At 40.2% G+C, this 144,179-nt stretch overlaps 1 protein-coding gene across 1 annotated transcript; it reads left to right on the top strand.

Annotated features, from left to right (window-relative positions):
* The first annotated feature begins 108,158 nt into the window (after positions 1 to 108,158).
* On the top strand, positions 108,159 to 112,102 carry LOC124802908 (ankyrin repeat domain-containing protein 27-like). Its single transcript, XM_047263973.1, has one exon. It carries the CDS (start codon positions 108,291 to 108,293, stop codon positions 111,150 to 111,152), a length of 2,862 nt encoding a protein of 953 aa, XP_047119929.1. The 5' UTR covers positions 108,159 to 108,290; the 3' UTR covers positions 111,153 to 112,102.
* The last annotated feature ends 32,077 nt before the right edge of the window (positions 112,103 to 144,179 follow it).

Here is a 144,179-nt window from a genome sequence, read left to right as displayed (position 1 = left end):
CGCCATATTGGCATTAATTTCAAGCCTATATGTATATATGCTGTTTCTGAGCACCAGCAAATTGAGAATCACTGTAAAACCCGTTGTTAACCTTGTTCCAATAAAATAATGAGAAATATCATTTTCGTGGCAAAACAATTATTGTAACTTGCGTATTATAACAGCAGGCTATTTGAAGGCAGCGACACACTGAAGATCCGCCCAAAACGCGGTGTTCTTGGTACAATTTGTTATGATTAAACTTCAGTTAGTAACATACCTACGATTAAGGTTTTTAGCAAGGGTGAACATCCTATTATTAGACATAATTTCCAAGTTGTTGGTGTAGCGTAATGACTCGCGTCACCGACACGGTAGCTCAGCGTGTTCGGTCAGAGGGTTAGCAGCCTTCTGTAATAAAAAAACAGCTGATCGATCAACAACGAACTTAACGGATGTCTTACGACGTCCACCCCGAGCAGATGCAACGAACAAAAGCGAACAAAATGAGATTAAAAAAAAAAAAAGCGTGTTCGGTCAGAGGGTTAGCTGCCTTCTGTAATAAAAAAAACTGTGTTAATCGATCAACAACGAACTTAAAAACGGATGTCTTACGACGTCCGCCCCGAGCAGGTGCAACGAACAATAGCGAACAAAATGAGATTAAAAAAAAGCGTCGCTGTCTGCTGGTGAGAAATTTGTTGAGCTAGTGGTTCGCGTTTTTCCACTTCCGAATTTTTTTCCTAACATTCACGTTTTTATTAGGTTCTGGTACTTTATTATTAGTTTAATATAAGTATATACTATAATATTTGATGTTATGTAAATATAAATTCACCTTTTTTTGAGGGGTGACTGTTCGATTGGCTTAATCTACAGGACAGCTACTTGCATAAAGATATTTTGCTCCTTTTTCTTTTACGCTTCGTAATTCACATGTTGCAAAGATTCTGTTACTGGGTAGGAATAGTGATCAAGTAAGACTGACCTTGGAGTTTTACTAAAATGTGGGAATGATGAAATAATGTTTATCTTATGCGGAGAAGTATTCCAAATTTGTACCGCACTCTTTGTAATGGAACTTTTATAAGCCTGTGTCCTTATTGATTGGACACGGTACTTTCCTTTTCGTGGGTGATGGAGGAGATGTGCGTTTTAATAGAGCTAACGTGGGAGTTTTACGCGCGCCCGTTGAGTAAACAGTGTGATTTACGAACTAGAAACATCCCTCAACTGCCGCCTGAGTGCGTTGCGATCGCGTATACCACGTTGGGGCCCAAGTACCGTATGCACAAGTCGCATGGTTCCTGAGCGTTCAGCAGCACGTTGAAATTGGCACGCTCGACGTTAACGTTCGACAGCACGGTCCGTGTGCCGACGGCTTAAGGTAGCGATTTCTTGGCTCTGAAACTGAAAAGCTAATGTTAGATGCATCACTTTGGCCGTCTGCGGGTGAGGCGCTGTGGCAGGGGGTGGAGGGGGCCAGGAATTCATGGTTTACATAAATACGTTGCATGAAAAAGCAAGCAGAGCCTCTGAACAGAGAAAATTGTTTAGTTCTGCGACTCACCTTCTGGAATACTTGCAAGAACACAGCAACAATTTAGCAAATAGAAACACTTGAACACAAGCACTCCTACAAGCTGAAACTCAAGAGAAGCAAGCAAAATCTTCAGCCAAGTTGATTATCTTCGATCGCCACTGAATTATCATCGTTCGCCACTGTAGAATCTTATACCGCAAGGAAGCAAGGGAGAGCTTATTGTTAGGGATGTGCGGTACCCTCTTTTTACAACACAAATGCACATGTGGATTAATACAATTCTTTATTTACATGAACTGGAAACGTTCTACTTAACTTGAATAGAGTCCATGTTTTGTGGTACAAGATCTTCGATAATAGTCCTCTTGCAGACTGATGTAACGACAATATCGGTAATCTTGCTATGACAAACTGTAGTTTCCCACTGCTAGTAATGTACAATTCTCTTTGAGGTAAATTAGTCCGGCTATATTCACTAATCTGGACGCTATGTGCTGTTGTGGCCTGTGATGAATTACACCCACCGTGTGAGTAAACTGACATACGCCAAACTGGATGATTAAGTGAGGCCCTCTGATCAGCGGCGGCGGCCTAAATACATGCTGTCGAGAAGGCATTGGCGGCGTGTTGCTTGTGAGTGTATCTCTGGCCTCTCTCGTGATACACACACCTGACACAGCACCTACTAATTAATCTACGCACTTCATCTTTGCCGACCGGTGTGCTGGCGACAGTTTATGCCAGCTCAATTTCGATGTCTTTATCTTCAAACCAGTTTTGTTCTAGCAGACACAGTCACAAATGCATTATCCTGATGAAACCTTAGAGTTGCGCCACCTAGGTACTCACACACTATAATCCATTCTATCTGTAGCATCTCAGTATACATATTAAGAGTTCATTCTAGTGTTTATCCAAGAAATGCGTGATTTACATTTAGTGCAGAAGGCTGTCTAAATCATAATAGTTCCACCATCAAAATTTCTGCTCAATCTTACCTGGCACTCTTTTCTCAGTGATGCAAACTATACTGAAATCCATCTCGATTATCAAAATTAAACTTCTTCTCATCAATGAAGATCACTTTATCCCATTCTCAAGTCCTTGACATATGTTTTTCAGCAAACTTCAGTCTAACTTGTTTATGTTTGGGTGTTAGACTAGGTTTCTGCAGTTGTTTCCTATATGCAAGATGTCTTGTCATTTGAGAAAATTTGTTGCGCGCGTGTGGCAGTTACTGGCAACTGTAAATCAGCAACTAGCTGAGAATAATAGCGGTTGGTAGCCCTTTCTTTGCGCAAAAGTATCCATTTCGATGTCTCAGACAATTTTCTACCTTGCTCATATTGTTCTGCTTATATCGTGCGCCTTATCTAACGAAATTATTAATCACTGTGCTTGAACGGTTCAACTTCTTGACAATTTGACAATTACAGAGTCCCATTTACTTGTACTTACCGATGTTTGCTTTTTTCATCACATGATAACAGTTTACAGTGTGGCATTGTCACAATCGTGGTTTATGTACCCAACACAACTGCTACTATTGGCGTCTTGTTTCCTATCTCCTGTAAAGGTAGGTACGCACACATAACAATGCAAAGAGCCGACTGCCTTTATACTGAGTTCCAACCTCTCCCACTTGTTATATACTATACTACTGATATCAAATGCGATACTATTTGAATGCATTTGTCAGTATACTGGACCTAATATTGTGTCACATACGCTGTGCACAACTATTCCAGCCGACAATGTTAATTATCCTACAAATATCCATGCCTTTGTACTAGTTCCACTACTGCATATCCACAACAATCTAGAAAAGCTTCAAAGTGCGATGTGCTTTCCTGTTTACTGTAGCGTCACCGCGAGTTTAGCGCGACGGCCACGGGAGGGCGATTGCAGTAATATCATGGCTGGGTAGAACCTACACGGGGCGAACAAAAATACGTAAACTTCCCGAGAGATGCGTGCTCATCTCACGCTAGGTGAGGAGAGCCCTACGTCATTTTCTTAGCTGATTTTCAACATGAAGGCAAAATTAAATGGAACTAGATGGTTTAATATTCCCAGCAACATTCGGAATTATCTTCGGAACCACTTCACTTTCTCAGGTTAACGTTTCTACCCACGTGAATTATGTACAATTCATTGGCTTATACAAAAATATGAAACACTTTAATTTCTCCATATTTCACGTTTTTATCCACATCATTTATGCACGATAATCGGATTGAATATACACTCCTGGAAATGGAAAAAAGAACACATTGACACCGGTGTGTCAGACCCACCATACTTGCTCCGGACACTGCGAGAGGGCTGTACAAGCAATGATCACACGCACGGCACAGCGGACACACCAGGAACCGCGGTGTTGGCCGTCGAATGGCGCTAGCTGCGCACCATTTGTGCACCGCCGCCGTCAGTGTCAGCCAGTTTGCCGTGGCTCCATCGCAGTCTTTAACACTGGTAGCATGCCGCGACAGCGTGGACGTGAACCGTATGTGCAGTTGACGGACTTTGAGCGAGGGCGTATAGTGGGCATGCGGGAGGCCGGGTGGACGTACCGCCGAATTGCTCAACACCTGGGGCGTGAGGTCTCCACAGTACATCGATGTTGTCGCCAGTGGTCGGCGGAAGGTGCACGTGCCCGTCGACCTGGGACCGGACCGCAGCGACGCACGGATGCACGCCAAGACCGCAGGATCCTACGCAGTGCCGTAGGGGACCGCACCGCCACTTCCCAGCAAATTAGGGACACTGTTGCTCCTGGGGTATCGGCGAGGACCATTCGCAACCGTCTCCATGAAGCTGGGCTACGGTCCCGCACACCGTTAGGCCGTCTTCCGCTCACACCCCAACATCGTGCAGCCCGCCTCCAGTGGTGTCGCGACAGGCGTGAATGGAGGGACGAATGGACACGTGTCGTCTTCAGCGATGAGAGTCGCTTCTGCCTTGGTGCCAATGATGGTCGTATGCGTGTTTGGCGCCGTGCAGGTGAGCGCCACAATCAGGACTGCATACGACCGAGGCACACAGGGCCAACACCCGGCATCATGGTGTGGGGAGCGATCTCCTACACTGGCCGTACACCACTGGTGATCGTCGAGGGGACACTGAATAGTGCATGGTACATACAAACCGTCATCGAACCCATCGTTCTACCATTCCTAGACCGGCAAGGGAACTTGCTGTTCCAACAGGACAATGCACGTCCGCATGTATCCCGTGCCACCCAACGTGCTCTAGAAGGTGTAAGTCAACTACCCTGGCCAGCAAGATCTCCGGATCTGTCCCCCATTGAGCATGTTTGGGACTGGATGAAGCGTCGTCTCACGCGGTTTGCACGTCCAGCACGAACGCTGGTCCAACTGAGGCGCCAGGTGGAAATGGCATGGCAAGCCGTTCCAGAGGACTACATCCAGCATCTCTACGATCGTCTCCATGGGAGAATAGCAGCCTGCATTGCTGCGAAAGGTGGATATACACTGTACTACTGCCGACATTGTGCATGCTCTGTAGCCTGTGTCTATGTGCCTGTGGTTCTGTCAGTGTGATCATGTGATGTATCTGACCCCAGGAATGTGTCAATAAAGTTTCCCCTTCCTGGGACAATGAATTCACGGTGTTCTTATTTCAATTTCCAGGAGTGTATGACTAGACACTTTTTTTTTAAAGTTTCGTTATGGTTATGATTCCTTCATTCAGATATTCGTTATGTTCATGAAACAGACAATAACATCCCACATACTTTGGAGTGCAGCTTAATAATTAATTATTTCACCTTTCTGTCCACACGATTTGTGTACGATTAACTGGATTTAAAAAAATGACAAGCAATTTTCTTTTACTTTCGTTATGGTTCCTTCGTTCAGATATTCATTATGTTCATGAAACACACAATAACATCGCAAATTGTTCGGATTACAGCTGAAGCTTAATAATTAATTCAACTGGGATGAGCATACCACGCAACTCCTGAATGCTACGCCTCCTCACCTAGCGTGAGATGAATTCTAACACGTCGCTACTACACGCGATAATAACATCTCAGACTCAAGAGTTTCTATATGCACACAGCAGAATCACAGACGTCCAACTTCGAACATCATCCGCTAAGTCACAACCGCGCTCGAAGGTGTATGTTGAATGATCGCAATGGAAAATCATTGAAGAGATTTGTGACGAAAAAAAAAAAGATGACACCAACAGCAAAAGCCGCAGCATTGTCGCATTCGTGAACCCTGATAGCACTCAAACAACATGAAGGGAGCTACATTCAGTAGGGACGTGCATAGCAAACTGGAATTCCAAAGCCACACATCAGTGAAGTAAACGGACATAAGACAGGAACATGGTGCTGAAGCCATAATACATGGAGTATGTGGAATTGGAAGACAGTCATTCAGTCGGATGAGTCTTGTTTCACACTTTTTCCAACTTCTGGTAAAGTTTACATCCCAAGAGTGAAACATGTGTGGGGTTCGGTGCTGATTTGGGCAGCCGTATCATGGTATTCCACGGGCCCAATGGTTACTATGCAGGTAGCATTACTGCCAAGAATTATATGACCATTTTGGTCCACGTCAGGTTCATGATGATGTGGTTATCATTTCGGTAATGCTCATAGTTATTCTGACTTCTAGGTGAAAATAAGACATCACCCGAAATTCGGAAATGTGTGCAGAGAAAAACAGAAGTCGCTGTGATTTTGCGTTTGGTGCATATTTCATTATATGTTATTATGTATGAAATATAGCTAGCATATTGAATTTTATTTAAGACTTGGGAAGAGGTATCTATCTGTCACCAATCTCTTGAAGATTGATCTCATGTAGCACACTCACTTTCGATCGCACCACGCCACCAATAAAGCCAGAGCGGAATATCCACAACATTCCTTGTATTTCATAAACGGTTTCAAAAATCGAAATGAGATTTTGGCAAATGGTAGCGCACAAAGGGGAGAGTATTTTACTATATCCTTATTACGTAAAAATGAGAGGTTCATGCCGAATAACCGTGCAAGAATCGCTAGGCGAACAGGCCACGTCAATGCGGTAGGAATTGCTGTAATAAAAGCCCAGGGGAAGGAAGGACTTGGGAGTACAACGGAAAGAATGGAAAGCGTTGAAGAACGCGTTGCGGATACCACCCAAAGATGTGAAAGCGTAGAAGAACGTGTAGCACGCCTGGAACGCCAAGTACAAATTGGTACATCGCTTCCAGAGGCGACGACCGGCGAACATGGAAGTATGGCGCCGGACGGCGGCCCACCGCGCACCGGCTCGGCGCAAGGCAGCCCAGGGAGATCTTGGACGCAAAATTACAGCCCAATCGGAACAGCCAACACTGAGTTCCAGTATCATTATGGGGCAGAACAATGCGGTCACAGCACGCACCAGGAGATGTCAGCTCGCGTCGAACCGACGGCCGCGTTTGATACTACAACCAATGGAAATGTGCAAGACGGACCAGAATTTGATTATAAACACTTTTTATCGGTCCCAAAATTCCAAAATTTACGCAAAAATGGAGGCTCACTTCACCCGAAAATTTGGCTGTCACAATTTTCTAACCCGCTACCAATATCTTGGCCATTGCTAGCAAAATTAGAATTTATCTGCGGACACATCGAGGGCACGGCAGCCGCGAAAATGCGCGGTGTTTGGGGTGCATGCCGACGGTACCAAGACTTCACCAACGCGTTTCTCGGAACTTATTGGTAGCGCGAAATTCAAGACTGAATAAAACAGGAAATCATTTTGTGTCCAGGCCTGGAGGCATCAGCATACAAGAGTTCCGCGAAGCTCTTTGAGGCTTTCATTAAAAAGAATCAGTTTCTTGATGTGCCACATAGTGATAGTGAAATAATCAAGTTCTGTTTCGCGAAACTGCCAAGCAACTAGCAGCAAGCGCTTGTGGGAAAGTACGGATCGAATACTGAAACATTCAAAAGCCTTCTGCGCAAGTTGGAGTTAATTTTTGAAAAAGAAACAGGGCATGATCGAAGGAAAGGGCAAGATAATCATTACAATGGCGACTTTCGTGGAGCACCGCGCAAGAAAAACAACAATGACAGGAGGAATGAGCGTGGTGGAACATCCGGGAGGCAGGACTATGGGAGAGAAAACTCAGGACGGCAGAGTAACGGGCAGAGGCAAAATGATACCCGCCAGTACGACACGAACTGGAGGCGCAGAGATTCAGATGAACAGCTGGATGAGTCACTCGAAATACGTGGTCCTAACCAGAGTTCCAACCACCGAAACAGAAATGGAGGGCGAGATTGGCCGGCCGGCGTGGCCGAGCGGTTCTAGGCGCTCAGTCCGGAACCGCGCGACTGCTACGGTTGCAGGTTCGAATCCTGCCTCGGGCATGGATGTGTGTGCTGTCCTTAGGTTAGTTAGGTTTAAGTAGTTCTAAGTTCTTTGGGGACTGATGACCTCAAATGCTAAGTCCCATAGTGCTCAGAGCCATTTTTTCTTAGGGCGAGATTGACACCAGGACCGTGCGGATTCGGCTCGCAGAAAATCCGCACAAATACTCGGACAGTGCCGTGTACACATGTTGAAATATAAGGAGCGTAGTTTTGTATAGGGAAAAAAGTTTGGTGAAATCTTTCGGAAGCTTTCGAATAAACAAAAACAGAAATGCCAAAAGTTTTTCTCAATGTACAATGGGCCCTACAGTGTTAAAAGAATCGCCCACCAGAGCACGTACGAACTGCAGACACTGAAGGGCAAGAAATCCTCTGTTATTCACCACGTATCCCACATCATGCTGTTTGTGGAATAAGTCTTGTGTGTGAAACAAAATGCCTCGTGATGACTGGGTGTTGTGTGATGTCCTTAGGTTAGTTAGGTTTAAGTAGTTCTAGGGGACTGATGACCATAGATGTTAAGTCCCATAGTGCTCAGAGCCATTTCAACCATTTTATGAAACAAAAGGGGAAAATATGTAAAATAAACTGGGTTAGAAAACATCTATCTGTTGTGTACATATTAGATATTATGTGTGCTAATTTGTTTTTACTTATATTCTTTAACATGTACATGTGTAACTTGTAGGAGCCACGAAGCGACCTATGATCTTGCGCGATCTTGGTGAACTCACTTTTCCATACATTCCGTTAAATGGAGGAATCACCACAATTCCGAGTCAGTAGGAACACAGACTCGATCTTCATGTGTGTTTTGTCTTTACACCATAGCTATTACTGTTTTTGTTGACGAAGAGCTACTGGATGCATATCGACAGCGTTGCACCATTTGTTTGTTTTCGCAGTATTTGTCACTGATGTTATGGGTACGCTATTGCAGTGTTGCACCTATTTTCAGTGATTTGTTTTTTTCGTTGGCGCCTTTGGCACAACACAGTGCGTTGCACCATACTTTTAGGGTTTGGAGGTGGATATACATAGGTGGGCACTGTGCCTGCCCATACCGCTGCTGATGGGCGTAAACTTTCTGGAGTGTGGCTAGTTTCTCGTACGATAGTACGGCATGTCTCTGAACGTGTGGGGTCGTCGGGATTTATCGCATGAGCGGTGTAACGCAGAAGGTATGGAATTCCTCAATAAGTCCGGTGATTGGTGTCTTGGTGTCAGACGTAGCACCATAGAGTAAATATCTCTGGAGTGAGCATTCACATGCGCAGAACAGATTCTGTGTTGTCAACATACATTGCCGGCCTCGTCACGTGTTCTCGGGACGTCATGTATTTGTCCGTATAGCGCCCTGTATATTTAGAATGTCTCTACATCCCTAGTACAGACGGATTCTTTTCGTACGTGTCGTGGATTATTTATATATGTTGCACAGACATTTTAACAGTATCCATTTGATACCGGGAATAAACCAGCTACGTAACTTTTAAGAGCAAGTGATATTGCATTCTCCTTCTTTGCGATAGGTGTCACAGCTCAGATGTACTCGATTTTTGGTAGTTTTCTTTATGATACGGCACTTTATAGTATTGCAGAGCCTGACGTACATTTTTGCAGTGATATTCTTGCAAAACGACTTGACAGTATGCTAGTACTTTTGCAAGTGTGCGAAAAACACCGAATTTGCCACACATTAGCGATTTTATTCCTGCTAATTCGTCTTTCTTTTCTGCTATTTCTGCGTATTTATTTTCTCGTTTTTGCGACCTAAAGCACAATTTTTCTTACTAGTGACACTTTGAAGTTTTTATTTAATGCATTTTACGTACTTGCTCCCAGTTTATTAAATAAATAGTAGACTGAGTAAGAAGGGGGTGGGGTGGGGGGGGTGGGGGGAAGGCGATTCACCATCGCTATTACGCTATCAACAAACGGTGAAAACACAACAAAAACTCTTGATATTATAAACTTCAAACTCTGCGGAAAGCACACACACATAGCCAAGTCCTGAAAACACGTGACAATCCTGGTTTAATGTTGACAACATGCACAGAACGCAATGCTGATTCCAGAGATATTTACTCTAAGCGTAGCACACATGAGTAGTCCGAAAGGATGATATTTGAAAGAACGTGTTTACAGAGGTAGAGCCTTTGCATTGTAACTTGCGATGTTTGCCGTGTTTTTTTTTGTGTAAATTTTCCACCGTAAGTTTCAGTCTATATGTTACTGTCAAAACCCGTTTCCAGTTAGAACGCGCTCTTACTAGTTAAAACTAGTTTTTACTGAGCCACTTCGTCAAAACGCGTTTTGCCTAGTTAAAACTAGTTTTAACTAACTTTCGCTTATGACCAGCAGTACAGTCTAGTTGTAACTAAAGCTATCAGTGTCAACTAGTTTCAACTAGTAACAACGCGTTCCAACTAAACTAGACAGAACTAGTTTTCACTAAATTTATTTAGGGGCAAATATTAAAATTAAGAGCAACTACGTGTTGATTGAAATAAAAAACAGCATTTTTGTATTGTGCAGTACAATATTTATTGGAATATTGATCATACATCCAAACACATTCCAGATAGTGAAAACAAGAAGGCGCCGACACGAAAAAGGCGAGTGTTGCTGCAAACTGAATGACAACGGGAATAACATAAGAAGAGAAACGCACGTGTATTGTGAATAGTGCGATGTTGGATTGTGTGCAATACCATGCTTTGAGCTATACCATACAAAGAGTCACTTCTAATAAATATTCTTCAAGAAACTGTGTTTCCTTTAGATATACCACTAAATCCTTCCTCATTGTATAAAAATTAGTAATAAATAATTTTTTTAGAGGATATGGAGGCCAACAGGAACGGGAAACAACTCTTGGATTTCTGTGCCAGTATGGGCTTAGTAATCACAAACTCCTTTTTTAAACATATGAACATTCACCGGTATACTTGGGAAGGCAGGGGAACCAGATCTGTCTTTGACTATATAATAACAGATCAGGAACTCAGGAAGGCTGTGAGGGACACACGTGTATTCAGGGGATTCTTTGATGACACTTATCATTATTTAATCTGCAGTGAAATTGGAATTGTGAGGCCGAAAGTGCAGGAGGTCAGGTCCATATGTAGGAGGATAAGAGTGGAGAAACTTCAGGATAAGGAAATCAGGCACAAGTACATAACAGCGATCTCCGAAAGGTACCAGTTAGTTGAATGTAGTCAATTACAGTCATTGGAAAAGGAATGGACAAGGTACAGGAACACAGTACTAGAAGTGGAACAGTAGTGTGTAAAAGTAGGACGAAGCAAACAGGTTGGTGGAATGACACAGTCAAGGCAGCCTGTAAAAGGAAAAAGGAGGCGTATCAAAAATGGCTACATACTAGAACTCAGGTAGACAGAGAAAGTTATGTTGAAGAAAGAAACAAAGCCAAACAGATAATTGCAGCATCCAAGAAGAAATCTTGGGAAGCCTTTGGAAACAGGTTGGAGACTATGGGTCAAGCTGCTGGAAAACCATTCTGGAGTGTAATTAGCAGTCTTCGAAAGGGAGGTAAGAAGGAAATAAGTATTTTGGACAGGTCAGGAAAACTGCTGGTGAATCCTGTGGATGCCTTGGGCAGATGGAGGGAATATTTTGCAGAGTTGCTCAATGTAGGTGAAAATACGATCAGTAATGTTTCAGATTTCGATGTACAATGGGACAGGAATGATGATGGAAATAGGATCACATTTGAGGAAGTGGAGAAAATGGTCAATAGATTGCAGTGCAATAAAGCAGCTGGGGTGGATGAAATTAAGTCGGAATTCATCAAATACAGTGGAATGTCAGGTCTTAAATGGCTACACAGGATAATTGAAATGGCCTGGGAGTCGGGACAGGTTCCATCAAACTGGACAAAAGCGGTAATCACACCAATCTTTAAACATGGAAACAGAAAAGATTGTAACAACTACAGAGGTATCTCTTTGATTAGTGTTGTGGGTAAAATCTTCTCAGGTATTGTTGAAAGGAAAGTGCGAGTATTAGTTGAGGATCAATTGGATGAAAATCAGTGTGGGTTTAGGTCTCTTTAGAGGTTGTCAGGACCAGATCTTTAGCTTACGGCAAATAATGGAGACGTGTTATGAGTGTAGCAGGGAATTGTATCTATGCTTTATAGATCTAGAAAAGGCATATGACCGGGTTCCTAGGAGGAAGTTATTGTCTGTTCTACGAGATTATGGAATAGGAGGCAAACTTTTGCAAGCAATTAAAGGTCTTTACGTGGATAGTCAGGCAGTAGTTAGAGTTGACAGTAAATTGAGTTCATGGTTCAGAGTAGTTTCAGGGGTAAGACAAAGCTGCAACCTGTCTCCACTGTTGTTCATATTATTTATGGATCATATGTTGAAAACAATAGACTGGCTGGGTGAGATTAAGATATGTGAACACAAAATAAGCAGTCTCGCATATGCGGATGACTTAGTTGTGATGGCAGATTCGATTGAAAGTTTGCAAAGTAATATTTCAGAGCTAGATCATAAATGTAAGGACTATGGTATGAAGATTAGCATCTCCAAAACGAAAGTAATGTCAGTGAGAAAGAAATATAAACGGATTGAGTGCCAAATAGGAGGAACAAAGTTAGAACAGGTGGACGGTTTCGAGTACTTAGGATGCATATTCTCACAGGATGGCAACATAGTGAAAGAACTGGAAGCGAGGTGTAGCAGAGCTAATGCAGTGAGCTCTCAGCTACGATCTACTCTCTTCTGCAAGAAGGAAGTCAGTACCAAGACTAAGTTATCTGTGCACCGTTCAATCTTTCGACCAACTTTGTTGTATGGGAGCGAAAGCTGGGTGGATTCAGGTTACCTTATCAACAAGGTTGAGGTTACGGATATGAAAGTAGCTAGGATGATTGCAGGTACTAGTAGATGGGAACAATGGCAGGAGGGTGTGCACAATGAGGAAATCAAAGAAAAACTGGGAATGAACTCTATAGATGTAGCAGTCAGGGCGAACAGGCTTAGATGGTGGGGTCATGTTACACGCATGGGAGAAGCAAGGTTACCCAAGAGACTCATGGGCTCAGCAGTAGAGGGTAGGAGTCGGGGCAGACCAAGGAGAAGGTACCTGGATTCGGTTAAGAATGATTTTGAAGTAATAGGTTTAACATCAGAAGAGGCATCAACGTTAGCACTGAATAGGGGATCATGGAGGAATTTTATAAGGGGGCTATGCTCCAGACTGAACGCTGAAAGGCATAATCAGTCTTAAATGATGATGATGATGATAAATAATTTTTAATTCTGCAACAGCGTTACTACGGTGAAAGCCTTTGAATTGTTAGGTATTCAGTTGTTAGATAATCACTTGCCCCCACAACAATCAAACATGCAACGCTACAACAAGCGCTAGAGGCGCGGAAAGAATTATACGCGCGGGAACAGTTCTAGGCGCCAAAATTTCCCGCCCTAGCAGTGCTGCAGCGGCCGACAATAGCCCGCCACTGGGCGCTTTTCGCCACAACAAACAACACGGTCGAGGGGTTAAGCAAGTGCAGATCAGCTTGTACGTATTTATCATGGCAGATCTAAGTCAAGAAAGGCGATGGAAAGAAGAATTTGCGAGAAGGATGTTACAGATTGAAGAACACGACAAAAGAGAAAACCACTACAATGTAATGACAAAAGAATTTTATGATAAATTAGTGCACGAAATTGAAGAAGCATAATCAGCTGAGAAAAAGACACAGAAGCAGTACAGAAGATTAAATCGATTCAAGGTTATTAATATTTGTGGGACCAAGAAATTAGTGACAAGAAAAGAGCCTGTGAAGTACTACTTATGTGTCGAAGAAATTTTCAACGTTACTGAAGGAGCTCACCAAGCCGTTGGTCACGGAGGTCGAGACAGATTAAAGTTTGGAACTTCAAGAAAATATGCAAATATAACAGTGGAGATCATAAACATTTATCTGTCTATGTGTGAAACTTGTCAGCGCAAAAGGAGCATTAAGAAGAGGCCATGCAAACTCAAGAAGATCGTGGATTTAAGTATATATTGGTGTATCAGGACCACTTGAAAAAATTTGTTTTGTTACGTGCACTGCAAAGCAAGAGGGCAGAGGAAGTGGCACATTGTTTAGCATATGTATTTTTGACATCTGGTGCTCCTTGTATTTTACACTCTGTCAACAGCAGAGAATTTGTTAATTCCGTTATAAACGAGCTGGCTGTATTTTGACTTGAGTGTAAGCTGGTGGCCGAGCGGTTCTAGGCGCTACAGTCTGGAACCCCGCGACAGCTACCGTCGCACGTTCGAATCATGCCACGGGCATGGATGTGTGTGATGTCCTTAGGTTAGTTAGGTTCAAGTGGTTCTAAGTTCTAGGGGACTGATGACCTCAGAAGCTAAGTCCCATAGTGCTCAGAGCCATTTTTTTGTACACTGGTTCACGGAAAACCGAGGCACATAGTCCAGTAGGGTTAAACCTAAAAATTAGACGAATCGGAAATAATTGCTACAAAAGGTTTTATTGCTTTAATGGCTTTATTTGTGGCCCAATATGACTATCCTAGGTTTTACCCGTCGGCGGAGTTGTGGAAAATTGGTGGGGGGCAAAAATGTACCCGAAAAAGGGGTATTTTTTCTGTTTTGTGATTATATCTCGTAAATGACTCACAATATCGAAAAGAAAGTGAAATTAGAAATTGTAGGGCATGAAATTCTGCATTGAATGATGCCATCAGCATATTTTTTGGACCACCTGTTTCCATACTAGTGCTCTTCAAAATTGGATCAATTTTACATTTTCATGAAAAATTTTAGTTTTAACCTCAGTTTTTTGGCAATATCGTTGAAACTAACACATATATCAATAAAGTGGTTCATACAAACAATATAGAGGAATAAATTCTGCGTCTGATGAGCCCAAAAGTGAAATGGACCACCCGTTTCTGTACGGCTCCCCCCATGAACCATGGACCTTGCCGTTGGTGGGGAGGCTTTCGTGCCTCAGCGATACAGATAGCCGTACCGTAGGTGCAACCACAATGGAGGGGTATCTGTTGAGAGGCCAGACAAACTTGTGGTTCCTGAAGAGGGGCAGCAGCCTTTTCAGTAGTTGCGGGGGCAACAGTCGGGATAATTGACTGATCTGGCCTTGTAACATTAACCAGAACGGCCTTGCTGTGCTGGTACTGTGAACGGCTGAAAGCAAGGGGAAACTATGGCCGTAATTTTTCCCGAGGGGATGCAGCTTTACTGTATGGTTAATGATGATGGCGTCCTCGTGGGTAAAATATTCCGGAGGTAAAATAGTCCCCCATTCGGATCTCCGGGTGGGGACTACTCAAGAGGACATCGTTATCAGGAGAAAGAAAACTGGTATTCTACGGATCGGAGCGTGGAATGTCAGATCCCTTAATCGGGCAGATAGGTTAGAAAATTTAAAAAGGGAAATGGATAGGTTAAAGTTACATATAGTGGGAATTAGTGAAGCTCCGTGGCAGGAGGAACAATCCTTTTGTTCAGGTGAATACAGGGTTATAAATACAAAAGCAAAAAGGGGTAATGCAGGAGTCGGATTAATAATGAATAAAAAAATAGGAGTGCGGGTAAACTACTACAAACAGCATAATGAACGCATTATAGACACGAAGATAGACACGAAGCCCACGCCTACTACAGTAGTACAAGTTTATATGCCAACTAGCTCTGCAGATGACGAAGAAATTGAAGAAATTTATGATGAGATAAAAGAAATTATTCAGGTAGTGAAGGGAGATGAAAATTTAATAGTCATGGGTGACTGGAATTCTAGAGTAGGAAATGGGAGAGAAGGAAACATAGTAGGTTAATATGGATTGGGGGTAAGAAATGAAAGAGGAAGCCGTCTGGTAGAATTCTGCACAGAGCATAACTTAATCATAGCTAACACTTGGTTCAAGAAACATAAAAGAAGGTTGTATACATGGAAGAATCCTGGAGATACTAGAAGGTATCAGATAGATTATATAATGGTAAGACAGAGATTTAGGAACCAGGTTTTAAATTGTAAGACATTTCCACGGGCAGATGTGGACTCTGACCACAATCTATTAGTTATGAACTGTAGATTAAAACTGAAGAAAATGCAAAAAGGTGGAAATTTAAGGAGATGGGACCTGGATAAACCAGAGATTGTACAGAGTTTCAGGGACAGCATAAGGGAACAATGGACAGGAATGGGGGAAAGAAATACAGTAGAAGAAGAACAGGTAGCTCTGAGGGATGAAGTAGTGAAGGCAGCAGAGGATCAAGTAGGTAAAAAGACGAGGGCTAGTAGAAATCCTTGGGTAACAGAAGAAATATTGAATTTAATTGATGAAAAGAGAAAATATAAAAATGCGGTATATGAAGCAGGCAAAAAGGAATACAAACGTCTCAAAAATGAGATCGACAGGAAGTGCAAAATGGCTAAGCAGGGATGGCTAGAGGACAAATGTAAGGATGTAGAGGCTTATCTCATTAGGGGTAAGATAGATACTGCCTACAGGAAAATCAAAGAGACCTTTGGAGAAAAGAGAACCACTTGTATGAATATCAAGAGCTCCGATGGAAACCCAGTTCTAAGCAAAGAAGGGAAAGCAGAAAGATGGAAGGAGTATATAGAGGGTCTATACAAGGGCGATGTACTTGAGGACAGTATTATGGAAATGGAAGAGGATGTAGATGAAGATTAAATGGGAGATATGATAATGCGTCAGGAGTTTGAGAGAGCACTGAAAGACCTGATTTGAAACAAGGCCCCGGGAGTAGACAACATTCCATTAGAACTACTGACGGCCTTGGGAGAGCCAGTCCTGACAAAACTCTACCATCTGGTGAGAAAGATGTATGAGACAGGCGAAATACCCTCAGACTTCAAGAAGAATATAATAATTCCAATCCCAAAGGAAGCAGGTGTTGACAGATGTGAAAATTACCGAACTATAAGTTTAATAAGTCACAGCTGCAAAATAGTAACGCGAATTCTTTACAGACGAATGGAAAAACTAGTAGAAGCTGACCTCAGGGAAGATCAGTTTGGATTCCGTAGAAATGTTGGAACACGTGAGGGAATACTGACCCTACGACTTATCTTAGAAGAAAGATTAAGGAAAGGCAAACCTACGTTTCTAGCATTTGCAGACTCAGAGAAAGCTTTTGACAATGTTGACTGGAATACTCTCTTTCAAATTCTAAAGGTGGCAGGGGTAAAATACAGGGAGCGAAAGACTATTTACAATTTGTACAGAAACCAGATGGCAGTTGTAAGAGTCGAGGGGCATGAAAGGGAAGCAGCGGTTGGGAATTGAGTGAGACAGAGTTGTAGCCTATCCTCGATGTTATTCAATCTGTATATTGAGCAAGCAGTAAAGGAAACAAAAGAAAAATTCGGAGTAGGCATTAAAATCTAGGGAGAAGAAATAAAAAATTTGAAGTTCGCCGATGACATTGTAATTCTATCAGAGACAGCAAAGGACTTGGAAGAGCAGTCGGGTGATGCTGGGGGAATTAGATTAGGAAATGAGACACTTGAAGTAGTAAAGGAGTTTTGCTATTTGGGGAGCAAAATAACTGATGATGGTCGAAGTGGAGAGGATATAAAATGTAGACTGGCAATGGCAAGGAAAGCGTTTCTGAAGAAGAGAAATTTGTTAACATCGAGTATAGATTTAAGTGTCAGTAAGTCGTTTATGCAAGTATTTGTATGGAGTGTAGCCATGTATGGAAGTGAAAGATTGACTATAAATAGTTTGGACAAGAAGAGAATAGAAGCTTTCGAAATGTGGTGCTACAGAAGAATGCTGAGGTTTAGATGGGTAGATCACATAACTAATGAGGAGGTATTGAATAGGATTGGGGAGAAGAGAAGTTTGTGGCACAACTTGACTTGAAGAAGGGATCGGTTGGCAGGACATGTTCTGAGACATCAAGGGATCACAAATTTAGCATTGGAGGGCAGCGTGGAGGGTAAAATTCACAGAGGGAGACCAAGAGATGAAGACACTAAGCAGATTCAGAAGGACGTAGGTTGCAGTAAGTACTGGGAGATGAAGGAGCTTGCACAGGATAGAGTAGAATGGAGAGCTGCATCAAACCAGTCTCAGGACTGAAGACCACAGCAATAACAAGTTTGTACTTTCATTGCTATGCATGTAAGGTTTTGTGGCGGCGTTCGTAGCGACAAGCAATTCGCTGTAGAAACGGCTTACGAAGTCACCGCCACACTTTTAATAGCGGGCCGACCGGTCCGCTGGAACAGTGAACAGAAAGATGAAAACCAAACACTCTGATTAAATAAAAGTCGGTACTTATCTTTATTAACGAAGATACAGATACACAGTAGTGAACTCCGTGTCTACAGAAATCTGTCTAGTTCGAGTCGGAGCGGCTAGGTCAACGTCGGCTGACGACAAACAACAACTCTGCTGCGATGAACACACAACTGACTAGCAAGTACACAATTCGGTGGCGAGTATACAACTGAGCGGCGAATACAGAACTGTCCTAGCGCTCGCGACTCCAGCGCTTAAGAAACCAGAAGCCAGCGGTGGCGCGCGCAGACTTGCGGCGATTTGCTGTCTCGCTGGCGCTGCTTATGCGGACGGCGTCCGGACTTTGATGCTGCAAACCTTTTGGCAGCGGGCTCGGGTGGCATTACTGGCTAGGATATAACGTAAGGTACTTCACAATTACAAATCTAGGTCTCTAGATCAGTTTTATGCAAAAAAATCAAAAATAACACTATCATGAGTAAAGATTGAAAAAAAAATTAAAAAACTGTTCAAAGTCAAAGTCAAAGTGACAAGAAATTTAAGGTCAATTTTGGCAATCCCTTATTAAACGGCAAAGACTTTTTGTACCTTCTTATTCTGCCTTGGTGTATATGTTCTGCCTGGCAAGCCAGTGTAATAATGACAAAAGTGTATCTTTTGTAATTCCTAAGGTAATCGTGCATAAAGTTACCTCCAAAAAATCAGAACCCTACATTTGACCAAATTTGGAGGCAAATATATTTGTATAGGTCACCTCTGATTTTAATTTAAAATGCACCATTTGGAAGAGCAGCTTTTGCTTTACTAGAATATTGTGCATAATGTGAGTGTGCAGTTACCAGGCTGCAGCATCCTGCGTCCTCCCACTAAGCGACACAGTCTATTGCTCTCTAGTGGCGCCTGGCGCCACCCGCAGACGAAAACACAGGCGTGGCCCAAGAAAAAGTTTTTTCTGGCCGGGTCTCGCCAGTGCCCACCAAGTTCTAGGGGACTGATGACCTCAGCAGTTAAGTCCCATAGTGCTCAGAGCCATTTGAACCATTTGAACGAGCTCCTACCTTTCTTCCGGGGTGGAAGCACGCCAATCGACGCAGTTATTTAGCCATAGAGAACGACATGCCACGCGGGACCGCAACGTGCGACGTGCAGCGTGCCGTGGCGCCTCACACCCGCGCCGCGACGCATTTACACATCACCTCGCCACCATTGTGCAATCGTCACAGCCACCATAAGTAAGAGCACCATGTTATTGCATATCAATACATACATTGCATATGAAGAGTTGCGTCATCTTTCAAGTTCTATAACCATTCAACCCATAGAGGACCAAGGATAAACAAACAGCATTCTAGTAGAGAATAAGCTGCTCTTTCTAAAGGTGCAGTTTAAATTAAAATCTGAGTTAACCTCTATAAAGATATTTGCCTGCAAATTTGCTCAAATGTTCAAAAATGGTTCTGAGCACTATGGGACTTAACATCTGAGGTCATCAGTCCCCTACTTAAACCTAACTAACCTAAGAACATCACACACGTCCATGCACGAGGCAGGATTCGAACCTACGACCGTAGTGGTCGCGCGGTTCCAGACTGAAGCGCCTAGGACCGCTAGGCCACACCGGCCGGCGGTCAAATCTAGTGTCATGATTTTATGGAGGCAACTTTCTGGTCCATTATCCCAGGAAGTACAAAAGATACAGGTTTTTATCATTACACTGGCTTGCCTAGCAGAACATACCGGGTAATCAAAAAGTCAGTATAAATTTGAAAACTTAATAAACCACGGAATAATGTAGATAGAGAGGTAAAAATTGACACACATGCTTGGAATGACATGGGGTTTTATTAGAACGAAAAAAAAACAAAGTTCATAAAATGTCCGACAGATCTATCGCGCGCGTCGTTTGGTGATGATCGTGTGCTCAGCCGCCACTTTCGTCATGCTTGGCCTCCCAGGTCCCCAGATCTCAGTCCGTGCGATTATTGGCTCTGGGGTTACCTGAAGTCGCAAGTGTATCGTGATCGACCGACATCTCTAGGGATGCTGGAAGACAACATCCGACGCCAATGCCTCACCATAACTCCGGACATGCTTTACAGTGCTGTTCACAACATTATTCCTCGACTACAGCTATTGTTGAGGAATGATGGTGGACATATTGAGCATTTTCTGTAAAGAACATCATCTTTGCTTTTTCTTACTTTGTTATGCTAATTATTGTTATTCTGATCAGATGAAGCGCCATCTGTCGGACATTTTTTGAACTTTTGTATTTTTTGGTTCTAATAAAACCCCATATCATTCCAAGCATGTGTGTCAATTTGTACCTCTCTATCTACATTATTCCGTGATTTATTCAGTTTTCAAATTTATACTGACTTTTTGATCGCCTGGTACACACAAAAGCAGAATAACAAGCTTTAAAAAGTCTTTGTCGTTTAATAGGAATTCCCGAAATTGACCTTACATTTCTTGTCACGGAATTTACACCTGCCTTTGCAAAAATTAAAAAAAAAACTACTCAAGCTTTACCCATGAAAATATTTTTGAATCATCTGCGCAAAACTGATCTAGAAACCTAGACTTGTAAATGTGAAGTACCTTACATACATAGCAATGAAAGTAAAAAGTTAGCCGCACAGAAACGGGTGGTCCAGTCCACTTTTTGTCTCATCAAACGCAGAATTTATTCCTCTATATCATTTTTATGAATCAGTTTATCGACAGATGCGTTAGTGTCAACGATAAACAGAGATTAAAACGAAAATTAAATTTGTTGCAGGTTGGAAACAAGCAGATGTAAAAATGACAGAACTGTGCCCTGTGTGCAAAAAAGTCAATAGTGGAGGATGAGGCAGTGACTGTGAAAGCAAGAGGAATCAGAACTTTGTTGGAGTGCAGTAAGAAGAGACGTGATGGAATGGATGTCCTTTTTGAGACATGTAATAGCCCTACTGTAAAACTTCATGTCTCTTGTCATAAATCTTACACCAGGAACAAAAATGTCGCTGCTGCAGAGAAAGCAAGTGGAAGTGGATGTACACATCGAGTCCGATCAAGTCAGCCAGTGTTCAATTTTAAAACAACAAGTTTTTTTTTTTTTTTGTAACATGGATGGCAATGATGAATTCATTTCCAAACAGTTAAGACGGTATGTCCATCGACGGGTTGCTGTTAGCACTGTAACCACTATAGGATTTAGAGACAGTGTTCTGGAAACTGCTGCTGTCCAAGGTAACCAGTTCAAAATCAAATGGCTCTAAGCACTATGGGACAAGCAGATAGAGGGAACTTCCGAAAACGTACTTTTTTTGCCAGCAAGTGGCTGCATGTGGCTGGAAAATAGGACACAGCTGTTATACTTCGTAAAACACACTTTGTTCGTCAGGGCATAGCTGTGGAGAAAGAAATGTCTTTCGAAAACAAGTCTTTTGTTCATTCTACAGGTTGCAGCACGCACCCACCACCGCACGCTTCAGGAACAGTCGCCTGGCTCGCATTACAATCGATTGCCACTCCACTTGGATGTCTGGCCAACTCGGTGGGCTGTTTCATTGTGTTACAGTCGGATCTGACTAACCAAGGTCGTGCGGGCCAGTTGTGGCCCCACGGAGGGTGGACAGCGCGGTGCAGTAGCAGGAGACAGCTGTTGCCTGGCCTGGGGTGGGTCCCATGGTTCCGCTGCCAGCCGCCGAAAACCGCACCAAGCATTGCACGTAGAGCAATGTGAGTGATTGCTCAGTCATTCACAGAGCAACACCCATTCCCCAGGTAGCCAAGGAGCATTCAACACAATGGGCATACAACGCTCCACGACCGCTCGTCGTGCCGGACTGCGCATTAAATACACGATTATAAGTGTCATGTGTAGCAGCTTTAACCAGTTTATGTGATCGCTCTAAGCTTGTGGTTATAGCTTTATACCAGTGCCTACCAATTTTGATTGTATATTACAGCACTGAGGATAGTTACTAAGTGACCGAAAATCGATTTTGCTGACTTTTAACACACAAACTCAGCCAGAATTTGGAAATAGTGCGTGTCATCTGACCAAATGATTTTCTTCCTTTGCTCCATAGTCCAGATTTTATGACTTCGGCACCATGTTTTCCTTCCAATTCTATCCACTATTTGGTCGTGGTGCACACAACACGGCATGGAGTCGCCAATCAATAAGCTTTAACCACCGCTGCGCTAGCACCCAGCGGCGCACCAGGGAGCATGTTAACAGCGGTGCAACCACAATATATGGTGTGACTGGAACTTGAACAAGAGTATCCCTGTCCTATGAAACGTAAATTATGTTCTGTGCCGTGCATAATTCCCCGATTTCCATATTCAGCATTTTTTAGATTTCTGTCACCTATTCCTGTTTTATAAAGTTTCCAGCAACCATTTACGTTTTATGAACGATCTCCATCAACAGTTTCCGTTAATATTATATCCTCTGAATTGACAATTTAACTTTACCATTAAATTCCTACAAAATTCGATTTTACAGCGAAAATTCAGATTTCCCACCAAAATTCAAAATTCGCGTGTATAGGGCAGGCGCGGGGGTGGGGGGAGGAGGCGGACACCCTTGTGCCGGCGAGTGAAAACCCATGACGTCATCTGGGAGTGGATGGCTGGGCTAATTAATTGATCAATTACTTAACTTGCACATCAATTTGATAGCAATTTGACATCAAAACTGCGCTTGAAACGGCTTTGTCCTCCTACTATGGAGAGCAATGGCATCAGCATTGAAGAACAAACATTGTACCATCAGATGGACCATATCGGCCAGAACTCTCACATAATCCTTAACAGTTATGTGACCTTGGAGAGTAACCACAGGGAGAGCAATGGCATCACCATTGAAGAACAAACATTGTACCATCAGATGGACCATATCAGCCAGAACTCTCACATAATCCTTAACAGTTATGTGACCTTGGAGAGTAACCACAGGGCCCGTGGAATACCACATCACCGAACCCCAAGGATATTTCACTTTTAACACACAAACTCAGCCAGAATTTGGAATAGTGCGTGTCATCTGACCAAATGATTTTCTTCCTTTGCTCCATAGTCCAGATTTTATGACTTCGGCACCATGTTTTCTCTTTACGGGCGTTTGCGTCACTGATGAGTGCTTATTTATTTATTTATGTTTTAATTCCAGCTCGTTCTGCAGTTCACAGCTTATGGAGCAACCTTCGTGTCGTTTTGGTGCTGAGGAGATTCGGAGTGCGACATTCAGTCTGCAGCGATTGTTACAGCTGTCGTTTTTCCTCACAGTCCTTTTTAGTGACCTCTGCATCGGTCACTCAACAAACACTTTCGTCCGCGTTGTGACTTAGCGGATGACGTTTCTCTGTTTTCCATGTGTGCCGTATTAATCTTCGATACGGCGCGTCTTGAAACACGGAGCACGTCGGCTGTACTGGTTACGGAAGCACTCTCCACAAGGGCACCAACAATCCGCCTACTTCCGAATTCACTCAGCTCTGACGTATTGCACTCACGACTCCAGGGAACACTGTTGTGACTTCGACTGGCACTTATAACATAATGAGGACACTGCGCTGGTCTCGTACGTGGTCTAATACAACAGCACAGCCTACACACTCTGCATTTATGTTCAAGCGTTCGTTTCTCGCAGTGTTCGCAAGTTTTTCTCCAACCACTGTATACGTTCTGTACCGCTACTCCTATAAGGTGTCTCACAAGCTTGAGCATTGTTATAGGAAGGCTTTAATCTCCTTCGTAGATTTGTTACATTTTCCAATGACCCATAAATGAACCGACATCTTTTACACGTTTTACCAACTCCTGAGAACATGTCATCATTCTGTTTCGCATCCAGACAAATTTTAACAGTCTTGTATCTGTAAGAATGGACATATTTCGGCTGCATATACGATTATACCTCAGTCGTTAATCCCGTGTTTCTGGATTTTATGAACACAATTTTAAATTTATGAGGATTTAAACAAGTTGCCTATCTTTCCGTAACTTCGAAATACAAAAAAATTAAATTAAATGATAATTTTAAAATACTTATCGAGATCCGATTGAGTATTGTGCAGCTTCTTTCAGACAGTACTTCATTATAGGTAGCTCTACTACCACCATAAGTTCGATTTACTCTTAGCATTGTCAGCGCGATTATTAAAATACATGATCAGCAAGGCTAAAAACCAAAATTACAGCAAACAGTACTTCGATTCCCGTCGGGGTTAGGGATTTTTCTCTGCGTCGGGTTGAGTGGGTGTTGTGTAATGTCGTTAGGTTTAAGTAGTTCTAAGTTCTAGGGGACTGATGACCATTGATGTTAAGTCCCATAGTGCTCAGAGCCATTTGAACCATTTTTTTTGTGCACGTGCAGATGTAACGGATTGCCCTGCAAGGTGTTTCCAGTTTTAATGACAAATCTTTTTACGTTGAAACTGCCCAGGACGTCCACATTGCTTTCCTTGGATAGAGTTTCCAAGTGTCCAATATGAGGTCACAAAAGTCCTACAACATTTCGATCGACACATTTGTATGAAAGATCACGTTTTGGATTATTAAAGTAAATAAGTCCCAGTTATACGGCAACTTGAGTGCGAAATTCTGTGACATTGTCTGCGTCTGTCCGTATGCTGACAGTATGTACCAGATAAAAATTGTACGTATTAGATCCTCAGCGCGCCAAAAATAATTAAATGATACTGAAAATTTGTTTTGTTTGTGATTATGTTGAGAAACACGAATATAAAACCAAGTCGGATATGGTGTGAATGCACTGCCGTTTAATGCGGCGTGTCACCAGTTGTCCCCTCTTTCCCCTCCTTGCACTCAGAGAGCGAGAGAGCGTGACGTGGCGGTGGGGCAAATGTGTAGCACTCGTGTCCGCGCGTGACCCGCAAGCCGAAATCTTAGCCGCCCTGGTCTTTACGTTCTATTGAAAGTATGTTGCCTGTACGATGTACTTGAATTGCTTGCCAACCAAACACTGATCATTCAGATACTGTCTCTTAAATAACAAACCCTATTTTTGCACTACTTCGGAGGCAAACTTACACACACATCACTGAAATCTCATATGCAGTCACAAGAAAATATAACATAAAACAACTAGTTCCAGACTACAATAATTTTTAACTACTTGCATAGTGGGATAGTGGACGTGAATTGTTGTTAACATCCAACAAACTTTCCCTAAACTTCGACATTACGATACAGCTAATATTCTGCAAACCAGAACAGAATGGCATTAAATTTATTTACATATTCAACTGTTTTAAATATCAAGCTATATTTATATTGAAATCAAACTGTTTTAACTGCGAGAATATGTTATAGCTTTGTGCACAGTCACATGCATGAGGGTTGGAACTTAAATAGTGGGATCAATTTATTCATAACCGATACAAAAGAGTAATATGTTTGCACCTGTTACTGTGCTTCAAAGTAGTCACCAACGTTGTGTAGAACCAGTTGCCAACGATATGGAAGGTGTAGTACACCGTTAGCGGAGCCTGTTCTGTTGATGGTGCAATGGAGCGGTCTACTGCCTGTCGAATCTCTGGAACAGTTCTGAAGCGAATGCCACGAAGTGGTTCCTTCATCTTCGGGATCAAATCAAAGTCACAAGAACTTAAGTCCGGGGAGTAAGGTGGACGGTACACCACTTCCCAGTCCCATCGACCGCACAGGGCAATCACAGCTTGCGCTGTATGCGCCCGCGCATTGCCATGCAAAATGATGGGTGGGTTGCACAGCAAGTGTCGCCGCTTCTTTCGCAAAGCAGGCTCCAAAAACGAACTGTAATACCGTGCATTGACGGTCTGCCGTGGAGGAACGTAATGCGTTAGGATAATACCGTCACACTCGTACAGGAGAATCACCATAATTTTCACCAAAGCTCTGGCGCACTTTCGACTTTCGCGGCGACCCTTAATGACGCCATTCGTTGGATTGGCGTTTCAGTTTTGGCTCGTACGATGTAGTCCATGTCTCATCCATTGTTACGATAAAGCGTAAGAAAGCCACTCCTTCGCGCTGATAGCGCTCCAAGTGCGTCTGACCACCGTCGTAACACATCCATTTCTGCATTTCCGTCAAATCATGCGGAACCCGTCGTGATGCAATTTTTTGCGTGCCCAGGCGTTCCTTCAGGATGCGAAGCACAGTCGTATGCGCTAATCCGGTTTCGTGGGCGAGCTCACGAACCGTATGGCGTCGATCACTGTCCACTAACGCGGCAACAGCATGCACTTCTTTAGAGACGCTAGGACGACCTGCCCGATGCATGTCTGCCACAGTTTGCCGACGTTCGTTGAAGGCTTTTACCCGACGTACTACTGTTCTGTACGGCAATGCCGATTTCCTGCACGCCTCTTGAAAACCTTGATGACACTGTCGTGCTGTACGACCCCTGGCACATCCAACTCCTCCGTTGTTCCTGTTTCGAAAAACATAGTGACACCGTTACGTTAACCTCTCGCTCACAAGTGACTGTGTTTCCCTCGATTGTGCGCACGCCGGTGCCGTGGGACGGGCGAGTCCATTTGCTCGGACGTAAGGTTGGTATGTCAGCAATGTGTGTTATCAGCGACTGTAGTAGATGCCATAGCATTGTGTCTCCACAGCAGTGTTGCCACTATTTAAGTTCCAACCTACGTATGTCAAGCGTTGATGTCGGTCATTTTTCCCTACAGTTTTGAAATGCAAAACAGTTTAGCTTTTGTTATTCAATTTTTGAATGCTCAGCTCTATTCAGATTTACTTTAAATGATTAACTGCACTGAAATACTGGAGTCTGCGTATTATTACATTCCCACACCTTGCTCTAGATGTTTTGAATGTGGCCGTTTCAAGGATGTGACTTTGTTCTCTACCTACCTTCCGCAGTCATCGCTCCACTGTCTACGGCTACTGAGAAGATAGTCTCTGGATACCTGCTCCACCAATGATGTGCGTTGGTTGTTAGTATGGTGACTTATTTTCTCGTAAACTAAACAAGTTAGTTGAAATTGTGTAAGGCTAAAAATACTGCTTTGTCACGCAATCCGTCGACAAGAACTGCTCCAAACACTTTATGCAGGATATGTGGATGGTATACAGTGGATTAGTTCGTAAAACACACACAGGTATTGTAGGCAACATGGACAAACACGCAGTGATTCATTTCAACTCTGGGGCGTAATTTTACTTGCAAAATTAATGTGTGACATGCTCTCGCAATAATGATTCTGCCTTATCTGCACAGAAGCGAGGTCGTCTAGCGAAGCATAAAAATTCGCGCTAAAGTCGCTTTCAACAAACATATTCATTAGCCGTCCATCTTTCCCCTGCATTTCTCTCGCTCTTTCATACCTTTCATCAAGAATAGAAGAACAGCAAAAAGAAGACTATACTTTAGCCGACACAGAAGACAATAAAGCAAGAATAAAAGTATAGAAGGCATCAAAAGAGCAAGAATTGTTGGAACTTTCGTTAAATGACTGTGGATAGGTGGAATAATAGAAAAGGCAACAGGTAAAGTAGTGAATAGTTAATTTTCCTACCTCTTGACTCTTCTATTATTCTGTCCATACACAATCCTCTAACGAAAGTTCAAGCAATTCTTGCTCTTCTGATGCCTTTTTTGCTTTCCTTCTTATTTATAATCTTCTGTGTCGGCTAAAGTTTAGTCTTCTTTCTACTGTTCATCTGTTCTTGATGCACCTCTTCTGGATCTGAATATTTTATACATGTAAAATTCATACTAAACTTTGACCCACACGTCCAATAACAACGCCATGACCAGTCTCTAATACACTGAAGTGCCAAAGAAACTCGTACACCTGTCTAACATCGCGTAGGGCCCCCGCGAGCACGCAGAAGCGCTACAACTCCACATGGCATATCTGAAGTGGAGCTGGAGGGAATTGACACCACGAATCCTGCAGGGCTGTTCATAAATCAGTAAGAGTACGAGGGGGTGGCGATCTCTTCTGAATGGCACTTTGCAACGCATCCCAGAAATACTCAACAACTTTTGCTGGCCAGCGGAGCTGTTCGAACTCAGAAGAGTGTTCCTGGACCCGCTCTGTAGCAATTCTGGACGTGTGGTGTGTCGCATTGTCCTGCTGGAACTGCCCAAGTCAATCGGAATGCATAATGGACATGAGTGGGTGCAGGTGATCAGGCAGAACTCTTTATGTGCGTGACACCTGTCAGAGTCGTATCTAGACGTATCACTGGTCCAATATCACTCCAACTGCACAAGCCCCACACCATTATAGAGCCTCCACCAGCTTTAACAGTCCCCTGATGACATGCAGGGGCCGTGGGTTCATGAGGTTGTCTCCATACCCGTACACTTCCATCCGCTCTATACAATTTGAAGCGAGACTCGTCCGACCAGGCAACATGTTTCCAGTCATCAACAGTCCAATGACGGTGTTGACGGGCCCAGGCTAGGCGTAAAGCGTGTCATGCAGTCCTCAAGGGTACGTGAGTGGGCCTTCGGCTCCGAAAGCCCATATCGATGATGTTTCGTTGAATGGTTCATATGCTGAGACTTGTTGATGGCCCAGCATTGAAATTCGCAGCAACTTGTCCCGTTGAACGATTCTCTTCAGTTGTCGTTGGTCCTGTTCTCGCAGGATCTTTTTACGGCCGCAGCGATGTTGGAGATTTGATGTTTTACTGGATTCCTGATATTCACGGTACACTCGTGAAATGGTCGTACGGGAAAAACCCCACTTCATCGCTACCTTCGAGATAGTGTGTCCCATCGCTCGTGTACTGACTATAACGCCACGTTCAGACTCACCTAAATCTTGATAACCTGCCATTGTAGCAGCAGTAACCGATCTAACAACTGCGCCATACACTTGCTGTCTTAGAAAGGAGTTGCCGACCGCAGCACCTACGGCACGTTGAAAAAGAGAGAGAGTGATGAGAGGGAGAGGGGGTGATACATATGCGTGCGTATGGTAAACTCCCTCCCTCAAAAATATTTCTCTCTTTCATACCTCCTCTGTGTTATCACAGATGACTCGACACTGATCTTGTTTGTACTAAGGATGCAGTACACGCGATATGCCTATTTGCTTCGACAGCCCTGAATGAAATTCATGAGTTCTAATAAATGTTCGCCAACCTACAATCTTCTACAGTTGTTGTCCCCTGCACAGAAAACAGCACGTAGGTCGTGAATCCATTATCTTGAGACTGTCAGAAACTCGTAGCGAGGAACTGTTGTTTTAGAAATAATTAAATTTCCAAGCAGTTTGTTTATACGGGATGTCACTCGCTTTTTATTAGCATAACACGAGAAACTGCACAATTACTTCCACTTTAGTCACAAATAATTTCTATTCTTCAACAAATTAATGAACTGCGTATTTCTGCAATTACAACCACACTGTTCTCGGCTACATGTCCATATAAACATACTTGCTAATAAGGTCTTAACCTGACACGGACCGCAGCAAATAACATATCTGTCCTCCGAGGCTTCCGAGCCAGCTCTGAACTTTTAGCCGAACCACTTCGCCCCCCATTCAATTTAGGCGCGATCCGATGATCACCGAAGTGCTTCGTCTGCCTTTTCGTTTAGCAGTTGCTTATTATTCTGCTGGTTATTAATACTTTTGAAATAATGGTATGATAGCTCGATATTGAGAGATGCTTTAATTTGAAATGCAAGTAAATACGCTGTTTAGTTTGTCTAATATTATTAACAGAAAATTATCATTTACGAGAGCAACTCCCGAATGCAGCAGCCAATCGCGGAGACGGACAATTCAGGCGGTCTTTCTCACGATGCCTCTACCGAGCAAACCATCTGTCTTCGGTACCTCACACCGCATTACGTCATCTTGCCACTTCTGCCTTCTCAACTGCTACGAAAAAAGCTTCTTGTACCTCAATACGATGGCTGCAAAGCCAGAAATATTACGTGCCGTATTCTGCCTGTTTATTTATCTCTAGTTGAATAGCTTGCCCATATCAGTTTCTTTGGCGTTTCAATGTAAAATCTCATCACTCCCATTGCTAACCTTCCAAAAATTGTTGCAGTTGACTCGCTTCTCTAAATCGTCACTCTTTCCTGCATCCGCTCCACACGTCACAGTCCGAATTTAACTCGTACTTACCGTGCGGAAAATGTACTCCACGAATGCGTCTCCACAAAACTCGTGCCTCTCTCCCCTAATACCTTCAACTCTCCTCTCCACATTTTGTCATTAACCCTTTACAACAAAATACTTGTTCCTTTTACAAAATACGACCCGTACCTCCACTAATGTACTTCCACGTCTACACCGATCTTTCTATTTCCCACTTCAACTGTAGACTGTCTCCCGCCGCGACTTTAATTACCAACGTAATTTTTATCCTACATGGCCATAGTACCACTTCCTTTACATCAGTATTATACAAAATTTACATTGGCCTTACATAACGCAGAACAAAATATACATTTACAAATAACATAAGATAAGTTCACATACAGGCTTCATTTTAGAATATGTGTACGTAAAAAATCAATAAAAGGCATATTGCATCAAGTTCAGCATTACAATCATTGCCCATAAAAGAGAAGATATTACTCAAACTTACAAGAGAGAAAATCTCCGTCACACTACCACATATTAAAATATTAACTATTCCTCCCTCAGCGCCGGCCTCTGTGGCCGAGCGGTTCTAGGCGCTTCAGTCCGGAATCGCGCTGTTGCTACGGTCGCAGGTTCGAATCCTGCCTCGGGCATGGATGTCTGTGCTGTCCTTAGGTTAGTTAGGTTTAAGCAGTTCTAAGTCTAGGTGACTGATGACCTCAGATGTTAAGTCCCATAGTGCTCAGAGCCATTTGAACCATTTTTGAACCTCCCTCAACATCCCTACACGGAAGATCATTCTCAGAATGCAGAGGTTTAGTTGCCCTGACAAGGACCGCTGCAAGGCGGTCGGAACGTCGGCTTTATAGTTGTGTTAGTGTTTCACCAAAAAGGATTTTATTCCCATTGTCATTAGTCCTGGAAGCCTCTTTTCTTTTTGTGGGAGCTTGAAGTACAGCTTCAACGGTTGCTCACGGTTTTTCTGTGTTGAGGGAGGGTAAAACTGTTCCATTCGACAGTGATGCCTTTCCAAAGACATCACCGGAGTGCACTTTGAAAGTGTGGCGGTGGGACTTGAAGTCCCATACCACCCTCTAACGGAGGAAGTTCCGTGGAAGCCTAGTCACTTGTATCAATTTATGTGGTTATTTAATACTTAATGAGAATTTCCCTGGCTGTTGACGCTATTAGACTGTCGGAAAAATTGCTGACTATATGCTCTGGTTTTGATTGTGCTGCTTTTAACCTTCACAGTGTAGCTATGAGTTCGATTGTCATCATTAATAAGGGTACGGTAATTCTGCTATTATAGGCGTGCCTGATCGGGAGCAAAGTCTTTCTGCGCAGTGTTAAGATATTTCCGACACCTGCCGCTTGACAGCGTTGCAGTCGCAAGTCATGTACGTAAACAGTTCATGAACGCACACGAGTAACGCTTGGAACTGCATTCTCTCGCTCGTATTTGCCTTCTACCCGAGTGCTGCTTCACGTTATTATTACTTGTGGCAACGCAACAGAAACCAGAATTCATTGATATCAGCGCCATCTCTGAGCAAAGTAGAGTAGCGGTTTGCCACGCTGCATAGTTTTATCACCTGTACTGTCTACGTTTCCGATTGTCAGGAATGGAAAGACAATGCTGAAGGTCGGTACTTCTGGGCGCTCTCCAACGCGCAACTCTTCACTTCACCGAAGGCTGGTTCGTGAGGCCAGCAAGGCTGCGAAAGAAGGATCCAATATGTTGTGTCAAGTTCTTATACGCCCATTGCATGAGCGACACACTAAAACACGTTGTAAAAAGTATAGACCAGAATTTTCACGGCCGTAGTTTGTAATCGCCGTCAGGGTGTTGGAGTGTTCTTATTGGAGAAATTTCGACGGAGATATTTTTCCACAGTTTCATATTTTCATGTCCCTGCAGCAGCTGCTGATGTCATCATCTAGCAGGATTTTTGTTATCTCCCCTTTCTTCTTTGTTAATTTGAGTGAGTTTTTGTTTTTAGAGCAAGTATCACTTTCCATGCTCTTTTTTGTGCTTTCTTCTGCCCCAGAATAACAACACTATGCAGAGTATTTTGGAGGAATACACCCATTCTAAAGGTACGTCACATACGGTTATTTTTCGGTTACTGCCACTAGTTGCTAGTGAATAGATCATGGTTCAGACACCCACACAGACGTAGCCAAACGGGGCAGGGTCTATACTCCCATCCCCCCCCCCCCAATCACCTAAGTGAAATTACACAAACCTACAAACCTAGTTGCCGTGTTGTGAAACAAAGAAATTTCGATTTTCAATCAAAGGACGAAAAAGGAATACGCGCCATCTATACATCGACAGATTTAAACTATCGATAGCACTATCAGCCAGTGATACATTATATGTAAATTGAAGGTGGAGCGGCGGGGGGGGGGGGGGGGAGAGGAAGGGAACGCGATGGAACTATTCATGTCAGCTGCGTCTGGACTTTAAGCAGAATCAGCGGCGACGACCAAAAATGTGTGCCGGACCGGGACATGTTTGAAAGAACATACAACACGCATTCATACGATTGATTCGCCTTGATGGGCAACAAATCCACCCTGTTCATTGCAGATGCACGATTGCATCTTACCTCATACAGGAATCTCTGAGTGTCAAGCATGGAGGGCATGTACGGTGGCTGCAGATAGGTGGTGATGAGTGAAAATGTGGATCGGCTGAGAGCATACTGAAATAGTCTGTGCAGGGGTCACAAGCACTGTGTGTGGATGGTGCAGTGGTTAACGCAACTGCCTCGTAAGCAGTACATCCTTGGTTCGAATATCGGTCGGGCACCCGGTTTCGCTCACTGACCCTGATTCCACCTAGTGTCCCAACGCAGAAGACATCAACAGGCCCTTCCCTTCCCTTTCCTTAACGCCTCCACCTTCAGTGCACGTTCAGTTGATGTTCTGTTAATCAGTTCACTTCTTACTTGCAGCTGAATTTAATGTAAGTGCTGTTGTCTATTGCTTTTGTGCTGTGTGCCCTTGTCATTGTTTGCACTACCAGAATAAACTAATTTCCTAGCTATAGCAGTTTTATGTTAGCACTGGAGTTGTTATTTGGAGATTGGTAGAGCTTTGGGGTTACGATATTCCAGTATTTCATAGGGGAGCGAAGCGGTAAATGCCATTACAAATAATATTAAATTAAAATCACTGTATACAAATGCACCTGGATTTCACTATGTCGCCCAAAAATCACGCTGATCAACAAAAATATCGCCCAAACGGCGATGGTTGCATTTCTTTAAAAAATTTGTTCAAAATTCTATCGTTAGCAGTCCAAAAGAAAAATATAAGCCGATCTGGTCACCCAGATGGTACTCAGTTATGAAAACCAGTTCCGATATGGAGCGCTGAGGAGAGATTTGTGGGGGGTAGGAGAGGTATATGATGACAGCACATTCTATGTTCATTCGTTTCTAAAAGATTTTTTCAGCAGACTGCTTGAATTCGTCTGACCCGATGATGCCTTGCATCCCCACTCACCCACCATCTCCCTTCCCCTCCCTTGTCGCACAGAATCTATTTACGGTCTTGTAATATGAGGGTCATTCAATAAGCAATGCCCCACATTTCTTTTCTCAGAGCATATTTATTGTTAAAATTCAGAATTTGGTGAAAACATACATCAACATGTCCATGTCCTATTTTTATATATAGTCTCCATCATGTTCTATGGCCATACGCCAGCGTTGTGGAAGAACATGTATTCCCCCTGCTGGTAAAAGCTCTTCTCCTGTAGTCATAGGCATAGCCATGTTTTCACTGCATGACTGACACTCTCGTCATCTTCAAAGTGCCTTCCTTGTAGACAATCTTCAAGTGGCCCAAAGAGATCGAAGTCCAAAGGTGCCACATCTGGAGTGTAAGGTGGATGAGGCAGTGATGTCCAACCCAATTTTGCGATGTGTTCTCGGATTCTCAGACTTGTGTGTGTGGGCGTGCGTTATCATGTTGGATTAAGACTTCTGCTGGATTCTTCTCCGATCGAACACGTCGGAAACGGTTCTTGAGTTTATTCAGAGTCTTCACGTATGCCTCTGAATTAATGGTTGACCCTCTTGGCATCACATCCACGAGAATGACGCCATCACAATCCCAGAAGACCGTCACCATGACTTTTCCGGCAGAGGGGGTTGTCTTGAATTTCTTCTTTTGCGGTGAATGAGTGTGATGCCACTCATGGACTGCATTTTTGTTTCCGGCGCAAAGTAGTGCACCCAGCTTTCGTCCCCTGTAACGATCCGTGGCAGAAAGGCCTCTTCGTTGGTCTCAAAACGCTCCAACAATTCAAATGAAATGACCTTCCTTTGAATAATGTGGTCCGCTGTGAGCATTCGTGGAAGCCATCGTGAACAGCTCTTTGAACATCTGCGAACCTCGATCATTGCAGAGGCACTTCCAATGCTGGTCGACAACTGTAGAGTCAATTGTCGAATTGTCATGCGCCGGTCGGCACGAAAAATGGCATCCGCACGATTCAACATGTCTCGAGCAGTGGCTGTGACAGGACCTCCCGAGCGTGGCTGATCATGGAGCTCCATTTCTGCATACCCTGAGGCTGTAACTTTCTTTACCTGTCGCCCAACTGTACTCGTATCAACTGCAGCATCGCCATAAAATGCACACAAATGTTTATGGATGTACACCACGGTTCCTTTTTCTGCACGCAAGAAATCAATAACAGAACGCTGCTTCTAACGTGAGTCATATGTAGACGCCATTTTGACGCTGTACTGCTTCTCTGACATCTGCCAGAACGGTTCGAAACTTCAAACATCAAATGTGAAGCACCAACAAGGACGTTTGTCTATGTATATCAATGGCTTTTTAGAAAAATGTGGAGCATTACTACTCTAACGACTCTTGTACTGTAATAACTGAAGCTGTTTCAGATTGTAACCTCCCAACAGAAAAATAATTATAATATTCACATTTAGTGTAACCTCCCAACAGAAAAATCTCGTTTAAGTTCCCAATAGAAAATTTCTTTAGAATAATAAAATTTCAAGTTTTAATGTGACCTTCCATTAAAGACTGACTGCATATCGAGATTAATAAGTTTTGACGACAGCAGCGCTGCGTCATGACCCTATAAAATCATCCTGAATAAACTGAAAAATTCTTACCTCACAATGATGTCCCCAGATAACGTTGTCTATATATCTATCCCTATAAGAAATTTTTGGCACAGCCCAGTGCAATGCTGGCCACTAGATTTTCATTTGTAGGAGAACAACTGATTTTCTTTTGCTTAATCAACATAAGTATGCACAGGAAAAATTCGTAAAATCTTTAAACACAGATAAATGACTGGCAAAACTTTTCTTCAGAACGAAAGTTATTATTGAAACATTTCTGCAAGGAATTACATGGAACTTCAACATTACAATTGTAGTTAAATCAGTTGTGGCAATTAACATATGCGAGCGGCAACAAAGAACAGTAATTTTTTTTTTTTTTACCTTATACTACATCGCTCAGGCACTGCCATCGTTCTGCACGACCGGCCCAACTCAAGTCAACTGCTGGACTGCCCTGTCTGGACTCTTTAGAACTCGACTGCTCTCTGCGAGCTACTAAACTCGACTAACTGCCAACACTGCTCTGACCTGCGATTCTATTGTAGCATAGATATTCCATATCGCAGGCAGTGCGTGAGCAATCCATCGAAATTACATCTGCTCAAGTGCGCTAGCGAATAGTAATGAAACCTTAATGAACCCCTTACAAGATGTTCCATGATTATCTTCAATCTGTAATGTTTTTAACTTGTATAAACAATCACATAAAATATTTTTTCATTACTTTTGCAATATTACCGGCACTTATATTGATTTGGGGAATAGTTTTTTATTTCCCGGACAGACAATATCTAGACGCAACCGGAGCTGGTGCACTGAAACAGTTTCCGACTGGCATCACAGGCGGTGCTTTGAAGTTCACTGCCAACCAAAAGCATGGCCCAGTCGCTGCCGATAAGATGGACTTCCATATAGTGATACACGGCGGCCACAGGCATCAATGGGGTGGGGTGGGGGGGTTCATGTTCGGTGTTGGCGTACGACAGTCCTAAGTTCCAGGGCGCCGTTCGTAGCTGCAGTTCGTAGTGGAGATCAGCCTGCAAGACTAAGTCTATAAGTGGAGTCGCCTGTAGTCTTCACTTAAGGACAAGTGCTTACTACAATGATTGACAGAGTGGCGCCCAGGATAGACATAGTTTTGTTGACACTGTATTCAGTAATGCACGCCTTGACAGGTTACTGCTTGGTTGTATTTATCCGCAAGCATATCCAACGGGTACTGTACAACAGTAGTTAAGTACCGCTGCGTAATAAAGTGTATACTTGTGTGTCACTAATTTGTTTACACTGTCACAATTCCTCCATCCACCTCAGAGCACCTAAATCTAATACGAATCATACAACAACATGTGTAGTTCCGCGAATTCAGAATCGAATCCAGGGTTTTGGTCTTGGGAATCTATTGTAATACCAACTACAATAGCGAGAAAATTTTCAAGACTGTTAAGTCTGAAAGCAATGTCCCAAACATTTTTTTTTTAGGAGCAGGAATAATCCTGAAGAATGGGGGAAGGGGGGTGGGGGGTGGGGGGTGGGGGGTGGGGGGGAGGAAGGGGTCTGCAGCCGCAGAGCCCCCTTCTTGAATTCACCTCTGTGAGCAATATTTACATTGGAAGGAGGCTAGCGATCGTCAGTTTGTACTGTGTATCTTTGCATAAAGATGGCTCACTTGTGGTGAACGACGATATATCATGTCTTCAAGTTTTACTACGAGAATGATGTGCTACTGTGGACTGTCTTACTCATAATATTTTCTTGGAACAGTTTGTCAAACCGTCACATCCGTAACATATTTGTGAATAAGCATCTTATAAACGACGACATATGTTACACTACGTAGAAATGTTTATTAGCGTCAAAGTCTGTATACCTACGAGGGCCGTTCAGAAAGTAACCTCCGGTTGATTTAAAAAAATACACCAAGTTAAATAAAAATATTTTAATATATACATCTTACAACTACATCTTTGCACTATTTTTCTACATAGTCTCCATAGCGATTGAGGCACTTATCGTATCTCTTCACAAGCTTTGAAATTCCTTCTGCATAAAAATCACCCTCTTGTGCCTGGAGCCAGCCTGTGACCGCATCTTTGAGCTCTTCGTCATCATCAAACCGCTGTGACCCGAGCCATTTCTTCAAATGCATGAAGAGGTGATAATCACTTGGCGCCAGGTCTGGGCTGTAAGGTGGATGGTTGATAACGTCCCACTTGAAGGACTCAAGAAGGGCCGTTGTTCTGCGAGCAGAGTGAGGACGGGCGTTATAGTGCAAAAAAACGATTCCGGAAGTCAGCATACCACGGCGTTTGTTCTGTATAGCCCGTCGTAACTTTTTTATTGTTTCACAGTACACGTCTTGATTAATGGTCGTACCACGTTCCATGAATTCAACCAACAACACCCCTTTGGCATCCCAAAACACCGTTGCCATCAGTTTTCTGGCAGAAAAATCATGCGAGGCTTTTCTTGGTTTGGTAGGCGAATTTGAATGTGCCGACATCTTTGATTGTTCTTTTGTCTCAGGGTTCACGTACTTAATCCAGGTTTCGTCACCGGTCACGATTCTGTTTAACAATGGTTCTCCTTCATCCTCATAACGTGACAGAAAGTCTAATGCAGAGGCCATTCTTTGAGTTTTGTGGTGGTCGGTAAGAATTTTGGGCACCCATCATGCACAGAACTTACGGTAACCCAATCTTGCTGTCACTATCTCGTACAAGAGAGTCTTAGAAATCTGTGGAAAACCAGTAGACAACTCCGACATTGAGAAACGTCGATTTTCACGAACTTTTGCATCAACTGTCTGAACGAGTTCGTCAGTCACCAATGATGGTCTACCACTCCTCTCTCCATCATGAACGTTTTCTCGTCCACTTTTAAATAAACGTACCCATTCATGGACAACTCCTTCACTCATAAATCTTGGTCCGTACACGGCACAAAGCTCACGACGAATAGCTGCTGCAGAATATCCTTTGGCTGTAAAAAACCTTATGACAGCACGCACTTCACATTTGGCGGGGTTTTCTATTGCAGCACACATTTCAAACTGCCACAAAAACTAAACTAGCGCAGGTACGACGTTCACTCGACCACGGCTTGATGCTGACTGACCTGTTGAGTGCGTGAACGCACAGATGGCGTCGCTACTCCCCCCACAACCCGCACTGTGACCAATCGGAGGTTACTTTCTGAACCGCCCTCGTATATTGTAATGCTATGGTCGCAGGTTCGAATCCTGCCTTGGGCATGGATGTGTGTGATGTCCTTAGGTTAGTTAGGTTTACGTAGTTCTAAGTTCTAGGGGATTCCAGATTAGTCGTAAATTTAAATATGAGCTTTTAGCAGATGAAAGGTAGCTATAGTCAAAAGAGGTTTGAACATGTGTAACTTTACAATCAACCCAACGTTAAGACTCTTCTGCTGTATAATAAGAAAAATTTAATTGTGCATTGTGGCATTTATATATTTGTGTGTGTGTGTGTGTGTTGAGAATATGTTATATTTCTTTAAGAAATGCTTTTCTTGCTTAATTTTATACACGAAATACTGTTTGTATTAAAGAGCCTCCCAAAAGTAAATTATGTACATAAAATAAAAATATGAATAAATGTGTTTTCAGAATAAATGAAAAACATAAGCCTTTTTAAGGTCCTCTGTACTAGATGCCCTCCCTCCCCAACGTTTGATAAAATCCTGGCTATGACCTCGATACTCAGTAATCATATAGGTGTTTTCCGCATTGGAGACGTCGGAATGAAGACAAACCGTATCGCAGCTTGTTGATCTAATATCATGTCTCGCTTACGACAGCGTAAAGACCTGTACAGTGAGACAGAAAATAAGTACTGAACCGACATCTGAAGGTGGTCATTGTGTACTGAAATCGATTGTTTGCCGAGAACTTGTGTACGATCATTGATGGGAATTAAAGAAAGAAAGCTGCTTCATTATGCAAAGAGTGACATTGCTGCTCGAGCTGCCGCAATGGAAGGAAAATTAAGAGTTCAGCGTCTCGTCGACATTGAGTTTATCAGCGACGAAGCAGTCGTTCAAATAGGATAAGGGAAAATCGATGTCCCTTCCAAAGGCTTCCGCCATGGGAGATGTCACAGTGGTTAAGACGCTGGACTCGCATTTGGATGCGTAGAGGTCCAAATCCCCTTACGACTATCCAGATTTAGATTTTCCGTGCTTTCTTTAATTGTCTTAAGGTAAGTGATGCCTTTGGGAAGGACACAGTCGATTTTATGCCCAATCGTTGCCAGATACGAGATTTTGCTCAACTTTAATAGCCTCCTCATCAACAGGACGTTAAACACTAACAATTCTCTCAAAGATACTTTCTCAGCACTTGCCTTAAGGGAGGTAGGACATCAAACGAGCCGACATGGAGCAGGAGAGGAACCACAGGACATTTTAATTTCCACTGTCTATACTTTTAGAAATAAATTCATAAAACTATGTCATCATGACCAAGAAGGATTCAGGATTCACACTCATAGCAGTGGAAGTTCACACGTAACAAAATAAATTCTATTTACCTGTGAAATTTCATCATTTTTTTCACTTACTATTGGCTGCGTTTGTTGCTATAGGTACACTTTCCTTCATAAGTAAGGAAGATTCTTCATGAATTTTGCACAGCATACAAACCATACTTACACTCTAGAATTTATTTAATTCATAAAAAAAATGAATGAGCTGTTACATTCTAAACTTCATGTTTTAAAAAAAACTCAAATTTTATAGTTAATTATCTCAATTTTACCGCTGTTTTTAATAGATTTGAAAAATTCTGCAGTTTTGCATTAAGGAGTTTGTGTTTAGTTAGCAGTGGAAAATTCATCAAGAATCTCTCTTACTCATGAACAAAAGTGTACCTATAGCAGCAAATTCAGCCAATAGTAAGTGAAAAAAATGAAGAAATTTCACATGTAAAAAAAAATTTTTTTGTTATATATTTGAATTTCCACTGCTATGAGTTTGAATCCTGAATCCTTCCTGGCCATGCTGATAAAGTTTTATGATTTTGTTTGTAAAAGTACAGACAGTGGAAATTAAAATGTCCTGTGGTGTCTCTCCCCCACTCCAAGTCGGCCCGTTTGACGTCCTACCCCCTTAGAAGACTTACATAAAACAATGAAATCTAAATAAGGTTGGCGAGACAGAAATTTGAAGTCCACTACTTCTGAAGGAGAGACCTGTGTCTTATTCTCGCTGGGTGATTCATATTTAGTTTTGGGTCTCACTCTAATATGTGTATCTACAAAACTTAGGCGGTGCATTGCTGTTTATTACAATGATACATACATTTTGATCACCATCAACAGCCATTTAACACCAACTTCCTCCAGACATTTTCACTCAAAACGGCCTTCAGGTATCCACAACCATGTCGCCCCTGTATGTTTCTTGTCATGTTCCATTATGTCCCATCTAGTCTCTTCTCATCTCTTGGAATCCATCAAAGAACTCCCTTGTCCATTCACCATCCATCATTCTGCTGGTTACACGCCTCCCTTCCGCCCTCTATTTCCCTCCGTCACAACCGTAATTATGTCGGAAGTCAGGCCCCAGACCTACCGTCTCTCCCATTAACAACCAATACCCATCACACCACTGCTCGTTGGACAACCCACAGTTTATGAAGGGTTTTGCTACCGGAAGTCAAAATTGACAAAAAACACCGATTCTGAAGTTCACTATCGAAACACATTGGGAAGTTGGTTTTGAAAACTCTGTTTAATTTCGACAGGAAATGAAACGTAAACTGAAGTCCGATTGAAATTACTTGATAGTTGACGTCTGTCGCTTGCCGCTACAGTGTTGCCACATCCGCTGCCGGTTAACGCTCAGTTATAGGCAACACACAAAAACGGCAGGTCACATCCAAAATGCCGTTGATGTGTAACATGGAGTAATGTTGGAAACGGAAAAGGTATGTCGATATTTGATTTTAAGTCACCAATGACTGAACTGCGGCAGGCTGCGTGTTTTGTAGCCCAAATTTATACATGTCCTAACCTAACCAAAGCCTCGTAACGTGCAGTATTTCCGAAAAAACGGTGATCAACCATCTCTGTCAGAACTAAAATCACGATCACTTTGTTGGCGGCGTTTAAGGCTAACTTCTATAAGGAAACTCAAGTAAGAAAAAGTTTACAATGCGTTTGTTTGCATAGCCATATGCCGCATCGAAATCTCAGCTTTATCTGTAAAAGCAAACTGTAACTTCTCACTGTCAATGGTTACCTGAAACTGTACTCACGTCGACACACTAGCAACACGGGATGCCGAGTTACCAATCGATGAGCTGTGCTGGTTGGCAGTAGATCGCAGATTACAGGTGACAAGCAGATTCCAAACGAAAAAAGAATTATAGGAAGAAAAATAAGAGAAAACAAAAGATTCAATATGATGATGAAAATTACATGCTGAAGTATCGAAAACAAGAAAAATACATTTAAAATGATTAATTGAATAAATGAGATAATCAAAGTCTTTTGATTATATCTAGGAAATAAAATGATTCACCGTATTTGACGAGAATCGTATCACTGACCTTCTACACGCCAGGTTTGTATGTTAACAACTACGCTCCGCCAATACACTGTAAAAGGCTTCGCACGATGTCGTGCGAAGCTTATCTAACGTGAGCTGCTCTCTGTGATTATATGGTTCAAATGGCTCTGAGCACTATGGGACTTAACATCTATGGTCATCAGTCCCCTAGAACTTAGAACTACTTAAACCTATCTAACCTAAGGACAGCACACAACACCCAGTCATCACGAGGCAGAGAAAATCCCTCACCCCGCCGGGAATCGAACTCGGGAACCCGGGCGTGGGAAGCGAGAACGCTACCGCACAACCACGAGCTGCCGACTCTGTGATTATAAATCCAGTAGTGATATGTTAGTGCTGTATATGAAATGTGAACATTTCGTTAACATAGTTGTGTGTGTGCGTAGTGTAGGCAGTCTCCTTAGTAGGTCTGTTACATTTTCTAAGTGTCCTGCCAATAAAACGCAGTCTTTTATTAGCCTTCCGCACAGCATTTTCTATGTGTTCCTTCTAATTTAAGTTGTTCGTAATTGCAATACCTAGGTATTTAGTTGAATTTACGTGGTTTAGGTTTGACTGATTTATCGTGTAACCTAGACTGATTTATCGTGTAACCGGAATGAGGGAAAGAAATACAGTAGAAAAAGAATGGGTACCTCTGAGGGATGAACTAGTGAAGGCAGTAGAGGATCAAGTAGGTAAAAAGACGAGGGCTAGTAGAAATCCTTGGGTAACAGAAGAAATATTGAATTTAATTGATGAAAGGAGAAAATATAAAAAATGCAGTAAATGAAGCAGGCAAAAAGGAATACAAAAGTCTCACAAATGTGATCGACAGGAAGTGCAAAATGGGTAAGCAGGCATGGCTAGAGGACAAATGTAAGGATGTAGAGGCTTATCTCACTAGGGGTAAGATAGATACTGCCTACAGGAAAATTAAAGAGACCTTTGGAGAAAAGAGAGCCACTTGTATGAATATCAAGAGCTCAGATGGAAACCCAGTTCTAAGCAAAGAAGGGAAAGCAGAAAGATGGAAGGAGTATATAGAGGGTCTATACAAGGGCGATGTACTCGAGGACAATATTATGGAAATGGAAGAGGATGTACATGAAGATGAAATGGGAGATACGATTCTGCGTGAAGAGTTTGACAGAGCACTGAAAGACCTGAGTCGAAACAAGGCCCCGGGAGTAGACAACATTCCATTAGAACTACTGACGGCCTTGGGAGAGTCAGTCCTGACAAAACTCTACCATCTGGTGAGCAAGACGTATGAGACAGGCGAAATACCCTCAGACTTCAAGAATAATATAATAATTCCAATCCCAAAGAAAGCAGGTGTTGGCAGATGTGAAAATTACCGAACTATCAGTTTAATAAGTAGCAGCTGCAAAATACTAACGCGAATTATTTACAGACGAATGGAAAAACTGGTAGAAGCCGACCTCGGGGAAGATGAGTTTGGATTCCGTAGAAATGTTGGAACACGTGAGGCAATACTGACCTACGACTTATCTTAGAAGAAAGATTAAGGAAAGGCAAACCTACGTTTCTAGCATTTGTAGACTTAGAGAAAGCTTTTGATAATGTTGACTGGAATACTCTCTTTCAAATTCTAAAGGTGGCAGGGATAAATACAGGGAGCGAAAGACTATTTACAATTTGTACAGAAACCAGATGGCAGTTATAAGAGTCGAGGGGCATGAAAGTGAAGCAGTTGTTGGGAAGGGAGTGAGACAGGGTTGAAGCCTCTCCCCGATGTTATTCAATCTGAATATTGAGCAAGCAGTAAAGGAAACAAAAGAAAAATTTAGAATAGGTATTAAAATCCAGGGAGGAGAAATAAAAACTTTGAGGTTCGCCGATGACATTGTAATTGCGTCAGAGACAGCAAAGGAATTGGAAGAGCGGTTGAACGGAATGGACAGTGTCTTGAAAGGAGGACATAAGATGAACATCAACAAAAGCAAAACGAGGATAATGGAATGTAGTCGAATTAAGTCGGCTGATGCTGAAGGAATTAGATTAGGAAATGAGGAACTTAAGCTCGCATCTCGTGGTCGTGCGGTAGCGTTCTCGCTTCCCACGCCCGGGTTCCCGGGTTCGATTCCCGGCGGGGTGAGGGATTTTCTCTGCCTCGTGATGACTGGGTGTTGTGTGCTGTCCTTAGGTTAGTTAGGTTTAAGTGGTTCTAAGTTCTAGGGGACTGATGACCATAGATGTTAAGTCCCATAGTGCTCAGAGCCATTTGAACCATTTTTTTTTGAGAAACTTAAAGTAGTAAAGGAGTTTTGTTATTTGGGGAGCAAAATAACTGATGATGGTCGAAGTAGAGAGGATATAAAATGTAGACTGGCAATGGCAAGAAAAGCGTTTCTGAAGAAGAGAAATTTGTTAACATCGAGTATAGATATAAGTGTCAGGAAGTCGTTTCTGAAAGTATTTGTATGGAGTGTAGCCATGTATGGAAGTGAAGCATGGACAATAAATAGTTTGGACAAGAAGAGAATAGAAGCTTTCGAAATCTGGCGCTACAGAAGAATGTTGAAGATTAGGTGGGTAGATCACGTAACTAATGAGGAGGTATTGAATAGGATTGGGGAGAAGAGATGTTTGTGGCACAACTTGACTAGAAGAAGGGATCGGTTGGTAGGACATGTCCTGAGGCATCAAAGGATGACCAATTTAGTATTGGAGGGCAGCGTGGAGTGTAAAAATCGTAAAGGGAGACCAAGAGATGAATACAGTAAGCAGATTCAGAAGGATGTAGGTTGCAGTAGGTACTGGGAGAAGAAGGAGCTTGCACAGGATAGAGTAGCATGGAGAGCTGCATCAAACCAATCTCAGGACTGAAGATCACAACAACAACATCGTGTAACCGAAGTTTAACGAATTCCTTTTAGCACTCATGTGGATGACCTCACACTTTTTGTTATTTAGAGTCAACTGCCACTTTTCGCACCATTCAGATATCTTTTCTAAATCGTTTTGCAATTTGCTTTGATCCTCTGATGACTTCATAAGTCGATAAACGACAACGGCAATTGCAAACAACCGAAGACGGCTGCTCAGATTGTCTCCAAAATCATTTATATAGCTAAGGAACAGCAAAGGGCCTATTCACTGTTGAGGTTTATCTGCATTACATGCAAAACCGTTCAATGTCCTGAAGAAAGCGCTAACGGTTCAGCTGTGTTAACGAGTGCTCCTTCTTCGTTTTCTAGTTCAAAGAACTTACAATTTCGACATGGACTGTCGAGAATACTTCTGGTGATATGGAATTTCCTAGCCTGAGTCCTCTTTCAACTCTCAGTTTCCTCACTATACTCACAGAATTTAAGGGAACTATATCCTTCAGTATGCTAACATATATTGAGTCAGACCCTTTTCTTCTCGAGGCATGTTAGGACAGGTTTTGTTGAATCTGAGTCAAACGTTATCTCCAATACGATAATTTCTAAACAAAATAACAATTCCACTCGTTGTATCACTCACGACTTGCGAATAGTCCATTTTGGTATACAGGGTGTTCAGTTTGAATGTATAACTATATAAAATATAATAACATGAGAGTTAATTAAGATATTTATTGACGGTACCTTTCTACACGTACATTAACTCAAAATGTTTTCTTGCACACTTAATTCACCTCGATATGCGCACCAATAGTGGTGCGACAGACACATAGTCTGTATTCCACCCTCTCCAAGTGTTTTGCAGCATTCCAGGCGTAACATTTGCGGTGGAATTCGATAGCGCAGATCGGCTAGATCACGAACTGTTGTCTGGTACGCTGATTCCTGATAAACCCCCACAGAAGAAGTCAAGTGGCATATTGTCTGCACTTATAGGGAGCCAAGCAATCGGTGGACTACCTCTCCCGATCCAGCGAGCTGGGAACTCTTGATCCAAGAAATACCTTATAATGTTCATAAAATGGCATAGTGCGCCATCTTATTGGAAGATCACATCATGAAGAGAAATTGTAGCACAGAATACAGCTCCAACATGTCTACGTACTTCGTTGCATTAACTGTACGCTCCGCGGGGAAGAATGAGCCTACAATTCTGTTCTTCAATAATCCACACAGCACGTTCAGTTTCGGAGAGTCACGTTCGCATTCTATCACTACGTGGAGAGGTTCAGTTCCCCATATCCGGCAGTTGGACGTGTTTGTCGTGCCGTCCGAGAAACAGACGAAATCGAGGAATGCCGCAATTTCATCCATTTTGCCAGAACTATTTCCGCGAATTTCTTCCAACGCGCCCTGTTCTTAGGTTGGATTTTGAGACGAAGCTGCAGTTTGTACGCCCATAAGAGGCAAACTTTTATGGCCGAGATTGTGACTGTCTAACGATGTAACTGAAGGACGAACTGATAAATTCAACAGTAGCCTCTGGAATTGCGTGTCCGGCTTGATGGACCGACATCGAAAGCAAACTCCCTGTTTCCCGAAGCCGCTTGCATCATTTCTTGACTGTTGCCTAAGTGGGAACACCATCAGTTATTCGCAGTCCATACTCAGGCTGAAAACGACGTTGTACCAGTTAACAGACATTAATTAGCTCCGCGATAGAAAGCACGCAGAACAACATCTGCAGTGGAGTCACATGACTACTGAGATGCGTTTACGTGAACAAAGCAGTTATTCCCATGGGCACGGGGTAGCAACCACCACAAGCAAACACAGAGTACATTTTCACTTCTCATATTTGAAGAAGCAAATGATCAATAGATATCCCAATTACGTCTCAAGTTATTACATTTTATATTATTGTATGTTTAACTACAACACCCTGTATGTCCACTTTGGGAAATTAATATCTAAAGGGTACGTAAATGAAAGTTTTAGCGGCTTGTCAACGTAGTAATATCTTGGGTTTCTTGCCGCGTCAGTTTGCAGTGAATGGCGTGCAAATCTGAGCAGAGCATGAAGTAACACACCAGTTTTCCCCTGTACATTTGGTGGCAGTGCAAGGGAATACGTAGTGCATTATGGAGAGGAGGCTGATAGATACACAAGTTTTCTTTCCTGCCTGTCGATATGTTGGTGAAGTAAGACTCCAAAAATTATAGAGCTACTGCATTTGTAAACAAGTTTACGAATACCTCTGTATTACATCTCCTCCAACTTAAACCACTTCTATAAGAATATACAGCCTACAGGTGTAGGTTAACCTGCAACTGTAGGCTGTATTTTCTTATATAAACAATATCAGTTGCTGTCGCTGCATAAAAATGTTAAAAAATTAAACCACTTCTCCTGAAACTCTGTCACCCCGAATGTCTTACTTTTTCTCTCAACCCGAACAGCTCTACATACGTCATTCGGCATTATTTTCGCTATTAACTATCAGTATTTCTGGTTCGTCTCTTCAACTATTCTCAGATCTGAAGAAGTATTGTACAATTTTCTCTCTTTTGTTAGTTACGCCATTTTTCATCTTAACTAGTGAAATGTTACTCTACGCGTCATATGTTTCTGTTTTATTATTTTCATTATCTTATTGTTTTCTGTTGTTTCTCTTACCAAATATCCATTGAATCCTCTCGCAGACGTTTCCTGTTTTATTTTGTTATATTCCATCACACACACACACACACACACACACACACACACGCACACACAGATTTTTGTGTGGACGTTTATATAAATTATCCATCCGTTCCGATCGTGATTTTCGGGAGGCTTGCCTTCGATATCCACTTTCATTCATTGCTGATTGCACCACTAACCAACTCCCCTGACTTTTGGCTGAAAAGAATCGAGACATTATAGCTGGCCCTATCTCAGAAAACCCATCCTTCCCCTCGGAGCAGAAGAAAAGAGTTATTGTTTGCTTGTAACTCTCGACTTCTCATTACATTTACTGTTCCATTGGTGATATTTTTTACTTAGTTTTTTTGTTCTTTTGCTATTTGCATAAGTTATATTTTTTCTTTTACATGTAGCAAGGTCATTATCAACCATACAGCTGCTCCACGAGCCTCTTCCGTTTCTTTCTGTCGAGTGCACCGTTTGTTCGATATGTGTTGATGTTGCTCCTAGCTGTGTCCTCCCGGTTTTTAACCTCGCCACCTGTTTCTGGGTCTCCCCCTTTCTCTATTGTGTTCATCATAAGAAGAAGCCTATGTAAACATTATACCATGTATTCTTCTGCTTTGCCTAGAATCTCATTGGATTTCGTTTAACGGGGAGCTGAAGCCAAGCTGTCTTGAGTACACATCGACTGAGAGATAATATGGCACAACAGCTTAACTTGGACATCACTGGCCAGCTAGTTGATCTAATGAACCTGCAGTAATGCTAGAAGTTGCAGTTACGACGTGAAAAGAGAAGAGCAGAGGAACAATATAGCTTCGAATGCCATTTAAGTTTTGAAGAGAATGAAATAATATTCGACAGAACTCCAACAATATAGCGCGCTTCTTTGGAGACCAGATAACATGCTCTCATTGTTAGCTAATACAGTACTGTAATTAAAAAAAAGAGTAATGAAAATTCCTAACTTTGAACGCTGATTGATTTTTCTGCACGAGATATGTGCGAGGCAAAAGCGTATTGCAGGTATTTCACCGTATATTTCAATACAGAGGCAACTGAAGGTATTACTTAAGTCTGGTAATCTCTGAACTCTTTCGATGTCCGAATTCGAGAAATAAATTTCAGTACTGGAACTGTCATCTGCTACATTGATAACGAGTTGATCAATAACAGAACCCTCGAGGCCGTCCAAGCACCACACTTTCTCCTTTTATGGCCTGTCACTCTTTATCCCGCTAGCTTAAATGCCTCGTCATTACTCGCGACAAATACTTTGACTTGGCTCCAGATCAGCTCTTTTGTGTTCAGATTGCAGTAGTACGGTGGCAACTGTAAAAATGCAGCATTTTTGTGGTGTGCTTGATGGTGTCAAAACTGTTTTCCATGTTTCCATGACGCGTATAACTCTAGCCCATGTGCGTGTAAAATCCCATCAACTTTTAATGTATACCCATTGTTAAGGAACTGTCAGATATGTGGATATCTAATGAAACTTTCCAAATTAACTTTTATTTAGTTTTCTTTTTTCCTAGTTGATTACAGTGAGTTACATTTTTCGTAACAAAATCGTAAGTTTTAAGAAATTTTCGAACTTTTCGTAATACTTTTTGGTTTTCATTAGACTGTGATAATGTGTCGGGAAATACAGCCACACATCTTCTTTACGTTTATCTTCTTATGGCAGAATGTAGTGTATTGTAATGTCCTTTGGTCTACTTTACAGCACTACGTTTTGTGATTGTGTACTGAACATCATCTGGGTTTAGAAAATATGCTGGTGTAATACATTTGGGAGCTGTTCTTTTTCAGCTCCCTAACTTCTGCCCAACAGCTTGCCAATTTCACTTACTTTTTTACAGGCAAATCTGTGTTCTTCACTGTCAATTAAATTACAAGACGGAAACGATGGTCAGTCTCCTAGGTGGACATCATAAAGTCTTGAGTTGGTCGATATTCTTCTGTTAACTGCTTCATACCAGGCTGTCACAGCACTTGATGGAGATTCCGTCAGCTGGCTTTTCATCATAGGCTAGAAATTTTAATTCGATCGCATTTTTACCCCTGTTTTCCACCAGTTTGAGATATATTTCCCTTGTCATCGCCATATCCTTCTCTGGAATGTTTCTCTGTATATAACTGAATTCGATTAAAAATTATTTAAGGTGATGAAATCCGAGTGACATGTTGCACGTTCTTAGGTGGGTTCATGCTGACTAGAGTAACTTCGTTGAGCAAGTGAGATGTTAAGCTATTGAATGATTTTTTTCCATAATTTGTACGTCGTACATACAAATAAGGCTTTAGACTTTAAGCTGATATCCACGAGGTTTATTACACCGCTTTCTGCAGAGAGAGTTAGTGTCAAATTTAAATCTGAGTATGTTTCCGTGGGTTACGAATTGACCTAATACCTATGTAATTCTGGTAGCTGTGTCTCGAGGACTGGGTACCACTTCCGCCACCTAGTTGATTTTTGCAACGATGTATACAGAGGGGACCGGAAAAATGTAGACATTCTTTGATAGCTAATATCTTTGGAACAAAATGATACTTCGTTGCAGTTTTGCGCGGTAGCGTAGTCCATTGTTTTCTCAAAAGATCTTGGCTCGCGTTTTCCATCAGATGACAGTGCAGCAATGAATGAAGTAAGATTGTCGTTTGATCAACACCGTATTGAAGTGGTACTGGGAGTGCGAAAACGTGATGGAGGTACAACGGCAGTGGCGTAATGTGTACGGAACTCAGCCACCAACACATACAATAATTTATCGTATTCGGGATAAATCTGAAGCCGATGGTAGTGTTCAGTATGCACATAAGGTAAGGTCTGGCCGACCAAAAACACCAAGTCTAGCTTCCAGCGCTACTGCGGTGCAACATTTTCCTTGGTCATCTCAGAAATCTGTGATGCAGGTTGCATGTGAAAGCGGGATAAGCCGTTCAAGCGTACGACGAATTCTGAAGGCTGAAAAATGGAAAGTGTACATTCCAAGATCGCTAATGATTAGACAGTTAGCGATCTGTTGTTAAAACAAGGTTCGTTACCAGAAGAAATTGATAAAAAGGTCACAGTGTTGGGGTCAAAACTGCTTCAACATCAGGACAGGCAAATGGAAATTAAGAATGTCCTAGAACAGAAATTAGAAAACCATCAGATAAACCACTAGCGGTATCAAAGCCAGACGGAATTTTCTGGAATGAGCTTGATGTGCACTAGACACTGATAAGTGTATACAAAATAATAATATTGCCCGTCGTCTTGCACGGCCTACAAATTCACGTTTTAATTGATACTGTGGCAGAGCTGTGCTAGGTCCGGAAAAATTTTCGATTTGTTAAGAGAAAGACCAGGAGTAGTACCAATGCTAGTAATGCGAGTTAAAATAATCGGTGCTACCGGAAAGAGTAGCAAACCTATAACCCATCAAATATTTGTCTGTTTCGAAATTCAAGAGCAACGATTTGAACATGAATTTATCATCGTGCCAGATTTGAGCACCGAGATAATAATAGGCTTCGATTGGTTATTGAAATACCACGCGGTAACTGACTGCAACAAAAAACAGCGATGTGCCTTTCAAAAGATAAGACCGAAATTAGTGCGAGTTTCAGTGAAACAGGTGATGATGTGAGTTGTCAGTACCAACCTATTCACATTGTTACTTGGCCTGATGAGGGGTTTAGGCAGAAATATGGAATACTACAGTAAGGAATCTAAATGTTGACGATTGTTTGGAAGATGAGTTGGAGAGTACTGTGGACGGTGTAGCAAGTACTGCACCTGAACACAAACGAGACTTGTATAACGTAATTTTAAGAAATATGAAAAAATGTTTTCAAATAAACGGGAGCTTGTTACTGGATATCATTGCAAATTAAATGTAATGCCCCTCGAACCGTTCTTTGTACGACCGTTCGCAGTGCCGCTGTCTAAAAAGAAGGCCGTACAACAAGAAATAGTCCCTCTAACAATCGCTTGATCATAATCGCTTCTGTAAAGTTTGGAAGGTAGGAGACGAGATACTGGCAGAAGTAAAGCTGCGAGTGAGTCGTGCTTCGGTAGCTCAGATGGTAGAGCACTTGCCCACGAAAGGCAAAGGTCCCGAGTTCGAGTCTCGGTCGGGCACACAGTTTTAATCTGCCAGGAAGTTTCAAGAGATTGTAATGTCAGAATCGCGATGACGCACGTACGCTGAACAAAATTGTTCACTGTGAAACGTATTGACCAGAAAGTATGGAGGAGATACTGCAAAGATTTCGTGGTGTACAATTTATAACTAGCTCCGACCTCGCGGCTAGCTGCTGGCAGTTCGCTCAGTGAGGAAGAATGTAGCATACTGCCTTTTTGTATGCAGGCAGGTATTACCAGTATAACGTAGTGCCATTGGGACTGAACATATCAGTGTCTGTCTTTATTAGGGTCCTCGATGAAGTACTAGGAGCAACCCTAAAGTTCCAGTCTGACAGTGTGCGTGGACGACTTGCTGTTGGCGAATGCGACCTGGCAAGAACATTGTGATCATTAGACGACGTTTTCAGCGCGTTACGCAAAGGTGGGGCGATTCCGAAACTGAAGAAGTATGAGTTTGTGAAGCAAGAATTGAATTTCCTTGGTCACGTAAATCACTGCAGAGGGAATCGCCAAAGATCCGCAGATGTTAGACGCAATAAAGAATTGTCCACCTCCGAAGACTAGAAAAGCCGCGCGGGATTAGCCGAGCGGTCTGGGCCCTGCAGTCATGGACTGTACGACTGGTCCCGGTGGAGGTTCGAGTCCTCCCTCGGGCATGGGTGTGTGTGTTTGTCCTTAGGATAATTTAGGTTAAGTAGTGTGTAAGCTTAGGGACTGATGACCTTAGCAGTTAAGTCCCATAAGATTTCACACACATTTGAACATTTTTGAAGACTAAAAAACAAACGCTGTTTTGTCGAAAGACGACATGTTGAGAAACGTGGCTGTTGTACTTAAGGTTTATAATTTAAAAACCTAGAAAACAAAGTTTTCTAGGATTAACCGGATTTTATCACAAGTTCGTGCAGGGGCAAACGTTCAATGATCCACACTGAAACAGCTTGTTGCGCAAGAATTCATAGTTTGTGTGGACTAACGACTAGAAGGCCGCATTTGAGAGACTGAAAGGCGAGTTGTTTACAGAGTAACATGTTGCTCCATCCTGACCTGTCGTTACCATTTTACATGGGTACGGAGTCGTCAAATCACTGTTTAGGTGTGGTACTGTTTCAGGAGGCGGGAGAAGAAGAAAACAAAAAACACCGGATGGTTGCATTCGCAAGTCGGACGCTGACAAATGTGAGCGGAACTATAGGAAGGAAGGTCTCGCAGTCGTAATGGGGTTTTAGGACTGAAATGTGATTATTCACATGGACCATAAGGGGTTCAGGAATCTCAAAGATTGTCATTTACTGCACGAAAGATTGAGAAGATGGTCTCTTTATTTACAGCAGTTTAATTATAATGTATGTTACGTGAAAGGTGCAGATAACTGCATAGCTGATGCGCTGTCACTCTCACCTGAAACCTATCAGCAAATAGTGGAAGACGAATCCGGAGGTGTACTGAAAACGTACTACTTTCAATACGTAGAAGGACGAACGAAGATAGAGAGTACTTGTAAAAAAAAAAAAATGAAAGGCGCCGTCATCAAAGCGAGGACGAATGTTCGAAAACAGTGAAGACCAAGTATGACGAAAAAGAAGTTCTGAAAGTATTATAGAATATACAACAACATTATTTATACATGCAAAGATGAGGACAGCGACACTTGTCGGGTGTGTTGGCACGTCAAGTACATCACCGAAATAGTAGACTATTATCACCTGGCCTATGGTCATTGCGGACCAAAGAAATGTACAAAGAAAATGGCTTAAGTTGTGAATTTTAACAACATGTTAAGAGAATAACAGATAAGATAAAGACGTAAGACAAGTGTGAGAGGGTGGAAAGTGACCAACTGCACAAATCGTAGTCGTATGCAGAGTGTAAGACATGAAAGTGTATTAGAGTTTAGTGTGCACGGACCTCTACTGCCCCTTGCTAAGGATCTCAGGTAATTTTGCCCACATATTAGTAGTGCTGGAAGCCTTTTGGAAGTTCATTAAGTTGTATCCGATAAGAAAAGCGACAGCTAAAGCTGTTTGTAACAAACTTGCAAACGATTACTTCGTACAAAAAATGGTTCAAATGGCTCTGAGCACTATGGGACTCAACATCTGAGGTCATCAGTCCCCTAGAACTTAGAACTACTTAAACCTAACTAACCTAAGGACATCACACACATCCATGCCCAAGGCAGGATTCGAACCTGCGACCGTAGCGGTCGCGCGGTTCCAGACTGAGGCGCCTAGAACCACTCGGCTACATCGGCCGGCTACTTCGTATATATCGGCAAACCAAAAGCGATTTTGTTCGATATTAGGGCACATTTTACTTCCAAATTATTGAATGAAGCTATGGAAAGTAATGGGGCTGAGGTGATACACATCTTGGACTATTGCCCGACCGAAAATCCAACTGCACGGTACATGCATGAGCTGGGGCGACTTTGCCGAACGTATTGTCACCACAGAGGGCGTGGGGCAGATATAGCGTATATACGAATTTGAGAAAATTATGAATACTTTGACGCACGAATCTACAGGATTGACTCCGGAGGAAATCCTATTAGTCCGTAAGTCTAAGAGTTTGGTGGAAGAGATGATTGATTTCCGTCCGTGAGTTAGTACTGACATCGCGGCAAAGAAAGAACGTCTGCGAGAGGTAATGAAAAAGAAAGCCACGGGGCGAATAAGGCGGAGCGCAAGTTGCTAAATTTGTAGTTGATGACCTGGTTTTCGTTATAGCGAACGAGAAATCGAGCGAGACTGATAATGAGATTTACAAATTTAAATTCATTTGTAATGGACCGTTTAATATTCTCGCGTCCTTTGTAAACACACGTGTGGGACGCGATGTTTTCATTTCAGCACAACCAGTATAAAGCGTAGATGCAAACATTTGAGCTTTATCTCTAGACTCGCTTGAAACACATGAATTCTCATAATGAGAAGTGCAATCTGTTAATGATTATGATATTTACGAAAAACTATGTAAAGTAAACCTACTAACTAGTGATTTCTTATCATTTTATTTGTTCTTTTGTGTAGCTTTAACTCTCTTACTTACTTTTACTTGTACAGTACGGACATGAAATTTTCGTAACACGAACGTAATGATTTTTTGAAACGTTTGTGGCTTAAAATATGTTATGATACGCTATAATGTTTAAAGTTATAAGACTCAGTATTGTCATACTAATTACGTGCCTACACATAATTATGATAATTAATGAGAGGCTTCAGACTGATTAAAAACTGTATGTCGACAGAACTGAATGCCTTCACTCATCTGCATTCCCGTTTGAATTTCTTCAGACATTCCCTGATTCTGTTTCCCTTCAGAGAAAACTCATGGATTGCGGGGCACATGTAACACTGAAAATGCAGATAAAATACTTGTGCACCATTCAAAATTATCTGGTGCTCAATATCTGTCAGTAACTTGTAATATACTGCTGTTTCTGAATCTGTAAGCCCTATTACTGAAACTATATTCAATACATAATGGATATAATAATGTATTTATTTGTGAATGTATATAATTGATTGTAATTATAAAGTAAATATTTAAATTGCTGGGTAATCACCAAGGGAACTTTGTTTGAATGCATGGATAGCAACAACGAAATAGCAGTAGTCGTGCTATATTTTATATTTGCGTGTGTCTCCACGTCTCTGTAGCGCTGTGGGCAGACAGAACACACAACAGCTTGAGTCTTGAAAGAGTGTGGAAGTGTTTGTAAGGCGCTCCCGCAGACATTGTGTGCAGTTATGATTGCAGCAATGTAGGCGCACCTACTGTATTAACCAGAGAGTAATGAGAGTACAGTCGGAGTGGACATTTAGAGGAAGCTGAAATCCTAACTTCAGCCCTTCGACCCATAGAGTAAATATCTCTGGAGTGAGCATTGAGTTCTGCCCACGTTGTCAACATTAAACCAGGACTGTCACGTGTTTTCGGGACTTCGCTGTGCGAGTGTGCTTTCTGCAGCGTTTGAAGTTTATAATATCAAGAGTTTTTGTTGTGTTTCACCGTTTTTTGATAGTGTAATAGAGTGAATTACTGTTGTTGCTACGGATGCAAAGAAAAATATGAGAAATGAGGGATAGTAACTTTTCATGGGTGCATACCATGTAGCTCTAATTATAGTTATCATATTAGTAAGAGACACTGTATATGTTTAAAAATTTCGAGACGCCTTATAATTAAGGCTTGATTCTGTAGACCTACAATTTTATGACTATATAAGCGATATTACGGCTCGTACAATACCTTACAAACAATCGCTTCCTCTCGTAAATTTGCTAGTGGAATAGGAAAGGGAATGGTTACTTGTTCCAGTAAATACTGTCCTCCATGCATTTATCAGTGACTTGTAGGTTATGTATATAGACTACTCAGTCTACTGTTTATTTAATAAACTGGGAGCAAGTACCTCAAATACGTTAAATAAATATCTCAAAGTGCCACCAGTAAGAAAAATTTTTAGGTCGCAAAAACGAGAAAATAAATACGCAGAAATACAAGAAAAAAGAACGAATTAGCAGGGATATAATCGCTAATGTGCGACAAATTCGGTGGTTTTCGGACATTTGTAAAGGTACTAGCGTAATGTCAAGTCGTTTCGTAGGACTAGGACTATCACTGCAAAAATGTACATCAGGCTCTGTAATACTATAAAGTGCCGTATCATACCGAAAACTACCAAAAATTGAGTGCATCTGAACTGTGACACCTATCGCAAAGAAGCAGAATGTAATATCACTTGCCCTTAAAAGTTACATAGCTGGTTTATTCCCGGTATCAAATGGATACTGTTAAAATGTCTGCGCAACATATATAAATAATCCACGACACGTACAAAAAGAATCCGTCTATACTAGGGATGTAGTGACATTCTAAATATACAGAGACAAACGCACCGCGTCCCGAGATCACGTGACCAGACCGGCAATGTATCTGTTCTGCACATGTGAATGCTCACTCCAGAGATATTTACTCTATGCTTTGACCATAAATATAATAGATTGGCCCTGACGTCATTTTCGTGGCTCCAACATCTCTGGGCTGAAGTCACATGAATGTTGACAAAACATGGTTGTTTCGTGTTGCGCTTATGGCTGTACTCAGCGTTTTGTCGGGGGAAATGGCATTACATTTCACGTGTAAGTGTTTCTATGATAGTGCAGATGCGTTTATTGAAATCTGCTGAAGTGACTTTTATATGTTTTTTACACTTGAAATAGAGTATCAAGTAAATTAAAGTGTTGAAAGTGGTGCCCGTAAAGTCAGACTCATACTACATTTTGGAAAGCATCTGTGATAATTCGGTTACAGAAGTAAGTATAACTGTTTCTCGTTCCTACTCATAGGTTCCCAACGGATGAAAACCGAAGGCAGCTTTGGATACAGGCCATGAAGCGGAAAAACTTTAAGCCATCTACACATACGCGCCTTTGCTCGAAGCACATCGAGGAGAAATGTTGTGATAGGTTAGTTATTATTTACAATGTACACTCCTGGAAATGGAAAAAAGAACACATTGACACCGGTGTGTCAGACCCACCATACTTGCTCCGGACACTGCGAGAGGGCTGCACAAGCAATGATCACACGCACGGCACAGCGGACACACCAGGAACCGCGGTGTTGGCCGTCGAATGGCGCTAGCTGCGCAGCATTTGTGCACCGCCGCCGTCAGTGTCAGCCAGTTTGCCGTGGCATATGGAGCTCCATCGCAGTCTTTAACACTGGTAGCATGCCGCGACAGTGTGGACGTGAACCGTATGTGCAGTTGACGGACTTTGAGCGAGGGCGTATAGTGGGCATGCGGGAGGCCGGGTGGACGTACCGCCGAATTGCTCAACACGTGGGGCGTGAGGTCTCCACAGTACATCGATGTCGTCGCCAGTGGTCGGCGGAAGGTGCACGTGCCCGTCGACCTGGGACCGGACCGCAGCGACGCACGGATGCACGCCAAGACTGTAGGATCCTACGCAGTACCGTAGGGGACCGCACCGCCACTTCCCAGCAAATTAGGGACACTGTTGCTCCTGGGGTATCGGCGAGGACCATTCGCAACCGTCTCCATGAAGCTGGGCTACGGTCCCGCACACCGTTAGGCCGTCTTCCGCTCACGCCCCAACATCGTGCAGCCTGCCTCCAGTGGTGTCGCGACAGGCGTGAATGGAGGGACGAATGGAGACGTGTCGTCTTCAGCGATGAGAGTCACTTCTCCCTTGGTGCCAATGATGGTCGTATGCGTGTTTGGCGCCGTGCAGGTGAGCGCCACAATCAGGACTGCATACGACCGAGGCACACAGGGCCAACACCCGGCATCATGGTGTGGGGAGCGACCTCCTACACTGGCCGTACACCACTGGTGATCGTCGAGGGGACACTGAATAGTGCACGGTACATCCAAACCGTCATCGAACCCATCGTTCTACCATTCCTAGACCGGCAAGGGAACTTGCTGTTCCAACAGGACAATGCACGTCCGCATGTATCCCGTGCCACCCAACGTGCTCTAGAAGGTGTAAGTCAACTACCCTGGCCAGCAAGATCTCCGGATCTGTCCCCCATTGAGCATGTTTGGGACTGGATGAAGCGTCGTCTCACGCGGTCTGCACGTCCAGCACGAACGCTGGTCCAACTGAGGCGCCAGGTGGAAATGGCATGGCAAGCCGTTCCACAGGACTACATCCAGCATCTCTACGATCGTCTCCATGGGAGAATAGCAGCCTGCTTTGCTGCGAAAGGTGGATATACACTATACTAGTGCCGACATTGTGCATGCTCTGTTGCCTGTGTCTATGTGCCTGTGGTTCTGTCAGTGTGATCATGTGATGTATCTGACCCCAGGAATGTGTCAATAAAGTTTCCCCTTCCTGGGACAATGAATTCACAGTGTTCTTATTTCAATTTCCAGGAGCGTATATTCATAATTTGTATTTACAATGTCTGTCATTTTTAAACCTGATGTTTTTATAGGGCTAAGACTGAAGGGAATTGGCTAAGAAGTGATGCTATCCCGACACTTTTCGATTTTCTGGAGCATATGAAATTGAAGAGGCCTAAGCTCCGTAAATCACACACCAGGAGGCGTTCGTTAGATGATGCCTCGTCTTCTGAAATCTGTGCTTCCAATGCCTGTAAGTCTGAATGTTGTTAGAATGTGTGTAACAACTGCGAGTTAGTAAAATATTGTATTAGAATAGAACTGTAGCACGTTACGTTAAGTGCCACTTCGGACATGCTTCGCCTACAAAAATAAAACTCAAAACATGCATTTTTGTTTTGTTTACAGTGACGTTATGCGATATGGAAACGAACACCCCGAAAAACAAAAGTTTCAGGTATATTGGGGACTTTTCGAATAGCGATTTGTGTACTCCTGGCATAGCAGAAAAAGTGATAGATGTGGCAAGACGGCAGATTAGCATCAAAGCCAGAAAGTTAAAGAATTTGCAGCAGTCATCTCGTGGGATGAAGAAGAAAGTCTTGTCTTTGAAATCTTTGATAAATAATCTTGAAAATAATCGTGTTATAAATGAATCCCTGGCTAATTTACTAAAGGCAAGTATATTTACAATGCCTGTCATTTTTAAAATGTATGACTGATTGCAGGTTGGAATACTTATGCTTAAATGATGTGGCTGTTTGCTATCAGATGCTGCCACCTGGTACTTCGGAGTTGCTCCAACGTGTCAGTAAAGGTAAAGAAGCAAATATGTATCCAGCAGCTCTTCGGACCTTTGCTCTAACACTAAATTTTTACAGTAGCAAGGCATATAGCTATGTAAGGAAAAATTTTAAAGCATCACTGCCACATCCACGTACATTAAGAAAATGGTACAGTGTTGTTGATGGGGATCCTGGTTTCAGTAAAGAAGCAGCAATAGTGCTTAGAATAAAGAGTCAGGAACTCATTAGCAAAGGTAAGAAATTGATTTGTGCCATGTCATTTGATGAGATTGCCATAAGGAAGCATGTTGAATTTTGTGGAAATAAGTTTATTGGTTACATAGATTATGGTACAGATCTTGACAATGACAATCTGCCTGTTGCAAATGAGGCATTAACATTCATGTTGACTGCTGTTAATGGTTCATGGAAAATTCCAATTGGCTACTTTTTAGTCAATGGCCTGGGTGCTGTTGAAAAATCAAACCTACTTAAGGAGGCGTTGAAATTTACATATGATGCTGGAGTAGAAGTAATTTCTGTTACTTTTGATGGTGCTCACGTAAACACTGCAATGGTAGACAAGCGAGGGGCCTGTCTTTCAACGTGCAGAATGAAATCTTTTTTTAAACATCCTCTATGTAAGAATGATGTTTGCATATTCCTTGATCCATGTCACATGTTCAAGTTAATACGCAATACATTAGCTGGTAAAGGTGTCATTTTCGATGGAAACAGAAATCCAATAAAATGGGATTATGTATTAAAATTACATGAGCTGCAAAAAGTGGAGAAACTTCTGGCTGCTACAAAAGTAAGAACAAAACACATTGAGTGGTACCGTCATAAAATGAATGTAAGGATTGCTGTGCAAACATTTAGTGGTAGTGTAGCTAATGCTCTAGAATTCCTTGACAAAGATTTGCAGCTAGCTGACTTTAAAGGATATGAACATACAGTTAAATTTATAAGGACAATGAATAACATTTCTGATTGTTTCAATAGTAGGAATCTCCTGTCCAATGGGTATAAATCACCTCTGTCAATGCAGACAGCTGGCCATATTTTACCATTTCTTGATGAAGTGGAAAAATATATTAAGGAGCTGAGACTTGAGGCTAATGGGCCATCTATTTTGTATACTAACAGAAAGACTGGTTTCCTTGGCTTTCTTGTATGTATACAGAGCTTAAGAAAATTATATGTTTCCCTCATAGACAGCTCTCAACCAAAACTAAATTTCTTGCTTACATATATATTGCTACAGGACCACATAGAGACATTTTTCAGCTCAATCAGAAGATACGGTGGTGATAACAACAATCCCACAGCTTACAGCCTACAAACGATTGCTTATCCATCAGCAGGTAAGAGGGTCAGAATTTGGATCTACTTTGGATACTGCAGATTGTTCCATTCTCAGTGTATCTTCTGGACTGGATGTGATGCAATCTAACCCATTTACATCAGCTATCAATTGTAATTCAGAGAAGTTAGACCTAGATGTTGCATCAGTCTCTCATGATCACTCATACAGCATTCCTGCTGTCTCATTTGAACAGCTGTCAAATTATGTACGGAATGTTGTTGCATACATAGCAGGATTCATTGTGCGTAAATTGACTAAGTCAGTACATAGTGTAGGATGTGCAAATTCCTTGTGTGGGGCAGTGGACAGTGACATTGGACTAATCAGAAGAAAGAATGTGGGAGGCTTAGTTACGCCTTCTGCTGACGTTATTAAAATTTGCAAAGCAGCAGAGTAAGCTTATCGGTTGCAACAGGCGAAGGGAATGTTGCAAAAGAAAAATGTTATACTTGTTCTTGTTTCATGTGCTATGGCAGATGTTGATTGTAGTGTTTTTCAATCCATCAACGAACATATTATGGACTTTGAGCCCACAGAAAATCACAGAAATGCTCTAATTAAATCAATTTTATTTGAGTATTTTAAAATTAGAAATCACCATTTTGGAAAGTCTGTGACAGAAACATTCTAGAAAGGTTGTATGAGGAGTTTATGCACAAAAACTGTGCTGTTTAAGGGACATTAAATATTCTATGCCTGATCCCTATTACATTAGTTAATAATTGCCAAGGTTATGTTGTTTATTATTATTAATGTTTGAACCATGATGTCTACACAAAGTACAGACAGAGGTATCTGGAGTTCTTAGCCTTTCTAAGTGCCCGTACTACATCCACAAAGCCTTTTTCAATATATGTTTGGACTTTACTTCTGTTTTCAGACCAATTGGATTCATTTGTTTTATGTAAACCTAGATATTCTTTTGCTCTTAACAGAATATATATTTATGTACTGTCTTTTTTTATTTTTTGTTCCTTCTAGGTCTGTATGTTGTGTTGTTAATTTGTTTGGGCCCTTATATTTTTACTAGATTTATTCTCTTGTCAGTGTCTTCTATATCTTTTTATCTGTTAAATATTGTTCTGCCCTCTTAAAATATGGGCTTAAGAAATAAATCTGTTGAAAAATATTGTGTTATAAGAAAGAAAATGTAAAATAAAATAATGTTGTGAAATAAAGTATTGAGTTAATTTTTTCTGAATATCTATTTTTTCCCAAGAGATTTTAGTTTTCTTTGAATACTTGCAGCAACTGAGAAAAAAGTGTAATAAATTTAAAATGAGAAAAGCACTTGAAAGAATCCACATGTATTTCTTTTCATGTTATCTATAGAAACTCAAACCCCCAAAAGTTGTTTCACGTAAAAGTTTAAAGCAGTTTCTTGATTCTTAGTCAACTGTAGTTGGTGCAATGGATTGTGTTCACTTCGGTAAATTGTGTCTGCTATAGATACGTAATAGCCACCATGTAGTAAGGATTTGTCAGATGAGATTGTAATACAAAATTCAGTAGGCTCTGAGTGAAGCATGTACTTCATTCATATGCAACAGCTTTCAAAATTTGCTAAGGAACTTAGTGAAAATGTGAGATTGTGCATGGTGTAGGCAGTGCATGTTTGTAAATATCATTGGAGTGTGAAGCACAAAAGTATTTCTGTTACCTCAGTTGTTACTGCAATGGATAGTGTTCACCTCTGGCAATATGCATCCACTACAGACACCAGGTACTAAGGATTTGTCGCATAAGCTTGCAATAAGAAATTCGGAATGCTTTTTGAGTGAAGCAAGTACAGGTATATATATTTCATTCATATGCAACAGTTCCAAAATTTGGTACAAAACATCATGAAAATGTGACATTGTGCATGGCATTGGCAGTTTATGAACTCTGCAGAAAACAAACCTCACTTTTCAGTGTAAGAACATCATTTCCTATCTGCAAAGGTTACTCCTAAGGTAAGCTTAAAATTTTTGTTAGAAAAGTGAGTTTTTAAGCTCTAGGTTGACTAATTGTCTTCTGCTGAATTTGTAGTAAGCTATTCAAATTGTTCACAAACTGCAATGATAATCATTAACATGTAATTAAAGGGGAGTTTTATTTGATTTATGCCCACATGATTATTATGCAGAGGCAAGGAAAAATTTCCTCATGATCCCACACAGTAACAGAACAAAATCAAATCACTGTACAGGCATTTTTTTCTAAAATAAGAGTCCCTATTCTTATTGTACTGAGAGACTGCCAAATGTTTTTGTTTTGGCAGATGAGCTCTAACCTGTTTGTGCCCTGGAAAGTAGCTCTTAATCTGGATGAGGGTCAGTACAGTTTTCCAATATTAGGAGTGAAAAGTGTCCCTTAGATAGTTTTCTTAAAAAATTATACACTGTCACAGTCCATTGTGGGAATTATTTTGCAGTTTTTTTCCCCACAGAATGACTATCTTAATACAGAAGTTGACAACAGGGTTTTAGCCTTGAAAAGAGTTTTCCTTGAGATTGTTTTCATCAACTGTGAAGAACTACCTTTTAAGAAATTAAAATCATTGCATAGTCTCTTGGAACTTTTAATTTATGGCCTGCCCTGGTTAAATTGAGAGCTGTAACGTCTGTTTCAGTTGAAATTTTATAGGTGTCTCTTGAGTCATAATTGACATCTTTTACTACGGTGCACAATATTCACTTTGGTATATACATTATTCAATTTGAGGCACTGAATAGCCCACAGGTATCAAGGATTTGTATATTCAAGTGAGATTATAATAAGGTAAGAGCACCTATAGTCGACACATTAAGAGAATTTTTTCTACCTTCTAATACTATTAAATAAATGTAGGCTCCAAAATTATTTTTTGAAACTTGAAAGTCTCACCTTTCATCTAAAATATCACTTTTTTTAAACAGATAGTTTAAACTTTCGTAAAAATATTGGGAAATGAACCCTTGAAGTACATATAAAATTGATACTGAAAATTTTGGCACCTATAGTTGACATCATTCCCATACCCCATTTTCTTTTATAAGTGACTAGAGCTCAAAACGCGGCGAATCCAATGTTTAAAGTTTTGACACGAGCCCACTCTTACCGTTTAAAAGAAATTTAACGAAATTTTACTTTAATTGATAGTTTATGGTAATTTCGTCCTGCTGTGCACCAGAGTGGCGTTCGATGTATTTGTTAGATTTTATAAATGGTACTGTGAACAAATCCAGGTCAAATGTAGTTCTGGCATAATTTTTCGTAAATAAAAAGTAATTTTTGTTGGAAGCGTTTGGCAGTCAATTGAGAAATGTGGGGAAAATACGACGCAAACATAGGATGGCAGACTGCTGATTTGAAATCCCGCCACGTTTTGCCAACAGTCACGTGGTTTATGTTGGAGCCACACCAGCCCTATAGCTTCTGCACAGCAAGGCCAGTCTACTAGTATCTATGGTCGAAGCTTCTGCCTCTCTCATAATTATCTGTGCTTCTGGATACGACTCATGATTCTCAACCACCAGCAGCAGCTCAGCATTGTCATCAGCTACATTCTTCATTGTCTGCACAGCTACATCGTAAGACTGTTTCCTGCCAGACTGTAACTAATATTGTGCAGGCATTAGCCAGTGACATTTCTTTAACACACTTTAATGACTAACTTTCTTGAATAATAACATGCAATAAGTAAAACATGTAGGGCACCTGTGGTGACATCATCTTGAGACATTGTTACTGAGCAGGACCCCTTTCCTTTCCATGCAATCACCAAGCATCGTAACAATATGAAAATTGATTAACTATTTACTGCCAGTTTTGTTTGTTTGCTAATGACCATTTTCAGTCTAAATTTAGCTGCCTCAGTAACTGTTCATTTTTTATTGCATAACAGAGGCTTAATTAATCTATAATTTTGAGTATTAACTTCATTCATTAAAGTAACACAAAATTTCATCAGTAAAAGTAATAGCTAAAGATACAGCACGGATGTAGAGTGTGCAGTTTCATTAACTCTGGTTTTAGGTAAGACAGTGACTTCTGCTGGCTTTGTATGTATTTTATTGTTCTTATGTTACAAGTAAATCAGTTGCTCATTCGCCTAAGGTAACTTCAGTTCAACCTTTCAATAATTAAAAGTAAGTTCCTCAACTTTTTCCAAATTTTGCCTTATGTTACACTGAGGTTACTGGAAGACATTTTTATGTAACAAAGTTTCAGTTACAGTCAGATATTTATTTGAACAGCAACTTCATTTAAATTTGCTTTCAAAATTTAGTATTTCAGAATAAGTAACTGCCAATTCAGTGTTTTCTGATTCATTTATTTTCTTGTGAACTGTTGTGTTGTGGAAAAGTGTGACAACCTTCTGTTCGCATGCCAGTGGTTATTTACTTAATTTTCTTTGCCATTACCTTTCTTAGGATACTGAAAATTCATTGCCCTAGTGGGTTGGTGACCATTTTATTACCTCTTTTCTTGCTAACCACTACTTTTTGTATTAAATATTACATGATACACCTTCCCCCTATGTGGTTCTTTAGCGATTGCACTAAATTACCCCCATTTCAGAATTATTATCAGCATTTTGACTATGTTTAGAATAGATTCTTCCATCAGAAGGCTCTGTTGTTCACTTTTCTCCCACTAACCAGCATTATTTTCCTTTGCTAACGATAGCCTTACTCACTGTAAAGTTTCATTAGGCATATGCGATCATAGTCATTTATATCGGAATCCAATAGGGCAACTAGAATGGGGGAGGTTACACCTTCTCCCTTCAATGGGAATTAGCTGTCTGTGATGCGGAAGACAGGAGAACTGCACAAGTAATGGCAACAGAAGCATGCCTGTAAGAAACAATTGTAAAAGACTGCATGCCCAATACCGCTTATAAAAGAATTTGAGGGTGCCAATATCATCATCATCCTCCCCTATAAAAGATGTATTATTTTTTCGGTATGTGCCAAAACCATGACAACATTTTCTAGGACAACACAAGCCTTGGAGCAGCAAAAATCAAAGCAAATGATGAGTATATCTCATTTTCTAAAAATAAATGTAAAACAGTTTGGTGTGTAGTGAAAGCTGAGATAAATATGGGAATGGAAGAAATCAGTATTCCAATTTACTATAATACTCTCACCAAATATTTTGTAAACTATGCATGTTCCCTTGTATCACAAACCAATAATACTTTTGATGCTGAGGCCTTTCTTTTGCAGTCACAGAGTAAAGCAAGTGAAAGATTCATTTAGAGAAGAATTACTGCTACAGGCATTACGAATGCTGTAAATTAACTGAGGGGCTCCAGAACAGAGGCCTACTATGGATTCAGTAGTTATGTCCTAAAATCTATAATTAAGAAAATCAGAAAGCCTCTCCTCTATCTTGTAAACAAAATTCTAGATGACAGTACTTTCCCTGAATGCCTTAGAACTATATTTAAACTCCAATATACAAAAAGTGTGACAGAGCTGTATCAGTTACCTATAGACCAATATCAATTGTTCCTATTACATACAAAATCATAGAGAGCTGCCTATATATATTGATCTATATGTATTTAGAGAAAACCAAATTGTTGAATTAAAGCCAGTTTGGAATCAGATCAAATCAATCAACCATAAAAGCTTCTGAGAATCTGTTAAAAAATCTGGAATATTATGACCTTGCCGATTAACCACTAAATTTATTTAAACTGTACCTAAACTCTTTGCCTTTACAAATGTCTGCTTGTGTCTGTGTATGTGCAGATGGATATGTGTGTGTGTACGCGAGTGTGTACCTGTCCTTTTTTCCACCTAAGGTGGGTCTTTCCACTCCCGGGATTGGAGTGACTCCTTGCCCTCTCCCTTAGAGCCCACATCCTTTCGTCTTTCCCTCTCCTTCCCTCTTTGCTGGTGGGGTGGCCATAGGTTGCGAAGGCTTGAATTTTGTGTGTATCTTTGTGTTTGTTTGTGTGTCTATCGACCTGCCAGCGCTTTTGTTTGGTAAGTCACATCATCTTTGTTTTTAGATATATTTTTCCCACGTGGAATGTTTCCCTCTATTATATTCATATGTGTAGATACATAATGTGATATTCTGGAATGTAAATTATGTAATGAGCCTCATGAACTTGTAAGTGTGTTAAAAGCTTTATATATTTAAGTAAAACACCCATGTACATGTACGATTTTAAATGACAAAGTCAACTGCATGCTAAACATGCTTAAAAGTTAATAAACTTCTAAACATCTAGGTCAAACTAAAGATGGTGCAGGTAAGAGCTGAACTAGAGTTCTTGAATTTGGAGAAAACCGAGGAAATGACAGCACATAATAGTAATGTTGCCACACAGTCAACTTCAAAAAATAATGCAAAGGATATGCAATGGATTACTCTCAACTTTACCCATGAAGGGTGGGAAACCATACAATTGAGTAGTGCACCTTATGCTGCAAAGTATTTGTAGTCATTCACCTCAAATTAATAACCGTCCACAATATATCTCTGTCATTTGGAAAATCAGTTTGTTATTTTTGTGTTCTGTGCAGTTCAGTTATCGTTTGAAGAAAAGGTTCTTATATACACATCTGATTGTAGTACTGCAGTGTCACGACCGTGCACTTCTCATGGGCAACTGATGTACGAAAAGTTGTATCCCGTTTTCCTATATCGTCTTTAATGAGATTTAAAATCTCATCGAAACATTCATGGGTCATTCTAAAGTAAAAGAAAAACCGTTCCTCGTCCAAACGGAGCTGTGACATCAGCATATGACATTAAACATACTTGCAGCTTCCCAAATCGATACATGCAACCACTTCCGTTTTCTGCAAGAATTACAACAGTAATTATCGAAATTTACTGCTCCTGACTTCAGGCCTAATGTACCTAGTTTCCAAAGGAATGATTCCTTCGCTCTTCGTTCATGACGTATGACAGCTAATAACAAAAGTGCCTCTTCTTCGACAGTCGGCACCATTTGTTTGACTAGCTGCAGATAATTATGCCTCAGCAGCAGACTTAGTTTTGGAGCGTAGAGTCAGGAGAAAACGCTTGCCTGCCGCTCTGATGCCACTGGGCATCACTGCCAACCCGCTGTGGGAAATTTCTCTCGCCAAGAAATCGCGTCAGCGCGCAGACCACTTGGATCTGCGTATCTGGCATCATTTGATAATTTACGTGATACGACTGAGGTCTAGTGGAGTGAAACAAGTTCCAGCCAGTGCAGGGTGTAGCCAGCTCTGTGTGCAGCGATTTGACGCCATTTAGTATCTGTAGCGTGTTTGGTGTTCATGATTGGTACATGTTTTGGCACTAATTTAAGCATGTTGAAGGAGAACTCAGTTGCACTCATGAAGGTGAGTATCACATGTGTTCAGTGAATCGATGTGTTACTAGTATAACTAAAGGTTAATTCTTTCGAGGAACCAGATTCTATTAGATACAATTGTTTTAAGTTTTATTTAAAGATAGTTACGTTTTTCAAATCACCAGTTATACTGTCAAGATTTCTCATGGAGGTGGTTATAAGGAAATATGATTTTATTTTAACAGCTTATTGCACTGTGACTAGATCTATAATACAGTTTTGTACACTAAGCTTTGTGTATCATCTGACCAGTTAATGGTTTACTAGTATTATTATAAATGTATTTAACATTTCCGCCACAGAACTGGACTGGTTTTAATACTTTAATGTTTCAAGCTATTGATTTGAAGGCCTGTGCTTAGTGATATGCTGATTAGAGGAGATACATTAAAATTAAAACACTTTCCTGCTTAGGTAATTACTTCGTTTTCAGCTGGTTTGTTTAATGTCAAGATTGTTTTTGCTCCAAATTCGATGGCATTAATAAGTTGTATCTTTTAACAATTTTATGGTGTAAGCTTCTTACTGTTCCAGTTGTATTAATCCACTGAATAGTTGTGCCCTTCAGTAGATGTGAAGTCTGAACTGGCTTCTCAACTGCTACGATGGAAGTTTGTTGTAACTGTTATATTTACCTTTGTACAAGAATTCAAATCAATTTCTTTCCTCTTGCGCTTATTGATGTCGTATTTCAAGAGATCTTCGTTGTTTCACTTTGTGTAAGTGATTAAAGTTTAATGATCATTGCTATTAATTGTAAAGCTCACAAAATTAAAAACTGAGATAAAGCTTTGGAATTTTTTTAATTAAAGTTTTCTGTGGCCTGGTATTTTCTGCCCACCTAAATCCTTGCTAACAGTTTCAACATCCATCACATACTGAATGGAGCCATGAAATTTCTTACAGTCATGGTAACATCATTTGTAGTATAAGATACCATGGTAGATTTGATTTGATACATCATGTTTTTTTCGGTGCATGATGGAAAAATGCCTGAGAAGTGACTTATGTGCCCCCTTTGCAGATGGAAGTTCGATATGGAAAATACTCCATAACAGTGCCAGGAACATGAGAGTACTATGGAGATCAAGATTTTGAGATTAGACAGTGCAACCTTTCAAAAATGGAAGACTCAAGATAAAAAAGAAACTAGTCTAGTTTTGTAATGCAACATCCTCCATTAATAAGTATAGAGAGGGTCTTGAAAGGGTTCTGCATCCAAAACAATCGTGTGTCTCATTTCCCACAACCTTCCAACTGGCTCATTCAGTTTAACATTGACCATGTGCCCTGGCGCAACTTGGCATTTATCACGTTAGTAAATCGTTGCCAGAAGTGAAAAAAGCAACAAATGAAAGAACAAAAATTATAGCACTCAAATGGGGTTCAACCCAATGCCTGCAGAGTAGTGGCCACTTATTGACAGACTCTTTAAGTCAGTAGAATGATAATTATAATAAAACTATCACTATAGCAAATCAATTTTTTATAAATTATATTTGTCAGAATAATATTGAGTGAAAGAATTCATCTTATCCTTCAACAGTTCCATTTATCTTTTATTTTTAACTTATTATTTGAATGAAAATTTGACGAAATTATCTATGTTATGTTTATTATCACTTTTATTCAATGGACTGAAATGAGAAAATGAAATAGTATACTTTCTAACTTCAGATGCTTTTTGCATATCTCTCAGTAGAATTTTTGGTCTCTCTCTTAACTTCAATACTCGTTTATTTTTGTCTAAAGAAATAAAGTTCTTTCCTTGGACTTCAATTGTAATTCATTTGAGAATAAATTGTGGAAAACAACTGAATTGGTTCTGTCTATTCTGTTACTTTTTGTTTTCTTCTAACTACCAAATCCATCTTTCCATACTAGTTAAACACACACTTGCAGTATTTTACTTGTGGCTTAACCTAGAACATCTGACTGTGTTTAACACTGTCTCAAATGACGTTTGCTAGTTTCATTGTGCAGGTGATCATTGGTGATATTAGCAGAGAGTGAATGAAATTTTAAGTCAGATTTCTTTTATTGCATTTTCTACATTTTAACCACATTTGCTTCTGTTAATTTTCGTATGGGCGCTGATAATCTCATCATTGAACACCCCTAAAATACACACACACACACACACACACACACACACACACACACACACACACACCATTTCTTTTTACAGAACTCGGAATTGGAATGAAGCAGGCAGACTCTTATTGTCTGAAGATAAAATGAGCCATTGCGGGATGGTGACATCTAGAGAGCATACAGGCTCTGTAATAATAACCTGACCACAGAGAGAGACGACTAAACTGCCTTTCTTATAACATTATTATGATGTTATTCTATAGAAATCTGCATGTCGATCAGCTGACTATATGAGTCGTTAAAATGATTTAATACAACTGATGGTTGGCTGAAATTGGTCGATATGGTTGTGGTGACTGACTCATCTACAGAGTAGCCCAACGTCCAGGTTAGGATGAAAGGTGATATCTTTGTTGTGACTTGGCAAAGGCAACATAATGTAAATGCCACATATAGGTTGTGGTAATAGACTGACCTGAAGTGTAGCCCAACATTTAGTGTCACACTAAATTTATTCAGTTTCCACCAAACGCCAGTTGTACAATCATTTTAGTTGCTCATGCTGACTAGTGGTGGTATCCATTTGCAGACGACTTCTAGAACATTGTTCAGTTCATTTTTGTCTTAATTGCAGTATTTTCAGTAAAAATTTCTTTATTAAATGACAAAATCAACTGCAGAGTTTAGTTGCACTGAAAGATATGTGAAAGGAAGTAATAATTCATTTCATGGGTAAGTTGTTTTAAGAACAGAAAAAAATTATCTAAAACATTTTTTGAATGTTATGATGTATGTCGCTCCTGAATTCTAAAACATGGTGAATGAGAAAGACTTCAAGATAACAGAACACTAATATTGAATTCACTAGGAAAGTTTACTCTTTAGGTGACTTTTTCTATTGTATTATCCCACTTTGTCTGATCTTATAAATGTACAATAAAATCTATCACATGCTTCCAGAAATATAATTTTTTCTTACTTTTTTACAGAACTGATATTCCATCTTATGCTCCCGTGGAAGGTACGTACTAAATAACTCACAGTGCAATGAAAACAGGAATTTACTGGGGAACTGTAATTATGCCGGAATGAGATTTTCACTCTGCAGCGGAGTGTGCGCTGATATGAAACTTCCTGGCAGATTAAAACTGTGTGCCCGAACGAGACTCGAACTTGGGACCTTTGCCTTTCGCGGGCAAGTGCTCTACCAACTGAGCTACCGAAGCACGACTCACGCCCGGTCTCACAGCCTTACTTCTGCCAGTATCTCGTCTTCTACCTTCCAAACTTTACAGAAGCTCTCCTGCGAACCTTGCAGGACTAGCACTTCTGAAAAAAGGCCACTTTTATTTGGATGGGTTTGTCAATAAGCAAAACAGACGCATTTGGGCGACTGTAAATACGCATATTCTTACGACCTTTGAAATGGATGTGTCCAAGACTCTCATGAGAGATCACTGTTGAATTCAAGGAAGCAGCATTTTCCTGCAGTACGTATTGACATTTAAACAATAATCAATAATACTGATTGGCTGCCTTCATTCGTGCTGCAACTAGGTCCGAATTGCGAACTTCCGTTTTCTTATCGTCAAAAATAATCTCCATTCTTCTTTTTGTACCTGCTCCCACTGAAAATAAACTTCTCCTGGCTTAGGAATGTATAATGTGTTTTCCAAAGTGCGACATTGCCATTTTCGCTTACCTAACGACAGTATTTCAATGAACCCAATGACATCTGCATTAGCAATTACGTTACCTTCCATTCGAACATAGGTGTCATCAGACTGAATTGGTGTAAAACGGATGAAACTGTCTTAGCATGACAGTTTATGTTTTGATGCAGCACTGTCAGCTAACCAAATATTTTTGCAACCTGGAGCACAAAGATTCGCTTGTTCTGCACTTAAAGCCTGATATTTCAGACCCATCAATCTTCATCTTGAATTTTGCTTCTTTGCTCTTAGATTTACAATGTCCGCTTTTGTGATAGTAATAACATTCATCAGCCGCGCGGGATTAGCTGAGCAGTCTATGGCACTGCAGTCATGGACTGTGCAGCTGGTCCTGGCAGAGGTTCGAGTCCTCCCTTGGGCATGGGTGTGTGTGTTTGTCCTTAGGATAATTTAGGTTAAGTAGTGTGTAAGCTTAGGGACTGATGACCTTAGCAGTTAAGTCCCATAAATTTCACACAGATTTGAACATTTTTTTGAATAACATTCATCAAAAATGGTTCAAATGGCTCTGAGCACTATGGGACTTAACATCTAAGGTCATCAGTCTCCTAGAACTTAGAACTACTTAAACCTAACTAACCTAAGGACGTTACAGACATCCATGCCCGAGGCAGGATTCGAAGCTGCGACCATAGTAGTCCCGTGGTTCCGGACTCAAGTGCCTAGAACCGCTCAGCTACCGAGGCCGGCTAACACTCAGCATCTTTTCTCCTGAAATCATTAGACGATTTGTTATTCTTTGAATTGTACTTACCTGTTTTAACCACATTAATTGCTGTGAAAGCTGTTGAGTTTTCATCATATTCTAAAAGTTTTTGTTCCTCTTTCAATAACAACAGATTCAGATTATCGAACGTTTCTTAATTTTTGGCACCTTTCAAATTTTGCTGACAGCCTTCCGAAAATGTTGTACATTTTGTCAACTTCTGTAATAGGTTCACCATATCTGCTAATGCTAACACCAAAGGCTCAACTTTTCTGGTGTGTTTTATATTTCTATTTGTTGGCGACATTCTATAATAATAAAAACTTCTGCCTGTAGGCCATTTTATTGACTGCAGATCGCTGTTCATGAATAGTCTGTAAACTAGCCCACATTTCATCTGGATTTGCGCACCTTGTAACACTCTGCAATTGATCAAATCCCATCACAGCTGATAGAATGAGCATCGCCTTTACATTTAAGTCGTTCCAAGATATTTGTCTGATACTGGCTTGATTTGGCCCCAGTTGTCCCCCTAGAACTTTTTCAGCAGGAAAAATAATTTGTAACTGATATTTGCACAACTGGAAATTCTTATTGGCAAATTTCTGGATATTGTAACTTTTCAGTTGATCCATCTTTACATAAGTTTGGACGTAAAGCAGACTTATAGTACTTAGTTCAAAACGCCAACAAAGGTCTTTCACAAAAGAGTAGTGAAATCCGACAGTTTTAGAATTTTAATGTCAAAACTTGTAGGTCATGGTTCACACGAATAAAACTCTTATCAAACGCAGTGAATTTACAAAACATATATGTACACAGTTGTCTGGGTCCATAACCTGCTATCTGCCATTATATTTTACGTAAAATCAAGACGTGTCACAAACTGAGTGTCAAATAACAAATCGCGCTTTTTATTGGAACCAAAAGTGACACAGTAACCAAGACGATAAAGAACACCAGTTACATTTTTATAGTCTCATAGAAAATGGCCATGCACAGTATGAACATACATCTTTGGTGCTCTCATATTGTGAACACTGAAAACAAGGACCTCAGTAACACTTATTATAACAAGCTCACTCTTGTCAACAGTTTCAAACATTAACATCACAGAGGTAGGGCATGTGTGATCTATATATATATATCTATAGTCTAAGCTTGAAACACACTGTAAACGAACTTTGTAATTATAATCATCACATAAAAAGATAGTCATTTGTGCTATAGATTCTAACCTTCTTGGTTTGTACCTATGGAGGTAAGCAAAGAAGGGAGTTGTCATTATGTCATAAACTTGAAGCCTATGACAGCCTTCTTAAGTAGCCCAAAATATTAGATTCACCACATTCATACCTCCATGGTTCACCACGGTGATACTTCCCCGTGACATCACTCTGACATCCCCATGCTCAGTTTTGACAATGTTGGCTGCTTTGATTGTGTGGAGATGTATATGTTTCATCAAAAATGCGAGCCTGCACTTTTTATAGCTGTACTTATCAATCCAGTTGTAGTGTAAAGTTTAAAGGTATCACATTTCATTCGTAAGTGGAGGCATTCAAGCAACATTTTCTTTCATATACAGGACTTATGGCTGCACTGTTTACTTTTATCATAGTGGTTTTGTTTCTGTCATTTGACTTTAGATTTCCGTTGCTTTATTCAGTGTCCATTCTTTCTCCTCTTTCCTGTCATTTTCATTGCCTTCAAAATCGCAAACACTCCAACATCTGACTCACACTGTGTCAACGGTCTCGTCCCCACACAACACACGGCTATATAACCACGCTGATTGCAGGGGCAGCTGTAAATTCCTCCTGTCAATAATTGTTCACTGTTCACACTTCCTCCCCTTTTAAATAAAATTCTGGCTACAACAACCAGAGACAGCGGTCATGTAAGTATGTGTGTGTGTGTGTGTGTGTGTGTGTGTGTGTGTGTGTGTGTGTGTGTGTGTGTGTTTCATGTGTATAATTGTATGAATGTGTATGTATGCTTTGCTTCCTTTCTGAAGAAGGCTTTGGCTGAAGACGTATGTGAACACTCTTTTCGTTGTGCCTGCCTGCTTATCACTGTGCGAGTAGCAATCTATCCATTTCACAGTATGGTTATTCTCTCATGATGTTTTTTGTAAATAATCCACTGCGCTTCAATAGGAACAATGTTGTACATAATTACGGTACCAGAAGAACAAATGACGTTCATTAGCCACATTAAGACTGTTGTCTGTAGCACAAACAGGGATTCACAGTGCTGCAACCAAAGCCTGCCACACAAAAAAGTAAAATTTGAAACTAAACTGAAAACATTTCTCTTTGACAGCTCTTTCTACTCCACAGAAGATTATCTATTTCTGTAATGTATAAATGGTGATGGGTAGGACTGACTAACATCAGTCTGCCTTTAGTTAAAAAACGAAAAATACTAATTAATGACTAGCATGGAGGCATCTTTACAAAAAAAGTATGTCAATATATAATGACTTGTTCCATATTATTGTGATTTATCATATAAATGATACATGGAACATGAAACTAACTAACTAACTGACTAACTATTGTTATATCAAAAAGCATAGTAAAGGATTATATACTTCAAAAACCTCAAAATGAAATTCAAAAGTAAAATCAAGCAGATGATCAAAATAGATGTGTATTCCAGTTGTGCTATGTTTGGCTATTCCACAAAGCCGACAGAGTTACTGGCGAGAAATACTCTGGGAAAGGAAGCAAATAGACTAATGTTGGAAAGGTCGGCCTATGTCTTACATAAGTTAAGCAATCATCTCTAAAAAAATTACTTACATACATGTTGAAGCAAAATATCCATTTTTTGGCGTCTTAAGCGTATGAGACCATTCCTTTAATCACATTTCTAGCATCCCACAAAACTGGAAGATGCTTAAAAAATTATATCTTTTTTTACCCTGTAAATTGCCGTTATTATCCACACACTGAATGACTCGTCATAGGTAAGATTTCAAAGTGAGAAGATGTGTCAACTACAGTGAAACTAATGCACTGACAATCAGATAAAACAAGATCTATTTTCTGCAAGGAGGTATACCACTATGCAGTTCTGTTTCTTTAGCATTTCAATAATCGTTCACTTTGTTGACATGCACAAGATACAATGGCATGCCTTGTTTCTTTCCTCATTGCACACGTTTATGTACTAACAAAGAACATGTAGGTAAGTTTTTTGCAAATGTGAACATTAAAAATGTTGTGCATACAAGTTGAAAGCTGAAAATGTGATTAACAAGAAACAGTACCAGAAAGTAAACAAGCATTGGTTTGGGAGTTCCAGCTTTATTTACTGTCGATAAAAATATGTTAAAAGTGGGAGTAAAAGTGGAATAAAATGAATTACGAAGGCATCCTTTTCACATCACATCCTTCTCATCTTTGTTATTCTAAATGCATCAACAAAAACAAGTTAAAATTAACGAGGCCAAATGTGTCGTATTGCCAGAGCAAATACGCATTCAAGAACAGAAAAACTTTAGAAATTTGATTCCTGACACTATATTATTCATGAAAACACTGTAATTCTTAGTATTTAAATCAATTGTTACATGTACACTACAGAAATAACGAGCATGAAGCTATCATAAATAACAGTCTGCTATTGTTTTGAGCTACTAAAAATGGCGGCAGGCACCGCCCACTCTGGTTTCAAAACATATATACAGCATAAGTCTATAGTGCCATCTTCGTTCTTTTTTACCTCCATGTTTGTGCCACACAAGGAGTAAGTGCAGGTAGCATTACCCACGCTGAACACAAGTGGGTCGAGTAGACTTCACACTACATTTTGCAGTTGTAATGTCATTAGTGTGCTTTCGAGTATAAACTTTCCCAAGTGCGTGTGAACAGCACCTGTGTGAGCAGTATGTTAAGCTGGGTTTATACACAACAAAAATGTCACCACAGCTAGTGGCATACTGCAGTTGCATGTACGAACTTCTAGATTTTAGTGGCGCAATTTATTAGAGGCCACTTTCGTCATGCCACAAAAAGTTCAACTTGGTTGTAGTTTGATGCCCCACTTAACTTCCACCATTGCTCCTTGGTTGCAGTATTTCGAAACACAAGTACTCTGTTGCAGCTATCGTGGAGTAATTGCAGCTGTAATCCATTCAGTCTCAGTCTGTTTTGATTTTGTATAAAAATGTAAACAATGGTCGGCGGGTACACTTTCACAGCTTCTGAAACTATAAGAACAGCAACCTATGTTTGATTTTTTGCAGCAGTGTGTGTGTATGTGTGTGTGTGTGTGTGTGTGCAAACCAATGACATATTCCATAATTCGAAACACAAGCACTCTGTTGCAGCTATCGTGGAGTAATGGCTGCTGTACTCCATTCAATCTCAGTTGTGGATTATATACAGGAAATAGCTCCTGAGTATGATGTGGCAGTTGCTAAACTAAAAATTAGTTATTCAAAATGCCTATATGAACGAATACAATAAGATTCTAAAATCTTGGAAAAATGGCATATTTTGAGATGATAGTCACCTGCCTGCAGTTGGTTAGTTTGCCACTGAAGACAGCATTTTCATCTCTGTGTGATATTTCTTTTATCAATGTGTTTGTGGCACCTGATTTATCCCAATGCAAAATCTAATTTCGGATCAAATGTTTGGGTTTCGTCCTCCTTGTATTTAACTCTTGTGACAGCTTTAATGCCACCGACTGCGCTATACCATTAATACGGGCGCATATGATTTTGGTTTGCGCCACATTGAAAGCTGTGCAACTGCACAGAATTTGTGGCGTCTTGAGTGAATAGTAGCTCACGGTGCTACTACAAAAAGTCACAAGCTGTGGCGCCACATTAGTTGAGTGTGTTAACCTGGCTTTAGGCCATGTGGTGGACTGTGTGCAATTCGATTTTTCATTTACTTTGTAGAGTGTGTGCCCCAATTTGCTGTTTCAAAACTGTGGTGCAATGAAAATGTATCACAAACATGTCACCCCCATTATTAAATGTCAGTTAATAATTCAGCAACGATACAAGGCTTGAAGAAATATGATAAACAAGAACTGCGATGAAAGTCATGTGATTAAACCTTACCATAACAGATATTGACGTGGTTAACAGAGTGAAAGAATGTAAGCTTGTATTTCGCTACATACCAATTTTTTTTCATCTTAGCGTTGTTGACACAGTGACAGGACTTGTTATGAATGTAACACAACTATTTTCTGATTTAAAATTTCCCTCTAATTAGAGACTGAAGGATAAAATAAATATTTGGGTGTTTATTTCCAAATATGTGGTAAATTCCGATTATGGAGTTAGTCAGAAACCTAATAGAATAGCCTTACATTGCTGTGTGTGTAATGAGCAGCAAAAGTCAAAAAACTTACGTGATTATTTTGTGTAAATACTAGACATTAAGCACATAAACGAATTTTCTTTCTTACAAAAGCTTCCTAAAGCATTTCACACATGTTCTTGTGGAAACGTTAGAAAACTAATACTGTGTTCGAAATTGTTATTTTGTCTTCTGCTCCTGTGGAAGCGGTGAACTACAAGGTTATTCACTAAAGAACAGTGATAATGTCCCTTTTTAAAAGAACTATCAATATGTTTCAACTTGACCACATGTAAAAGCGGTAATCTCTGCTTTATTATCAGGAATTTCAGATCAATTTGGTTGGAGAAATTAGGTTAACTCCACTCCTACATTTGTAAGCGTTGTACTACAGTTCGTTGAATTGTCAAAATCAGTGCTTGATTTCATCTGTAAATGAGAGACAGAGTAACTGTCAGCTCCGCTTCACAGAGCGTGTAATGACAAGAACTCAGCTTTCTGCCCTGAGTCAAGTGACTTACATGTTGGTTTCGAGCATTAACATTGCAGAGGTAGGGACATGTGCGGTCTATGTTATATATGACCGATGGTTAATTTAGACTGTATTGATACCACTGTCAAACATAAACTGTGACGATACGTTGCAACAGAGACGTCTATCGATACGTTGGATAAAACTTGCGTCTAGGAACAGCAGATCTTGGTGCCGATCTGGTGAGCCAATCGTTTGCACTTGGTTGATTTCGGGTCGGCAGCTCGTAGCGCTTTATGGTGGCAGAGAGTGAAAGCTTACAGACAGCAGTACAGTAGTCTTCTGTGTACGGTTGTCGCGTTATGGTTATTATTTGTTTGTTTATGTTAAGAGGTCTCATTTGAAAAATTGAAAAATATGCTTGCAATTTGTGCACTGCAACATATGAGGTGCGACAATAAAGTAATCAGACTGGTTTTCTTTGCAAGATGTGGCAACCCTGTAAGCTTGGGTAGGCACAATATCTTTGACCTTCGTCTATAAGCTGCTTCTAGTCCAAGCAGCACATCGATGCAACTGCTCAGTCATGAGTTGTGCTGTAATAAATTAACACGTTTGTGTCTCTCGTCCCGGAAATGGAACCGCATAATATTGCGCAACGGTACACCATTTCTTTTTGCGTTAAATTGGCTGAAAACGCGACGACAACTTATGGTAAGCTTCAGAAGGCTTTTGGAGAGGAGGCTATGTCAAGAGCTCAAGTTTTTCGTTGGAATAAAATGTTTAGTGAAGGCTGAACGAATGTTGAAGATGAAGACTGCAGTGGACGACCATCAACCTCACTGACGGATGTCAGCTTGGCCAGGGTGCGTGAACTTGTATGATATGATCAAAGATTTTCCCTGAAAATCATTGCAGAAGAACTGAACATCAATCGAGAAATGGTTCGTCTAGTAATATCTAAAGATCTTGGTTGAGAAAGATTTGTGCAAAAATGGTCCCCAAAAATCTCACACCACAACAGCAAGAAACATGGAAAAATGTGGCAGCCGATCTGTTAGAGCAAACGGAAATCAATCCAGAATTGTTGAGCCATGTTATCACTGGTGATGAAAGATGTTTTTTTCAGTACGATCCAGAGACAAAATGCCAAAGTTCGCAATAGTGCTCAAAGGGATCTCCCAGACCAAAGAAAGCTCGCATGTCAAAGTCAAAAGTGAAATGGATGCTTGTGTGCTTCTTTGATTCCGAGGGAATTGTTCGTAAAGAATGGGTGCCTCCTGTAGAAACAGTTAAACAATATTACTATAAAGAAATTTTAAAAAGACTTCGTAAAAGAGTTCTTCGTGTCCGTGCCAACATTGCTGATAATTGGATTCTGCATCACGATAATACGCCATCCCATACTGCTCTGTCAGTGCAGAAATTTTTAACTTCAAAACAAATTCCAGTTTTGCATTATTTACCAGATATCGCTCCGTGCGACTTTCTTCTATTTCCAAGAGATAAAACAGCAGTCATGGGACACCATTTTCAAACAACACAAGAAGTCCAAAAAGCTGTGATGAGGGTCTTGGAGGATATTACAGAAGATGAGTTCCAGAAATGTTACAATCAATGGCAGAAGCACTGGAAAAAGTGTGTACAATCAGAAAGGAACTACTTTGAAGGAAACAACACTAAACTTGACTAAAACAGTAAGCAACATTTTTCTCACATCAGTCTCATTACTTTATTGTCTCACCTCATATCGCATTAATACAATCCTATATCGGCAAGTTGTCCAAGATACTGACATGATAATCAAAATTTTTGTAATGCATTTTAATCTTGCTAACCCAGAAAATTACGGAAAGAACAATGATGCCACAAGATTCTCTTATTGTCATACCAAATATTAGGCTCCTCATATGTGTAATTCATAACAAAATTCATCAAAATCGAATCTGATTAAATAAAAATACTGTATATTTATTTGAACAATCTGATAGTATTGGATGTCTCATTTGCTGTATGTGCAGTTCTCATTTCTTTGACATTTATTAGTTTACAAATTGTATCAAAGTAACATACTGTCACCTATTTTGTCACAGTTATCATTATAAAAAAATGTGCTTTGATAGTTTGCTCTACTTTTTTAACTCATTGTTGTCAACAGTGCTAATTTTCTTTTCTTTTTATTTATCAGCAAAAACACTAATGGCAATCAGAAAGCATAGGCAGTTTTTATTCAAAACTCACACTGTTGTAAAGTTCTAAAGTAGCATTCATAACCAATAATTATGAATTTCTGCTACATAATTTGCAATTTACCAGCAATTTCTTTGTCTGAAACATCATTAGCAAGCAAATTTGCTAGGTCAACACTACTGAGGGTGCTATGAATCGTTGGCCTGGCATTCAAAATGTTTCATACTGTGATAAAAACTACATAAACACTGATATAGAATAAACCATTCTGTAGTAATAGACTCATTAAGCTAACTAAGTTATATCATAAAGCCTGTCAGCTGTTTCTGATTCTCCAATCCAGTACTGTACATTAATAAATAGCCTACTTCTGCACCACCAGATTTGTGAAATATAATTACAAGTCTTCTTGTTATTGGCATATTCAATCCTCTGAAAGGGAGGTTAAATAAAAATACAACGCTAATCGTAAACTGCTATAGTTGGAGGAGTTATTTAAAGGTCAAATTCAGCTCCAGGTTAATGACGGGAAGACGTGTCCATGACGTTTGTGCAGCCATAGGCGATAAACATGGGATTCGGACCAACCTATCTGCATACTCCTCTATAGCCTGGAACATATAGTATCAGCTAGTTTTGATACTCAGAACAGGTACACTTTTCTTGTGAAAAACTACTAGTAGTTTGGAGAGAACTTTCCTATGTTTTTAGTTGTAGGATATATTTTCGAGAAATTTTTTGTAATGTTCTTTATTACCGTAAATAGTGGGTCCTAAAACCTGCATTAGCAGCCTAGGCACTTCAAACCATTATGATGTGAAGATCATGACAACGTACATCAGATTAAAAACTTCTGTAATTAATATACACTTTTGAATTTCACGTGGAGTAAATCAAAAGCTTCTTATCCTAAAGGGGAATATAGGCTTTCACTGTCTGCCACCAGGAAGAACCGGGGGAGGTGGCACAGTGGTTAGCACACTGGACTCAAATTCAGGAGGATGATGATTTAGGTTTTGCATGATTTCCCTAACACGCTTCAGGTAAATGCCAGGATGGTTCGTACGAAAAGAGGCACAGCTGACTTCCTTGCCCGCCCTTCCCTAATCCCATGGGACCATTGACCTCAATGTGTGGATGCCTCCCCAATATCACCCAACCAACCAAACACCAGGAAAGGCTACAAGCTGCAGATTTGCACTCAGTCAAGCCGCTCACAAGATCTGCACAAGGATTTGCTATCCCTAGACACAAGTTTCGAGAAAGCCACAGTATATCTCTGTGAGGAGCGCAGCCACAGTACCTCCAAAGTATATACAAAAAAGGGCATGTGTGATTAAAGACCGTTTGTACAATCTCCCATTAGCAGTCGGTTAAACTCTATTCTGGGAATAGCGCGAGAAACGTCTTACGAACCCTAAATAACACCTAACTGAAGAGTAAACTCCCAGTAATTTAACTGGAAATTTCTGGCCACTTAGCGAGCTTAACCAGGGAATAAGTTAACAATATGGTAGGAATACTGGCAGATGCGTACAGTGACGAAGAGATTTTGGATGAATCGTTCATGAGAATAAGAAAGCAGAAGAAAGTGAGACGATGTGGATTCCAAATTTATATCCAGGTTTCGCTTATCAAAGGAAGAGGCACTACGTTTTCAATCTTGCAAGTGAGAAACTGGACCATATGGCGAACAGGTGAGACTATGTTTCTGTTTTCTTAAATAATACTGTTTATCTGTAGTAGTATGCATTTAATTTCAGTACTTTGTGAATTCCTTCGTCTTATTTACATATATCAGGCTCATTAAAAAACGATTCGTGGAAAAACACTGTCGTTTATCTGGTGTGTGTTAAAATTGTTGCAGTAGTGGAAAGGACTGTTTCATATTATTTAGCAGATAGTCCTACAATAGACAAACTCCCATTACGTTAATAGCAGTAAATATTTTTCTGGTCTGTTTTCTATTGAGAATGCATATTTTTATAAAAACCAGAGCAGTGTCAGAACAAATTTCCGCCTTTTAGTGAAAACATTAGGATTACAGGCCCAATAAGGCTTCAGCACAACAACATTGTCTCCCAAGTACCATTATTCACTGAAGCCTCTGAACTATTTGTGCTCATTCAGGCTAAGTTTAACACAGTAAAATGAAGAGGAAAGTTTTTTCTTTTCTTTTTCTTTCTCTCTATTTTTAAGTGTTGCTTCACCAGCTACAGAGCATAGCTGTTGTGTTTCTCATTTACTACTATTATCCACATAAGCCCATCCGTATTTATCATATAATAAGAGCTGTATATATATAAGAACAGAACAGGAATCTAGTTACTGAATCTGCATAGTTGTTGCATCTGCAAGAAGTGCCTTGAATGCTATGTTTTTAACTTTCTTGGAATATCAAGTTATTTTCTGTGTCATGCTTTATGTCAAATTCTAGCTAGTTGACAGCAACTTAAATTGAAATATTTTATATTGTACTTGCATGAAGCACCATTTTTCTGAAGTTGATGACTTATTATGATTGTTTAATGTAACAAAAGGTCTGAGGTACACTAATGTCATGATGTCACTCAGCCACATCTGTTGTTGTGGTCTTCAGTCCTGAGACTGGTTTGATGCAGCTCTCCATGCTACTCTATCCTGTGCAAGCTTTTTCATCTCCCAGTACCTACTGCAACCTACATCCTTCTGAATCTGCTTAGTGTATTCATCTCTTGGTCTCCCTCTACGATTTTTACCCTCCACGCTGCCCTCCAATACTAAATTGGTGATCCCTTGATGCCTCAGAACATGTCCTACCAACCGATCCCTTCTTCTGGTCAAGTTGTGCCACAAACTTCTCTTCTCCCCAATCCTATTCAATACTTCCTCATTAGTTATGTGATCTACCCATCTAATCTTCAGCATTCTTCTGTAGCACCACATTTCGAAAGCTTCTATTCTCTTCTTGTCCAAACTATTTATCGTCCATGTTTCACTTCCATACATGGCTACACTCCATACGAATACTTTCAGAAATGACTTCCTGACACTTAAATCAATACTGGATGTTAACAAATTCCTCTTCTTCAGAAACGCTTTCCTTGCCATTGCCAGCCTACATTTTATATCCTCTCTACTTCGACCATCATCAGTTATTTTGCTCCCCAAATAGCAAAACTCCTTTACTACTTTAAGTGCCTCATTTCCTAATCTAATTCCCTCAGCATCACCTGACTTAATTAGACTACATTCCATTATCCTCGTTTTGCTTTTGTTGATGTTCATCTTATATCCTCCTTTCAAGACACTGTCCATTCCATTCAACTGCTCTTCCAAGTCCTTTGTTGTCTCTGACAGAATTACAATGTCATCGGCGAACCTCAAAGTTTTTACTTCTTCTCCATGAATTTTAATACCTACTCCGAATTTTTCTTTTGTTTCCTTTACTGCTTGCTCAATATACAGATTGAACAACATCGGGGAGAGGCTACAACCCTGTCTTACTCCCTTCCCAACCACTGCTTCCCTTTCATGTCCCTCGACTCTTATAACTGCCATCTGGTTTCTGTACAAATTGTAAACAGCCTTTCGCTCCCTGTATTTTACCCCTGCCACCTTCAGAATTTGAAAGAGAGTATTCCAGTCAACATTGTCAAAGGCTTTCTCTAAGTCTACAAATGCTAGAAACGTAGGTTTGCCTTTCCTTAATCTTTCTTCTAAGATAAGTCGTAAGGTCAGTATTGCTTCACGTGTTCCAGTGTTTCTACGGAATCCAAACTGATCTTCCCCGAGGTTGGCTTCTACTAGTTTTTCCATTCGTCTGTAAAGAATTCGTGTTAGTATTTTGCAGCTGTGACTTATTAAGCTGATAGTTCGGTAATTTTCACATCTGTCAACACCTGCTTTCTTTGGGATTGGAATTATTATATTCTTCTTGAAGTCTGAGGGTATTTCGCCTGTTTCATACATCTTGCTCACCAGATGGTAGAGTTTTATCAGGACTGGCTCTCCCACGGCCGTCAGTAGTTCCAATGGAATATTGTCTACTCCGGGGGCCTTGTTTCGACTCAGGTCTTTCAGTGCTCTGTCAAACTCTTCACACAGTATCATATCTCCCATTTCATCTTCATCTACATCCTCTTCCATTTCCATAATATTGTCCTCAAGTACATCGCCCTTATATAGACCCTCTATATACTCCTTCCACCTTTCTGCTTTCCCTTCTTTGCTTAGAACTGGGTTTTCATCTGAGCTCTTGATATTCATACAAGTCGTTCTCTTATCTCCAAAGGTCTCTTTAATTTTCCTGTAGGCGGTATCTATCTTACCCCTAGTGAGACAGGCCTCTACATCCTTACATTTGTCCTCTAGCCATCCCTGCTTAGCCATTTTGCACTTCCTGTCGATCTCATTTTTGAGACGTTTGTATTCCTTTTTGCCTGTTTCACTTACTGCATTTTTATATTTTCTCCTTTCATCAATTAAATTCAATATTTCTTCTGTTACCCAAGGATTTCTACTAGCCCTCGTCTTTTTACCTACTTGATCCTCTGCTGCCTTCACTACTTCATCCCTCAAAGCTACCCATTCTTCTTCTACTGTATTTATTTCCCCCATTCCTGTCAATTGCTCCCTTATGCTCTCCCTGAATCTCTGTACAACCTCTGGTTCTTTTAGTTTATCCAGGTCCCATCTCCTTAAATTCCCACCTTTTTGCAGTTTCTTCAGTTTTAATCTACAGGTCATAACCAATAGATTGTGGTCAGAGTCCACATCTGCCCCTGGAAATGTCTTACAATTTAAAACCTGGTTCCTAAATCTCTGTCTTACCATTATATAATCTATCTGATACCTTTTAGTATCTCCAGGGTTCTTCCATGTATACAACCTTCTTTCATGATTCTTAAACCAAGTGTTAGTTATGATTATGTTGTGCTCTGTGCAAAATTCGACCAGGCGGCTTCCTCTTTCATTTCTGTCCCCCAATCCATATTCACCTACTATGTTTCCTTCTCTCCCATTTCCTACACTCGAATTCCAGTCACCCATGACTATTAAATTTTCGTCTCCCTTCACAATCTGAATAATTTCTTTTATTTCATCATACATTTCTTCAATTTCTTCGTCATCTGCAGAGCTAGTTGGCATATAAACTTGTACTACTGTAGTAGGCGTGGGCTTCGTATCTATCTTGGCCACAATAATGCGTTCACTATGCTGTTTGTAGTAGCTTACCCGCATTCCTATTTTCCTATTCATTATTAAACCTACTCCTGCATTACCCCTATTTGATTTTGTGTTTATAACCCTGTAGTCACCTGACCAGAAGTCTTGTTCCTCCTGCCACCGAACTTCACTAATTCCCACTATATCTAACTTCAACCTATCCATTTCCCTTTTTAAATTTTCTAACCTACCTGCCCGATTAAGGGATCTGACATTCCACGCTCCGATCCGTAGAACGCCAGTTTTCTTTCTCCTGATAACGACATCCTCTTGAGTAGTCCCCGCCCGGAGATCCGAATGGGGGACTATTTTACCTCCGGAATATTTTACCCAAGAGGACGCCATCATCATGTAATCATACAGTAAAGCTGCATGCCCTCGGGAAAAATTACGGCTGTAGTTTCCCCTTGCTTTCAGCCGTTCGCAGTACCAGCACAGCAAGGCCGTTTTGGTTATTGTTACAAGGCCAGATCAGTCAATCATCCAGACTGTTGCCCTTGCAACTACTGAAAAGGCTGCTGCCCCTCTTCAGGAACCACACGTTTGTCTGGCCTCTCAACAGATACCCCTCCGTTGTGGTTGCACCTACGGTACGGCTATCTGTATCGCTGAGGCATGCAAGCCTCCCCACCAACGGCAAGGTCCATGGTTCATGGGGGGGCAGCCACATCTATAGCAAAAAATTCTGTTCACTCTTATCTCCCATTGGGATAATAACTTTCTATCTTCCAGTGAATGCTTTAGAGCAACAAAATTGTCAATGACCTAGCACTATTTCCATAAATATGTAAATTATTTGTGCTTATTCAAGCCAAGCACAGTAAAATCAACAGAAAAAAGAAATACATAGCAGATAGCTGTTGTATTTTTCAGTTATTAGTATTATCCACATAACCAGATCCATATTTATCATAAAGTAAGTGTTATCTTTGTGTTATAAGGTCATTCAGCTAACAGGAATCTTAAGCTATTGAATCATAATCATAGCAGTGGTAGGAGTGGCTGGCATGTTCCTTTTTAAATTTCTCATGAATTATCTCATATCATTCTTTTCTCTATTTCAAAAATGACTATGTTCCACCAATCAACCAGCTACTAAGGTCACTCAAATATTTTGCCTATAGTGATTTCTTGCTGTCATTGGAGATTTTATTGTTATTGGCAAGGGACCAACCAGCAGAATTGTTAAAAGGATGTGTATGACCCTGGACAACATGCACAGTAGACAGTTTTTTTAATCACATTAGTTCTCTGGTGTAATTAAATGAAAATAAAGTAAACAAATTTATATGGATTAATAAATTTTTATTTTGAAATAATTTGTTTTGATTTTTATTTTCTGATCCTTATTTTAAGCTTTATACTCTTTTTTTACACATATAGTTCTTCCACCTTCTCTGGTTCTTGTCAAGCTACTTTTGAAGCATCACCATCTGCAACGCTGCTAACTCTTTCACATTTGAGAACAGGTATTTTTAATCTGAAAACAAAACAGACAGTTCTAAGCTGAGATGACTATAGGAAAAAAGGAAGAACGCAATGAAGTTGTCATACTTCCAATTACTTCTCCTTCCCTCCTAGATTACACATAGCTGCTAGAGATGATAGCACAAGCCAAAATTATGCATGAAGTACATACTGTCCCTGTCGGTGAGATACAGTAACAACAGCGTCTAATTTGATATGTGAAATAGGTATATTTCTACCCCAGGATTGTAAAAAAGATAATCGTTACTCTTTGCAAATTTTGTCATCTTTCTCTTCATATATACCCTCAATATAATTATTAATTACAACATAGAAATGGGATTTATATATGCCGAAGAACTGCAAAGGTGGATGCACAGATAGTGTTCAGTAATTCAACAGGGTATTTTCCGCAGAGCACCCACTGCTGCTGTAACGAAATAATCATTCTAAGACGTAAATACAACAGAAAGCTAGCCAAAACACCTCTCAGAATTTTCAGTCAAATAAATATCGACTGTGTGTTGTCACAGTTTGCTGGAGAGCCTGAAAAGACCTACTATTTCACAAAGCAGACCACATTTCGTAGTTGCTTCTGTACTATGTGCCGACTTACAGTTCATCATCTACCATACAGCTACATTTGATGGAATATTATGATGTGTAGAAGGGTTGCATCTGAATCGAACTGACTGTGGCGTCCTTCTGTTGACAACTTTATCAAATTGTGTATTTCATTGTATACAATGTGGAACTTACATTCCACATATGGGGTGCCATCAATTTGTAGCCCCTGCTACCTTTTCTGGGCATAATATTAAACGTGTTTACTTCTTTAAAAAAAACGGTACATCTGGTATAGCTGCTCTGCCGATCTGAGTGAAACATGTCCTCTCTACTTCAAGCCACTGCATTGACAGTCGTATCTCTGTTCTTAGATATGACACACTTTCATGGACAAATACTCATAATCAGACAGTTGAGAACGTAATCTGTTGATGTGAAATTTCATTCGTTAAGCATACCTACTTCGTGGCAAATCAGCCGATAGTTTTAATTTGACCCTCATTATTAGCTGTATTTGCTCACAGAAGATGGTCATTCTGATCATTTTAGTACATGTACCTGCCAAAATGAACGATTTTCAGATTGTCATCGCTCTAATGGCGGTTTAGTCAGATCAAAACATGGTATGAAGATTGTTTCAGATTAGGTACATTTAAGCAAATTCACTATTACGAAAATTGTACACTTAATATTAGTCAAAGTCTTTCTTTCTCCCGCATAATATTATCTTCACGAAATATTAAGGTCAGTCTAAATGTTGTCTATTTCGTTTTTTCGTTTTACATATTCCAGAATACATACCTTTCATGATTTTAAATAAACATTACACTCAGTAGAGCAGATTTATTCAATTACCATGTCTGTCAAAGGAAATTTCGGCAATGGATATCATACTCAAATGATCATGTTATTTACAACATCTCCACACAATTTGAAAACACTTTTTACGTTTTAGCAACACAAGAACAAACTAGTTCAGGGAAAATATTCAGTGCCACACCCATAACAAATTAAACTGAAAAGTTTGCACTACATATATGATTTCTTATTTAATGAATTAAAAATTATTATATGTGAAGTGTATTCACAATTGTGAATATGGACAACCACCAGCTGTATACTGGAATGACTACCAAATGTAAGTGGGAAATCTGGGTTCGAGTTCTGATCCAGCACAAATTTTCAATGTCGTCACTATATTATACTGCTGGTGGTTGTCCTTATTCGCTACTGCGAATACTTTTCATGTATTTCATAATGGCTGTAGTCATCACAGTGCCTATTCCTTTGGACGTTCATGCACGTCTCAAGGACCTTTGCACTGCAATTAGAAAAAAATAAAGGCACTACAATATCGTAAAAATTATTAAGCTCTTTCATTGGGCTAATATACTGAGCGAATCACGTAAAATGTGACATCCCTTTTATTTCTTGAATGGCTACACATATCAAAAAGTGTTTTCGATTAATGTTAGAGCGTGAGGGGCACGTACATGTTTGTTTGGCTAATGTTTTTAGCGCGGGTATCAATCAACTGAGATATTGAAGTAAATACTTTTATAAAATGGAACCGCATACTTTTTATAATTGCATTCGTTAGCTCTTGATTAGATAATTACAGTTATATAGCGGTTGTTAATATTGACGTTTAAACCTGTCTTTAAGAAAGTTCGAGAAATGTCCTAGAATTTGACAGCACGGAGGTCGTAAATGGCATTTGCGGTGCAAACACTGCCAAACAGGCGTCTCGGACCAGGTTGCGTAATTGTATACCTTAAGGTAGGCCTGTGCTGTGAGAATAATGCTTTATTTTCCCTTGAACCAAACCAACTTACGACCTACATGCAGGTGCACCCACGAATGTTGTATATGGAAACATGACACAGGCTAGAATTCAGCGTATCGGTAACACAAAGGGCTTCGGAAGCCTATTTCACATTTGTGTACCCTCCCAGATTTCCGTGAGCAGACACAGAGAAATCAACTGTTCATTCTCCAAAAATAAAGATGTCTTATTCGCTGCAGAAGGTAACTACTGTTTACTAACACTTTGCCGTCCGCAAGTCTCCTACAAATTTATTCGCTTGGCGCCGGCAACGCTACTTCGGATTACTTGGCTTGTCGCCGGCCGTTCTTGAAATTATGGGGAGATTATAAATGGTAACGTTTTACTAATCTCATCGTCAGTTCTCATAAGTTCTCAACCCTGTTCCCCTACTTTCATGAAATTTCGAAGATATACATACGTAAATAAATACAGAATTTGTTTGTTTCATATATTTGTTTGTTTGCATTGTCTTTGGTTGGTTCAAATGGCTCTGAGCACTATGGGACTTAACATCTATGGTCATCAGTCCCCTAGAACTTAGAACTACTTAAACCTAACTAACCTAAGGACGTCATACACACCCACGCCCGAGGCAGGATTCGAACCTGCGACCGTAGCGGTCACGCGGTTCCAGACTGAAGCGCCTAGAACCGCATTGTCTTTGGTACTTGGTATTTCTCATTCATATGATATGCAGCAAAACAGTCTCCAAGATGTAACACAACTCCACAAGACTTGCACATTAAATCTGTTGTTCTTTTCTTTTGTTTTTGGAACATACGTGGCAGTTTCTTCGCTTCCTTTTATTCGTTTCGGAAATACGTAGGCCTCTTACTTGGTGTTGCTTTATGTGCCCGGAAAATCTGTCAACAAGATCATGATGAGACGTACGCGACGTAATGGCGACCTCCAAGTATTGGTCCGCGCATTCATCGTAAATAATCGTATCGTCTCTTTCGTCTGCCATGATGAAAGGGCACAAGTACTTACAAAAACAAAAAAACTTGATGACGTGTGTAACTTACTGTTACCTGAACAAAACTCCAACAGAATGCGAAAGATACTAAAGTGCTGTCGCCGGCCATGCGCGATACTATGCTCAAGACACCACTGTGGTGTCGCCGGCCGTTGACCGCTATTTCGCATGACACCACGTGGTGTTTCCGGACAGCAGAGTGTTGGAAATGGAAATGTCGTGTGGCTAGGGCCTCCCGTCGGGTAGACTGTTCGCATGGTGCAGGTCTTTCGATTTGGCGCCACTTCGGCGACCCAGCTACCGGGGCGGACAGCAGAATGTTAATATCTAAATGCTAGAAGGAAGATTTGACCTGTCTGTACATGGCCTTGTGCTTCTCAGAGGTAAAATCCATGCTGCAAGACAACTGTCTCTACCTACACTGCTGTAAATTATAACATACTGGATACATTCGTTGAACTAAACACTTCAATAAAAATACTTTGGTGACCACATGTACAACGCAAAATAAATATTCTTCTTATTGAAACGTCTTCTTATACTGAAGGTAAGGGCATAATCGTAGTGTTATCAGCTACTTGCAGTATACCGCTGTCGACTTATTTCGCATTGCAATGCAGTTTTGTGCGCATGTAAATGAAATAAACAATTTTCTAACAATGATTTGGTAACCACACAAATCATATAACATGAATTTTGTCTCCCAACAAATTAACTTTATCCTTTATGTAAGCAAGTCTTCAAACAGTTGACAATGGACAGAAAGACACATCTGCAATCGCCGTTGGAAAGAACGATGAAGAGATGCAAGTGTAGTGGCTGATGTGGTAGAGCATGCACCGACGTAGTGTGGCCCTCGTCACAGACTGCGTCTTTGAGTGCTCCCCAGAGAAAGAAATCAAGAGGAGTCAGATCGGGGGACCTCGCAGACCACTGGAACACAGAATTTCGTCCTATCCAAAGTCTAGGAAAGTTCTCATTCAGTATTTACGTTGCAGGATGGGACAGGCGAGTTAGACAACCGTCATGTTGCAGCCACATACACTGTCGAATATCCAATGATACCTCTTCTAGAAGAATCGGCACAAAGTTCTTCAGAAAGTTTGCAATCGAATGTCCATTTACAACGCCTCACATGAAGTAAGGCCCCACAGTGTAATTCTGTAAGTCGCCACACCACATGTTTACTCTCCACGGCCGTTGATGTTGCACCTGGTGAAGACAGTGTGGATCTTCGGCTGCCCACTAATGCAACTTATGCAAATTTTCATTTGCATGGTTAATAAACGTTGCTTCATCGGTAAAGAGCACACGTTGGAAAAACGTAGGGTCATCTCTCAGTTCCTGAAGTTCAAACTGACAAAATTCTGTATGATGTTCAAAATGGTTCAAAATGGTTCAAATGGCTCTGAGCACTATGGGATTTAACTTCTGAGGTCATCAGTCCCCTAGATCTTAGAACTACTTAAACCTAACTAACCTAAGGACGACATACACATCCATGCCCGAGGCAGGATTCGCACCTGCGACCGTAGCGGTCGCGCGGTTCCAGACTGAGGCGCCTAGAACCGCTCGGCCACACCGGCCGGCGATGTTCGAAATCTCGGTCCTCGAATCCCTGATGTAGTGACAGATGATAGGGATCGAAATTCTGTCGGTGCAGGATGCGAATCACACTTCCGGCTGATTCCACATTCCTTGGCAGTGTGTCTCGTACCACAGCGTGGATTCAATTGCGTCGTAGCCAGAACAGCTTCTTCGTGTTATCTGTCAGTTGCAGTCTTCTTTCTTGTTCAATTTTTAACGTTCAAACAGCCTGTCTACATCTACATCTATCTACATCTACATGGATACTCTGCAAATCACATTTAAGTGCTTGGCAGAGGGTTCATCGAACCACCTTCACAATTCTCTATTATTCCAATCTCGTATAGCGCGCGGAAAGAACGAACACTTACATCTTTTCGTACGAGCTCTGATTTCCCTTATTTTATCGTGGTGATCGTTCCTCCATATGTAGGTCGGTGCCAACAAAATATTTTCGCATTCAGAGGAGAAAGTTGGTGATTGGAATTTCGTGAGAAGATTCCGTAGCAACGAAAAACTCCTTTCGTTTAATGATGTTCAGCCCAAAGCCTGTATCATTTCTGGGACACTCCCATATTTCGCGATAATACAAAACGTGCTGCCCTTCTTTGAACTTTTTCATGTACTCCGTCAGTCCTAGCCGGTAAGAATCCAACACTGCGCAGCAGTATTCTAAAAGAGGACGGACACGCATACTGCAGGAAATCTCCTTACTAGATCTGTTACATTTTCTAAGTGTCCTGCCAATAAAATGCAGTCTTTGGTTAGCCTTCCCCAAAACATTTTCTATGTGTTCCTTCCGATTTCAGTTGTTCATAATTGTAATCTCTAGGCATTTAGATGAATTTATGGCTTTTAGATTAGGCTGATTTATCGAGTAACCGAAGTTTAACGGATTCCTTTTAGCACTCATGTGGATGACCTCACACTTTTCGTTATTTACGGTCAACTGCCAATTTTCGCATCATTCAGATATCTTTTCTAAATCGTTTTGCAGTATGTTTTGATCTTCTGATGACTTTATTAGTCGATAAACGACAGCGTCATCGCCTGAAGACCTAAATGGCTGCTCAGATTGTCTTCCAAATCGTTTATATAGATAAGGAACAGCAAAGAGCCTATAACACTACCTTGGGGAACACCAGAAATCACTTCTGTTTTACTTGATGACTTTCCGTCAACTACTACAAACTGTGACCTCTCTGACAGGAAATCACAAATCCAGTCACATTACTGAGACGATATTCCATAAGCACGCAATTTCATTAGAAGCTGCTTGTGAAGTACAGTGTCAAAAGCCCTCTAGAAATCCATAAATACGGAATCGATCCGAAATCCCTTGTCAATTGCACTCAGCACTTCATATGAATAAAGAGCTAGTTGCGTTTTACAGGAACGATGCTTTCTAAACCCATGTTGACTGTGTGTCAATAGCAGTTTTCTTCGAGGTCCGCACTAGCGTCTTAATAATTCGTACAGATGCCTGGCGCATTGGACACTGGTGATATAGATAGATAGCCTATAGCGCTCTATTATTTTTATGGCATTTCCTTTAGATTCACCATATAAAAGTAGTACACTAGACTTTCGCTAATCCAGCCCTCAGTAGTCCAGCCTCTCAGTAATCCAGAGCACGTCCAAAAACACGTGCACAATGAATAATCATGCGCAACAATGCTTAGTGAAACAATGCTTTATATACTGTATTTGAATTGTAGCTTTCTTTACAGTTTGGAATCATATCTTCTAAAAGGAAACACGTTGCGCTAGATCTCAAGCAGAAACTCGAAATATTAGATGAGTTAAATCAAGGTTCTAGGCAGAAAGCCATTGCTGCTGAGCTGACTGTTGGACGAGCAACTATTTGTGACATCAAAAAGAAATAAAATGTTATTCGACAGTACTCAACACAAATGGATAGTGAGTTGGGAAAACGAAAGGTTATGTGAAAGAGTGAAAATGAAGAACTGGATGTAGCTGCTTATGATGGTTATACAACAACGCAGTGAAGGAATTCCAGTCAGAGGTTCGATTATAAAGGAAAAAGCAGCTGCATTTAAGAAACAGCTTGGTGGTAGTAACTTGTTTGCAGTGAGCGAAGGTTGGTTATGAAACTGGATAAAACGACATGGCATTCGGGAGCTGACAGTCACCGGAGAAAGTCGCTCAGCTAACGATAAGGATGCTGATGAGTTTGTAAGCAAGATACGGAAGATGATAGAGGAAGAAGATTTAACTGTTGATGCCTTGTATAACGCTGACGAAACAGGACTCTCTTTACAAGATGCTTCCTTCAAAAATGTTAGCTGCCAAGAACGAGAAGGAAGCTCGTGGTTACAAGCAACAGAAACAGTGCATAACATTAATGGCGTGCTGAAATGCAAATGGAAGTCATAAACTACCGCTTATAGTGATTAGAAAATCCCAACATCCACGTTGTTTTCAACACACCGACATTAATTGTATTGCACTCAGAAGAAAGCATGGATGGACAGACAAATATTCTATCTGTGGTTCCATGAAACGTTTGTACCAGCAGTGAGAAAAGAGCTAAAGAAGAAAAAGCTTCCACTGAAAGCTATTCTTATAACTGAAAATGCACCCAGTCATCCTTCAGATGTTTCTCTAAAGTCCGATGTAATACATGTACAAGCACTTTTTCTGCCACCGAATGTGACAGCCCTAATTCAGCCTATGCACCAGAGAATTTTGAAATCAATTATATGTCATGATCGACATTCATTTCTCGTCTCCTTGCTGAACGAACGTGAAAACGACTCTATCGAGACTATGCTGAAGGCGTGGAATGCAATTAACGTATGTGATGTTGTTTTCCAAGCAGCTGAAGCATGGGATAAAGTGGAGACCGCTACCATAATGAAGAGCTGGAGAAAATTATGGCCCTCCATTGATGCCAAGTTGGATCCAGTAGTAAGTGATAGTGGAGAGCCAGTCAGTAGTTGTCTTCTCAAGATCAATCGAATGCAGTTATAAAAAATATATGGCTTCATTTAAAAGAACGTTCTTGCTTCAATATCTCCGTTGGTGCCAGCGTTAGAAACATTAACCGAAAAAATAAATACGTACCCCTCGGCACTCTAATGTTTTCTGAAAACCTCGATTCAATATAAGTAACCATTTTCTGAAAACCTCGATGCAATATAAGTAACCATTCACGAAATAAAAGGGGTTTTACATCTTATAGGGCTCATGGTGTACATAAATTTCCAGTGAAAAAATATTTTGAAACATCACAGCTCCAAGAAATGCTGTTACAGATGTAATGCTTGATGTTTCTCTAATGTTCAAGATAATAATAATAATAATAATAATAATAATAATAATAATAATGAAAAAAAGAGGAAAAGTAATCATGGATGAAGTCACAAAGTGCATGACAATAAGTTTCGGAAACATGCTGGTACATCGCATTAAGCCCCCAGTAGAAAATATAGTGATAACTAGAACAAACCTGTAATGTTCAGATACAGTATTACTATTGTACTGCCTGACAAAGTCAAGTCTTTTAAATATCTGGGCATATCGTTGCAGAGCAATATGAAGTGGAATGAGCATGTGAGAACTGTTGTAGGAAAGGCGAACAGTCGACCCCCAATAAATTGGGAGAATTTTAGGAAATAGTGGTTATCCTTTAAAGGAGACATGACCTGTTCTTGAGTACTGCTCCAGCGTTTGGAATCTGTACCAGGTCGGATTGAAGGAAGACATCGAAGCAATTTAGAGGCAGGCTGCTAGATTTGTTACTGGTAGGTTCAAACAAAATGTAAGTGCTACAGAGATGCTTTGGAAAGTCAAATGGGAATCCCTGGAGGGAAGGCAACGTCCTCTTTGAGAAACACTATTGAGAAAATTTAGAAAATAGTCATTTGAAGCTGATTGCCAAGTGATTCTAATGCCGCAAACACACACTGTGTATAAGGACTGTGAAGATAAGATACGATAAATTAGGGCTCATATGGCATATAGACAGTCATTTTTCCATCGCTCTATTTGTGAGTGGAACAGGAAAGGAAATTATTACTAGTGGATAGGGTACCCTCTACTATGCACCATATGGTGGCTTGCAGAGTATCTATGTAGGTGTAGATGTAGAACAACTTTTTGTAAAGAGAAACAACAAAAGAAGTATCCCTTTACGATAGATTCTTAAGTGAAAGAATTATACAGAATGTAGCACCCAGATCTGAAAACTGCTCTTTTAGACCAGGTCATTTTCTTCCTACTAAAATCCCAGTAAATGTATGCATTTGCACTTATCGTGGTAACTTCTGTCTGCTACTGTCCAGTGTAGTCAAGAGTATCAAAAGTTTTCCAAGGAAAAGCACATAGCTTGTAAAGTGACACATCCAAAAAAACCTCGTATATTTGGGACATTCCAGAAATGTAAAAAATTAAAGAGATATGAAAAATTCCTGAACACATTGCCTTTTTGTTCAGATGAACTTATCAGCTAATACAAAGGAATAGTGACAAGTCAGTAAGAGTAGTTAAAGGGATGCTGAATGGTTCTACAGATATTCTTTCAACATGTTAGTAAACAAATTACAATATTTTCTTATCTACTGTTTCATCAAAAATAAGTAACATTTCCTTTGAAATAACAAAAGCTTAAAAGTTTTCAGTTAGCATGATGCAAGTTCACCAGATTGATTTCACTGAGAACTTTACTTCCACTGAAGAGGATACAGTGCATAGTGCTCTCTGGAGTACTGACCAAATCATTATTTACACAGAAATGGCTAACACAGTTACAAGGCCAGTTTTGTATGCTGTTATATCTGATTATTAACAATGCAATAAATTGCCTGATCATGCTTTCAATCAGAAAATACCTTAAACCTAAATTTTCTAATCTTAAAGTGGTGGAAGTATTCTCTCAACGTTTCAAACAGTGGAACATATTAGCCAAAATAATTTTTAGAAAAAAGATTATGGGTTTGTGTTAAATTGGCATTTCTTTTGTACATCCCATGCAAAAGAGCAGCTGACGATGTTGGAAGAATGCTGAAGCATCATGTGTAGCAGTGTCTGAAAGCTAGACAAATTCTCATTACTCATTGTCTAACTTTTGAACAATGTGCAAAATCCATAACTGATAAAGTTAATATAACATAAGTTCCAGCAGATGAGGTGAAAACGTGTGCTAACCAGTTAAAGCAGCATTGTAGTGATATCATTTCTTTTCCTTCCATTTAAGTCCACAGTTTCTAAACCACTGGCATATATGCAGTTAACATAGGTTAATTATTTTTTGAAGATGGTGTTCACTTCAATCTCAAAAACTTGTTGCAGCTCAGAGTGTTGGATAAGATATACCCATGAATCCTTACATTATTATTTTCAATGATGAAAACTTTTCACAATCTTTTGGTCAGTGAGTTAATGTTAAACTAGAATCAGAACAATGACATTTGCACAAATTTGCTGGGCAAGTTGTAAGTGAAAAAACATTTTAGTTTAATTCCTTAACGGAGTAGGCAATAAATTTGTATGCCACGAAAAGTTTGATACAAATGAAACTGACATTTTCCAATTGGTGTGAACTTCACAAGATTCTGTCACAGATTCTCAGGAAAGATTGTGTTTTGTTCAACTAAAATTAAACCTTTCAAAATAGATCTGTTATCTGAATGCTCTTCATTGATTCATAAATGTCACTACACAATGATTTAAACATCTTAGGTATATGATTTTTATCCTGTACTATCAATTAAATGGCTGTACTATATCTGTAACGCTGATATATTAAATCTGTACCATTAGATTATCTTATCTTCATGTTAGTACTTCACTTCAAACTGCACTAATATTCTCCTCGATCTCTGTCTTTCCGTAATATTTGAGTCCTGAAATCGTGTTCCACGTGACCTCCGTCTGTGGAAACAAAGTTTGTCCACTGCACGACCATCCAGGTGGCATGTTGATGACTCCACTCTAAATGTTCCCTTCTATGAAGACGCATCAGAGGTAGACATACAGCATGTCTCTGACAATAAAGGCCACTCTGCCGAAGTCTTCTGCACACCATTTGCCTCAATACAGCACGTCCAGTGGATGCTCTGAGCTCACATGCCAGTTGACATGCTGTACTAAGGTGGTAATGTCATGCTCTTACAGTCAAATAACGGCCCTCTCTTCTGAATTCACACACTGTCGGTCGTGCCTAAGTCTTCAGGATACGGTTTTGGTATCTATAAACTGTCGCCATCCGAGAAACAATGGAACAATTCAATTTAAGCCTTTGGGCTACATCAGTTTGCGACTGTCCTACTTCCTTCCTTCCTATGGTTCTCTACAGCAGAAAGTCTGGTAGGCATCTTGTCTGTGCCATACTGCACCGTCTGTAACTGTGTACACAGCGATTGTGGATGTGGGACTACCTGACAAACACTACCTCGTTTCATAATGCCCTGACGTCATCACTGGCATGGTTGTCTGTTGACCAGAATGCCATCTTCCGTGCAGTACACTTACATGCGGACATCTGGTTGACAGTTTGCATGATTATACCATGAATGAGACATAGGATGGGGAAACAGCGGTTTGTTGATTTAATTCTGGACACCAGTGTATTCTTGAATCAGTGAATGTGACTTGTGTGTAAGTTATTGGCTAAATGAACGCCCTCACTTTCAAATGGTTCAAATGGCTCTGAGCACTATGGGACTCAACTGCTGCGGTCATAAGTCCCATAGAACTTAGAACTACTTCAACCTAACTAACCGAAGGACATCACACACATCCATGCCCAAGGCAGGATTCGAACCTGCGACAGGTCGGTCGTGTGGTTCGAGACTGTAGCGCCTTTAACTGCTCGGCCGCCCTCACTTTCCTGAAGTTTATGTAGCCCTTACTTATAACTCCATCAGAATCAATGTGTAATTCCTTTTTGTCATCTAAAGTATTCCTCACCAACTTAAGCATATAACGTGGATCAAGGAAAAGTGAAACAGAATTGGGTATATCAGTTAACATTAAAAGTACTACATAAAGTTAATGGGTCCAGAGAACAATCAAAAGCAGTTTCCATGTCAATATCTGACAAAGCACCATCATATGTCAAAAATACAACTTTGACTCCTGCGGACTCTGCAGGAACAATGCATTTCCGCACCCAATTTGCTGTTCAAGCTCCACTCATGCTTGTAATTAAAAAATATCCAACAGGCAGTTTTCAACTGCCACTTATACCCACAAACATGAAAACCATTGCCTCTTTTGCTAACAGTAGGTATCTGATTCAATAGCAGAGCCCATGTCAACGCAGCCAAAGCATTTATGGTCATCAAATTTCAAATGTTGCCTTATTGCCATGTCATCCTTTATAAAAATACAAAGAACAGGGTAGTCTGAAACTACTTGAGGTGGCTTTCAGTCTCGAAAGTTCAAATGCCTCACTTGTGAAACCAGCTGTCCAATCCACACTTTGATATCATTTACTTACTGTCTGAGGATGTAGCAAGCAAGTATAAAATGTGGCCCTGGCGTAATCATAAGTTCCCTGGGATGTGACATTAATTGTTCACTTCTTACTGATACACTTTCCAGCACTGAAACACTTTCTTTATCCACATATTTCTTTAGCAGTGCCTTCATTACATTATTCAAATTAGTAGTTTGCTTCCTGAGGTGGCAGTTTTATTGCCAAAAAATGGCTCTAAGCACTATGGGATTTAACATCTGAAGTCATCTGTCCCCTAGACTTAGAACTTCTTAAACCTAATTAATCTAAGGATATCACATACATCCATGCCCGAGGCAGGATTCGAACCTGCGACCATAGCAGCAGTGCGGTTCCGGACTGAAGCACCTAGAACCGCTCGGTCACAGCTGCTGGTGGTTTTGTTGCCAAAGAAGCTTTATTTTCTTAAGATACTGCTTGTTTTCTTCACACACTGTGTACAGTTTTCTCTTCACATGAGCAGTAGGGTCATTGTGTGTGTGTGTGTGTGTGTTTTGATGGGACCTTCTTCTGCCAACAAGTTCATGAAATTCCAAAAGTAGCAACCAATGTTACAACATTTTTTAATTCCATAAATTATCTTTTCTGGAACAGTGGTGACCAATCTCTATTAAGTGTTTCATAGATTGGTTGGTTGTTGGGATTAAAAGGGACCAATCTTTGTGGTCATCAGTCCCTTTCCTTCATAGATCCCTTAGTATCCGACATACACCCTGCCCCCAATCCCCCTTCCCAATGACCTCTACTGCCACTACAATAACATAAAACAGAAACTGAATCTCATCTGCCTCTCCCTCCCCCTTATCACAAATATTACACATGAGTAGCAGATTATGTGTAAGATAGGCTAAAGACGCTATGCTGCATAAATTTGTTCAGCCAAAGAGATTCACAAGAGAAAAAAAAATTGGGAACTACTATACTAGTTGTTTCATATTCCTTGTAAAACTTACTTTCTTGGGACCTTGTTGACTGTTCACTCACCTCATATTTTACAGATAGGATGCTCTCATGTGATAGTGTCTGCAAAACATGTCTCTGTTTTGGAACCTGCAACATTACGACATTTGCTCTAGTATACAGCGTGCATTTAGTGGGCTATACTCAAGTCCTATGGCCCGAAACTGCAGTACTTTTGGCATATAACAGAGTTCTGCTACTTTTAAGACTACCAGTAGACATCAATATGATACTAAAATAGTTCACTGTCTGATTGGGGGACTAACAGTTCATATAGAGACTAGTTGGCAGTTGTATAATTATTGCAAATCACTGTTTCTAACTACTACAATATTACCATAATGCACACATCTGTTTTATATAGCCATTTTGAGCAACAAATCTTAAACTAGAACCATCCAATGAAGATAACTGGATATTAGTAGAAATTTGCACTGCTAGGCAGTTTCTGAAGGCATTAGCAGATATCATTGTGTATCACACGAAATTAACTATTCAATGAAGTGAAACTAACCATGCACCCCATTTATGCTGTCATAAACGTAGCTCACCTGTACTAATCATCTCACCACAACATGCAAAAGAAAACAGCAATAGAAATATTTTTGGGCATCTTCACATAGCCTACACACATTAGAAGACACCAATCAATTTCCAGCAGCCTATATAAATCACTTTTAAAATAGGCACCTTGTTAATTTCCCAATAACATACACATACTGCAAAGAATGACTATATACATAGTTTTTCCAAGAAGTACAAAAACTTTATAACTCAATAATTGACGCAGACACACAGCAGTCACATGCACAAAAAATCATAGGCCATGTTATACATTGTAAATAAATCGTCGCTTCTTGGTGGCACATCAGTACCACATGTAACTACACTGTTAGAAAATTGTTTCATGTACACTGATGAGCCAAAACAATATGCCCACTGCCCACTGCAATGTTGGATGCCACATGGTGGCATTGCTTGCACGTCACATCACATGGTAACAGAAGTATGTAAGTGGAGCAGTAGATGGGGGGGGGGGGGGGGGGAGATCACTCTAGAGAAGATATGGGCTACAAATGAGAAAAACCATTGAGATAAGTTACTTTGAAAAAGGGCAAATTAGGCAAATTATTATTATACAGAGCCTGTGAACAAGTACCTCGAAAATAGCGAAGCTGGTCGAATGTTCATGTGCTACTGTTGTGAGGACCTACAGAAAGAGGTAGCACAGTGAAACTACCACTAGGCGCTAAATGGTTGGATGTCCACAACTCTTCACAAACATGGGGTTAAGAGGCTTGTCTGATGTTGATCTGTGGCATCTCTGCTGAAAAAGCACAATGCTGGTGCATGTACAAGTATTTTGGAGCACACTATTCATTGTACACTGCTGAACATGGAGCTCCGCAACAGACCACTCCTACACGTTCACATGTCGACCCAACGATATCGTAGTTACGATTGTAGTGGGCACGGATCCATCAGGATTCGACCATCGATCAATGGAAATGTGTTGGCTCCTTGGGTAAATGACATTTTTGCTACAATAGGTCCTTGGCTTTTTCTACAAACACCGCCATTGAGGTTAATGGCGACTGGAAACTTGCAGCGGGTCACGGACGCTCTGGCTGATGGGAGCAGTATTGTGCTATGGAAGACATTCTACTGTGCTGGCGTGGGACATGTGGTATTTATCAGAAACACACTGACAGCTGCGAAGCACTTGCATCCCTTCATGCTCACTTCCCCAATGGCTTTCAGTAAAATAACTGTCCGTGTCTGGGAGCCAGAACTATGGTACAGTGGTTTAAGGAGCATTATACTGAACTCATGTTGATGTACCGCCTGGCGTAAATCCTATGGAACCCATCTGGGTCGCTATCGGGCGCCAGCACTGCTTACGCATATCAGCGGCCGTTTTTTACGCAAATTACATGACCTATAATGCCACATAACTCCACAAACCTATCAACAAACTTTTGGATCCTTGATATGCAGAATCAGTGATGTATTTCGTTCCAAAGACGGAGAAACAAGCTACTAAGCAGGTGGTCATAATGTTTTGGCTCATCAATGTATATATGTATCATGCACTTAAAAATTACAGTTATGTATGAAACATCTAGTACAACTTACTCACTATGAGTATGTGGGAAACGATGAGAAAATGCACGGCATGGCCCCATCTCTGAGGCGAACATTTCATGGTGACATTTGATCTTGGAAATGCTCTGAACATATTCTACTGTCGGCCGGAGTGGTCGAGCGGTTCTAGGCGCTACAGTCTGGAGCCGCGCGACCGCTAAGGTCGCAGGTTCGAATCCTGCCTCGGGCATGGATGTGTGTGACGTCCTTAGGTTAGTTAGGTTTAAGTAGTTCTAAGTTCTAGGGGACTGATGACCTTAGAAGTTAAGCCCCATAGTGCACAGAGCCATTTGAACCATATTCTACTATATTTTGTTGGTTCCCAGCAATGCCTTGATCCACAAATTTTTCCTTGTGGCGTCCTTTGGGAAACTATTTATCGTAAACATAAAAGTCTGAAGCCAATGAGTGAAATCACTGAAGCACCCAGTCCTTGTTTAAACCATAATTATTTGTTTAGCTGCAGTATTTACCTGTGGAAAGTAACAGCTGACTTTCCGCTTCTGTTAGGGCATCCGTAGGCACCACAAGTAACCATTCTGATGTTATTATTTCGAAAACAACACAGCAAAGGGCACATGCTACTTACCACAGTCTAACATAACAGTCGCGACACTCACTGCTGTTAAAGTTGTTACTGTATGACAGATGGAGGGACACTAGCGCTCCAAGCGGCGAGTAAGGTGAACATCAGACGCGTCGTAAGCATAATGTTCGTTTCGCAACCATTTCCTACGTAATTTACGAAATATTTGAGGTATTTTCTTGCCTCCAAGGGTTTGTGTAGTATCAGAAGGCATATATGTTTCTAAAAATGATTCTACAATAAGCGCAAGTATGGACAAAAACCACGAATCGAGTGGCAAGCTACAACACATTCGTGAAGAAACACTTGTGACGTTGGATAGAAATGCAGCTTACCTCGTTGATATCAAAAGAATATAAACACACAGATTCACACGTGCCCACAAGTACGACCGTCATCTTTATGTTATTCTAAGTGGGACAAGCAACTGCCAAATAGTGGGTGAACTATGTTGAAAACATTATAATAAGCTGATTACATTACATTTCACGCAAAACCAAATATTTGAATAATTTTTAAACAATCTGTAAGTGAACAAGTTGCTAACAAAATAATGTCATCATACGAAGGAAGCCCCCCCCCATGAACCATGGACCTTGCCGTTGGTGGGGAGGCTTGCGTGCCTCAGCGATACAGATAGCCGTACCGTAGGTGCAACCACAACGGAGGGGTATCTGTTGAGAGGCCAGACAAACGTGTGGTTCCTGAAGAGGGGCAGCAGCCTTTTCAGTAGTTGCAAGGGCAACAGTCTGGATGATTGACTGATCTGGCCTTGTAACAATAACCAAAACGGCCTTGCTGTGCTGGTACTGCGAACGGCTGAAAGCAAGGGGAAACTACAGCCGTAATTTTTCCCGAGGGCATGCAGCTTTACTGTATGATTACATGATGATGGCGTCCTCTTGGGTAAAATATTCCGGAGGTAAAATAGTCCCCCATTCGGATCTCCGGGCGGGGACTACTCAAGAGGATGTCGTTATCAGGAGAAAGAAAACTGGCGTTCTACGGATCGGAGCGTGGAATGTCAGATCCCTTAATCGGGCAGGTAGGTTAGAAAATTTAAAAAGGGAAATGGATAGGTTGAAGTTAGATATAGTGGGAATTAGTGAAGTTCGGTGGCAGGAGGAACAAGACTTCTGGTCAGGTGACTACAGGGTTATAAACACAAAATCAAATAGGGGTAATGCAGGAGTAGGTTTAATAATGAATAGGAAAATAGGAATGCGGGTAAGCTACTACAAACAGCATAGTGAACGCATTATTGTGGCCAAGATAGATACGAAGCCCACGCCTACTACAGTAGTACAAGTTTATATGCCAACTAGCTCTGCAGATGACGAAGAAATTGAAGAAATGTATGATGAAATAAAAGAAATTATTCAGATTGTGAAGGGAGACGAAAATTTAATAGTCATGGGTGACTGGAATTCGAGTGTAGGAAAAGGGAGAGAAGGAAACATAGTAGGTGAATATGGATTGGGGGACAGAAATGAAAGAGGAAGCCGCCTGGTCGAATTTTGCACAGAGCACAACATAATCATAACTAACACTTGGTTTAAGAATCATGAAAGAAGGTTGTATACATGGAAGAACCCTGGCGATACTAAAAGGTATCAGATAGATTATATAATGGTAAGACAGAGATTTAGGAACCAGGTTTTAAATTGTAAGACATTTCCAGGGGCAGATGTGGACTCTGACCACAATCTATTGGTTATGACCTGTAGATTAAAACTGAAGAAACTGCAAAAAGGTGGGAATTTAAGGAGATGGGACCTGGATAAACTAAAAGACCCAGAGGTTGTACAGAGATTCAGGGAGAGCATAAGGGAGCAATTGACAGGAATGGGGGAAATAAATACAGTAGAAGAAGAATGGGTAGCTTTGAGGGATGAAGTAGTGAAGGCAGCAGAGGATCAAGTAGGTAAAAAGACGAGGGCTAGTAGAAATCCTTGGGTAACAGAAGAAATATTGAATTTAATTGATGAAAGGAGAAAATATAAAAATGCAGTAAGTGAAACAGGCAAAAAGGAATACAAACGTCTCAAAAATGAGATCGACAGGAAGTGCAAAATGGCTAAGCAGGGATGGCTAGAGGACAAATGTAAGGATGTAGAGGCCTATCTCACTAGGGGTAAGATAGATACCGCCTACAGGAAAATTAAAGAGACCTTTGGAGATAAGAGAACGACTTGTATGAATATCAAGACCTCAGATGGAAACCCAGTTCTAAGCAAAGAAGGGAAAGCAGAAAGGTGGAAGGAGTATATAGAGGGTCTATACAAGGGCGATGTACTTGAGGACAATATTATGGAAATGGAAGAGGATGTAGATGAAGATGAAATGGGAGATATGATACTGCGTGAAGAGTTTGACAGAGCACTGAAAGACCTGAGTCGAAACAAGGCCCCCGGAGTAGACAATATTCCATTGGAACTACTGACGGCCGTGGGAGAGCCAGTCTTGACAAAACTCTACCATCTGGTGAGCAAGATGTATGAAACAGGCGAAATACCCTCAGACTTCAAGAAGAATATAATAATTCCAATCCCAAAGATAGCAGGTGTTGACAGATGTGAAAATTACCGAACTATCAGCTTAATAAGTCACAGCTGCAAAATACTAACACGAATTCTTTACAGACGAATGGAAAAACTAGTAGAAGCCAACCTCGGGGAAGATCAGTTTGGATTCCGTAGAAACACTGGAACACGTGAGGCAATACTGACCTTACGACTTATCTTAGAAGAAAGATTAAGGAAAGGCAAACCTACGTTTCTAGCATTTGTAGACTTAGAGAAAGCTTTTGACAATGTTGACTGGAATACTCTCTTTCAAATTCTAAAGGTGTCAGGGGTAAAATACAGGGAGCGAAAGGCTATTTACAATTTGTACAGAAACCAGATGGCAGTTATAAGAGTCGAGGGACATGAAAGGGAAGCAGTGGTTGGTAAGGGAGTAAGACAGGGTTGTAGTCTCTCCCCGATGTTGTTCAATCTGTATATTGAGCAAGCAGTAAAGGAAACAAAAGAAAAATTCGGAGTAGGTATTAAAATTCATGGAGAAGAAATAAAAACTTTGAGGTTCGCCGATGACATTGTAATTCTGTCAGAGACAGCAAAGGACTTGGAAGAACAGTTGAATGGAATGGACAGTGTCTTGAAAGGAGGATATAAGATGAACATCAACAAAAGCAAAACAAGGATAATGGAATGTAGTCTAATTAAGTCGGGTGATGCTGAGGGAATTAGATTAGGAAATGAGGCACTTAAAGTAGTAAAGGAGTTTTGCTATTTGGGGAGCAAAATAACTGATGATGGTCGAAGTAGAGAGGATATAAAATGTAGGCTGGCAATGGCAAGGAAAGCGTTTCTGAAGAAGAGAAATTTGTTAACATCCAGTATAGATTTATGTGTCAGGAAGTCATTTCTGAAAGTATTCGTATGGAGTGTAGCCATGTATGGAAGTGAAACATGGACGATAAATAGTTTGGACAAGAAGAGAATAGAAGCTTTCGAAATGTGGTGCTACAGAAGAATGCTGAAGATTAGATGGGTAGATCACATAACTAATGAGGAAGTATTGAATAGGATTGGGGAGAAGAGAAGTTTGTGGCACAACTTGACCAGAAGAAGGGATCGGTTGGTAGGACATGTTCTGAGGCATCAAGGGATCACCAATTTAGTATTGGAGGGCAGCGTGGAGGGTAAAAATCGTAGAGGGAGACCAAGAGATGAATACACTAAGCAGATTCAGAAGGATGTAGGTTGCAGTAGGTACTGGGAGATGAAAAAGCTTGCACAGGATAGAGTAGCATGGAGAGCTGCATCAAACCAGTCTCAGGACTGAAGACCACAACAACAACAACGAAGGAAGCAAGAAAAATTTAAGTGACTAACAATAGAAGTGAATGAAATACGTACCAAACATTACGCTTTTGTAAGACACGAATAACTGCACTTAATAACCACTTCATCGTCAAAGCAGGTGTGTGTTGACGAGTCTCACAAATCTGGCACTGATACAAGGAGAGCTTAACTGGCTGCTTCTGTCATAGGACTGTTTTACAGGTTAAGATGGATTGTCGAATCTTAGTGGCAGTTTCCTCTTCGTCGTCAGTTGAGGTGGCTTATTTGGGATGTCTAACAGTGTGGGTACTGCATTCCACACAAATTTATTATTGTTTGCGTTCATGAACTGTTTTTGTTCGAAATGTAGCGAACAAAACCTAATATTATTATAGAGTTAAACTGGGTCTTTTTTCATAAGGTCTTCTCGTCTGCTATTAACTAGTCACTTTCTACCACTAAAACGAAACATTAATCATTAATTCACATGTAGTTTGCAAGTGAATCCTGACGATACAGTTTAGTAACATGATGGTATATACCTCTCAGGATCGTTAGGAAACCTAAAAAAAGACAGCTGTGGTGTCTTCTTCCTCATGTTGCTGCAATTTATTGCGCTACAAACGCTCCCGCTTGTAAAAACCATTGTAGAAATCAAAATAAACAACCGCTCTTCGCTTTCACGATCGTGCCGAACTCACAGTTTAAGTTACTGGCCGCATGGGGCGCTGCTGGCGCGGTAGGCAACAAAATCGAGGCAAAGTGTCGCGGCTATTATGTTAAACTGTGCTACATACAATGTTTTGGTCTCAAAGAAATGGCGGACTCCCTAGCTTTACTTTTACGGCGTTAGGACATCTCCATAGATTTTAACATCTTTGGTTTGTACGATTGAGCCATGGATTGACCGGAGAGTTTCGTAACAGTGTAATCTTTGGTGCGTATGTGTTTACTGAATTGTCAGTGAAGGAGGGAGTTGTGCGTGCAACAGTTACATAAGAAAGGAAGTATGACAACTATTGGATCTCGTTGTTTTGGTGTTAGTGCTGTGAAGTGGTAGTGTTGTCAACCGTTTGTGTGATGTGTGTTCGTTGTCATGGAATCGTACGATGAAGATCTCAATGAAAATCCTTTTTTTCACATGTTGCAGACGGAACACACAGAATTGTTTCAGAAAGCAACTGTCGAAGGATGGATAATTTGTGTACCGTGTGAAGGATCAGTGCCAAAGTACGCTCTTACCGTAGAGGATTTTTTTAGCCACATCCTGATTCCGAGCGACGAATTACCAGAGAGTCATTTTAGAACGCTAAATGATCGGGACGTCCGTATTTGTAATCGTGTGGTTACAGTGGAAGAAAACGATATTTCGAGACCCGTGACAACACATATTCTGTTTGAAGAAACGTATTACACAGATGATCTATTGAAGTATAAAGTATTATGTTTAGAACACCCACTTGAACGTCATTCAGATTTTGGTCCAGTGAGCAGTAACTCCTCAGTCGTCATTAGTATTCAGACTTTGAGGGACTGTATAGACTTGTTGTGGACGGAAAGTAGAGGTAGGGATGTACTTGAAAAAATTGATCAGTTGATTCGTGATTTTCTTTCGTGTAATAATAACTTGGAGTTTGAACCGCTTCAAGTGCAGAAAGATTTAGTTGGTAGTCTGTACACAGTTTGTTTACAGAATGCTCTAAGAGACAGCCGTCTACGAGAAAGAACAAGTACAAATAAACATCTTCTTGAGAATGTTAAATTAGCAGTGGAAACCTACATGCTTCACACTGTGTACAAGAAAGTAATAAAAGGTGTAACAGCCTGTACTGCTCATGACGACGCCAATTTGAATAAAATCATTAGGAATCTTTCAGATATCCAGTTGAGAGATTTAGGTGTTCGCCAAGATCTATATGATACTGTGCCTTGGGCGAAGCAGGAACTCGCTCGTATTGATGGGTACAGTACTGTATTGGGCAAGGTTGGGTGTCTGAAACGTATGTTGGGAGCCATCACAAAGCAACATCCTAGCAAGAACAGTCCTGACCTTTTTGTTGGTAATGTTATTGCTGCAGATGATCTGTTGCCTATGATAGTTTTCCTTGTAATTAAAACTGGTCTACCTAACTGGATTGCTCACTTGACGTTTATGAAACAGTTTCATTTTTCAAATCCGTCTAAATGTCAAGTGGATGAATACAGTTTCTTAATTACATCTTTAGAAGCTGCAATTGAACACATTAACTCTGGTCTTTTCCTAGGATCTTCCATTCCAGAAGCTCAAATAGTTTATGAAGAAAAATATGACAAGTACAAGAAGGATGATGAGGAACAACAGAGAGTGTCTGCTGAGCCTAGTGGTATTGAATGCTTGTTTGAACAGATAAAACTGGGAAATGAAAGTGAGGTGAAAGATATTCTGGATAGAAGCATTGGTTCAAATTGTATGAGAGAGAGAGAATCATCTACCAAGAAAAATGATATAATATTGAAATTATGCCATCCATTATGTTCCTGTGATAAATGCGAGAGTATCATTTCGAAAAGCTTGTGCAACACTACTCCCACAATTAATTCATGTGATGACAGAGGTTTCACAGCACTCCATGTGGCCTGCATGTTTGGGCGCCCAACTATGGTTGATCTTCTTCTGAAGTATGGTTCTAATGTTAATGCCTGTGACTATAGTGGTTCAACTCCTGTGCATTATGCTGCTGCCAAAGGTTATCAGAATGCACTGTTACTGTTGGCTCATGCAGGTGCACACATAGATATTGCTGACAATGAAGGCAATACTCCACTTCATTTGGCATGTAATAATGGCCACGAAGGCTGTGTGAAGGCAATCATATATTTTGCTGAACATGTTGGACTGAAATTAAATATTAATTGTGCAAATAGTCAAGGTAATACTGCTCTTCATAATGCTGCTCGCTGGGGTTATGAGGGTATTGTCCATTTGCTTTTGGAAAATGGTGCACGGCCAGGAGCAGAGAATAAACGCCACATAACACCCCTTGATTATGCCCACAACATCCACATTACAAGGCTTCTGATGAGGGCCATAAAAACAATGCCACCAAGTGGTTTAATGCCTGGTAGTAGTAATGGCATTGTAACAAACCTCACATCAAAAAGCAAAGAACTCCATGTAGCAGCTTCATCAAAGAAGACTCTTGATTTCAGTGACAGTGTGAAACCCAGGAAAGTGTCAGGTGCATCGCTGCAGAAAGGTTCAAAGACAAAAAAAGTATTTTATGGAGTCTTGCCCGAGACTACACAGGGGATGCGGAATGTAGAGAAGCTTCTGAAAGCAATAGCTGCTGGTGATACAAGACTTGCTTGTTATTACATGGGACTTGATGCTAATGATGAAGCTGCATCACAGAAGGCAGAACAGCCAGAACAACAGCATGAAAAATGTCACCCATTATGCACTTGTGAAAAGTGTCAACCGGAAAATGATGTTAATTCAGATGAAAATGGAACTGATGAAGAGCACTCACACCATATACTTGATGTTAATGTTTGTGATGGTGAGGGCTTTACACCGTTACATGTTGCAGCTATGCATGGGCGTTTAGATCTTACACGTTTGCTGATTGATGCTGGTGCACTAGTAGATGTACGGACTCGGACCAAAGCTGCAACACCACTTCACTTTGCTTGTCAAAATCAGAGACTTCAGGTTGTGCAGCTTCTGCTAAGGAGGTCTGCAGATCCAGATATTCAGGATTGGCATGGGAACACAGCTTTGCATTATGCTTGTTATGTTGGCAACATAAGACTTGTTGAAACATTGTTGCAGCTTGCATCTCCAAGGTTGGATTTGAAGAATGCATCGGGTAAATCAGCAGTACAGGAAGCTGAAGAGAAGATGGCTCTTACCATTGTCAAACTGTTGCGTGGAGGGAAGCAATTTGTTGGAAATGGTGATGAGAGTAAAGACTGCTGAAGGGAATTGTGTACTGAATGGTTTTGCTACTGAGTGAAAGAAAAAATATTTTAGTACAGTATTTACCAGTATCAACATTTATATTATGTCTATATGTAGTTACTTTTTGGCCTGTGAGCAACATTCATTGATGTTAAGGCTTCATTTGCTTGCTTCAGAAATTAAGACATATAGATGTTATTAGTGTATTATTAAAATAACTGTTAGCAGTTTCCCTATAATTTAACTGTTTCAAGATCTCTGTGTTCAACAAGTCGTTCAGAAACCTTATGTATCAAGAATGTTGTATATTTATTATACACCACAAGATTCAGATGTTAGTAGACAGTGCATTGTAATTTTCTTTTATCAGCCTAAGTACAGTGTACAACATAGTCCTGAAAGAAATGAATTCTTTGTGCGAGAATGTGTTTTCGTAATGTTCCATGAAGTAGAATCTTCATGTGTCTGTTATTAGAGGAATTAATTCATAAAGTAAGAAAACTGTTTGAGCAAAGTGTCCAGTTGCGATAAAATTCTCTTGGGAATGCAGAATAAATAATGGATTAGCGAACACAGTTCTATATGTTGTCATCTGATGGGTTTTTTTCTTTAGCTACTAAAGAATTGTACTGTATGTGAAAAGTGAAAAGTAAACAAAAATGAGCAAAGGTAATGCTGATGCTTATCTGACTTTTATGAGGTCTCACTGAATTTATATTTGTTTCTGACTGGTGGTGAGTTTTAAGGCTGGTGGCCTTCATGGTGAAAAAGCAGTTAACAGCAGATAGTAAACAGTACAACATTTTGAATTTGTCTTTCATTTTTAAGTACTAAATTGCTATACTGTGGAGCAGTGAAAAGTGCTATTCTCTTGTACTTGAAAGGCATTACTTTACAATGATATGCAAATGCACATGTGTGTGGTTTACAATTTTCTTTGCCTTTGAAAGATCTGTCACCAATTTATTATTTCCATCACATTTAGCAATGTGACTTGGTCAGGCACTTCAGAAAAAGTGTCACTATTCATGACTTACCTTAGTTATGTTCTTTACAGTGATGGTCTCCTGTTATAGGAATATATTGCCTTACTATGCTTTTGATTTTCATTTTGTTAAGAGTTCATGGTTGCTGAAACCCAGTTTTCATTCAGAAGACCATACATTTTGAATTATATGTTTTACTTCATTAGTAGATTTTGCGTAACCATTCAGTACAAGTGATCTGTAAGCTTTACGGTTTTACTGTGATCTCCCCAACAATATCCCATGAAAGTCAATGCTATTTTGGAGTTGTTTGTGATCCACAGCATTCTGTTATTTTTTATTAGATTTTTTTTTAATTTTTATAACTTGTTCCAAACCATATATGTTTAATGATGCAACATAGGCTGCTTTAATCTGAATCCTGGGTACCTGGCATTTTTATAGTGTGTGTATGCATGGTTGCATAAATCTTGATGTTCTTATTGGTGCTAACCATTTGGTGCTATGTAAAGTAAATCTGCTTATTTTTAAATTGTCATTAATTACTTTATGTGGTATGTTCATGGTTTTTGTAACAGCAACATTAATGCAGTGGCAGTTACTTTTGGAGATTAACACTTGGAATTTTGAAGTAATAATTTGTTATAAAAAGATATGATTGAAGGGAAATTACAAAACCATTCTCAGCCGAAGGAAAGATTGGAACTGAAGATGTTCATTGTGTAAAATATTTCTAAGTTGGGTTTCCACATGCACTGAAAACTTTCTTATGGATACTCCTCACTGTCTGCATTATAAAACACTTTGCTGTCTGTAAAACTGACAGTCAGAGAAGTTAAAAGCTGTTTTATTTACTGGCGTAGTATCACTTCCTGCAAAACTGCTGAAGAGTCTCTGCTGATCATGATAACAGGTGGAAATTCATCCATTCTGCTTCTCTTCATTCTCTTGGCCCTGTTTTATTTCATAGTCTATCTGACACTGTGTCAGGGAAGTGAGATTTATGTGTAACTAGCTAGGTACTGTTTGTGGGGAAGTGTACTTTTAGAATCAGAGGAAGATGTGATAGAAATTAAAGAGGGAAGCCATTGCCAGAGATTGCACATGCCTTCTGAAGAAATTTCCCAGAAACGAAAATAAAATCACAATCTTGTATGTGATAAGTTTCACTCTTGCCATTCTAGGGGCATTCGTGCATTGTATTTGAGTGTCACATTGTGCCTTCTGAGTGTCACATTGTGCCTTCTGAATATTTCACATGTATCAAACAGAGATTTAGTGTAGCTACAGTCTGAGGAATGCTTCCACAATGAAATATTCTTTCTTCCAGATGTGCTGGTCCTGCAAATTTGCATGAGAACTTCTGTGAAGTTTGAAAGGTAGAAAGTGAGGTACTGGTGGAACTAAAGCTGTGAGTGCAGGTCGTAACTCATGTTTGGGTAGCTCAGTCAGTGGAGCACTTGCTCAATGTCCCAGCTTAGAGTCTTCATCTGGCACACAGGTTCCACCTGTCAGGAAGTTTAACTCAGTAATTTGTTGACCGTTAATCTCCATGTTGACAGTATGGTTACCATGGATTACCTATGTGAATAGGAACTGTTTACTCAGTTTTGCGTGTCATCCTTATGACAATTTGAGAGAGAATGTAAGTGATTTTACTAGTAACTTTTTTCTACTCCAGGTCACATTTATTTAAGCTGATAGTCATGGTGATGGTTGGGTTCGGTTGTTTCGGAGAGAGGACCAGACAGCGAGGTCATCGGTCTCATCGGATTAGGGAAGGGTCGGCCGTGCCCTTTCAAAGGAACCATCCCAGCATTTGCCTAGAGCGATTTAGGGAAATCACGGAAAACCTAAATCAGGATGGCCGGACACGGGACTGAACCGTCATCCTCCCGAATGCGAGTCCAGTGTGCTAGCCAATGTGCCACCTCGCTCGGTCACTAGTCATGGTGAAAACTGTTATGCCTTACAGCTGTTCAGTGAGACATTAAAGAGCTCTACTAACAGAAGTGTCTAATTTATTGACTATCACCACAAGTCAGTCAGATGCTTTTGGCTTGATGTTTCATAGCCGAACCATTTTCTCATAGAGCTTAGGACTTGTTAGTAATTTGTTCTAAAGAAATGCTCATCACTTTTTGTACTTTTCCACTCTTTGTTATTACCTTGTATTGCCTGAGTAATGACATGCTTTAATTTTCCATCCAAGATGTCAAACACTGGCATGTCATGTGATGCTTCTTCTTTCCTTTCTACCCTGTTGATTTTATGTACAGTGGTTTCCTTTTATTTGTGCTTGTAGATTGTTTGCAGAATTCTCCAGATGCTTCACATCATCTCTATACTTTTCTCTTTGGCTTGTGCTTTAATTGTTGACATTTATAGGTACTATTGTAGTGGGTGGATTGATTTCCAAAAACTGTTCTAGATAAATCTCTTGATTAGGAGGATGAAGATGCAGAATGGACTTAACTCAGACTTAACAGAAGCAAAAGTGATTACACTGCTGATGATGATTCTTCAGTTTAAATATCCACACTGCTTGACAGATCTGTTTAAACTGTGGTTAATTCACTTCATTGGGAAAAACAGGTTAATAAAGTATATCAGTGTTTACATAGGTAAACAGTGCTGCCACAGATGATTAATGATCATACATATTAATGTTTTGTAGAGAGAAAACAGCATTGTAACATACATACATAATGGTCTGCAACAAAGCTGCAGAAGTATACCAAGTTGCTTTTGCTGGTTTGTGAAGACAAAAAACCTCACTCTCCAACTGCTGCTGCTGCTGCTACCATGGCATCAAGGGAAGGTGTACCGCACCTCTCAGTAGTCATACTGTTAATTTCTGATTGAGAATAAACAGTTATATTATCCATAATTTCTTACAGAAAGTTGTTTAGAGTTCATCTGTGTATGCTTATGACATTCTGTAACAATACAGTAATTACACTGCCTTAGGTATGGTAATTATTCTGAATATAATTGAAAACATACACAACTCATTTAATTTTTCTTTTGAAATAGTAGGTATGTACTTCTAATGGCTGTAAGTTGTTAAGCAATGTCACAACTTGTTAGTGCTGCCAAACCAGTTTAATATTGCAATCAGTTTAATATTATAGCAGTAGGAATCCACATTACAAGTACACTAAGATGTTGTCTTTTCTTATCCGTAAGTTATGTGCAGATGAATTCCCTATCCTTCATTTTGGGAATTTTTTTGTATAGCTGCAAGCGTTCTTCTATATTATGATTATAATAGTGGTGTGGATGTAAGAAGACTGGTGGTGGCATGATGCACAGTGCCAAGGAGCATGTACCACTTCATGCTCCAGCCATTAATGTAATTGTATCATGTCTGCCTGTAGTACACACTCTGGGGCTGTGTTAAGTGTTGATTTTCATATTAGTTTAGATATGCTGTGGTTAATTAGCCACTATACTCTTCATTATGAGTGGCATGCAGCAACACAATAAGTATTATATTAAGGATCAACAGTGATAGTTTCCAAAGCACATAAATTCTGGCAGGCAGAGCCAGAAGTGGAAACTATGGCCAGATACGGCACTCACCCATGCGTTGACAGTTAGTGGGGTAAGCAACAGCTGGAGTGTGAGGTACAGGATGGGGCAGAGAGCACACTGGTCACACCAAAAAGTGTTCTGTCTGTCTCTTTGCACAGAAGCTGTCGTACAGCTGCCTTCTTACGTGCACCACAATATACTGAAGAGATTTCTTCGAGCAACTGTGTAACTACACTTTTCACAGGAGCCAGCATCTACTACAGGAGGGTGTTATCAATAGACATGGGTACAACTTTCTTCACGCGATGTTTTAGGACACCATTCTAATGGATACACACAGTTTAAAACAGCAATTTGTGTTTAGTGGAAACTCCTTACATTCAAGCAACTGTGCAACAGATTCATGATAATTCCCTTGAAGGTTAAAGAATGTCGCATTGTTTAGAAGTACTATGCACATCATGTCAACATGAAGTTTCACTACCTCCCTGCCCTCTTTGCCCCCCCCCCCCCCACCTCCCCCTTCCCATAGATCTGTCTTCACCACAGTCAGGTTTGGTTGTATCCAACTTACAATGCGACTTGCAATACATAGGTGCCCCTCGAATGGCAAGAGTGAATCATATCTCTTAGTAATAGATATACCTTCTTCTGAACATGCAGTTTGTTGAGTATTTCGCTGATGTCTTTGTTCCTTATACATTAGCATTATTTTTATGAAGAGTAATACCATAAATTGTATGTTGCTGTTACCTCTGGATATGCCAGTGGCTCTGAATACCGGAAGAACTTTTGTTTCTCACTACAGCACAATAGGGTAGAACACTCTCCACCTCATCCCACTCCTACAAAAACAGCTGAAACACAAGAGTGCAGGCAGTAAATTAAATCTTGTGCTTACTGTTTGGGAAAATATTAATGAAAGACAATGGTGATATTTACAAATAAATTTATGTAAGACATGTAATTGAACTAATTTCAAAGCATTAATAACAAATGAGACTGCAGGAAACATAATTGATATTTATTTCCAGACTGTGTACAATGTGAAAAGATAAAGGAACATTGAGCATGTGGGACAAAATTTTTTCTTTTTTCTTTTGTTAATTTGTAATAGTGTGTCTAGTCATGTCTTATGAGAATTGGTTGAACATTGTGGGAATTAAATCTATCTAATTTTTTTTGGTGTCATTATAATTGACAAATATTGTCTAACTAAACATGTGTGTAACTAATATGTTTGTAATTTAATATGGAAAGAAATTCTTTGAGATCTTGACCTTCTCTTGTAAGTTTTTCTGTTACTGTTTTTATTAATATGTGATGAGAAGGTCTCACTGTTATTTTTGGCGAAAAGAGAACCATAACAATACTTACAGCCAAGGTAACCCCTTTTTGAACCATTTAGTACTGAAACTATGAAACAAACTGAATTTGACAACAAGTTATTCCTGGAAACAACTTTCATTATTTCAAGTAAGTACTGAATACACAGAAATGAGGAAAGACTTTGCAACTGCTCTTGTTTTAGTTGAATTATATACACACAACCACATAGGCACATAAATGCACCCGCTGGCAGTGATTTTTACTGAAGCCAAAGGCTGGGGTGTTTGGAGTGTCTGAGTGGTTATGGGTGGTACAGTCTCTACTCATTTTTGTTTGCTTCCATCCTAGAATTTCACTTATTGAAGTTTGCAGAATATATTATAGAATTGGAATATTCAGAGATGTTTGATCGTGGAGGTTCTTGTTCATTTAATATAGGGATTCAGTTGCTCTGTTTGTACCAATTTACCCATATTGCTAAACTGTACTGTTGAGCAGAATCTTTTGTACAATTTCGTACAATCATCTTGAATTACCTTGTATTTCTCCCTAGTCACACGGAATCCTGTTTTGAATAGGAAGGCAGCCAAATGGAGCTTTGGATTACTGTGATACTGATAATTGTAAATATCATTTGTAAATGTTTTTGTATATGCTCAGCACATTATCTTAAAGTCTTGATAGTTGTCGATAGGTCTGTATTTTTATGCTGGAATCTAGCTTCCGTATATGTTGAAAACTAAAACCAACTGGAGAAAGTGTTTTGTTAATTTTATATTGTATGTGTAAATAGATGTAATTTTTTAAGACTGAAAGATTTTGATGTCACAACTGGAAGCATTGTAATTTGTATCAGACTGATTTTTTTCAGCAAATACATATTCTTAATTACAACTGCCTGTTTTGAATTTAGTTTTAACTGCTTTTGTTTTTGATGCATAGTGTTTCTGGATAAAGCTGATCAGAATATCTATGAAAGAAATGTGAATAATTAAAATGTGAAGAATCAGTAAAGATCAGCATCAAAGACACAGTCAATTTCAGCTTCATGTGAAAGGTAACATTCTTTTTCAGAACTTGCTATCCACAGTACACATTGTGGGAAATGTGCTTGATATGTGGTCATTAGAGAATATATATAATGGGAGATGCTGGCAATACTTTTCAGTGAAATTGCGAACATCTCCTGTACCAAAGTGCTAAGTTGTCTTTGTAGTTGTTAAGAAATTTCTGTCCATTAAATTCAATGAAGTTGATCACAGATTTCCAGCTAGTGACAGGGTATTCCACTGATCTTTGTTTCTCTGGAACATCTCAAGTTATGTAGCACAGGAGCAGAGCTAAACAGATGGAAAGAGAGAAATAATATGTTAAGAAAGATGTAGGAGATGCAGTGCAAGCAACAGCAGCACTGAAAAGGTTTATTACACTAGGAGAATAATACGTTAAACTGTGTGTAACTGTGCATTCTACAATATTGAACAGTTCCTAGTATTAGTCTATTACAATAAATTCCGGTATTTTTAGTAATGAAAAGGCAAATGTAAAAGATATGGCAACGCTAAAATTGCACGTTTTACTACATTGTGAACTACACTCATTACACTGAAATGGATAATAAAATTATAAACAGCTGACCAGTTGCAATGGATAAAGAATTCTTTACCTAGGTTTCGACAAATGTAAAATTGCCACCTTCTGAAGAAGACAAATTTATATTTGTCAAAACCTAGGTAAAGAATTCTTTATCCATTGCAACTGGTCGGCTGTTTATAATTTTATTACGTGGTACCGTTGCTGTTGTGCAGCTATGTTTAAAATACTGAAATGGATAAACAAGCTTTTTAATATATTAAGGAACCACTGAGCTTCGTAGCACACAGACACACTTAACACTGCAGACAATTTCACCAGCTTTGAAATGGATAAATCCTCTTTACAGTATAAGTGTGTACTTGGGTGCATGCTTGCGGCCCGCCCCCTCCCTCTTCCCCCCCCCCCCCCCCACACACACACACAGAGAGAGAGAGAAATGCCAGGAGGGGAAAGTGGGAGGGGGAGTGAGTGGGAAGGAGACACTTAATGAAGACCTGTGAAGTCTGTTTCCACATTTATAATGTGGCCGCACAGCTAACCATTATTTTATTATGTATGGTCAGCTATGCACCCGCTCATTCATGCAGTTGCTCTTTGTCTCTCTACCATTTTTGACTTTGAGACTTGAAGATTCATCTACATAGTTATGTCTGGCTGAGGGTAAGGAGCCACTCAGTCACTTGATTGTTGATCATGTTCATTTTCCACATCAGTTTGTGGGACTTTTCTATTATTATTCACTGATTTAAAGTATGTGTTACAGTATTTGAAGATGGCTGCAAAATTAGATATTTTTTTTATTGATTTATCAATTTTGACAGTATGTCAGTTTTGAGGAAGGATACAAGGTTTTACAGTTCAAGAGAAAACTAATTTTCAGTTTCTTAAACAGATTTCAGGTTATTCAAATCAAACAGCAACTGTTCTTACAACTAACCCAAGCACAAACACTTCAAATTGTGAAGCTTCTGTTTCACTTGCATCACATATTAACAATTTGTAAATGTCAGCCAGGTTATTTTAGGAGTAACTAAAATGTTAAACCGTTGCTTCATTTGTCTTTGATTTTCTACTCTGAACAAATTATACTATTATTTATAATCCGTTAAGAAGTTTACTTTAGAAATAAAGGTACATCTAAAATATGAATCCCCACTTCCCTGAAGTAATCATTAGGCTTTCCAGTGGTGATGCACATCCACTCAGTTTCATAATTTACTTGGTGAATAACTATAACAACACTCAATATCCATTCAAATTGTCATAAAAATTATAACAATTAAAAAGTCAAGTGCTTCCAAAAACCGCATAACTTTAGGAAGGTGCTTCATTTGCAACCGAAAGCAGCTGTTTATTGTCTTTTCTGTCATGATGTGTAGCAAGCTTAACAACCAGGTGACTGAGTTTGAGATTAGCCACAATTTGGTGGTCGTTTTCTCAGTGTTGCACCTGAGTCATCAATAGAGGAATGACCACTGAGTTGTGGGATTGGGAATAGGGATAGCACAGAGATGGTTTGAGGTGTTGCATAATTAGGTGGATGATGGAATACTACTATGGGGGAACCAGAGAAATTTTCTAAGCATTTTTGTGCACCATGCTGCTGGTGAATGTTTGAATTTCCTCATTTTTGCTTTTGTTGCTATGCTTTTACAGTAAATTATCCAGCTCTGTCCCAAATTGTTATTAGTACTTGAATGAAAGTAGAGGTACCCAATGGCATTAGGGTAATAATTGCACTAGCAATATAGTTTTTTCTGGCTTGTTGCTGTACAGATAAGCAGGCGTAGGTGTCATGAACGAGTCTGGATGAGCAGTGGATGTTGAATCACGTGTGCTTAAGGCTGGCCTTGCAGTAGGGTTCTTGCTTCCCGCGCACGGGGTCCCGGGTTCGATTCCCGGCTGGGTCAGGGATTTTCTCTGCCTCAAAATGACTGGGTGTTGTGTGCCTTTCGTCATCATTTCATCCTCATTCACTTGCAAGTCACCATAGTGGCATTAAAGAACCGCCCCGGGAGGGGTCTCCTGGCCATCAATGCCATACACTCATTATTATTATTATTATTATTATTATTATTATTATTAAGGCACAGACATGTAAGTGTAGCCTACATATTCTATAGAAAACTGCCAAAGTAGATGTCAGATGCAGTAAAGTGTTCATATGCTGCTTACAGAGCTGCGTTCTTGAATATGTTGTATATAGCTGAAACAATTTTGTGACATATCTCTTTGATGGTGGAAGCTGTCAGGAATGAGTGATATCACGTGGGGTAAAGAGTGGGTTTTTGAGAACTTATTATGCTCAATGGCCTGGTAGTGATTTCATTTATCTGTGCATGTCAGTTCTCATAACATGCATATAGCTGTCCAACAGCTGATCTGTCCTTGTTGGGGAACATTGTCTGGTATGCACAGTACTGATTACCCATGCTTGGGCCAGTATTCTTTTGCAGAACAGTTACCATGGTATCTAGAACATTCTAGTATATTCATGAATCGGTTAGAACATTAAGAACGTGGTATCACTTCCTGTAAACAGAATAACTTTCTGCTCACACTCATCCCTCAGTGTGAAAGCAAAATTTTTCATGACAAGTAAATCTTAAACGAGGTGGTTTTTTGTGCAGTCCTTTGGTGTGCCAGTTATTCAGACATGGAGAAAAGTACTAAAGTACTGGATGGGGGTAGTAGTCGGCGCGTCTGCCTAGAAAGCAGGAGACCTGGGTTTGAATCCTGCTCCAGCACAAATTTTCAGCTTGCTGCATTGATATTAATCTGTGCCCATTGGCAGCTAATGTCTTTAATTCCTTTGTGCCTCTAACTGTAGTCTTATTTCTGTACTAGTTGTAAATAACCTTTCAGTCCCTGTATTTTACCCTGATATATTCAACATTTCAAAGATTGTATTCTAGTCAACACTCAAAGGCATTCACTAAATCTACAGATGCTGGTATGCCTCTCTTAAGCCTATCTTCTAAGGTAATTTATGGGGTCAGTATTGCCTTGTGTGTTTCTATATTTTTCTGGAACCAAAAAAGATCTTCCTTGAGGTCGGCTTCTTCTTTTCCCATTCTTATGTAAATACTCCAGTATTTTGCAACCATGACTCATTAAACTAATGGTTCAGTGGTATTCATACCTGTCAACACTCGCCTTCTATGGAATTGGAATTATTACAGTCTTCCTTTTGGGAGAGCCAGCCATGACAAATCTATTCAAGTTGAGTGAGACTGGTGAGATACCGTTAGACTTAAAGAAGAATGTAATAATTACAGTTCCAAAGAAAGCGGGTGCTGACACCTGTGAATGTTTTCAAACCAACAGTTTAATGTCATGATTCCAAAATACTAACACAAATTCTCTGTAGAGGAATGGAAAGACGTAGAAATCAAACTTGGGGAAGATCAGTTTGGATTTCAGAGAAATGTAGGAACACGCAAGATAATATTGACGTTACTTCTTGTAGAGGATAGGTTAAGGAAGGGCAAACCTATGTTTATGACATTTGTAGACTTGGAGAAAACTTTTGTCAGTGTTGACTGTAATAACCCCTCTGATATTCTAAAGGTAGCAGGGGTAAAATTCAGGGACTGAAAGGCTATTTACAACTTGTACAGAAATCAGATGGCAGGTACAAGAGTCGAGGGGCCTGGAAGGGGAGCAGTGGTTGAGAATGGAGTGAGACAGGGTTGTAGCCTATCCCTGATGTTGTTCAGTCTGTACAATGAGCAAGCAATAATGGAAACCAAAGAAAAATTTGGAGCAGGAATTAAAGTTCAGGGAGAAGAAAAATGTTTTGAGGTTTGCCGATGATTTACACTTCACTTCAGTCAGAGGCAGCGAAGGACTTTGAAGAGCAACTGAACAGAATAGACAGCATCTTGAAAGGATATTAATGAACATCAACAAAGGTGAATAAAGGATAATGGAATGTAGTCAAATCAGGTGATGCTTAGGGAATTACATTAGGAAAAAAAAGACACAAAAAGTAGTAGATGAGTTTTGCTATTTGGGCTGTGAAATAACTGATGATCACTGAAGTAGCGAGGATAGACAATGTAGACTGGCAAAGCAAGAAGAGTGTCTCTGAAGAAGAGAAATTGTTAACATCAGGTGCAGACTTATGTGTTAGGAAGTCTTTTCTGAAGGTATTTGCCTGGAGTGTAGCTGTGTATTTAAGTGAAACATGGACGAAAAACAGTTTAGACAAGAAGAGAATAAAAGCTTCTGTAGCTGATGCTACAGAAGAATGCTGGAGATTTTATGAGTAGGTTGCATAACTAATGAAGAGGTACAGAATGTAATTGAGAGAAAAAAGTTTGTGGCACAACTTGAGTAAAAGAAAGGATCAGGTGATAGGACACATTGATCACCAATTTAATATTGGAGGGAAGTGGGGATAAAAGTCATAGAGGGAGGCCAAGAGATGAATCCAGTAAACATATGCAAAAGGATGTAGGCTGGAGTAGTTATTCAGAGATGAAGAGGCTTGCAGAGCATGGAGTAGCATGGAGAGCTGCATCAGACCAGTCTTTGGACTGGAGACAACAACAACAACAACAACAACAACAACATTCTTCATTAATTCTGAGGGTATTTTCCCTCTCTCAAACATCTTGCATGCCAGGAAATATGTTTGTTATGGCTGGCTCTCCCAAGAATCTCAGTAATTGTGACAAAATATCCTTGTTTCCACTTAGGTGTTTCAGTGATCTGTCATATACTTCTTGCAGTATCATATTATCCACCTCATCTTCATTTACTACTTCTTCCGTTATCTTCAAGTAAAAGTGACATTCAATAAGTAATGCAACACATTTTTTCTGGAAGCATGTTGGTTTTATCCAGGACTCCAATACACTCTGTTATTCCACACTCCTTTGGCTACAAAACCATATTTTTTAACATAATTTCCATTCAGTGCTATGGAATTATGCTGTCTTACTGGGAGGGCCTGTATCCCCCACTCTACTGGTCAACATGGGAGCGAACATCTTGCTGCCTCAATAACCTCCCAGTTGTCCACATACTGCTTCTGGTGGAGTGAATTCTTTATTGGGCCAAACAGATGGAAGTTGTGGGTGCAAGATCCGGGCTGTAGGGAGGATGATGAAGAACAGTCCAATGAAGTTTTGTGAACTACTCTCAGGAGTGCAGACTTGTGTGAGGCCTCATGTTATCATGGAGAAGAAGTAGTTTACTTGCATTTTAATGGTGATTTCCTGAGGGTAGTACAATACACTTCTGAGTTTGACCGTAGCACCATGAGCGAGAACATAAAAAGAAAACCTCCTTCACAGTCCCAGAAGACTGTTACCATGACTTTAACCACTGGGGGTGTGATGTTAAACTTTTTCTTCAGAGGAGAGGTGGTGTGGTTCCACAACATGGATTGCCATTTTGTTTCCAGTTCAAAGTGATGAACCTATGTTTCATCAACTGTGCCAATGTTTGACAGAAAATTGTCATGATCAGCCTTGTGATGTATAAGCAATTCCACACAGTTGGTCTTCTGTTACCCTTTATCACCATCTGTTAATTGTTAGGAGGGGAGGAACCTAGCATGCACACACCTTTGAGTACACCACATGTTGCGTGCATGCATTAGCAGTACCAGCAGAGATGTCCAGTTGCGCAGCAAGGCATTTAATTGTGATCCATTGATCACTCTGAATGCGAATGTCCACATGTTCCAACACTGCAGAACTCAGAACAATGTGTGGGCGACTGGAATGTGTGAGATCAGACAGGTTTGTGCGACCTTGTTGTGATGATGTCAGACGCTTTGCCCGCCAGCTCACTATGCTTTTATTCATTGCCAGCTCTTTGTATAAGTTCTGCAAACACTTATAAGTCTTATAAATATCTGCGATGCTCCGGTTTTCTGCCAAAAGAAACTCAGTGACAGCTCTCTGCTTGGAATGCACGTCCATTACAGACACCATTTTGAAGGCTACATATAGTGCTGTCACCTAGTGGGACTTCATGAAACTATAGAGGCTGAAGTAGGAATATTCCATGATGTCCCACAACAAATTATGCATTTTTCAACCAAAAATGGCTGAGGAAAAGAAATATGTTACATTTCTTCCTGAATATCCCTCGTATGTTGTTGCACATGTATAGCTCCTTTATGTGTTCCTTCCATCTCTGAGCTTTTCCTGCTGTGCTTAGTAATGCAGTGTGCGATTTGCAGGGGGGGATTTCCCCCTCTCTGCATCAGACCATCCCCTCCTCTGGTTTTAGTTTATGCATCCCAACCTGGGATGTTTATTTCCCACGCACTGGAGTAAAACTTTACATATAATTTAAATTTGTGGAGCCGAACACTGAAAGTTTTTAATGCAGTCTTACTATTAATATGTTTGCTTATTAATTTTGAAAAAGTGTTATCTAGTAGCTACTGTTGTTGTCTTCAGTCCAGAGACTGATTTGATGCAGCTCTCCATGCATGTAGTAGTTAAGCATTTCAAAACGTTTAGAACTAAATCATCATTATCATGTTGTCATTGTTGCTTTCGTCTAAGGTGCGTCATCCATTTACTTGCGAGCTTGTATCATGGTGGACGAAAGTACAACGGTTTCCAATAAAACTTGTTTAATAATATATATATATATATATATATATATATATATATATATATATATATATATTATATATATATATATATATATATATATATATATAAAAAAACAAAGATGAGGTGACTTACCGAACAAAAGCGCTGGCAGGTCGATAGACACACAAACAAACACAAACATACACACAAAATTCAAGCTTTCGCAACAAACTGTTGCCTCATCAGGAAAGAGGGAAGGAGAGGGGAAGACGAAAGGAAGTGGGTTTTAAGGGAGAGGGTAAGGAGTCATTCCAATCCCGGGAGCGGAAAGACTTACCTTAGGGGGAAAAAAGGACAGGTATACACTCGCACACACGCACATATCCATCCACACATACAGACACAAGCAGACATATTTAAATATATATATGTTTGTCCTTTGAGGGAGTTGCTTGCGATTATTTTTTTTTTACATTGTTGAATTAGAAAGTGGGACAGGAGAATGCATTTTCAGCACACTGTTAGCAGCTCTTGAAAAGTATGCCATTACAAATGATAAACTAAAAAACCACCTTGTAGGTATCGCAACAGATAGTGGCTCAACAATGCTTGCACCTTACAAAGGCGTAGCCGCTCTACTGCGTAGTCATTTACCTAAGGATTTAACTGTCGTTCATTGTATGAACCACAAAATGAAATAAGCTGTCCACGATGTTATGAATGATGTAGCAGGTGTATACCATATACAGGTTTTTTTTTAGATTCCTTATATTCTGTGTTTTCTCGAAGTCCCAAAAATCGGAGACTACTACAAAGTGTTTCACAAGAATTATCCTCGCAGCTATTATAACTAGGTCGTATTCTTCGCATACGTTGGGTTGCTTCCTCATTTAATGCTTTTCGAGCTTTTCTTGAAAGCCCAGTTCTCTTGTCGATCTTTTTGAAAAACTGAGACATGATGGTTCCTGATCAACTCAGGAGAGATCTAAATTTGTTCGGTTTACTAAAACATCTCACAAAGTGGCTTTTCTGATACTGCATACGCGTGAATAGTGAGTTTCGGCATTAACATCTATTTATAAATAACTGTTTAACCATGGGTAATGCCACGGTCCAAGCTAGTAACATATATAATTATACTAACCCCCTAAGACATCTCCCCCACTGGTAAAAGCACAAATCACACACTGTAATAATGGCTTCCCATCTGAGCTCCTGTTATCCACTGAGGTGCTGCTCTTCTCTCCAAAAGTCTCTTCAAAAATGAGTGCATTGACAAATCCAGCAATAAATTAAAAGCAATGTGGAATATTATAAAAAGGGAAAGGGGGGAAATCAAAGCTACACGCACGAGCATAGAAATCAAACTCAACAATGAATCTATATCCAATCCCAAAGTTGTGGTGAACTCCTTCAACAAATTCTTTATGAGCATAGCTGAAAAATAGGTCAGAAATAATCCTAAGACAAACTACCAACCCGCAAACCAAAAATATCACACATGTGCAGAGTCAATTTTCATTACCAAAGTCACTGAAAATGATGTCGCAAAAGCCCTCAAAAAGATAAAAAATTCATATTCAGCTGGAATTAATGGTATCCCAACAGCTGTCGTCAAAAATTGTGTACACACAATTGCTGAACCATTAACTCGCCTCTGTGACTGTTCTTTCCAGGCAGGTATTTTCCCTGAAGCTCTGAAACTATCTAAAGTAATTCCTGTCTTCAAAAAAGGTGATGATAAAGATATGAATAACTACAGGCCTATCTAAATCTGATCCTGATTTTCTAAAGTTTTTGTACAATTAATGTAGAAAAAACTGATGGACTTCATTGGGAAAAAAAAATTACTAAGTTTAGCACAACATGGGTTTAGCAGAAACAGATCTACTGCAACTGTAGTATATGATTGCATAAATATGCTGTTAGATTTGTTAGATAAAAAACAAACCATAACAGGCATATCTCTGGATCTGTCAAAGGCTTTTGACACTGTTGACCACAAAATATTGCTGGAAAAAATAGAACACTATGGTATCAGAGTAATTGCAGACAACTGGATTGCTTCATTCCTAACCAGTTGGATGCAGAGACTCAGCATGAAATACACTAATAGACAAACCAACTCAATAATAGAAATCCTATCGAGTAATAAAACTGTAAAGCAAGGTGTACCACAGGGCTCAGTATTGTGACCTCTACTTTTCCTGCTGTATATTAATGACTTGAGCCTGAATGTAGATGCACAGAAAACATTAATATTTGCTGATGACACAACTGTACTCCTCAAAGGGGAGAATACAGAGGCTGTGGCCACTGAACAACTCAGCAACTGGGCTAAAATCAACAGATTAACTATCAACACCAAAAAGACAGCTTCCATGAACTTTCACACAAAACAAAATGCAAATTCCTCTCAGCCACTTGTCACTGTAAATAACCAGCCAATTGATACTGACACTGTTTTCAAATTCCTGGGTCTGTGGGTCCAAGATAACCTGAAATGGAATACACATACAGGAAAGGTAAATGCCAGAATTAGTACTAGCTGTTATGCATTGAGTGTACTGAGATCATGTGCTAGCCTGAAAACAGTAACCAGCACATATTATGCTTGCATACAAGCCCACCTAAAATATGGTGTGATATTCTGGGGAAATTCTCCAACTGCCCTGAGCAAAATCCAGAAGAGAGCAATGAGGATCATTACTGGGAGCAAACCCAGAGGCTCCTGCAAACGCATCTTCAGAAAGTTGGAAATCCTTACACTGCCTTGCCTATACATTCTCAAGACTCTAAAATTTTTCAGGTACTACATAGTGCCAACTGACTCCAGAGTCGTAAAAAATAATGAAATACATAAACACAACACCAGGAAAAACTCAAATCTGCATGTTTTACGTACAAACACTCAACTGTGTAAAAAGGGAGCTTTCCACATGGGCCTCCAACTGTTCAACAAACTTCCCACTAGTATTAAGTCCATCAAAGACAACATAAAATTTAGCAAAGCCATAAAGTCATATTTGTTGTGTCACTGTTTTTACTATATAAAGGAATACCTAAAACAGTAATCTTGCTATTTATGTTAAATTGAAAACATTGAGCAATGGAGTGAAGTAAACTTAACCAATCTATGCAATATAATACTTTAGCATACTATATGTTAATATGTGTTAACAATGTTAACTGATTTTTTCCGACATCTGTAATACACTGTGTACCACCAGATCACATGGAATAAATAAATAAAATAAAATAATATTTCTGTAGGCAGCACCTATCTTCCCCCTAATCATTCATGCTTCTACATCCTCACATTTGTCCTCTAGCTGTTCCTGTGTAGTCACTTTTCATTTTCTGTCAATTTTATTATTTATATTTTTGTAATGCTTTTCACCTGCTTCCTTTGCTGTATTTTTATATTTTCTCTTTTTATCAGGCAAATTTATTATCTTGAGTGTTGCCTAAGGATATCTACTAGGCCTTTTCTTTTTGCGTATGAAATCATCTGCTGCCTTCACTACTATACCTCTAAAAACTACCCATTTGTCTTCTATTGTATCCAGTCAATCTTTGCCTAATGCTCTCTTTGAAAGTTTCAACAATCTCTGGTTCTTTCAGTTTATCCAAGTCCCATCTCCTTAAACTCCGTCTTTTTTTTTGCAATTTCTTTGGTCTGAATACAAATTCATAACAAACAAATTATTCCCAGACTTTGCACCTGCTCTTACAGTTTAAAATCTGGTATTATAATCTCTGCCTTACAATTATGTAACATATCTGAAATTTTGTAGTGTTCCCAGGTCTCTTCTACATGTACATAACCATCTTTTATAGTGCATAAACCAAGTGTTAGCAATGATTAAATTTTGCTCTGTGAAAAGTACTGCTAGGGAGCATTGTCTTTCATTTATTTCCCCCAGTCCATGTTCTCCTACTATTTTTCCATCTCTTCCTTATGTATAACTTCTTTTAATCGTCATACATTCTTTCCATCTCTTTTTCATCTGTGGAGCTAGTTGACATATAAATTTGTTTCCTGTGGTGGATAGCAGCTTCAGCCACTATGCTGTTGATAATAACTTATCAGTAGTCATGTTTTCTTATTAATTATTAGGCATATTCCCTGTTATCCTTGTCTGATTTTGAACAGTATAAGGGAAAGGGTAATGGGGTGGGGATGGTGGGGAGCTGCTGAAGGAAGTGATTGATATCTTTGATGCTGGAGGCTAGAATTTGGGCTATTGGTTGGAGGTGTTGATCAATGAGGGCCAAAATCCTTTTTGTGGGGGCACAATAATGAAGCAGAATCAGGTGTCCCAGGGTGTTGATTCCTGCAATGGAAACACATATTTGCCACCAGTCCCCCCAACTGAATCCAACCTAATCCCAATATTGATCCCTGCCTCTCCCAGCCATTCACGTCACTATCCAACCCTGATCCTCTGCCCCCTCCTCAACCCCTTCATCACCTTCCAGGAATTCCTAACCTCCAAAGTGGCCTCAATATCCTTCTCCAGCTCCCTTTCTAAGAACACAAATCTTTCAGCAGAAGAAATGACAGCCATATGCAACCTCAAAACAAATCCTAATGTAATCATCCTAACTGCAGGCAAAGTTCCCACCACTGTCATTGCGAATCGCAGTGACTACCTGTCAGAAGGCCTCTGCCAATTACCCAACTCCTCTGCATATAATCTCTGCATGAGTGATCCCATCATCGAAGTCCAACCTAACTTCCAACCCCTGCTTAAAATCCTTAGTCCCTTCCCAGAACTTCTTCCCTGAACCCTTTTCCCTCCTCACCCTTATGACACACTGCACACTCACCCTCTATTTGCTCCACAAACTCAACAAGCCAGAACAATCCATTGTGGCTCATTGGCCCTGACTGAGCAACACTTCCAATAAACTGGCTGAAATGGAGCCTCCCACATCAGAGATACCAATCACTTCCTTCAGTGACACTCAACCTTCCCCACCACATTACCTCCTGGATCCCTGCTATTCATTGTTGAGGCCACTACCCTATACACCAACATCCTTCGTGCCCATGGTCTTGCTGCTATTGAACATTATCTTTCCAACATCCTTCAGACTCCAAACCTCATATATCTTACTAACTTCATCCTAATACACAACTACCTCTCTTTTGAAGGGAAGGTATACAACAAATCCATGGCACAGCCATGGGCACCTGCATGGCACCCTCCTATGCCAATCTATTTATGGACACTCTGGAGAAGACATTCCTAGCCACCCAAAATGCCAAACCCGTAGTATGGTTCAGGTCCACTGATGATATCTTCATGATCTGGACTCAGGGCCAAGACACTGTATCCTTATTCCTCAACAACCACAACACCTTCTCTCCCATCCACTTCACGGATCCTCCTCAATTCTGTGTACCACCTTCTTGGATGTTGACCCCCTCCTCTCTGATGGCTTCATACACATCTCTGTCCACATTAAACCCACCAACCACCAACAATACCTTCATTATGATAGCTGTCATACATTCCACACCACAAAATCCCTCCCATACAGCCTGGTCACCTGGGGACTGTGTATCTGTAGTGACAAGAACTCCCTTGCCCAGTATGCTGAAGCTCTCATCAAGGCCTTCACAGACAGGCACTATCCCCCACACATTGTCCACAAATAGATCTCCTGAACCATTTGCACACACACCCTCAATCCTCTCACCACCCCCGAGAACCAGCTACAAAGGAGTGCCCCCTACATCACCAAGTACCACCCCAGACTGGAAGAACTGAACCACATCCTTTGTCAGGGCTTTGATTACCTATCATCATGCCCTGAAATGAGGGACATCCCATCCAAGATCTCTCCCAGCCCTCCTAAAGTGGTGTTCCATTGCCTAGCCTATCTCCATAACATCCATACCATCCCTATGCTACTCATCCTAACCCCTTGCCATAAGGATCATATCCCCATGAAACACCAAGGTACAAGATATGCCCAATCCACTCTTCTAGCGCTTTCTATTCCAGTCCTGTCACAGGCTTATCTTACCTCATCAGAGGCCGGGCAACTTACAAACGCACCTGTGGCATCCTGCCCACTTGTGTCTTATAGGGTGCCTAGGAAGCTGTTTTCTCAGATAGCTAAACAACACACAAACAAATGAGATTAATGGGAGTTTATTACAGTAATTGAATTGACAATACTTACCTTTGGGTCACAAGCAAATGACGACATGCAAATAATCAATGTCCATACAAGTAATTCACACAGGTTCAAATGGATCACAAATTACGGCTCTTCTAGTCCTCTCTTTTAGTGTCGGGTCTACTGGCACCTCTGCTGGTGTGCATCTTAGTCAGCGTGCTATTGGCTGACTGTCTCACAGCCTTCTCTGCTCTTACAGTCTTCATCTTCATGCTGGTGCATGTCATTATTCTGGAACAGCAGCCAGGTCATATAGCAGCTCTGCTACAATCATTGAACAGTTTTTTTTATATTGGTATGACCACCAACCAGTTGTCTACTGGGATGAACGGCCACCGCCAAGCTGTGGGCAAGAGCACAACATGCACCTGAACATAACGTACTTGATTTCATTGGGTGCTTCACAACCTGGTCCATCTGCATGCTCCCCCCCCCCCCCCCCCATCCCCCCATCGCCAGTTTTTCTCACTGCTGATATGAGAGTTATCCTTGCAACACATTCTCCATTCCTGAAATTATCCTGGCCTCAACTTAATGTAACCCACTCTCCCATCGTCCTGTACTGAACAGTTTCTGCCATCTCTATCCTATCACCTCCTCCCTATTGATATCCCCCTACCCTTATTGTGTGCCACCCTCTGCCATTGTATTTACCTGTCTTTATGTCTCCATATAGTCTGTGTATGCTGCATCAGACAGTGGTCTTTTCTCCCCCACCCATACCATGCTGTCCCCTTTCCCTTCCTCCCCCCCCCCCCCCCCCCCCCCCCCCCCGACTGCTACTTTCATTCCATGTGACAGTTGCCATCCAGTCCGATCTGCCAGAGATGGTGGTCATGTGTGTGTGTGTGTGTGTGTGTGTGTGTGTGTGTGTGTGTGTGTGATGAATGTGTATGTTTGGAAAATTACTTTGGCCAAAAGTTAAATCTTAACAGTCTTCTCTTTGTGCCTGTGTGCAATTTAGCAGTGGTAGTAGCACTCTGTCTTTTACTTATTTGATTTTGTGTTGATAATCTTGTGCTGGTCTGATATCAAGTCCTTTTATTGTTGACACCACATTATATCACTGCAACCTGTCCATTTCCTTTCTTAAATTCTCTAGCCTACCAACCAGATTAAGGGGTCTAACTTCCAGCCTTTAATCCGTAGAATGCCACTTCTGTATTTCCTGAGCATGACATTCTCTTGAGTAATTTTTCTCTGGAGGTCCAATTGGGGAACTGTTTTATCTCTGGAATATTTTATCCAAGAGGATGCCATCATTATTAAGCTGTACAATGGAGCTGCCATCCCTCAGGAGAACAATATTGATTGTAGTATCCTCTTGTTCTCAGTCATTAGTAGTACCTGTCCACCACTGCTGCTGCCCCTCTTCTGAAAAAAACAGGTTGGTCTGGCCTCTCCACAGATTCCCCTTTACTATGGTTCACCTACAATGCAGCAATATTCATCATCGAGACACACAAGCCACACCATCTGTGCCAGGTCCACAGTTTGTGGGTCAGCAGAGAAAGCTGTTTCCCAGAAACTTCAACTGTAACTGGTTATGCCTCCATAATGCTGCCATTCTTAAGGGCAGGGTCAAACAGTATCTCCCAAAGTAGACCAGGTTCTATCAAATTATTAATAAAACATACAACTGCTAATTGAGCCACTGAGCCACTATGATACATATACATATATAGGATACAGATTTTAAGGCAACTGCTGACCCTGTGAAAAAAAAAAAAAAAAAAAAAAAAATAAATAAATAAAAAAAAAATAAATAAACTTTAATGCTCTGTTCACTTGACTGGTATCACTTGTCCTGTTTCTCTGCGATAAACAGACACAGTTTTTAGCTGCAAGGTAAGCCAAATTGGATTTTTTTGTATGGTTCATTTAAAAAGAATATGGCCACTTTCACTAACTGTCCCTATCCAATTAATGCCCTGTCTGTAATGACATTAATCAAAAATTATCTTTCTTTATTTTCACCTTCATGGGGGTATACACTCATCAGGCAGTTGCTATTTTGCCTGTCCTAAATATCTCACATTGGATGTCTTAACCAGCTCCATGTTGGGCTTCTTACACTTTACAAAAAACTTAGTTCTCATTATTTATCAGTTTATCTTCCTTGTTACCATTTAAATGAATATTCTATCAACTTTTAACTTTTTCATGTTATAATTGGGACACCAATAAATTTTGCAGGTGGAATTTGCTTCTGAATGCACATTAGTATCTATTGTAAATCATTATTTGCTTCACATTTTTTGAACAGTGAAAGGAGAAAGTGATGTAAGGTTATTGAATGCCATGGAAGCTTACAATGAATGTCTTGTTTGGCAAGAAAGAAGAATTATTTTAAGGGTGCTTTTGTTCAAAACTACAATAAAAGAGGAGGCAAAGGAGGTAAAATGACGAGAAGGAAGAAGAAAAATCATGATGTCTAAGCAATCAATGTTTATTTTAAAAATAATTCCTCATAACCTTCATTTCCTATTCCTTTCCTCATACCAGATCCACTTATTTGTCTGGAGATAGCATTACTGTTGCACGGTAGGGTATAAGTAAACTACTGATTCCTTTAAACACAATTTAGAAAAAAAGGCTGTACAGTTAATTTAGATACTGGTGCATCAGTCAAATATAAAAATGTATACTTAAATATTACACAAACCACATAATGTAATTATTTATATTTACACATGCAATTAATTACTGAACTGATTACTTTGTGTAACATTTGGCTCATATCATGCTTAAATTTTTAGATCATTTAAACCATCATGAATGAATTATTCAATGTTGTAGAATGACTAACTTTTCATCCAATATTCTATTCCATTTTGCAATTTATTATTGACAGCTATTTCACACTTTCCGATTTACTTAACAAGCAGGCACTCATGAGCTTTACAGCAGTAATATGGTAGCCTCTTGATATTGATTTGTGGTGGCATGTGACGAAATTCCCACATACACACTGTAATTTACTGTTTGATGGCCCACACGTTTGCTTCTGAACTTTTCAATTGCAGTGTTGTTATGGCCTCTTAACTTGTGGTGTTGTGAAACATTGCTGCACAATCCTCTAAAAAATCAGTTTCAAAATATATTCATTTTTCCAATAAAGTCTGCTGCTGTAGCTATCAGGTCTGGAATAATTTTTACTTCTGCTCAGTGTCCACTAAAGTATGGCTTTTGTCAAGTGTTGATATTGTCATGGCTTACATTTCTTTGCATTATAGCATTGTTATCTTAATGTATTTAAATACATGTGAATGTTTAGTACCAGGAAGTGTTATCAATGTTAGCCATTTTCTTGTGCAATATTCAGAAGTTCATGGTCACAGAAATATTATAATAATTGCTTCATATGATGAATTTGGGCAAGGTAAATTATATGTATCAACTTGACATTTTACCATTGCATGTAAATTCCAATCCTGCCATGAATTTATGAGAGGCTGTCCATTGTTAAAAACACAAATGGGTGGCAAATGGAACCTTTCTTAAATTTCTGTTTATCCCATATTTTTCTCTTTTATCAATGAATAGCTGTGGTATGAATGTAATGGGCAATAAACTCCATCCTTATAATAATGACACTTTGCACGCCAGATGAACAACCGTGGTCATTATTATGTAGCCATGAAAGTTAATTTTAATTCCATGAGATGCATTTCAGCATCTGATTATTTCTTTGGAGCCCCACAATCCATTTATAAGTAGTTATGAGGTACTTTTTGGAGAATAAAACTTTGGAACTGGGTCTAAATCAAACAATAGGGAAGGGAACATTACAGATGAAAAAGAAGTTACATAAAGTATTTAAATTGATAACAATAGACTCAGTGATGTTTAGTATTGTGCTACTAGACTTTGAAGTCAACAGTCATAATGCAGTGAATACACTGGTTCCCATTAGGTCACCAAAATTAAGAACCAGCTGGTGCAGTTGGCATTTGGATGGGTGACCAACTGCACTGCCATAAGCTGTTGACCTATTGGGTTGCACTCAGCCCCATGATGTCAACTGTGGAGCTACTTGAATGAGCAGACTGAGTAGCAGTGACTCCGGATCAGGCCTTCTAAGGCCTGTTCAAGTGGAGTTTTATTGGACTTTGAAGAGGCAACATTTATATTCTGGTTGATTTCTTTCTCGTCCCTGTTAGTTACTGATCTTGTGGTAACTTTTCACATTATTATTCTAACGTTTTTGACGACAAGAATGTGTGAAGTTGGATTGAAACCTTCCCATTTCTTTTACACTAGTTGACTTGCTTGGTATGCACAGCTGATGTTCTTCTCTGGATAGCCGGCTACTGGAATATCTAAAAACTTCTTCTCCAAAGATTGATGCTAGTTAAAGGAACATATAAGTCTCTCTCTTTACTCGTGAAATAAGTAGGTACTCAAAGAATACTTTTAGTTCACTCTCGTTATAGTTCAACTTCCACAAAGAACAAAATTATTATCTCTCACATAAATATTTGACTTCTTGTTAGTCACCCGTGTTTTCTCACATTAGACACAATTAAGATACTTTTACAACAGAGTTGGTTTAACAACCCCAGAAATCATAAACGTGTCTTGCCTCTAGCAAATCTGTGTTAAGAGTTACTTAAAAGTCTTTCTCATCTCAACTGCTCTTTCGTCACTAACAATTACAAAACAGCACAGAATAACACAGAAGTTTGATAATTCTTCCTTGCTCTTTCACTACGACTTCCATGGATTGACCAACAAGTACTTGTTGGTGCCGTTCGACCACCATGTCTACAGTCTTCTCGTGTCAAACTTCAGACCTGCACACAAAGACAGGTGGCGCACAGTAGATAGGGATCCTTTCTCCCACTCACATCTAAAATATCATGTGTTCAAGATGGTGGAAGACCGAGTGGCTCTAGAATTTACACAGAAATGCTCGAATCACTACATTATCCTTTTCTTGTAACCTCAGGATCACATTATATAACTAATTAGGATATGTTGTGAAAAGACCAGAGAAATGTTTCTAGCATATAACTTTCTGGTTTTCCTCAGCATAATGTAATTTTTTCATATCGACAATTCACATGATTTTATAATCTTCATGACTTGTAATGACATGCTCCTTTTGTAGTGATGTTTCTCAATGTTACATCAGACCTAGAAGTTTACTTTGTTGCCATACACAACCTAGGACTTAAGACCTCACATTTTTCAAAAAATGTCACAGCTATCATAATTTTACACAGCTTTGGCTTGGTTCTAGGTGGTATACATTCTATACAGACAATTTATGAATCAGTGTGGCTTTTGCTGTAGCTTACAGCAATAAATAAACACTTTTACAGTTACAGCCAACAAGTATGAATACAACAAAAATTCCCAGAACTTTGTGTCCAGGAAATATTAGGGTCCATAAAAAAATAAATGAAGTAGAAGTTCCAGAAGTTCAGTGTCTACCACAGGATGCAGTCAGTGAGCGAGTTCAGACAGATTCTTCCACATGACAAAAGGCATGTTAACTCAGATACCCAGAGGAAATGTTTCAAATCTATCATCTGTGTCAAGCACTGCTGCCAAAGTATTACAGCACTACATCATGTGAGGTACCAGTGTGTGGGGAATGAATACTGAACAATTAATTATCAAGTCACTCAATATATTGGTCATTCAGAAGAGAAAAATAGCTTTTCACACACCTCAGTTAGTTCAAAAACCATTTATTCTACTGAAAATTGATCTTTAGCATACACTGAATACAAACACATACTCCTTCTCGTATTTCAAGTAGCATACAGTTCCACATTCTCACTTCTAAGAATAATGAAATGAAATCATCATATGGCACTGATAGCTGGGAATCCACACCTGGGGAATTTCGAGTCCTAAGTTGCAAGTTTTTTCAGTTGATGCCACATTGGGCAACTTGTGTGTTAATAATGATGAAATGGTGATGAGGAAAACCCAACGCCCATTTCCAGAGTGGAGAAAATCTCTAACCCAGCCAGAAATCAAACCTGAGTCCACTGCACGGCACTTAGACACACTGACCGCTCAGTTAAGGGGGTGAACTGTAAGAATAATAATACCATTCGATACAAGTAATAGTCTCCACAACCATGTCTCAATGAACTATGTGTGATCTCTACTCAAACCAAAGATCACTGCAACATAAAGATTCCTTACAAGTGAGGCAAGATGACAAGTTAAGCAGGGTCCAGTGAGTGGAGCCATGTCATACTCAGAGTCCAAGAGGGATGGTGGTCAGAAGATTGTGGCTTTTTACATATGGCAAGTTGCTCAAAGGGAATTGACTTCCACCTGCTCTGTGTCCAGATATACGGCTATTTTCATAGTTCTCCATGCCAGCAACTTGCATAGCTGGTGGTCATACAGTGTAGTTACCTCTGCTTGTAGTGGAGCTGTTAACCCCATGGTGACCACAGCCTCTGCATCAATAGATCTTTGTTCATTGACAATAAAAATATAAGATCTTTCATGCCTGATTTTAAATGCAGCCCTTCAGGAAACCATCATATGACTGGCAGAGTCTTTCAAAAGAAAAATTCATTTGAGTAAACCATAAATTTATGAGATGGGAGTGATGTACACTACTTCTCTTCTGGGGGCGAAATTCCTAATGCTATTGACAGACACGTGTGAAAGTATAAGAATCCATCCTAGCTTTCAGAGTTGTTAGTTCCTTCCTCAGGGAGTATAGAAGTATGATATGGAGCCATCTGTGATATAGACAAGTGGAGGTTATATTTCTCCTGAAAAGGAAACACTACACCAATTTGAAGTTAGATGAGGGCCTGGGTGGGTCCTTCAAACACACTGAGAAGTTAATCTTCAGGAAAAGATGTATCTTGCTTGATCAGGAGATCTTCCGTGAAATGTTTTTATATATATTTTGCTTTCATTAATTCATTCAGCGTGATCCATGGATTCCACCTTGAAGGAGAACTGTCAGGAAAATGTCTCAGATGGAGAGTCATCAACAGATGTAGGAATAACTTCAGGTGTATCCCAGGTAAAGTGTGTTGGGGTCCTTGGTGTTCATGTCGTATATTAATGACCTTACAAACAATATTAATACTAACCCCAAAAGTTTACAAATGACACAGTTATCTATACCAAAGTACTGTTTGAATGAAGCTGTATAAACAGCCAGTCAAGTCATGATAAAATTTCAAAGTGATGCCAAGATTGACAATTTGCTTTAAATGTTCAGATATGTAAAATTTTGTACTTCACAAAATAAAAAAAAAGAACTTGTTATCCTGTGCTAAAATATCAGTGACTCAAAATTGGGAATCAACATACAAATACCTAGGTGAATCAATATGTAGGAGAACAATCACATAGTCTCAGTTGTAGGTAAATCAGGTGGCAGGCATCAGTTCATTGGTAGAATATAAGGGAATAGCAAGCAGTCTACAAAGGAGATTGCTTACAATACACTGGTGTGACCCATCCTGGTATATTTCTGAAGTTTGTGGAACATGTATCAAATATAAGTAAAAGAGGATACTGAACATATGCAGAGACAGGCAAATGAATGGTCACAGGTTTGTTTGACCCATGGTATAGTGTCTCAGAAATGCTGAAGAAACTCAAGTAGCAGATACTTATAGATGATACATACTGTCCCAAGAAAGCCTGCTTACAATGTTTCAAGAATCAGCTTTAAATAAAGAATGCAGGATTGTACTACAATTCCCTATGTATCACTCCTGTTGGGATTCTGAGGACAAGATTAGACTAATTACAGATTGTAAAGAGGCATCTACTGTGAGATGGAAAGTTAAAAATTTTTTAAGCTTATCCATTACAGATACTTTAGAACCTGTGACTGTTAATTGAGTGTAAATACATAAAACTGTAACCAGTCACTTTTTTGAATAGTTATTTGTTATTCCATGAACTGGGCTTTGGATCTTTTCCAGTTCATCTTCAGATGGTTTTCTGGAAGCTACATCACTATTTCTAGCATAATGCTGGGTGCTGGTTCTGTGACAAGAAGATGGAACAGGTTTGAATCTACCAGGTGATCAAAAAGTCAGTATACATTTGAAAACTGAATAAATCTCGTAATAATGTAGATAGAGAGGTAAAAATTGACACACATGCTTGGAATGACATGGGGTTTTATTAGAACCAAAAAAATACAAAAGTTCAAAAAATGTCTGACAGATGGCGCTTCACCTGATCAGAATGTCAATAATTAGCATAACAAAGTACGACAAAGCAAAGATGATGCTCTTTACAGGAAATGCTCAATATGTCCACCATCATTCCTCAACAATAGCTGTAGTCAAGGAATAATGTTGTGAACAGCACTGTAAAGCATGTCCAGAGTTATGGTGAGGCACTGACGTCAGATATTGTCTTTCAGCATCCCTAGAGATGTCGGTCGATCACGATACACTTGCGACTTCAGGTAACCCCAAAGCCAATACTCGCACAGACTGAGGTCTGGGGACCTGGGAGGCCAAGCATGACAAAAGTGGCGGCTAAGCACATGATCATCACCAAACGACGCGCGCAAGAGATCTTTCACGCGTCTAGCAGTATGGGGTTGTTCTAATAAAACCCTATGTCATTCCAAGCATGTGTGTCAATTTTTACCTCTCTATCTACATTATTCAGTGGTTTATTAAGTTTTCAAATTTATACTGACTTTTTGATCACCCGGTACATTAAAGTGTGTCCCATCTTCTTGTCACAGAGCCAGCACCCAGAATTATGCTAGAAATACTGATGTAACTTCCAGAAAACTATCTGAACATGAACCTGAAAAGGTTTGAAAACCAGTTTGTGGAATAATAAATAACTATTCAAAAAAGTGACTGGTTGCAGTTTTATGTATTTACAAGGCTTAAACTTACTGACACATTACTGTGCCTCTGGTGTCTCACACCCTGTCATCTTGAATTGTTGTCCTGTTATTAATGGGCTTGATTGACTTTTACTAAATAAAGTACACAACACTGCACCAATTGATTTTTGATGTCCTTATGTTTATTACTACATAATAAGACTTTAAAAAAATCAGCTTTGAGACATGCAGGAGTTACAATATTAGATACAGATCAACGTTCCACTAATTTTCAAACAAGTGCATTTGTGGCAAACTAACTCATTATTTTAAATGACTGTGATAGACATAAAAATAGTAAAATATGCACTTATAATAATGGGTAAGGGAAATTTTCTAATTTGAATGATTAACAAACTAACAAGTTATTTTAATGAAATTAGAAACTTTTGATATCTGAAAAATCAGGGCAGTAAACCATTAATATTGAATTTTGGAAATAACCACAATTTAAGATTGGAACATTGTAGAACATTAAATTTTTAGAAATAATAACTTTTGAAACATGAAATTTTTGTAAGTAGTAAAACATAGTTCAAATGAGGAGAATGAGGGTTTTCAAATGAACTATACCAATTTAGAAATGAACAGCTATTTGTTCATAAAAAAGTTCACATTCACCTGGCTTACATTTATAGTTAATCATTAATAATACTTTAAAGAAAATGTTTCCATAAGGATCAAATGTGCTATTATCAATAGTAATCTGAAAACTATCATATGAATAATAAATTTTAATGCGTTACAGCATGATTGATCATGTGAAACCCAACTTTCACTTTTCTCACATGATATACTGAAAGCTCTGGATCAAGGTAGTTAGGCAGATGCAATATTCTTGATTTCTCAAAAGCATTTGGCTCAGTACCACACCTACACTTATTGTCAAAAGTTTCATCATATGGGGTATCAAGTGAAATTTGTGACTGGATTGAGAACGTTTTGGTAGGGCGGACACAACATATTTTGTTTGGTTGGGTGGTTTGGGGAAGGAGACCAGACAGCGTGGTCATCGGTCTCATTGGATTAGGGAAGGATGGGGAAGGAAGTCGGCCGTGCCCTTTCAGAGGAACCATCCCAGCATTTGCCTGGAGTGATTTAGGGAAATCACGGAAAACCTAAATCAAGATGGCCGGACGCGGGATTGAACCATCGTCCTTCCAAATGTGAGTCCAGTGTGTAACCACTGCGCCACCTCACTCGGTTTTTGGTTGGAGAGTGATTGTCAGATGTAGAAGTAACTCCAGGTGGGCCCCAGGAAGGTGTATTGGGACCCTCTTCATTTGTGTATTATTGACCTTGCAGACAATATTAATAGTAACGTCAGACTTTTTGCAGATGATGCAGTTATTTATAATGAAGTACTATCTGGAAGAATCTGCATGAATATTCAGTCAGATCGTGATAAGATTTCAGAGTGTCACAAAGATTGGAAACTTGCTTTAAATGTTCAGAAATGTAAAACTGTGCACTTCAAAAACAAAAGAATAGCATTCTGTGACTATAATATCAATGAATCACAGCTGGAATCAGCTGACTCATACAAATACTTGGGTGTAACACTTTGTAGGGATATGAAATGGAGTGATTTCATAGGCTCAGTTGTGGGTAAAGCAGGTGGTAGCCATCAGTTTATTGGTAGAATACTAGGGAAGTGCAATCAATCTACAAAGGAGATTGCTTACAAATCACTCATGTGACACATTCTAGAATGTTGCTCACATGTGTGGGACTCATACCAAATAAGACTAATAGGGATATTGGACTTATGCAGAGAAGGGCAACACAAATGGTCACATGTTTGTCTGATCAATGAAAGAGTGTTACAGTGATGCTGAAGAAACTGAACTGTCAGAATCTTGAAGACAGACATAAAGTCTGAGGAAGTCTACTATGAAAGTTTCAAGAACTGGCCATAAATGATAACTCTAGGTTCATACTACTATCTATATGTACATTGAATGTGGAGGGGAGGGGGGTTGGTTTGTGGGGCACTCAACTGCGTGTTCATCAGCGCGGGAGGGGGGAAGGAAAGGATGGGAATTGCTGATGTCAGCTGCATCAGTAAATTTAAATTATGCAAAATTGATGGTGATGAGTGAAAATACATACCGGATCAGGATTTGAACCCATGGTCTCCCACTTACTAGGCAGCAGGTGCGTTAACCACTGCACCATCTGGGACACAGTGTTACTGCAACTGCATGGACTATCTCGGAGTGCCTGAGGACCAATCCACACTCCCACCAAGAGACACCTATCTGCGTTTCCTGCCCATTTCCTCCATACTTGCTACTCGGAGATCCTGCACAAGGTTGGATGTACTTGCGCATCCAATTTGAATAAGGCAGATCCATTGTCTATCTGGGCAAATCAATTATAAACTACAATCAGTTATACACTACAGCCCCCTGCATATTACTCACATAGGGATCATAAGGACAAGATTAGAATAATTACAGCACACACAGAGGCATTCAAACTGTCATTCTTTCCACATTCCATATATGAATGAAATGAGAAGCAGCCCTAGTAACTGATAGAGTGGGATGCTCCCTCTGCCATACACTTCATGGTGGATTGCACAGTACAGATGTAGATATGTAAGAAATTAGATATTTCATGAAACTACTATATATTTAAAGCTTTTTGTGGATAACTTTTTACAGCTGTCAAGTATTCAGAGAAAAGCATTTTGATCCCCAAGCTGTACAAATACACCTTTTCTCTCAATCAGTTTCAGGTTTGGCAGCCATCATTGTGGAGGAAAAGCTGTTGGGCATATTGTTATGGAGCAGATTTGTACTGGGCCAACAGCTGTAAGCTGTTTGAATGTAACGTTTTTCTGATCCATCAATGTACAGCTTTCCTTCATGAAGATGGTTGCTAAAACTGAAAGCAGTTGATAGTAAAGGTGTAGGCCCATATGTACACAAAATGCTGTAGCAATACACAATGTAGGAACCAATTATGTACTCAAAAATGCTGTAACAATACAAGTAGAGAACTGAGCTCAAGCGTAGTTTGGCTATCCTTAAACAGAGTTAGGCCCATGGTAGGCTCTGGTGGTGAAGCCTGAGACAGCCTCTGCAGATGACATAGCTCTTCCTCTTGCACAGCCTTTCCAAAGTACCCACATGTGTCACTGCATTACTCCTTGTTTAGGGAGATCACAGATTCTTGAGATGTCCATGCTGTCCTTCTTATCTGCTGGGCTCTGCCTAAGGCAGCATGCTGCAATGGGAGCATACAATCTGAAGTGCTTCAGGTGCCCATCTTCCCATGTTAAACCATACAGCAACAATGGTGACACTGGACCTGTTTCATTGGTGGCCTCAGACATCAGCTCTGGTGACAGTGCTTGCAGTGCTGATGATACTGGTATCAGTGGTTGCTCAGGAAACGGTGACAGAATCCCTGATGATGATGTCATAAGCAATAGAGGAACTGCTGGTTCAGCCACTGAGGATGGATGCCCTCACCCGCATGGGAGTGGATAACCAGCAGCAGCAGGTGATGTGACACCCAATGTGGACAGCTTCAGAGGCGATGGTGTGACATCAGGGTGCCCGGCCATCGATGTGAAAGTGAAGCTGATCATGAAGCCTCGAGCAGAGGCCATCCTTTGTACAGATGTTGCAGAGATGCAGCCCCTGGCATCTGGTGATGACAGCTTGAACCCATTTAGGGCAACATCCAAAACTGCACACCCAGACAGCCCCACCTGGTGGGAAGAGGCACAACAGCTGTTCTGGTTGATGTCGGGGTGGAGGATGCAAGAGGTGTAGCAGTGTTCTCAGCTGGTGCCTGTAGAGTATCTCCACCAGGCTCTTCTTGCTGAACAGCATGAAATGGTACAAAGAGAGAAACTGATGTAAGGCAATGTTGGACAATGTTATCTGACGTGAACATTGTGGACAAGTCGTCAAGTGATAAAATTTTGGACAATGTGAAGGTGGCAGTTGTGGATGTGGAAACA

Source organism: Schistocerca piceifrons, chromosome 6 (assembly GCF_021461385.2).
Source record: "Schistocerca piceifrons isolate TAMUIC-IGC-003096 chromosome 6, iqSchPice1.1, whole genome shotgun sequence".
Lineage (NCBI taxonomy): Eukaryota > Metazoa > Arthropoda > Insecta > Orthoptera > Acrididae > Schistocerca > Schistocerca piceifrons.
The sequence above is the reverse complement of the archived record's forward strand: the minus strand, read 5'-3'. Positions and strand labels throughout refer to the sequence as shown.

Coding starts and splice junctions, on each gene's coding strand:
- LOC124802908 (XM_047263973.1), top strand. CDS start 108,291: ATGGAATCGTACGATGAAGATCTCAATGAAAATCCTTTTTTTCACATG.